The sequence below is a fragment of the Erithacus rubecula genome, assembly GCF_903797595.1.
Source record: "Erithacus rubecula genome assembly, chromosome: 5".
Classification (NCBI taxonomy): Eukaryota; Metazoa; Chordata; class Aves; order Passeriformes; family Muscicapidae; genus Erithacus; species Erithacus rubecula.
The window spans coordinates 20354070-20482944 of record NC_136687.1 but is presented as its reverse complement, the minus strand read 5'-3'; the positions used below and the strand labels follow the sequence as shown (position 1 = coordinate 20482944).

General features: G+C 38.7%; 2 protein-coding genes across 3 annotated transcripts; both read right to left on the bottom strand.

Annotated features, from left to right (window-relative positions):
• Positions 1–10602: 10602 nt before the first annotated feature.
• PGCKA1 (PDCD10 and GCKIII kinases associated 1) lies at positions 10603–48828 on the bottom strand. Of its 2 annotated transcripts, XM_079305544.1 has the most exons (6): positions 48553–48828; positions 30205–30254; positions 27838–27916; positions 25163–25217; positions 12948–12995; positions 10603–11887 (listed from the first exon to the last, which is right to left on the bottom strand). In XM_079305544.1, the coding sequence occupies exons 5-6, from the start codon at positions 12977–12979 to the stop codon at positions 10948–10950; spliced, it is 972 nt and encodes a 323-aa protein (XP_079161670.1). In that variant the 5' UTR covers positions 12980–12995; positions 25163–25217; positions 27838–27916; positions 30205–30254; positions 48553–48828; the 3' UTR covers positions 10603–10947. The 2 variants fall into 2 exon arrangements, with proteins under 2 accessions (XP_079161670.1, XP_079161669.1); XM_079305543.1 differs by lacking the exons at positions 27838–27916; positions 30205–30254; positions 48553–48828 and having other exon boundaries at positions 25163–26770.
• A 4915-nt stretch (positions 48829–53743) lies between these two features.
• NWD2 (NACHT and WD repeat domain containing 2) lies at positions 53744–103658 on the bottom strand. Its single transcript, XM_079306111.1, has 7 exons — positions 103456–103658; positions 83612–83700; positions 79257–79373; positions 63026–63229; positions 61303–61447; positions 60418–61007; positions 53744–58896 (listed from the first exon to the last, which is right to left on the bottom strand). Exons 1-7 carry the CDS (start codon positions 103604–103606, stop codon positions 54967–54969), a joined length of 5226 nt encoding a protein of 1741 aa, XP_079162237.1. The 5' UTR covers positions 103607–103658; the 3' UTR covers positions 53744–54966.
• Positions 103659–128875: the final 25217 nt, after the last annotated feature.

Genomic DNA, 128875 nt, shown 5'->3' with positions numbered 1-128875 from the left:
TGAGCTCTGTATTTGAATTTCAGAGGTTGATATACAGCTGTGGTTTCTATTCAGAATGTTAAAAAAAGAAAATAATTTTTTTAAAAGTCCTTCCAGGCCTTAATCTTTAGACAGAGCTGAGACACTGCTGCTGCTGAAGCTTCTGGAAATTCAACACACTGTGTGAGTCTCATTTTCAGGAATTTTTTATTTTGTTCCTTTTTTTCTCCTACATAAAAATTCTGTGTAGTATGTGTAGTACACAGTTTTTATTAGATAATATGTGCATATATTGAAATACAAGAGGGTTGCTGTACTAAAGTTTGAGAAATTCTGTTATAATTGGGCTGACAAGTCCTCAAAAGAAACACCAAAAATTTATTTCAAAATCTATGTTTTTTGACATAGATTAATTCTTGTGTTACTTTTCCCCAATGCAGACACTTCATTTTTAGTAAAAACATTATTTCAAAATTCAGGATCTTGCCTTATGCTGCTGTAGCAAAACAGTCTAGAGAGCTACTTCTGTGTTTAATAAAATCTGATTTTACTAGTAAAGAACACAGGAGCCCATGTGCAATGTATGTTTGAAACATGGTAAAGATTAAAACATTTCTTTTGATTCTGAATCTCTTTATAAAGTGCACCTGGTTTCTCATTGCTGTTTTCTTTCTGAGCTATATCCCTGTTTTTCTCATATACAGTAACTTTGACAGAACTGGTACCTCGTATGATCCCTGTCCTCCCATGTGTGTTGTGTGTCACTTGGTGAAAGTGTTATATCAGCCAGCTGGCCTTGTTCCAGGGGAATGCTAAAGCACAAGTGTTTTCCTGTGGACTTATGTCTGCAGATATTGCAGCTGTGCACTGTGTGTAGAAATGACCCCAGACTCCCATATTCCTGCAGAGGGTGTGTGTACAGCTTGGAGTGGGGAGCTCTTTTGAGGCTGCTGGAATTGCAGGTCTGCGTAGCAGAGCAAAACTGAAAGACACAAAAGAGGGAAATAGGCACTAAAAGCAGGTTAAGAAATTACAGGAGAAAAGGGAGCCAGATAAATTTTCTTTTTGTTTTTTTTTTTCCCCACCTACAAATGAATTGAGCTTCTACTTAACTGCATACTAATACAAAATCATGTGGGTTAGAAAGACCATTTTTTGAGATTAGCCCTGTCTGGAAGAGAGGAGGACATATGGTCTGTTTTTTCTTGGTAATGCTGCTGGGTTGGAATGTGAGACTGTCTCCTAAGGAATTAAATTTCCTGGCTGTTTAGTGGTTGTTGAGGACTCCCACCCTGACCTGTAGTTTGAAATGTGAATCAATTTGTATCTATTAATTTAGGGTTTCTGGGCACTTTTGGCTTGTTCTTTTCCCTGCTACGTGGCTAATGCTACTGCTAATGAGTAAACAAGAAAAGAATAGTTAAGTCTTGGCTATCTAATATTGATGAACAGCATGTAAGACTTGGACAAATGAAGATGGATTTAGATTAATTTTTTTTCTCAGTGTTTTATGAAACCCTGTATTTTGGGATTTTTTTTGAGTGAGGTTAGGCTCAAAGAACTGGCATCTGAAATTTCCACCTCTTGTTCATTTCTTTTTTTAATTTTAATTTCTTTTCCAGTGGTAGGGGGCCTGTGCTAAGGTGCTGCTGGTCTTTTTACTCAAGCCATGATTTGATGTTCTTGTTCTGGATGCTCCCTTTTGCCTCTCTGAGGGGGTTGGCTTATTCTGGAGCTACTGTTTTGCAGAGCAGGAAGGCTCCCCATTGGCCTTGGAGCTTCCTTCCTTAAGGTCATCTGCTGAGGCAAAACTAGTAAAAAGTTATGTAGGGCTGGAGCAGGATAAGGAAAAGGAAGCTGAACAGTTTGGGAAGGTAGGAGTCTGTTCCTCTAATTTAAAAAAAAAAAAAAGCCAGGCTTGTAATGCTGGAAGCAAGGTGTCAGAAGTCTTCAAATAAACATTAGTGGCAAGATCTGAAAGCTCTGTGCTGTTACAGTAAGCAGCCTCCAAATTTTCTGTGGCTCCCAGATTTTCTGGAGGAAAAGAATGGGTTGGTGGTATATTTTGCTACTAGGTTTAGATAAGTGAAGCCAAGTGCTCTGTGGCATGGACTTAGTGCAGAGCCTGTCATGTAGGTAGTGCTTGGCCATCTGTTTCTGTATGTCAGGCCTCGTGTGGGTCTGTGTCAGTCTTAGTACACCTGTTGTAGCTGAAACAGCTCTTAAATTAGATCTGGGCAGCCTCCAGCACTGTAGAGGTGCAATGGCATTGAGTGTAGCTGCAGCACAAAGGAGGATGCATTAGCACGTACATTTTTCTGCCAATGTAACCCTTCAATTTTATATCTGTAAACCCTCTGATGTCCCCTTCCCTTGTCTATTTTCAGTCAGTCATCCCAGTCTTGTCTGTTCTGGGCTGCAGAGTTGTTAGAAGTACAGCAGAGGCAGGTGGGAGGCACTTGTGCTGGTACATCATGATTGTGGTGATCGTGAAATGGTCCTGGGGAATAGAGAGCATTGGACTCAGTACACTTCTCATAGCTGTCAGCATGGAGCAGAACAGCCACAGCAAGACAGCTTACAAACCTAGCTGGGACCTGGTGCAGAGGGGCACGTCTGGAGAGGCACTACTGGGGAGGGCAGAGAAGAGGCAGCAGTGGGAGTGTGGAGGACTTGGGAAGATGGACTGAAAAAGAGTAGTGATAGGGCACAAGCAGTTTGAGATGAGCTATTGTCTCTGTTCCAAAAATTGATTTTTGTTTTGCGGGTGTCATTAGATTCCCAGCTAAATACTCAGGTGATAGTATGGTTTGTTTTTTGTATTGAATAAGATAATATTTTGAAATTACTATGTTAAAGTAGTATTTAACTACTGGTCTTCAATATTGATTTACAGTAAGAATAATTATCCAATAAAAGCAATCTTAGGAGAGCCTTAAAATAAAATACCCATAATATTTCTCAAACCTTATTTTCAAAGGACTCTACACGCATATATGCCCAGAGAGACAGGAATGCAATGTTTTCTGTCAGGTACAAGCAGATTTTGTATAGAGTAACTGAATTTCATGCTTACTGGCAGCAGAGGGAGCTGTGAAGCTTTTATTGATAATTCAAAAAGGTCGGAGTGGGTCAGTGTAAAAAAAAGAATTAAGCCAAAAAGTTTGAAAAACTCCCAATTTAATGGGATATCTGAGGTGCCTCATAGGGCTAGGGCAGAGCTGTGGTTATCAGGACCCAGCAACTCAGCCCCTCTCCTGCCCTGCAGTGGCCTGGAAGTAGCTGCTGCAGTTATTAAAAGGAACAATGTAAACTTCTCTCTGAGCCAAATTTTTAATCAAAGCAATGAGGAAGAGCAGGATCTGTGTGTCGTATGTCAAAACAATAGCAGCGTGCATCGCCTGCTAATTAACACTCATGCATGAATCTGGAAAAGCAATTCCCAGTCAGGGTGGAGTATGCCTATTATTTTGTAAGGCTTTTGATAATTTGCCTTGATTTTGATTAATGATGGATCTCTATTATGGTTGGTTTTTTGCAGATGCTAATTGGATGAGTTTTTTATGTAAGTCTACGTAAATAGCAGATTAATGAGTAAAAGGTAACCAAAATCAGACCGGCATTACTCTGGCAAAGTATGATGTATACTTGTTAGATTATCCTGAAACTGTGGCATTAAAAATCTGTAATATTTCATCTGTTCTGGAGACTGATTCTGGAGAAACCTGTACCACTTCTGGCCACAGCAAAATCTCTTTTTGTAGTGTATCTTGTATTGACGTCATGGTTCAACCCCAGCTGTCAGCCAAGCCCCAGGCACCTGCTTGCTCACTCCTGTACCAATGGGATTGGGGAAACAATTGCAAGGGTAAACACTGGAAAACTTGTGGGTCGAGATGAAGACAGATAAAGACAGTTTAGTAGGGAAAGCCATGTATTCAAGCAAAGCAAAATGGAATTATTCAGGTGTTCAGCCATCCCCAGGAGGGCAGGGCCCCATAATGTGTAACAGTGGCTTGGGAAGACAAACACCGTCACCCCAAACATCTCCCCAGTGGGCATGATATCCTGCAGTGTGGAATCTCCCTATTGTCAGCTCAGGCCACCTGTGCCAGCTTTGCTCCCTCCCAGTTTCTTTTGTGTTCATCCTAACTGGCAGAGCATGAGACAAGAAAAATGTCCTTGACTTTGGGTAAACACGACTTCCCAAAAAACCCGAAACATCAATGCATTGTCAATGCCATTCTTGTTCTGAACAAAACTCAGCACTGTAACAGCTGCCGAGAAGAAATTATCTCAGCTGAAACCAGGACAATTATATTAAATAAGGAACATTCCTGTGGATTTTTTTCCCCCCTGAGGATTTAATGAGAAAGCTAATCTGAGGAATGCCCCTAAATTATTTAATACATTATTTCTGGAAGAGGATCTCAAATAAGGACTAAAGAGATGAGATGGAAACAACCTCAGTCATTAATTCTTGGCCAGTTCCCTATGGTTTGTCGTCAAATACCTAAACAGCGTTCTGATCTCATTCATATATTCATTTTGCTCTGTAGTTATTTTGCCTTTGTCACTTAGCTTCCTTTCATTTTGCATTAGTCTAGGTAAATGACTTGGTTCTGGATCCAGATATTAAGAGCAGGGAAGGGATAGGATATGTGATCACAAATTATTGAAAATCTGGCGGAGGTTGAGGGGAATAGCTGAGGGTGTTGCCTTTCTCCTCTCTGCTTCTGCACCCTCATAATAGTCAAGCTAATCTCTAGCTCAGAGTAAACAGAAGGGATCTTAATGAGCAAATAAATGACTTAAACTGCTGCCTTCATGTGACGTGGTTTTATTGTGGCATTGGTTGAGAACTTGTCTTCAACCAGACAGAATATTGGGATGCTGAATTTCCTGAAAGACTTCTCAGGTTTTTTGTTTTTTTAATGAGTGAAAGGTTTCTCAGTTGTTAGTGTATAGTAATTGAGCCATGAATTAAAACAAAAACCTGTTAAATCCTGTTTATAATTTCAGTCAAGATTCAGAGGAGTGAATGATGTAACCTTGGTAGCTTTGATCACAATCACTGTGAGGTTACTGCTTGGGTTGTGTACTTCAACAATTGGATTAGAAACAAAATCAAGAGAGCTGATGTTTTTCCTGCCTCTTTGAGAGAATCCTGCTTTCCAAACTAAGTTGTACAATGGAATATTTCTTTTCTCTGACTAAAGGAGAAAGAGTGAAAGAGTCGGGAGTGAGGGAGTAGCTACATGTAATAAATTCTGTTGTGAAATTGGACTAAACAATTTTAAAATTGTTAAAATGGCATTTAACAAAACAATTTAAAAGTTATTGCTGCTTATGTTAAGGCATTAATTTGCTATCATCTATTTCAATTTTTATTACAGAGTCCAATATGTACATTTAGATTCTTCAAAACTTTTAACAGTTCATAGTTTGAAATGGAACAAGTCCCAAAGTAGGTGGGACAGAATTTTCAGAAGTGATCAGCAGTGTGGAGAGCTAGGGTACTGCAGGAGGGAATTTTCCCCAACAACTCACAGCTGTACTGATTACCAAAGAAGAAAAATCTGTGCCCTGCTAGTCAGTTTTTCAGGGTATAAAAGAGTAGGCCAGCTTCCCAACAATCAGAAAGCTACATAAGGGCCAGATCAGGTAGGAATATGTTGTATGAGGGATAGTCCAGGGTTAGGTGGATGGGAAAGGGATAGTTTGGGGTCAGCCAGCTATGCAGAATGAAAGAAGGTATCAAAGCTATGTGAAATTGCTCATAGGGAAAGTAAACAGTATAAACTGCTAATAAGAGAATAGAGTCCAAACTAACAGAGAGGTCTGTAATATAAGTAGAGAGTTGTACAGAATTAACAGAGAGGCTTATGTGGACACTGCTGAAAGTTTGTGGGGAACCTAATTGGGTTTTTTCCCAGATTGTTGACTTTTCTTACTTCCAGCCGGATCTTTCCCAGGCTGGAAATCTTTCACAGAGACAAAACAAGGAAAGCTAGAAAGAAAACACAGATAGACACCTGATGCTGACCACCAAGTGGTGTGAGTGTCTCATGGTATTTTGCAGAGAGTGTGTTGAGGAAGAGGTGTTGCTTTCTTTGACCAGTGAGTATTTCCCACTTTGTTTTTCACAATCTCCTGTGTATATACACCGTGGCTTTTCAATAATTCACTTCTTCTTGCTGCTTGGAAGGAATCACTCTGCTGTATGCTTTCACTGCTTCCTAGCCCCACAGCAACAATCTTATAAGAAAAAGAGTCAGTGCTATAGAAGAAACAGGTCTGTAGAAGAAGATGAATTGAGCTCAGAGTTGCATGAGAATAAGGACTGAAGATGAAAATATGTAGAGTTAAGACTGGTAAGAAATGTAAGTGAAAGGGCTGATGGTGCTGTCAGCCCTGTCTGATGATGGCACAGCAGTAGTACCATTTTAGGGGCAGGCAGTATTTCCTGCTTTCTGCATACTCAACACGTTCAGTTCAAGGATTCTCTCATCTGAAGTTTAGGATTGTGAAGTTTCAAGGTGAAACTGAAAACAAACCTCCCTGAAATGCCAAGTAATGGAGAAGGGAGTCCTAAGACTGATGTCTCTACCAGTGCATGCAAGCGAATGCATGAAATTTGTAAAGCTTGGCCAAGGGAATAAACTGGTGAGTTTCTGTTTTGATTTCATGATGGTAGGGGGGAAAAAAGTGTCTGCCAAGGGCACTTCATGTTAAAAAGACCAACCAAAAAATTTTAATCTGCTTCTAACAATTACTCTTACATATTTTTTGATATCTGTGTTCTAAAATGTGGGATTCAACGTTTGAAAGGAAGTTTTATTAACAGAATTGTTTAAAAATAAATTAGTTTTTAATGTGGAGTGACTTTCATAATTTAACTTCCTTGTGTTCTCAGCAGAAAGTAATTTTAATGCATTTAATTTTGAAGTGATGCTCTTGTGCAATTTAGTGGATTTCAATTTCCATCTATATGAATGAGAGAGATAGAAATTCCAGAGAAATTATCTATTAAGATTCATTGTTTCAATGTAATTAAAATGTATCATATACTCATTTGAATAAATACATGAAATACCATATACGTAGACTTTAATTAGTGTTGAGATATTGTATTCTCATTTAGCAAAATGAGATACATTGGTAAGAATTAATCTTTTGGAAAACTAAATCACATTTAGACAATTGAAACTCCAAATACAGCATAAGATCAAGATTATTTTTAAAATTTTATTTCCAAGTCAATTTTTCTTTTTTCACCATTCAAATGATGATTAAAATGATATTTTACTTCAACAATAAAAACTGGAATATCTTTTAGAAAATAAGATTTTCTTATTTCTGAATTTCAGTTTTTAATGGGAAGTCTCCATAGCAACACTTGCTCAAGCAATTACCTTTGTTTTTTAAAAGGGAAGGAAAAACCTCTGTCTTTGTGGAATGTATCTATTTCTAGGTTACTGCTTACTAGTTTGAACTTTGCTGAGCTGAAGACCTCTTCAGTGCCAGGTTTGGGGTTCTGCTCTTGCTGTGTTTTCTCTAGGAAATAATTATCTTCCTTGAGGGTGGGCTGGGCTGTTTTCCACTCCTCTTGTCATATGTGAAAGCTCTGCAGCAATGTGAGTTTTCTTAATAATCCAGGGTTGACCTGTTGCCAAATGTGAAGGTGCTAAACTTGGTCTTCCTCAATGTCTCTTTGCTTATATATGCAAGATTGCAAATTCCCTTTAAATTGTTACTGACTTTGAAGAATAACAAATAAAATATGAGCTTCCAAGATGCAAAAGCTTTCATAGAAATGCCAATTCTTATCATAGTTTGCCATCCTATTGCCAGTTCTTTATTTCTACATATATCTTCACACTTACCTATACAGGATTACATCAAATACAGAAACATTAATAATAATGGATATTGGCCAACCAGCTCCCATATTAATTTCTTTCGTATCAAAGGAAAGTGGAAAGGTTTAAATGTGTGAAAGATTTCATAAGTGATCCCTCTAAATATAGGAAGCATAGTTGCTTGTTATCTGAAGCAACAGTGTCTGGGTGTCTTAAAAAAATATGTAGTTTTTGAGAGAAGTATTAAAATATAGTCTACTCTTGCTTCTAGTAGCATTTTTTCTCTGTGGTTTTCTGTTTTCTCAAGTTACTGAATTTTACTGTCACAATTGCTTGAACAAAATGGGTTCTCCAAGCTGGCAATGTTTGTGTTTATTTGAATCAACATCTGACGGACTGAGTAAGATTTGGTTGTCACATCATTATTTAAAATCTAATTTTTATGGAGGAATTTGTGTGTGGCATTTAAAAATTAATTTCCTAAATAAGTGATTCTTTCACATTTAGTGTGAAAATTGTACTGTAATCTGAAAAATGGCTAAGAATTCCTGACACTTGGTGGTGTTATGGTATAGGAGCACATACATAAATATAAAATGCATACAAATGTGGGGGTTTTTTTTTTAATTTTTTTTTTTTAATTTAAGAACTGCACTGGGCTCTTTTTTGTTAGTAGATAAAAGAAGTCTGAATGTTGGTGTTACCTCATAGGTTTGTTTTATGAAAGCTTTCCATATGATGTGGGTTTGAGATATGCAGATTCCAAACTATTTTTTTCTTTTTTTTTCTTTGAGAGAATGCTGGCCAGTTATTTCCAATGAAGTGAATACACTTGATTTATGCTGGATTTTTCCTCTTATAGTTATGACAATGGGAACTTGGGTTGCAAGACATGCACTCTGTGGCTCAGCTGCTCTCTTGCAGAGGGTTTCATGGTGTCCCCTCTATGCAGGCAGTTGCCTATGGAAGAGTTGCTTGGTTTGAGTTGTCTGGGCTATGTCTGACCAGGGGCAACTCTAATATGGTTTTAATGCCTGGGGGGCAAAGTGAGAAACTTGCTGTGGTTTGCATTTGAAGTTTGAAATGGAGCTCAAGTTAGAAAAACCAAATTGAGGGGTAAAAAATCAGACAAGTTTTCTGTGTGTTGCTCTTCTTTAACATCTTTTTTACTTGAATTGTTTTTTGTGGCTCATGGCATGGTGCAGCAAGGGGCTGCTGGCTCTCTGGGGCTGGGATGTGGGGAGCAGTATCCCTGGGGATAGCAGGGCTGGATTCCACAGCCAGAGTCTGTCCCACTGCCCCAGCTGGGGCACAGGGCAGCCAACAGCTCCAGGACAGTCCCAGCCCAGGCATCTCCATGGGGCCCATGGCTGGGCTGGCAGGTCTGCCCCCCCAAGGGGTGAATGGGGTCCTGGGGTGCTGGGCAGGGACAGTTAGGGCTGTCTGGTGACATCTCAGCATAACTCATTATTGGCAATGTGCTGACACTTTCACCAGCTTTCAGTATTGTAGTAACCTTTGAAAGACAAATGCTGATGTGAAACTTGTATGTGCTTATGAGAAGACTTAGAAGGACCTATTAAAGTAGGAACATGGTAGAGAAATCAAGACTACTACAGTAGTTTAAAACCAGATAATGCTTTTTTATTTTACAGATAAAATGTTGTGACTCTTGCCTGTAGCTGAATATAGTTCTTTAGAAGCTGAGACTTTAGGTTGTTGTAATTACTCTTAGGAGTATCATTAATGTTCTGAGAAATCAAAATCAGCATATACTGTAGGCAAATACATTGTTGGTACTTTTCATGTATCTAATGAGGGCTATATCCTATTGAACTTCTTTAATGCAACTTTTATATTCAGGAAATACATAAAGTTCAAAAGCCACCAGATAATTTTTTATATGGCTAAAATTTATTAGGCGTTTATAACAAAAACTTGGGAACCACAAAATTTCAGTATAAAGTGTCAAGCACTTTCTATTTCAACCATACTTTTACTGAATTGGCAGCACCAAATTGGTCTCTACCTCCTTTTTTTTTTTTCCCCACTAGAAATGCAGCCTCTCTGAGAATGCAGCTGTTTTCAGGTCTTATGCTTCATCCAGTTGGGAAGCTTGAGTCCTTTCCTGATGTAAATTTAGGGACTACAGAAGAGTTAAGGAGGAGTCCACGTTGACTCTTGGTGTTTTTGTATAAACAAAACACACCTTGCTGGGAATGTCTGAGACACAACCTGCTTGAAAACTGTATTGTTAAGACAGGTGACGTGCACCTGTCACATCAGTGGACCTTAGAGGTTTCAGGCTGTAGTTTTGCAACAATTGATTTTTAATCTATTCAAAATGGTAGGGACTGAGTTTTGATTTCTCTCTGGCCTCTCTGATAGTGTGTGTGCAATTCTTCCGTGAGCTACTTTAGCACATTAAAACAACAGAAAGTTACCCACTCTCTTGGATTTGGCTGGGCTTCTGCTGTTTTAAGGAACTGAAGCAGCAACACTTGGGGTATCAAACAGAGTCAAGGGAGAGGAGAAATGATGTTCTCATTCTAATGCCAGGTGCACATGCACAGATTTAGGCTTAATCCATAATGGGACCATAGCCATGGTAAAGTTCAGTCCAAGCTGCCTTCCCTATTTCATAGATCATAGAACTTTGGCTCATTTGTGTAGTTTTTTTTCTGTGAATGATGAAAATACATGGTTTCGAACTTCATGACTTCAATACTCCCATTTTAAATAATGGGTGCTTTGTGAACTGGAACATGCAGTGTGCACAGACCCTCATGAGGAAAAAAAGGAAACACTTGGGTGAATCCAGATGAGGTGGGTGTACAACTGAGTATTCTGTGTGGAAGAAATTATGCTTTACCCTCATGTTTGGGCCACAGAGAAGAGTATTACCATTAGTCAAGGAAGCACTTCTGTACCTCAGGCAGTAGAAATTAAAAGGCTGTGTAAAACAGCTCAGCTGAAGGGACTGAGGTTTAGTCCCAACTGCTTTTTTTATATATGCTGTTCATAGCAGCTCTCCATGTGTGCTGCATGTTCATATTGATCCAGAAATACCATCTGGATCTTACCCAGTGTATTAAAAAGAAACCATCTAGTACTCATCCTCATCTTCCAGGTCTTCTCCTGCTGTTGCAGCGTCCAGTGCAGCCAGAGCTGCTGCAATTTCTGCATCTTCCTCCTCAATTCCTCCATTGATATCTTTATGGTTGGTGTGTGTGAGTGCCTGTGCAACTTTGGTAACAGCCACTGCAGTGATACCACCAGTAAGGCTCTCACTCAAACTGGCAGAGTCAGTTTTAAAAGGTTCAATACTGCTCTCTTTCACAGGCAGAGGTGGGATTACATGAAGGTCCTGGTCCTGTATTGCTGAAGCACCAGTGTTTTGATCTGAATGTGCACAGTTGACTGAAAAGCTGTCTTTTTCAACATAGTTCCCAGTTTGATTGCCATTTTGGGGATAATCAATCTCTGGCAGTCTTATGGCATTGTTTTCTGTCTCCAGTATTGAGTTTCCTTTGAGAAAGAGTGTGTCTTCTGCAGTCTGGGAGTCTGGAATACTGTTAGGCACATTGTTGGCTGCCTTGCTCTGACTGCCTGTGTCTAGATCAAGTTCTTGTCCAGACCTATTTGATTTGGTGCAAAAGTTTCTATTGCTGGCTGAAGAGGCCTCTGACTGGCTGGAGGTTCCCTTTTCACTGGTTTCATTCACTGGGCTTGTGTAGGGGTTGAGCATGGAGTGCTGAGCACAGGAGCTGCCACCATTGACTGCAGCATCAAGCTTTGCAGCACAATTTACAAGGCCATCCTCATGAGAATAATTGCCTCTGTGATTCAAGAGAGTTTCTGTTGTACTGTTTACTGGATTTTTATTTTCTGTTTTGTTTACCTCATCCTGGAGTTCATTTTTGGGTTCTTCATTTCCACAATTTTCTTTGAATTTGGATTTATTGCTGCCTTGTTCCTTGTGTTTATAGCTGTTTACTTCATGAATGCATCCAGATGATTGTACTTCTTCTGGATCAATGATATAGCTGGAGTAAGGAAAATTTTTAAAGAAAATGTTACTTAAGATGTTAATCAGTATAATCAGTAAAAAAAGATTAAACTTGCTTTTTAACCTGAAGGCCTTGAGGAAGGAGTGTCACTGAACTTTACCTTGGGTCCTGAGAATGAGTTAAACTGAATGGAAATGCTGAATATGCTGTTGGCTGCTGTCTCCTGGGACTGATCATAACTCACTCCTGTAGTGAGATTCACCAGGAGCATGAGGAGCAGATTGGACAACGGTGCACTGGTCATGGCTTGTTTCCAGCCTTTTTAAAAGTTTTCTCTGGGGAGCTAATTAGCCAATGAGTAGTCATAACATGGATTGTTAGTTAACGTGTACTCATATAGCTGCTAAAATATCTTCCATTTTTTCCTGGTGTTCTTCTTTCAAGTCTTTAGTCCTTTTTTTTCCCCCTCCCACTCCTGATTCATCTTCTTCCTCTTGCTCTGTAGTTTCCTTGACTTATCACTCCCAGGGTCTCTCTTTTCCTTATCTTTCTTTTTTTCTCTCATAGCACCATTTTTCCCCAGTTTCTTATCTGTTCTGCAGAAGTGGCCAAAAGAAGTAATAACCCTCAAGTGGGGCTGAAGTGTGGTCTTTATAAAACTAGCTAATTCTCCTTTCTAGGGAGACTTTTAATATGGGAATTCTTCCCTCAAATGACTACATTTAACAGCTATGATGGAAGCAATGAATTTGTTCATTTTCATTGCTTGGGTGAGAGGGAGGATCTGACATAGTGTGTGTTCCTTATTCTGCTGAATTGAGGGAAGCTCATGCTGCCTAATTCAGGAAAAAAATTTACTAAAGAAGGGTCTTTAACACAATTCCTCTTGTGGGATAGGAATTATAAAAGTGGATCTTAATTATGGTGATTTTAAAGGACTTTCATAGGAAATCTGTATGCCTATGCTTAAAGATGTAAATTGTGAGAACTCCAACTTTTTACAGTGGCTAATTAAAGCAATAGGTATGGGGGAGCATAGACACATGGTTTAATGCTTTTCTTTTATTCAGTCTAAGCAGCTCTTGTTCTATTGTACCTTTGTATCATTTTGCAGCACCTGCACCCCATCTGGATTTTCCTTAATCTGAAAAGAGAGAAAGGGAGGTCGAGAGAGACAGAGTGAGTGAAGCATTATGAAATTGATATATGAGCAATTGCATTGAAAATGATGCTTATGTTTAGAATGGATTTGTTAGCTAAAAAGAAAGATGTCTACACAAGAATGGATGGAGTACTGTTCAAGGTCTTTGTAGGTTGTTTTCTTGCATTGGTAATGGTCTTTAACTGCGGAAAAATCTGGGGAAGAGTTTGACAATTCTTAGATAGTGATGTTCTTTCAGAGTAGTTTCCTAAGCAATTTTATGGTTTGGACAATTGTAAGTCAGTGTATTTGGTGTGAGTAGTTTGTTTGTTGTTTGTTTAGGCTTTTGTTTTTCCACTTGACACCTGTTGGTAAAGCTCTCTACCATAAATTTGCCCAGTTGTTTTTTGAAACAATAAGCTCTTAGCATCTACCATATCCTTTGCTCAGTAATTTCACAGACTAGCCTTGCCTGTGTGAAGAATCACCTGCTTTTGTTTGACTTGAACCTGTTTTTCACTAGTAGTATTTGGTGTCTCATAGTTCTGGTATTAGAAGAAGTAGTGACCAACATGTCCAACTGTCACCATAGTAGAGGTCCTGTACTGTCCCTTCAGTGCTCATCTATTTAAATGTTACCCATACTGGCATTGTTTTGTGCCTATGAACTGTGCTTGTGTTCTCTGAGTCTTCTTGCATGTTAACATCCTGTCCAAATGAAGTGTGGGATTACAAATGCAGAGTTCTTAAGGTGCTTTAAACCTGAAAGAATCTGGTTTGTTATTTCCTAATATCTTGTTTCTAGTCACTTGACCCTGTGACACCTACTGACACTGAGGTGACATTTTTGGGGAGCTGTCTCTTAGTGAAACGAAGACAAATTCCTGGATTGGGCATTTTGTTATAAGTAGTATGTTGCACCTCCATTTTACTACAGTAAAATTCCAGAGTGTCACTAGAACTAGCAGACTGTGTTTTGCTACACCATTGCCTGACCCAGTGAGATGCTAAGAACTATTTATTGTATGGTTCTTATGCCAAAGTCTATTGTTATGAGAAGAAATGGTTTGCTAATTTGGACCCTTGAAAACATTCTTGTTCTGAACCTAAACTGGTTGTTTAATATGTTTTTTCCATTGTTATTCAGGCTCTTTCTTCTCATGAGATACTCTACAAACTCCCATACCTTTGCCAATGCCTAAGGACAGCAGCTCACTTCCCATAAAACAAATTGATGAAGCAAGGTCAGGGTATTTTCTGGCATAATCTATTGGCAAAACAGCCAAAGAAAGTAGTATTGTTTTATTCTTCTTAGGTATGGCCTGAACTGCACACTGGCAATTATGCTTGTAGAAATGTAAATCAAAACTCTAAAATCTGAGTACTTCTGGTGTTAGCACTGAACTAAATACCTGCTGTCAGATGTCTCATTGTTGGAGATTCTAACAGCCTGCAGTCATTCACCTGGTTATAAGCAGCCTAGGTTATAGCTGCTTTTACCTGTGCTTTTTGTCTTTGTGCACAAATGAACTGTACTGGAGCAGAAATTTCAATCAGAACTAGCTACCTTGATGTAGCTGGGTGCTTTTGGAATGGCATTTAAGCCAGCTGCTTTGCTTCCTTTCTCTTGGTGCTGCTTCTCTCCCTGAATTGCAGTCTCCCACATCTCTGCTGGCTTTGTATGTACTGTGTGTTCTCATCCCATGTACCTCAGCAACAGCATAGCAGGAATTCTGATACAGGGTTTTTAGTCTGAAGAGGATTGCTCACTGAAATGCCTTCCCAGCCTTTGGCTTGGCTTTAAAGTTTATAGATTTGGTGTTATCTGACATTTCCTACTCAGGGCATTTTATTTACAGGTTTTGTGACTTTTTTTTTTTTTTTTAATAGGAAAAAATATTGCTTATAGGTTTTAAGCATTGGGAAGTCGTAATTGCTGGCCTTTGTCAAGATGTTTGTGATTGTCATAGAAGGAATTTATAAATGGAAATTATTGTTGTAGTTTTTACAGAAACCACTTTCCTGTTTATTTGTGTGTGTTTTTTTTTTTTAATTGCAGCTGCTGTTGGAATTATCTCTGCAGCTACTGCATTCTGCTTTTCCACTGATTAGTTACAACTGGATCTGTCCAGTGGCATGAATAATCTATTACATATGGAAAACAGTGTATGTTGTATTATCTTATGAATTATTTCACATCCCTGAAATAGGCATATAGTTTTACAATGTCACTGTTTCAACAATGCCTTTTGGTTTTTTTTACCCCTGCCCTTTCCTTCCATTTATGATAATCTTTCAAGTCAAGCTGGAAAATAATTCTGGGGAACAAATTGCTTTAATAGCATGAAAAGTCATGCTTTAATCCTACTTATCTTTAGATACTGAGCTCTAAAGACTTATGCATTGTGTGATGTTCATAGTTGCATTAATGGATAAATAATACTAATAAGCTGCTGTCTGGAGCAGCTTGAGCCAAGCAAGTGCTTGAAACAAAGAGCATTAGAAACTTCAATCAATGGATGATGATACGTTAACTAATACTGAATTTAGAAACATTGCATCCCTATTAAATATTTGTTCTGTCAGATATGCCATGCTGCTAAATTGTTGAGATAATGTCAGATAAACATGACATGATGTGGAATGCTGTCTTGTAGAACACTTTGGGAGCTATTTTCCCCCTGAAAAAAGGCTGCCTGTCTAAAGTGGCAGTAAAATCTGTGGCTCTAACATTCAGATTCTCAGAATTCAGGTCAAACTGCCATTAATCCTAGATATTATTCTTTCTTGACCATGAAATTTCTGGAGGCTTGTAAATGTCTGTCACTAGTTATTATGCATTTACTTAATCCTGAACACTATTACATCACCTGGTATTAAAGCTCTGCAAAAATTATAAGTAGAGGTTTTTTAGAAGTTTTTTTTTTTTTGATATGGACTGGACCACTTGGAGCATTTGCAAGAATGAGATGGAGCTGTTGAAGTAAAAGCAATAAAGGAGGCCTGGAATTAATTTTTTTTACTCTCCTAAATTTTGAACTTGAATTTTTCAGCTTTTGGTAGCTGCTGAATCTCCTCAAGTGTGTCTCTGAGCTTGTACCAGTTTCTACAAAATAATCATATTTTTGCAGTGTGACAGTGTAGAATAGTCTTGTGGTTTGCATATTCAGTATCAGTGTTTGTTTCATTTAAAGTTGTGATTCTTTTCTTCAGAGAAAGAAGTGGAAGAGACCCAGTTTTCTGTGTTTAACCCAGCCACCCCAGCAGACCTTTAGCTGACTGTGTCAAATGATAGTCTAGATAAAATGTGCTTGCAATGTATTAATTAAGGGTTCACAGAGAGGCAAGGAAGACCTGATGTTATGAAAGACTGACTTTCTTCTTTTAAAGCAATATGATACAGAAGAGCAACTTCTTAAAAAAAGTTGGAAAAATCTCACAATGGAAGGAGGTAGTAATTAGTGTCTGAGGAGAACAGGACACAAATCCCATCAGTGAAACAAATGCTGAAAAAAGGGAAGTGGTTAAAAACATTTATGGTGGGGCTTACTAAGACAGTGAGGTGGGACTTTCAAATGTGAGACCTTGGTGAAGAAAACAGGAATAATGTCCAACTCCAAACCCACAGGCTTGTGTTTCATGCCATGGTGTGCTTTAAGAGAAGTCTGCTTTTTTTTATCAGATTTGAGAGACACAAGGTATCTGACTTTAAATTATGTAATAACATAACTCATATTGTCTATTTAAACTGTGGCTGTGTTATGAGTAAATAAAAGGCAAACGAGATAATGTCATGAAAAGGGTAGAAAAATATTTTTGAGTCATGAAAAGAGTTTGGCACCTCTCTCAATATTCTTGGAAGTTTACATGGAAACAGAAAAAGGTCAATCTTATTTTTGTTCATGGTATATTTTTTCTTCTGTCTTGTTTTTTATTTTAAAATTCCTTTTAGACACTTTCAGGAGCACAGGCAGAAAGCTCAGGGAGACAATATTTAAATAGTTTCTGTAGTAGATCTCAAACAGACCAACTCTGACTTAGAATCATTATTTTTAATCCAGTCTTTTTTTTTATTATTATTTTTTTAGTTTGGCATTTTCATCCCACATACCCTGATGCTTCTGTTGTTTGGATTTTTACTCTGCTCCATCCTTTTCCCCCCTAGATTACCTTATCCAGTATGGAGGTTTTTCCTACATGGCTATTATCTGGGCTGATGAGCCTGAATGATGTATCTCCCTGGGGCCTGAGGCACCTCCTCCTGATGACTTTTTCCAGTGGAGACATCTTTCAGAGTTGATCCTGCCAGTATCTTCTCCATCAGTTTGCTGTGTTTTTGCCCTCTTCAGTGAAACCTGTTCATTCTGAAGATATTGCCCTGAGCTACCAGTCTCTTTGCAATGGACAGAAATCCTTGTTTATTAAAATAAAGTCTGTCTGCCTCACTAGTAACACAAACACAATTTATTTGTCGTTACATTTTTCCTGACATAGATGCCCAATTCTAACCAGCTAGGAGACATATGCATAGAGGCAAGTGTGGGAAGAGAAAGTGTTTGCATAGAAATATGTGCAGAAGAAATATTGTGAATGTGGGCTGGGAATAACCTTGGAGAGCTCTAGTGCTTGACAAGCTTCTCCTAACAGGAGGTGCAGTTTGCCTTCTGTGCTAAGCAGGCATTCACACCTCTCAGGAGATTTCAGAGACTGTCCTCAGCATGTGCTAGGTCTGACAAAGGCTCAGATGTGCCTGGGCTGGAGGAAGGAAGGGCAATGTCCATGCTCATTGTAGGGCAGGTGGATGACTCTAACTTTAAACTCTCTTTGAACCAGAACCATTCTATGGAACTGTGTTACTGAGGTGTGGAGGCAGAGGAATAAATGATCTGGATGACAGATAATATAAAAGAGGCACATGAAAACTGTAGGAGGAGTGGTAGAGTTCAGAGGTGCTATATTTAGACATTTAGAAAACTAGTAAACATACGGTAGAAAAAAATACCAGCCCGTGCTAGAGGGGAGAGAGAAAAACAGGGAAAACCATGTAAAGGAGAAAAGCTGAGGAATATAGCCACACACTGTGCAGGCTAATCACTACTATTGGATGAATATAATCTGTAAGAACTGTCTTACTTAAAATACAGAGAACACTCCAAATCCTGTGGGCTTTTTCCTGACTTTAGTCACTGTTTTGAGACCAGAGGGCCTCAGAACAGGTGCAGGCTTTGGGAGCAGGAGACCCCAAAATATCCTGGGCCCAGAATTATCTGAACAAGTTGATCTACTTGAAGATGTCCCTGCTCATTGCAGAGAGCAGGGGCTAGATCATCCTTTCTGACCCAAACAATTCTATTATTCTGTCATTGTCTTTAGAGAGCACATTCTGTGCTCCAGTTTTCACTGAGACCAGTACTTAGAGCTGGACCAAAATCTAATTTAATTTTTCCTGACCGAATCTTAATCTGGAAATTTATTTTAAATGTGCTTCAGGGAATAACTCAATTGACATATATAATTTAAAATAAATAAACTAAACTGAGGAACTGTAGCAGATCCCACCTCATAGGCTATTTTTGTCTGTCTGCTTTTTGCTAGCTGGATTGACTTCAGTCTTTTTGTTCACACTTTGTTAAAATGCAGCACTGAGGTGTTGTTCCTGCCCTCCTGCAGCCCAGCCCTAGTGAGATACCTGGCTGTGCCACCCTGCTGACAGAGCATGACCTGTGGATTGACCTTGAGTCACCCTGCAGCCTTTCCTATCTATGCTGCTCTGCAAGGAAAGAAGACTGTGCAAGTGCTTTTTCTGGTGCAACTTGCTCTCCTGTTTTGAGGGAGGCAGCTCTATATTTGGGAATAAGGAGTGTCAGTGTCTGACAGAAAAGGCCTTATGCTATCCAGCCAGCACAAGGTTATTGCCAAGGTTTTTGTTGGTTGTTCTGTTTTTCTTTATTTTACTGAGCTGAGGAGCTGCACAGGTCTGTCAGCCACTTTTATTCTCCACTGCGAATATTATTTTCTTACTGAACAGCTTGCATTCATTTTCTAGTACAGCTAACAGTGAAGACAGGAGGAGTTGACACATTGAGGCTCCTCAAAAATTTGCATAAAACTTCTTGAGCCACAGCCTAACTACAGTGGTGACTTACAGCTGTCTGTTCTGGATGTTTGGCTCCCATTACCACCCTCTGGTTGTTCCTTTTCAAATTGAACCCCTTGTTTTTCACAGATAAATATGATCAATGCTTGAATGCAAATAATTCATATACTGCTATCAATTCTTAAGGCTGTTAATGTACTTTTTAAGATTTTTTTTTTCCTTTCTCCCTAGCCAGGCTAAATCAAGCCTGTGGATTGTACATTGTAGATGGTGGCTTGATACTTTGCATTTTCATGACTAGAGTGTCAAAGTCCTGGGTTATATTACACACAGACAAAGTGTTAAGACAATGGCTAATTATTTCATTGAGGGAAGAATTTGATGTGTTCTGTGACATTCAAGACATGAAAGTTGATATTGGTTTTGTGCATGGGATTTAGTGATATAATTTAGGCTTCTTCTCAGTAAAGCCATGAAAGTAATTTAGGCTTGTAGTGTTTTCAAGGGGGAAAAGTGGCTTTAATCAGTCCAGTTACCAAAATCTGTGTCTCATTGATCAGAAGCATGTGCTGCTTGTTATATGGAAAATTGATGAAGTCTCAGTTACAGCCTCATAAATTTGGATGCTTTGTATTCTGACAGAGTAGTTATTTCATTACCAAGGAAGCAGGTCTGATATCACAAAATGTTTTTGCTTCCTCAAGGCAATACATAGTAGAATAACTGAATCCTTAAATGACAAATGTATGTGAGCAGTCATAGCAAGGGGCAAAGCAAACCAAGTGACACTTAAGCAGAATTGTTTCTAATTAGCAAAATCCCACACTTTTCCAGAGATTAAAAAGCAAAGTGATTTAAAGGTTCTGAGGGTTGGAAGACCTCTCCTCTGAAGACATTCTATAAAAGCTGGAGTTGTTCAGTCTGGAAAAGAGAAGGCTTTGAGGAGATCTTATTGTGGCCTTCCAGTACTTAAAGGGGGCTTATGAAAATGCAAAGAAACTTTTAACATGGGTAGATAGTGATGGGACAAGGCAGAATGGTTTTATACTGAAAAAGAAGAGATTTAGAGAGATGTTGGGCAGAAATTCTTTGCTCAGAGGGTGGTGAGGCACTGGAACAGGTTGCCCAGAGAAGCCATTCCACAAAATGTTCAAGGCCAGGTTGGATGGAGTCCTGAGGAACCTGATTTGGTGGGTGGCATCCCTGCCCATGGCAGGGGAGTTTGAACTACATAGTCCTTAAGGTCCCTTCCAAACCAAGCCTTTATATTATTCTATAAGTGTCAAATACCCATATAACAAATACTGTGCTTGACAGATGGGCCATCAATACAGCACAGCTAATCAGCAAAGTATGGCCTACTCAGCAAATAACTAGTGGGAGTATGCTACTATGATTTTAACTTTTATTTGTGTTGTGTCATCTGAAAAGGTATGCATGTATGAAGTGTTTATCCAGGAAATTTGCAATAGTAATAGTTGCCAAAATAGTTGACAGTTATTATGACCTTTGTGCCAAGATCACAACAGTAGCAGTTAACCCTAACTGCCATGTACATGGGATAGTACTATAATATAGTAAATTGTGTACTGTGTCTTTGGTGTGGTCATAACAGCATTCAGGCTGGAGTCTCCTAGCTGAGAGATGTGTCTACTGTGCAGGGGTCAATTATTGCTCCCTAATTGTGGGTGATGCTGTGACATTTCTCAGTTTAGGGGAAGAACATCCTGCCAGTGTGATGTCTGATTATGATCTGATGAGAAGCTGCTTTGGCAGTGGGGATGGTCAGAGTAATGGAAATATCTGTCTATATTTGTTTTCTCAAAATGCAGAGAAAAGGTCAGATTTAGTCTGCTCTGCTTACACTAGAAAAATGTGTGCTAATTATCTTACATAATGTGTAGTTGTACTGCCAAGAAATGATACCAGTATAGCTGGCAATGGCAGTACCTGCTAATTATTATGTGCCAGTGTGAATGCTTCTGCTGGAATGGGGAGCACCTGGGTTGATGCAAATGCAACATTAGAAACTGCTCCACTTCTTTACAGCTGCTCTGTTCCCATACCTCCAGGCATCTAGCTGTGTTTTTATCAGATCCTGATGGGTTTTCTGCTCCCACATTGCCTTTTCACATTCTTGCTTTTTCATGCAGCTGTTTTGCACCAAACTAAGAGGCAGGGAAGTTTGGGTGTTACCAGTATGCTTGAGCACACCTGCACTTGTTGTTTGTGGGTGTGTTGGCAGAAGGGAAAGGTAATGAAAAGTAGATGCTATCAGTTTTACAAAAGGTGTTCTATTTTGATTTATAGCTGTTGGTCACTGCCTAAGCTGATAATAATATGCATAGCTATGTTAAGTCCTGCTAGGCTCCTCCTCAAAATGTCCTTTTCAAACCAGTAAGGTCAGCCAGGTCTTCTACTTAGCCCTGGTGGCTTCCTGACTGTATTAGTCAGCGTATGAAGTGCCATGTTTTGTTCTCATCTACCTTGACAGTTTCAGGGTTTGTTTTTGTTGTTGTTGTTTTTAAGTTAGTTTGTTCTTTGTTTTGCTTTTAAGAAGTCATTCTTGTACTATTTCATTCACTGACTAGTAGCTCTGGTAGCTGTTGACTGTTTTATAAATAGTTCAGAGAATAAGGCCAGCTCACACAAATGTTGGACCTTTTTGTGAGTTGGATCTTGTTGCTGCAGCAGAGTGCCCTCGAGGGCACAAGAGCTATATCTTGGAGGTGATCTGAACATAAGATTTTTTCCCTATTATGCTCTTTGCAATAGATTTTGAATATTTATAAGATACTTAAAAGGAAATACATTCTCTCTGACTAGTTCCTCATCATTCACAGCACTAGGTCACAGGACATTTCCCTACCCTCATTATTTACTATACAAAATGATTGTTTTATTTTTAAAGAGTAAAAGGAAGAGTGGGGAAAAGGGTAAAACTCTCAAAATCATTAGCCAGTTTACATACAGGAAAACCAAATAAAGCTGGTAGAATAAACCTATTCATTTCCTCTTCAGCTAAGCTTGTTTTCTACAGTTGGTTTTACCAAACTTACATGGTCTAGTGTTTAAATTACTGAAGTTTGTTTCCTGTCTTTTAAAGTTATCAATCCAATAAATTATAATAGCTTGTTTAATAGTAGGGCCTAACACCCTGAGTTCTGTTTAGTCCCATATTGTATAGAGGCGAACAGAAATGTGCTCCTTCCCAAGGGATTCATGCCTGTGACAAAGCAAAAACTGGGCAAGCAGATGGTCATGTACATGTTAAAGAAACAATCAGCTGAGAAACTATATTTTAGTCAGTAACTGTGTTAGGCTAAGCCTGAGTGGGGATTTGTGTTTGGCAACACAAGCAGAGCCTCAAATTAGTTGTAGCCAATTTTTATGTAACAGAATGTCTGAAATGCCATTTCTCTTGAGAGGCTAAAGTGTGTGATCTTGTGCATCTCTGCACTTTCGAGGATGGATTCTTGGATCCTGCCCTTCACCTGAAGATCCTTGGCTGTATCCAATGTCTTTTTAAAGCAATTAGCAGAGAAACAGCTCTAGAATCTGGTCTTGAGGTGGTGCTGCCATGGGTCTTCATTTCACAAAGTTCCCTTGCTTATACTTTGCTCCTTTCCCAATGGCAGGCTTGAGCAGCCTGCTTCAGAGCTTGCCATCAATGATGTGATTTTGATTTGTGAGATATGTCTTAGAGACTGAGGATCAGACTGAGCTGGGGATTCTAATTTATGATGGAGTTTTCCAACTCTCTGAGTACTGTGTAAAGCAATCACTGCCTCCTTTGTGGTTTTGCCTGGGAGTTGATGTGGGTGCTGTCTTCTGGCCACTTTCTCTTAGATTTCCATTTACAGAATCAGATGATTTAAGCCTGCTTAAATATAGAAGTACTTTCTAGATATGTATTTTTTTCAACTGTGCATATATATATATAAAGGCTAATTTTTTTAGCCTCCTGTAATAATTCCATTTTTATTGTATCAGTTTTATGGATGCTCTTATCAATGAAAAATCCTACTTGGGACATTAGAAAAATCTAAAATGTCAGATGGTGAGCATGAAAGATGCAGCATTAGGATTGCTGTAGGATTCAGTCTGTGAGAAAAAACTTGACAAGCCAGAATGCTTCTTAAGTATATTCTGAGGTCATTTGTTCTGTTCAGCCTGGAGGAGACTGAGGGGAGATCTTATTGCAGTCTACAACTTCCTCATGAGGGAAAGAAGAGGAGCAGACACTGGTCTTTCCTCTGTGGTGACTCTGGCAGGACCCGAGGGAATGGCCTGAAACTGTGTCAGGGGAGGTTTAGGTTGGGTATTAGAAAAAGGTTTTTCACCCAGAGGGGGTTTAGGCACTGGAACCCAGGGAAATGGTCACAGCACCAAGCTTGACAGAGCTCCAGAAGCATTTGGAACAATGCTCTCAGGCACAGGGTGTGTCTCTTGGGGATGCTGCTGGGCAGGACCAGGAGTTGGACCTGGTGATCCTTATGGAGCCCTTCCTACTCAGCTTATTCTGTGATTCTTTTGCCAAGTCTTTTGTCAGACAGTGCTACTCCCTTGCAGCATAGCAGCACTCTGTACACTATGGAATCAAGATCTTTGTTGGCCCATCTTCTGGAAGCTGTTGCCTCTTTTATTTGCCTGTGAGTTCTGTGCAAAAATAATTTATTTGACTTCTGAAGAAATTTGGGGCCAAAGATAACAGAACCTTTAAAATATGCTGTTGAAAGACTTTGAATCTTTTGGTGACCTTGGTGAATAGAGGAAGATGGAAAAGGAGAGAGAGGTGGAGATCTCATGTTTTAGATATTGTTAAATTCTTGTAAGTTAAAATAAGAAAATAAAACTTGGGAAATCAGCACTGAAGTGTAAGCAGCTTAACTCCTGTAATTCTGTCATTCTACCTTATTGAAAACTCTTGGGTGCAAATCAGTTCTATGGAAAGGCTTAGTGCTTGTTTTTTTGATTGTTTGTTTTTTCCCTGTTGAGTCTTCGGAAGTGATTATGAAGAGACACTTATGGAGTTTAGCAGGCCTTTATCCTTTAAGTATGCCATACATTTTTCTTCAGGGAGCAATATTCTGAAAATAGACTTGAATGCCCATGGAGATTGCTTCAAATACAGGATTGGAGTGTTTTGTGTATATGCATTTGGGCAGGATTTAGGCCAGGCAGGATATGTGATCTCATTTCTGGTATTCAACTGTAGCTTAGTGTGCTCAAAAATCATCTTGTCCTGAATGTTTCAGATGCTTCTGATTTGTTTATATCATACGAAATATTGCTAGTGGCAAGTATTGTGGTGGTATTGTTGCAGTGCTCAGAACATCAGCCTCTCTTAATACCAAGAAAATTGGATAAAGCCATAAGCAGTTAGAATGAGTCAATGATTCTCGTTTGTAAAAAAACCCACCCAGCAAAAACTTTGCCCTTGCCCCCCACAGAAAAGAAACCAGCACCAAAAAAACCCCAAATAAAACAAAGTCCCTCCCACCCTCCCCAAATCCAACACATTGACCAAGGAAATTGCTTAAAATTGTCAGGGTGTTGTGCTTTTGTGTTTGACCATTTAATGGCATAACCTGCAGCTTTTATAGGGAAACTGCTAGATGTCAGTGTACTCTACCTCTCAAACCAAATTAATCTTTATGTTTTCCAATTAGTTCTCTCTTCCCAAATCCCCTTTTTTTCTCTGTTTGCCTTCCACTCTTCTTGTTCTTCCCATACCATTAACTTGCATTTTCACATTTTGTTGTGTCATTTTCACCTGTGTTAACTGTCTTTGATCCAGTTTTGTATTCCTGTATTTCTTCTGTACAATGTCTTTTTCTGGATTTCAGAGTGGAAATTGGCAAGCTTTTATGTGCTACATTGGGAAACTTATGGGTTGGAAAGAAACACAGTTCTGTTCTGTCACTAGTGCTTATCATAGCTCAGTGTTGTCATTAGAAAATATTGTGGAGTACTGTGCAGAGAGATGATTTGTGTTCTGGAATGCTGAAGGCACAAGAGTGAATGTCCAGTAAGTTTTAAACCTACACAAGGAGAAAAAAAATAATCCTACCTTTCCAATTGCACTCCATCGATGGCTTGAAAGGTTTGTTTTAAATGTCTTGATCCTGCAAGAGTAAAACACTTTGCAAGTGGTTTCCTCACATGCACACATAAGTAAGAAGGAACCTCTGAGGCATTAACTGTCTACTGCAAACAATGTGGAAATAGAACAACCTCCTCTTGGTACCATTGTGAATTTTAAATTTAGACAGTGATCAAATAAATCACTTGAGTAGTATGCTCATCCCCTTGAGCTGAACTGGAATGCTAACCTGCTTAAATTGAGCATAAGCTTTGCTACAGTGGATTAGGACTCATGTGAAGTGTTTAAACAACAACAGTAAAATTAGAAAACTTTCAAATATGCAGTATTATGGGACTTTTTTCCTATGCCTTTTCTTTTTTCATTTTGGGATCTGGGATATTTATAGTATAATTTAAAACTTCATGTGTGCTTGTCAGAACTTGACCCTTCAGATTTTCACAAACTTTGAAACTTAAGAAATGCCTCTGGCATTGCAATAATATTCTAGATAGTGGTAAAGATGTTGTTCTTTCAGATGTGCTCCAGCTAAATGGAAAGCTAAACAAAATGTTTTTTGTTAAGAATTTCTAAAGAGACAAACAAATTAATGAGATAATTGTAGAATTAAGCATAATAACACTGCAGTGCAGATGCTTTTTCTCCTTTAAAAATACAAATATTTTCAGTGTTTCTTGTAGTGAGTTAAATGTGAGCCATGCAGATTTGTGTGTGCATGCAAACCTATAATGACCATTAATCACCAAGTTGAGCTAATTTCTATGAAATGGGCAGCATATTTTGCTGTGAGTTTTAGAAATTGGGCCATGTGCTTTCTTTCATTCTCAGCATCTCTCTGCATGAAAATGTAAGTGTAGCTTACATTACAAACCACAAATCCACACAGAGTTATGCTCACACCATTCCTGAAACCTGTAAGGCTTTTCTTGTAAGAGTGAAATTTTTATTTTCCTTAAGATCCCTTTCAGCAGAATACTCCTAGGATCTAAGCCAGGGTAGTTAATTCCTGAATCCAGCATCCATAGGCAGTTAGGCTGGGGAGGGAAAATACAAGGCAGCAAGGACAGTACAAGCAACATGGTCAACACTGCTGCTGCTCTTTTTGTTATACTCTTATTACATACATATTCTTTGCAGTTATGATTTTCAGAATTTAAGGGTAAACTCTGGCAAGTTCTTATTAAATTTCATTATCTAGCTTCCAAATTTGAAAGTATCCCTGGCTGTATAGGTAGTTTCATGGCTGCTATTTCAGGGCTGCCTACAAATTCAAGAGGACAACACTGCATAATGTCTGACCCCATGGGTGATATTTAGAAGAGTTTCTATTAAAAGCCTGAAATATGATAGAAAATTAAATGCAGATCTAAGTGGCCTGGATTTCTGATGTTACCCATTGCTAAGGAGAACCTGGGATTCATTCAGCCTTAACTCACTGTTGTTCTGTTGCCCTTAGGGCAGGTCACTTGAGTTGTCCTGTATGTCACCATTTCATGTCCTTCTCAGAAATTAATGTTTGTGCTGCACTTTGAAGATTTATAGCCCTATTCAATCTTACTATACTGTTGCAAAGGGTTGAATGTTTCTGTACATCTGTTAAAGGTGCCATCAGTACTTTATGTAAAGTGAATAATAAAGCTTATAAAGAATGAGTCATGGTGTGTTCCTGTTTTTATGCAATCTTTTACTGTGATCATTTCATGTCCTTATTGTATTCTATTTTCTTTTTAAATAAAGCTATGATTATTAATTAGTTAGAAGATTTTTACTTTTTTGTTCAGCTCTCTAATAAGCTTAGTTGTGGTATAATTCTGTCCTTATTTGTTTTGTGTAAGCCATGGCCTAAACATTTATGCACACAGTGAAAGTAAAATGAAAAATAAAATCCATGGTCCAGTAATGAAAGGATGCAGATTTCATTTAACAAATTCAGAAGAGGTAGCTCATTTAACTAAACTTCCAAGTGCATTCTTAACTGCTTTAAATTCCTTTTGTCTGTTCAACATATTCTAAAGTAGAAGGTTAGCTATAGGGTTTTCTTTTTATTTATTGCTGGGTTTTATTTATTTTGAATCCTCTAAGAAATTCCCATATTCTGTAGAAATATAAAATGAAAATGCCAAAAAGGAGAGCTGCTGAGTCACAGCTGTTGGTAAGTTATCAGCATACTCTTTATAACATGTCCAGTGATAACTGGTTTGTCAACTTCTGTCTGATGTGTGTAATTGGCTTTTGACCCAAAAGTAGGCAATCTATTCTATATTTGCTCCTAAACTTGAGTTAAAACTTGAGTATTTTTTTAAATTTGTATGAGGAAGTTTTTCCTTTTCTGCTTACTGGTGATAGTTTGGAGAATGGATATTAGTCCTATAAATTGTATTCAGACATCTTAATTAATACCCTTTTTGCCATCATCTTTGCTAAGCAACATCCTTTGAGATATTCTGGGAAACTTAATACTTTTCTGGTGTATAAGCAGTGCTCATAAATCAAGGTATGTTCCCATATCCTTCTTGCTTATGTTTTTTAATAGTTTTGATATTACTCTGAGACAGAAACATGAAGCCTTTCCATACCTAGTCACTCCAGCTTATTGCACAACACAATTACCAGTGAGACTCAGTCTCTGGAATATGGCTTACCATAGATTGTTAAATTGAATAGTGTCTACATGGTTGTCATGGATCCAAGCAGCAAATAGCTTTCACATTCCAAAATAACCTAGAATTTAAACAAAATCATTAGGCTCTGAGAGGTTCATATTATCATTTTCTTTTTCTTTTAGTTCTTGAAAAAATGCTATCTCAAATTCATAACACCAAACTAAAAATGAAATTATCCGCTTTGGCCTAGCCCATAGGTATGCTTCAGATCCTGGGTGTGTTTCCTGCTGAACAAAATCAACCTTTTTTGGCTCAGTTATTTGAGCAGTTATTTCCCTAGTTACCTTCTTGTGCTGCTCTTGAATCTCTTTCTGAGCTTTTGGTTTTAGAAGTTTTGTCCTCCACTGAAAGGTGCATGGGGTGCTGCATTCTCTGAGCAGGCTGGGCAGTTGTCACTGTCACATCTATGGTCCTGCTCCATTAGGAGCTCCCACCCTGAAACTTTCAAGCACCACACAGAACTCTCTTCGTACAATCCGTGGAGGTGAGCGCTTTCCATAAAAGTCTCCCTCACCCTAAGCATCAAAGAGAACTAACATATTTTACTCAAACTATTCAGGGCTTGATTATTTCTTTCTGGAAATCTTAACTTGATCCTGCAGGCTGAGCTGAAGATCAGCTGGTTGTAGACATTAGATGTTTTCCTTTGGTGCTAAAAAGTGTTAGAATTCTATGCTGTCTCCTAGTTTCACCAAATGCTTAGCTATCAATAGTGGTTTTAATTGCCCATTTATTTCAAATGCCCTAAGGTTTGCATTCCCCTTATAGTTTCATTTCCTTCTCTAGGAAACTTGGCCCTTGTGCTTTTGTGGTACTATTCAAATGTTTTTTTCTGCTGCAAAGTCCATTGTCCAATGGCTTTTTGGGAAGGGTTTTTGATGAGTTCAATTCTTCATTGCAATTTAATTTTCAATGGAACAAAACTCTGATTTCCATGCATTCTTTGTGATTGTGCCCATATATTCCACTATGATTGTTTACATATTGCTGTATTAATGTGCTCTCATTGCATTTTTATGATAAAACTCTGTTTAACCTTGCAAGGAGTGGATTCAAAGCTTTTAAGATTCTGTTCTAAGTTCAAGAAAATAAGTAGTTTTGTGAATTCAAAGTTGAATTTGTAAATCCTGAATTGTTTCTATGAATGCTTGGAGTTAAGTTCCAAACTGCACACTTCTCTCTTAGACTCTATAGGGATGAGAAGGAGGAAATGTAGGTAACTGTAGTTGTCTTGGTTCTTAGTTCACTGAAGGAATTGAGGAAGAATAACGAATAGTCGGTTTTCTTTAGAAAAAGTATATGGGAATTATAATCATGTTGAGGTTATTTAATCTGTCAAACTTTCTTGAATTTAATTTTTTAAATATATATCAGTATGTCAGCTCTTGAATTCTGTCATCACTTTGCTCCTTGTAAGTATCAAACTTGTCACCAGCACCATGAAGAATGTAAGCAGGTAAGATGCTATGTACTAGTTAATGTTTAATGAAGATTGTTTAACAATTCTCTGAAATCTGACCAATCTCCCCGATTTGGGAAGCACCTCATCAGTAACTGGAAAGGCATGAGTTGTTTCCTTAGTGGTAAAAACAAGCTGACAAAAGGAGAGATCTTGGTTCACAGCTGAAAACAGGCTGTTTGAAAGAGCTCTGTGGTCTTGCCAGTTGTATAAGAGTTTTCATGGAGAATTACTATTAGCTAAGGCACCTTGGGGTCGTGCTGTCAGTTTAGTTCATTCTGCAACCCATTATCCCATAACCACATTAATGCCTAGACAGAGGTTCTTAGTCATCTGTTAGTGAGGCCCCTTTGGGCAGAGACAGTTTTATGTTTGTTTGCTCCACGGCTTTTACAGACCATGCTGGATACTTTTTATTTCTTCCTGGTAACTAGTGATCATGAGCTGTTTTAGATGACAGTATCCTTGTTCCTGGCAGGTTTTCGGTTGTCTGGGCTATGAATCACAACAAAATAAATTTGCCTTATGTTTTACAAAGTGTTGTGCAGAATCATAAAATAATTGATTGAAAGACAGATCCAGAGTTCTGGCCCAGTCTTTCCCTCTGTCAATATGGGCCAATATAGATCTACAGCATGGTATGAGACATGTAACACCCAGGTTTGGCTCATTATTGCATGGGAAACTTTGATCTTTTTGGCCGTGTCTGCAGAGGCAGCATATGGCTCTGCTGGGCAGGTAATACAATGTCAATATAATCTGTCTATGTTTATACAGTTTTTTATTAGTAAAAATCTTGCAGGAACCAATGCTGAACGTTCAATACCCAAAATTTTTCATTTCTGTAACAATTTCCTGTTCCTAGCTTGTATGTTCTGATTACTTACCTCCAGTATTCAGCCCCAAATGATAGCAATCTGCCTCCTGTTTAAAGAATCTAGAAGAAGAAATAAACACACTAGTGCATTACTATATCTTTATATTTGCATATATTATTATGTGCAATATAGAGACATTGATATTCCCTCTAGACCGAAGTGTTTGTGGCAATTTCCTTAGGTCTGTTATTAGAGAAATTTTTCTTTTTACTGTATATTGCACTGTACTGCAGGTGCCACTTCCTCATTTTGAAGCTTTTGTTGTTAGGACAAGTAAAATAATTACTGGATAAGAAATGTTTAATGATTGAGATCTCTTACAGCTTTATCCTATGAGTTGCCTGAGCAGGCACAGGGGTGTTGAGGTACACAACTTCAGTAGGCACTATTCAGCCAGCACTGAGAAACCATGGCAGGCAGTTCTCTACATGGAACAGGTTTTTTTCTTCCTTTGTAGAAGCTGAGAATGTGCAGCCTTTTGTATGTTTAGAATCATCCTATCCAGATGCTTCAAAATTAATTAACGAGAGGGAGTGAGCAAAACCGGTTCCTGCAGCTGTCACTGCCCATAAATCATCTCTGTTTTTACTCTTGAAGCAGGACAAGAGCATGAATTTAATTAATGGGTTTGACTTGCTCTGGAAAAACACAGTAGAGAAATCGCCCTGCCCACACCTTTCACAGATGCTGTAAACATACAAATGTTATTGTGTTTTACTCCTGAATGCTTTCCAGCATTGTTGTGCTAGATACAGCTGAATGCCTCAGGCAGGTGGCAAAGCAATGACTGCAACAAATCCTTGTTCACTGGACACCCAGATCAGAGAGCAGCAGTTTAGCTCCTGTTTTCTTGGTTCCAGCTGACTTCTGCTTAACAAAGGCATTAGTAATGACTGCTGCAGACAACTCCAGGTCTGTTTTCCATGATTGGGAATTTAATTATAATACGAAAAAAATACCAATTAGATTTATTCTGTCACTCTGGCTAAAAAAAAAAAAAAAAACTAAAACAAAACAAAAACAAACCTCTTTTTTGAAAGAACTGTTTCTGCAATGCATCACCAGGAATGTCTCTGTGTTGTTTGATTTTTATTGCATTTTTAGTTCTACCTCATGAAGTGCAGAGACATGGAAACTTTCAGGCTGGATCAGACCCCAGTTCAGTGCTCTAGTCAGCAGCAGGTACCTCAAGAGGAATTGTGCAAGCACACTTGGTATTGTGGGAAGCTGGAATTACATCACATCTACATCACATCAATAATGGCTTTAAGTCTCCTGTGTCTAAAGTCTTACATTTTCCTAGAACATTTAACTTGTTAAAAATTAAATTTGATTTTGTCACATTCGCTGTTGTGATGTTGGATAGCGTTTAGGTTTTTCCTATGGAAACTCATTATACTCTTTCCTTTGGTAACATATTTATAGGTGGCAATTGCCCAGACTTGTTATGCTGAAGGAGGAATTTTGTTTGTTCCTGGGCTAGTTCCTTTTTTGACCTGAATGTTTTCCCTTATTCATGTTGTTATGTAACCAGATGGCTATGCTTTCCCTTTAGTCTGCAAAGTTAGGATTTCACTGTCTAGACAGTTAGAGGACTTGAAAAAATGTATACTAAGAAATCTGGCTTTGTTTTTATGTATATATAAGAGGGAGTTATTGAGAACATTATTTGAGCTCCTCTATATGGGGCTTTTGGTTAGTGTGGATGTCTGAGATGTGGAGATCATCTCCAAGTAAATTGGAAAATAGTAGTTCTTTATTCAAATACTGAAAAATAAGCTTGAAAATGCAAAAAAAAAAAAGGTTGAATGTTGCTTTATGTGCCCTATGCCCTGTGTTGCCTACAAATGAGAAAGCATTCTGAAAAATATAGGTGCAGAATGGAGTCACCCTCCTATGATTGCTTGAATCATGTTATGTTGTACTTAAATTATCAATTCTTGCTATTTTCTTGTTTTTGTTACTCCTTAGAGAGTCTTCTAGGAAGGGATGTATCTGGGGTTTCAAAGAGAGCTGGGCCTCTAAAATTCAGAATAACATTGCCAGACCTGTGGTGAATGCATTTATGAATATTTACCTGGAAGTTAAGATTTGGAGTGTTTTAACATTTTGATCTAGCAAAATCCTCAGATCTCTCTTTCTTTATGGTGCTCATATCCTGACAATATCCATAATCCTTGTTTTTTAATAATTCATGCCAAAAATATCCATGACAAATTTAAGTTAAAAAATGCTTCATATTTTCTACATTTAAATACTGATACACAACTATAGCTGCACTGGTCAGATACTGACACTAGAAACACAAAGATGCCAGGCACTGAGCAACTAGTCTTTCCGTTTGTTATAAGAGAACATTTCATCTAACTGTAGAGTAAATATTTTATCTATATTTTCTATATACAACATTGTCAATGAAGACTATTTTTAAAAATTATTATTACAGCTGTATTTGACAGCATTTTATAACTTAAAAAAATTTCATCATCCTAATTTCATCACACTACTGTGTGCAAAGGCCATTTTGCACATCCTGAGGTCTTATGTCGGGATGAATGGAAAAGTAAATCATCATCTCATCTGCATTACTGGATAAGACTGTTTTCAGTATAGGGAATATAGAAGAGGCTGCATTTCTTCTACTCCTTTTTACCTAGGTTTGCAACATGTTTTAATATGAACTATAATTTACTGCTCTTTAGCCATCATTGCTGCATGTTCTGCTGTGTCTTCTCCTTCAGGGAGAAGAAACTTGTTTGGTCCTTAGGCTTGTCCTTAGTGAAGTTGCACTCCAAATATATCCATATGATTAGCTAATCTTGCCAGCCTTTATTTAGGTTGCAGGTATCTTTCTTAGGGCCTGTTTTTGTAAACAGCATTCACAGACACCCAGGCATCTCCCAGTCTTTGACTTTTTCAGTGGTGACAAAGCAAATCACTTTTTTAGCTACCAAAATTAGTAAGGTTTCTGAAGAGTGTAATTCACTGTCAAAAGCATTTTTGTTGGCAAATAGCTATGGGAGCCACCTTTAGAAATAGGGTCTCCCTCTCATGTTTTTGAGGATGTGGAAATGGATGACATTAAATCATGGGCTATAATTTAGTTTCCAGACTGATTCTGTAAATAGAAGAATCCCTTGAGGAAACATAATATGTCTATAATCCTGTCAGTCAGAAGATTAGAGAGTCAGTGAAAAACTAACACAAATGGATTAATAGTAAAGATGGTGCTAATATAAGTAAGAAATTTAGCTGAAGTCTTTGCCTTAAGGCTATGGAAATTGGGTGACTTTGAAAAAGGGTATTTCTTTTCCAGAAGATGTAGTAGAAAAATGTTCTGAGCCATAATTAGTTGAAATGATGCCTCTATTGCAGCATTTGTAGTAATTGTAATTACATAAATTTGTGGTCAAAAGAATCCCAATGTGCTTAGCATTTGGTTATATATTTGGATAACATATGTAGCCTTTAGGGCTCAGATTTCAGAGTGGGACTTGTTCATTATAATTTGTAATTGTGTGAATATTATATTGACATAATTAAAGAATGAGCCAATGTGAAACAGAGATGCTTCAGATGACATTTTGAATCCTCAGTGCTAGGAAACAGACTTATGAGCAAGTTCTCCTCGTAATTTTTCTTATATGCATATGTGTGTATATATATATACACATATATATGTATATGTATGTATATAGTCCTACTTCCTGTAGTCAGAGTGTGGAAAGCCTTGCACTGCTAAACTTAGTTTTTAATAATGTACATTCCTCTAGAAAGGTAAGTGAATTGCAGTGGCTGCTGCTTCTTCCTCCTACTTTTGGTAGAGTGCATCTTCCATTTGATAATGAGTTTTTCTTGAGAGGGATGAACCAGGTTTTGTCTTGCTTCAGAATTATGATATTGACACTGTTCCACTGATGAAGAGTGGAACAAATGGATAGGCCCTTATTCTACAGTTGACATATATTTGGGTAGCTCATCTTACACCAGTAATTGGTGTAATCAACCCTTGCTAAAAATGACACATATACTGGGTTTACTATTTGGTATGAAATACTTGCACCCACAGTGTGAACACTCCTGTCACATCTGTAGGGTGAGGTTTGCAGTCCAGGACAGTTTGGCTGACAACTTTCTAGTGTCTGCATCAAAGCAGCAGGAGCTCTGAGAGAGCCAGGACTGGTGTCAGTCGAGTGAAGTGTTAATATGAGGCTTACTCAATGCTTACTGCTTTTACTGAAGTTCCCCAACTTGTGTGTGGAGGAACCCAAAGGCCAGAAAACCCCATTGCCAAAGTAGTCAATAGCTCTACCCTTTTCCTCAGCAATCCTGCTGAAGCTAGCTTCTCCTCGTCCATTGGAAATTTCTAGCTTTAATGTTGGTGTTATTTTCATCCTCCAGACAAATTAAAGCTCAGGAGGAGGCATCAGCAGTGAATCCTCTAAGCAAAGCAGGAGTAGCAAAGTTGAAGATTTTGAAAGTCATTTCAGCAAAGCAGGCAGTAATGAAGAAGATTTTCAAAATAAAAACAGTTCCCTAATGTGGTCTGTAATGTGTTTTCAGGGTGGGTAGCAAAGGTGTTTTTTTGACAAGCTACTGCTATTCAATTAGACTGACCTGATTTTTATTTCTTCTCTTTCTGCTACAGATTTCCACACTGATATAATTACCTTTTTTAAAATCATGTTATGGTTTGGAAGGGATTTGGGTACAGCACTGTTAATTGACAGAGTTTAAACACAGGAAACGTTCCCTAAATCTTGCCTATTCTGTATGCTCATTTCAGCTAAAAAAACTTTTAAAGGACTTTTTAAATTTGGGCAGATGAAAGTTTTTAGAAGGAAAGTAAGCGTTGTTGCAGCCCAGGGCAAATGCTACTGGGGTATGACTTATGCTATACATATATATATATAGATATAGTTTTTCAATTTGGAGTAGAGGTTATAGGCCCACTTTTCTGTATTTATATAATTCTCTTTGTGCTGACTGTTCACAGTGACACACTAAGTGGCACAAACTCTCACTAAACACCTATAAACTCAGTTCTGTGCATCACATCCCACAATTAGCAGAATTGATTATGCATTTAAAGCAGCTTTATCTAGAAATAGAAATTCTTACTGGGCTTTCTTCAGCAGCTTCTGTTTTCTTTCTTTAACCTAATTAAATGCTGACTTAAAATGTATTGATGACATCAACATTTGAATAAGATTATGGAGTGATGGTTCTAGGTTCCAAGTCTTTGAAATAAGTAGAAGTTCTTTTCAAAGCATGAAATTACATTTTCTTGCAAGTCATTTCTTAATTTAAAATCGCTAATCCTATGAGACTGGCAATCCAAACAACTGTTTATGCCTGAAGCCTAATCTGGCCATAGAAATGGCGCTGGTGTGAAGCAGAAATAAACAAATAATCCAGATTTAAATCAGTGCATCATTCTTTTGTACAGAATTGCTTCAGTTTAACTATGCTAGTGCACCACCACCCTTTTTTTTAGAGCTGTACACATTGGTCTTTCCACAAGGTGCTTTGGCAGTGGTTTTGCAGATGAAGCAATGCTTCTGTGGCATTTAATGCAGGCTGGGTTGTCACGTTCCTAGTGCCAAGAGACCCCTACCTGTGCTGGTGTGAGATGCCTTCCTTGGCAGGTGTTGGTATTTACCTGCAGTATGCATATGCAGGATTGAAACCAAAGGGGTGGTTTGAAATGGTGAGAGACTTCCTCACTGTTTGCAGTCTTTGTTCATTTCATATGTAAATAAGGTCTGAAATTCAGTTATTAATTCCTCTGTTGTAGTTTTAACTTGCTAGCTGATTTGTATGTAGTCCAGGGATTTTAAGTAGACAATGCAATGCAAAAGTTATTATTACTCAATATTTCTTTTGATTTTACATTCAAAAATGCTGTGTATCACATCTTGAATGAGTTTTATCGAAATATTGAAGCAAGAGGACAGAGAAATCTAGCAAAGACTTCCTTTTTTTGCAGTGCAGTCAGAGATGACTGATACCAGTCTTTCAGTCGTGTGATTTCCTTCTTTCAATAGATATTTCCTCAGCTTTGATGAAACTTATTTTTAATGTTAAAATCCTGGAGTTCAATTATGCATCCCAAAGCAAATAATGATGCAGTGCTTTTCTTTTACAAATCATATTTAACTGAGGTTCTAAGTGATTTATGGGAACTAAGAATAAATAATACCTCCAGTAAGAACTTTTTTTCCTCTCTCAACTGTTTAAACTTTTTCTCAGGTTCTACTGACTGAGATGCTTATGTGGACCAGGGGCTGGAGACTGTAAGGGTCTGTGCTGTCCTATGCAGCATTCTATGTCTTTTGTTGTGCCTATTCACTGTATACAATTCCTAGATTTTGACATCTAGAGGCATTCCTATTTATTATATAGTTTTTTAAATGGCATGCATTAATAAGAATGAGTAGTGAAAGGTAAGTCTGATTTACAGAAGCCACAAAGATCTAGCTTTGTTCTGATTGAGAAAATGTAATTTTCTTGTGGTTTCTTTTAAAAATTCTTTGTGAAAAGACTATTTTCCCTTTATAGCATGATCCTTGTGATTGTCTTTACCTGTTTGAGAGAGCTTTGAGGTTCTTGGGCTCCTGGAAAAAATATCAGGGCTTAGTTTTTGTGCTCTTTCCCAATTTGATATCCAAAGAACTGTCTGCTGTCCCAGTTTGGATCACAGGGCTGGAAAGATGAGATTGTGAAGAGACAGGAAAGTGGCTGAGTTACTAATGAAGATCCAGATAACTGCTGGGTTCTATCAAATCCTGCCTTATTCATGTCAAAAAGACATCAAAATTCATTTAATTTAGGATGGACAGGCAAATCTGCATAAAAATGTAGTCAGTGCTCTCCTAACCCTTCTGCTATGTGATGAAGCTTCAGTCTTCACATCTCATTGTGATGAGGTGAGGAAGGGCTCTGAAGGAATAAGGTATTTTTGTCCTTTACAGGAAATAAGACCTTTTCACACTGTGCTATCTGGCATATTACCTCCTGAAATCCTTTAATTGTATCAAGCTGTATGTTTTTATTTTCTCTGTAGCAAAAAGTTCTTGCAAAAGTGACTTATGAATGACTTGCTGTGGAGTTTCCTGTCACAATTGAATTTCTGTGATGCTGAACTGCTGCTAAGTGTCAGCCCCCTTCTCACCCATTCCTTGTGCTGTATATATTCAACAGAAAAAAAGTGAATTTGAAACTTCACAATGAACAAAAGTGCTGAAAAAACCACCAGCCTGCCGTGGCTAGAGTTTAACGCAAGTTCACAGGGTGAGAGCCTGTGGTCAGAGGCCTTGACACCTGCAGAAACCATTGCATTGTCTCAAGAGAGCTGGAGCTGAGGGTGTCTCTGAGGTGTCCCTGACTCTGAGTGGCCCCTGGCAATGGGGAGGGGTGGTTTTCCCCAGAGGTGAGACGGAGAGACAGCTCTCTGCTGATTTCCTCCTTTCTGCCTGCAGCAAAGGTTGTGTTGGTTAGTCAGCTCCTTATTCAGTTGGTGTTTAATAGCCAAAAACCGACATGGGTGTTTGCAAAACAAACCTGTGGCTTAATCTGCCATATCTGTACTTGTGACATGGTGTTAAAACACCAATACTGCCGAGGCCTGAATTGGGAGAGAGAAACCCTTCACTACTGTTACCTCTGGAAAGGAACACTCTGCATGTGATGCTATACAAAAGGAGCAGACCTTGGCTAGTTCAAGCTATACTGAGAGATCTGTTGCCTGATTTGGGTTGTTTTGTTTTTTTTTTTTTTTTTTTTTTTTTTTTTTTTCACTTATTACCCTTTCAGATAGTAGAAAGTTTTTTAACTTGTGGAAGAAGTGTGGAAACTTGAGAAATGATTTCTCCATAGACAAAGCCTAAGAAGGAAATAGGTGGAAAACATTAATATGAGGGCAATTAGGTGTGTATTTTGGGTGGAGCAGTGATTGGGGAGGACAGCTTTGTGATTAACAGGCCTGACTAACTCCCAGCAGTCTGGTTGTGCTTCCTGCTGGCACTGCCTGCCTGTGCTCCCTGATCTAGATGTGGGTGCAGGAATGGTCCATGGGACACAGCTCTGGTCCAGCTCCAGCTGCAGTCAAGTGCCATTCCATGGCAGAACAATTCACAATTCCCTGCCTAGCTGTATGGAATATTAGGTTTTTTTTGTTTTGTTTTGTTTTTGTTTTTTTTTAATGCATGAGACCTTACCTAGAAAAATCTTTTTAGTTGTCTTAAGTCCTGGGCTTGACAGCAGCATGCTACTGGTAGTTCCCTTCTATCTGAGCAAGGCAGCTTGTGAGCTCCATTATCCAAAGCAACTGAAAGTTCAAAAACCTGGTGATTTCTTGACTTTGGAGAGCCCCTGCTGTTCTGGGTAAGCTCTGAGCCACCTCATGCCCAGTGCAGACACTGGAACCCACTGCTGCTGAAGGCACATGAGGCAGTGGGCACCACAGGTTGTGCAATAACCTCCTGATGGCACCCATCATTTGGGATGATGAACCCAAAGGGATAAAGAGCCAGAACATTTATTTCTCAGGAATAATGTGTTCTTTAATAAGGAGGCACAACCCAATACCATCTTGCTTATTATTCTCCCTAAAACAAGGATGTGCCAGAAGCCTGAATCCAGTCTGGAACAGTCTAGGTCATTATATTTAAATAAATATTTAACAGTCTAGGTGATTATGTTTAATAAATATTTAAATATGGTATGTGTTATCAGGTGTCTCTGGACCAGTTAAAGCAGTGAGGCCTTTATCCCTTATGGGTTTGGAGATGCTGCTGTAACCCAAACAAGGAAATGCTGCAAACCCCTGATGGTAGCTGAGAGAGAAGGCACCTGTAGCCTCCTTGCATGGGGAAATCCTGCAGGAAGCACAATGGGAGCTGAGTAATTGTACATTTTGAGTAACAAACACCTCCGAGTCTTCCAGGTGTCTCACCTGAATGCTTCAAAAGACCATTCATGGAAAGCCTTGTGGTAATTAATTGTAATCTTGCTCCCATAAGGAGATCTTTAGGCCTCCAGGAAAGCAAAAGAAGTGCCTCAAGAAAGTAGGGTAGAGCCAAGGCTCTGTTTCAGGCAAGCCATTCAAAAAGGTTTATTGACATGAAGGCTAAATCATATTTGTGTTGTGTTTGGTGGACTAGAAATACATTTTTTCCTCAGTGGGAGAAAAGTGAATTGGCTCAGTAAGGAGAAGATTTTCTCAAATCAGGAGTTTCTAGCTGTTGTTTTCCACAAAGGTGTGTTATTTTTCCCATGGGAGGAAAGTACCAAAAGATCTCTGTGTGGGAAGGTGGCATGAGAGGAGGGTGAAGCTAGTTCTGCAAACATGCTTGTTTCAAATACCACCCTAGAGAGGCTGCAGAATTTGGAGACTGGGCTCCATGTGGTTGGTGGGAGGGGGTTTCTGTGCTATTGATTAATTTCAAATTGCGTGGGATTTTCCTGGCATAAATGCATAGGGTCTTTGCCAATATAAACTTAATTATCCTTCTGTCAAAGGGGCTGCAAAAGCTGTGTGAAGAGGAGTTTTGGGGATGAAGGACTCCAGTATCTGCAGGCCTTGATAGAGTTAACCTTTCCTTTTTGTCTGAGAGAAGGAGCATGACTTTTTCCTGGGCAGTAGTGTATTTATTCATGTAGTTTCTTTTGAAGAAACTTATTTTCCAGAGTCTTACTCAAGAGACTCTGTATGGAGCACAAAAGGCTTTTTTAAATGTATCTTTGAATATTATACTCCTTACTGGGAATGCCATGGAGATGAGGAAAACCAAAACAACCTAAATAAAAAACAAATCCTGCAGGGTAGCAATAGACTTGTACAGGAGGCTCTTGATGGACTCAGTCCTTAGGTTAGAGAATTTGTGCCAGTATCTAGGTAAGCTGTTCCACTGTGTTAGCACTGCACAGTGAGTTCTGTGGACAGAGCAATATTGCAGGCTGTAGGAATGTGAGATAAACTAGAATTGTACAGGCCAGAAAAAAGTTCTGTTGTACTGAACAAAGAAATCTCAGTCTACGATTAACTTTATTTCATGTCAAGAGCAGAACATACAAATCTAGGCTCTTCCATGGCATGATAATGAACAATTCAAGCCCAGTAGCACAGAGCAAACCATGGCTGGATTATTTGTTCTAAATGTACTTTAGAGAAATTCAGTCAGGTTTAGTTTATGCTGACAAATACTCATGTAATGCAGCTGTTACAGCAGTGCAGATCACAGATTTGCAATAAGCTATGCACCTGGGGCTCATCTTAAATACTGGCTTTATGAAGCAAGTTTTTGTGCATTTTCCTTTTTTGCATCAAGCTGGAATTATATAGAGAATGGAAAATAATTTCAGAAAATAATTTCAGTGGTTTACAAACACCATAATTGTTTGACAAAGGCAATTTTAACATATGTGGCAGCTTAACAGGCTAAAGAATCAACAGATTAGGGAAGATATATGAAACGTTAACTTCTTGAAGGGCAAAGAGAACACAGAGGGAAAAGAAAAAATGTTGGTTTCACTATTTCAAAGAAAATTTATAGTGGAATAGAGGATTGAGAAAAAAAAAGTATTTTCTATGGCTGTAAGACTTGAAGTGATAACTGGATTTTCAAATTGGCATGCAAACAGAAGGAAAAGATACCTAAACCTGTCTATAAATAGCTCAGTTTGCAGAGTTACACCCTTGGTTTGTTACTGCTAGCCCAAAGTGAGTCCTACACAAAGGAGTAGGTATGACCCACAAAGCACATGCTATAAATTCATTGTTCAGACAAAACCTATATTTTTCTGGCAAGACAGAAACAGAAGATGACAAATTAACAGCTTGGCCACCTGTCCAAATTTGTAGTTCCCAGAAGGTTTGAGAATCAGACAGCTATGCACAGGGCACAATGTTTGGGCTAAGACATACACAGAAAAATGGATTTTGAGAACTGAAAGTAAAACCTGGAGAGCAATATACTTGGTGCAGAAGAATCAGGTTTGAAAGAAAAATTTGATTTTTCCTATTTTAAAAAACAGACCTCACTAAGTGTCCTATATGGAAACCATGATAAAAATAATTTAATCAGTTTTTTTATTATTTCTTATCCTTGTTGCTTTTTAATTGGATCATAACATGAAATCCAGATAAGTAATATGGCTTGCATGGTGACACCTGGCAAAGATGCTTTCCTCATTGGAAGAATTTTATATATTGTGGAAGAAAATTTAGTTTATTCTGTGAGCAAAATACTAATATTGTTTATTATGTCATATTATTATGGTGGTTCAGAATTCACATAAATGCCTGGCATGTTAGGGGCACCAGTCAGGTATTTCAGTGGATGGTGAGGCTGGGATGTGCCTGGCTGTTTCTGATGCACTCAATCTTGCAGCCTGTAGTCTGGAACTGGTTAGACCTAGACAACTGTGGGGATGTTTGAGAAGGATCAAATATGTGCACTAAAATTAGGAATCCTTCTAAAACAGTATAAGCCATATAAGTCAGCTTCCTTATCAGATTTTATCTGTTTCTTCTCTCCTATCAGACATAGCCTGAAAGATACTAAAACACCTGATGCACTTATTTTTCCTTCACCCATTTTAGGGGGGGGGGGTGGTGATGGAGTGGGGTGTCTTTTCCCCTGGTTTCTCTGCTCAAGATGCTTCTCCTACACAATGCTGCTTTTACATAACAAGTGTGGGAAACATAACAGCATGCTTTTTTTCAACCTTGTTGTTTCTGAACTTTCCACATAAAGCTCGGTCAGCAGAGAGTAGAAAAACATAGTTACAGAAGATTGTGAAAGTGGATAACAAACCTTTTAAAACAGAAAGAAACTCAAAACAGTTATAAGTCACACTCAAAAATTTTCAAGCAATGACTCTAATACAATACTTTAATAAAGGCCCTTTTATGTGATACGACTTTTTCCTCTTACATGAATTATTTTTGATTCAACAGGCTTTTCTTTGGTTTTAAATACAGCACTTAGATTAAAGTGTAAAGCATAGAGAATTTAATCTAGAGCTCTTTAGAGTACAGGTGAACTTTTCCATTCAATTATTTTAAACCAATTTCCTTCTCAGACATTGAGTGATGATGGGTGGCTAAGGGGGAATGATCACACACAACAATTTCATGAACAAGAGCAAAGAGCTCTTACGTTATAATTTCAATCACTATTTCTCTGAATGAGGCAGATCCAAAGTATTGACCACTGCATCAAGATGTCCAAGTGTTGCTAAAATGTGATAGTGGTGAGATAGCAGTGAAATACAGCTGCATTTCTGTGGTATTATTGAATTGCTGATCATGATTTCATTTGCAACCTTTTTTAGTCTCTCAGTAAAACAATACTTGAAAACTATAGAAAAACGTTCGTTGCCTTAAAAGATTTAGTTTGTCTGGCATCAAGACAGCTGAGGATTTTTTTTCCCCTTCCTTTAATTCTGTGCAAAGGAATGGGCTATATTCATCAACATTTTCAATGAAGATTGCACAATCAAGTCTAATCTGCTGGAGTGTGTTTTGCCTGTGGATTTGTTCATGATGCTGTAATGTTGTTTGCTAACACCAGGCTGACATTTCCAGCAGAACTCCTTGTTCCAGGGACTATAAATGGTGTGTCTCAGGTCACACTGTCATAAAGCAAATATCTGCTGCTTGTGCTGGAACTTTATTTGGTGTCAATCTGACATATTGCCCTGTGATGAGAAAGTCACTGTGTTGGATTTTTAAAGGGTGCTAATCTCTAAAGGCAGATTTGGCTCTTGGAGCATTTGGGAGACTGGGATTCAAATTCTGCCTCCTGCCCAGAGATGGGGGCTGATTTGCCTCCTTGCTTCTCAAGCCTGGCTTTTCCCACATGGAAAGTCTGGGTAGCTATGTGCTCTGTGAGAAAGTTTCACTCTCCACGAGAAAAGTCTAAGCACACAGATTTCTGTGGTGCCACTGTAAAGCTTTATTGGGGAAGGATGGCACAGAAATGAAGGCAAGCTGAGGCTGTAGTTGGATGGATACTGGGTGCTGGTAATTAGCTGTGAAAACAGCAAGCTGACCTTTCCCTGGCATCTAGCTTTTGCCCTTGGCTTTCTTCTGTTTTCTTAATCTGTCTTTGAGGTTTTTTGATTATCTGTACCCTAGTAAATCCTTATGTTTTTATTCTGTATGAACAAAAAGTGAATGGAAATGTTTTTATAGAAGGTAATTAATGGAATAATTGGACTGAGCATTAGTTTTTAATGTATATTGGTAAATATGAACTAATCTTTTAGCAATCTGTGTGCATTCATTCAAAGCAATGGAAAATACTCCCAAGTGATTTTAATTTAAAAAGTGATGTTAAAGACAGAAATTTGACATGATACATGGTGGTAGCTCCTCGGGCCCCTGATAGCCTTCCATTCTTAGCTGATGGCTGTAGTTGTTTGATTTACATTAAAAATGAAATCTTATGGTATTCTTGGTGTTTATCCCTTTATCTACATTTGCCCCTGAAATGGTGCCTGGCAGCTGTATCTGTGTTATCTTTTCTCTGCAGACATTGCCTATTCACTACTAATGTTCCATGAAGAGATGCACGTACTCTAACAACAAAATTCAGGGCTGATACCAAGCCATGCAACATCTGCTAAATTCACATGGGGAAAGGGAATATAAAAACAAATACACAAAGGGCACAGCCACTGAGATGGTAAATATTGTTTTTTCCATGCCACACCCAAACCAGAAATAGAGACAGAGGAGGCCTTAACAAAGCTTGATTCAGGTTCCTGACAGCTGAGACTAACTGCTTGCTTTCCTCTGAGCTGTAAGTGAACAGACTGCCAACTTACCTCAAAAGCAAGAACTAGCCTGAGACTTAGGCTTCTTTTGCTGTTAGTAGATCAGAAGTAAGTGATAAGAATAGCTCCATAGAAATGTGTGGTGTTAAAGTCATGCTAATGCAATTGCTTTCAAGCTTCTTGCCATAAGAGAGGAAGAGTAGATAACTTTTTTGGAAGTAATAAGCTGCCTGCACGTAATAGGACAGCATGGATTCACAGGCTGGGCACGTGGAGCAGCTGGTAAGGGAGCCTGGGCTGACTGCAGGCTGCAGTCCCAGGACTGGGAGCTGCCCTGGCAGAGTGAGCCTGGTCCTGGTGAGGGGGTTTCTGCCCCAGCTCAGCTGTGGGAAGGAGCACACAGCCCAGAATAGAGAGGAGGAAATTGCTGGGTGGCTGTGCCAGGGCATAGCTGCTGCTTCTGCATCCTAGGCTATTGCACAAAGCTCAGGTGTTTAATAAGGTAGATAAAACTAGGCACTCCCAAATCTACTGCTGATAAAACAGGGTTTCAAAGCAGCTGTGGGTTGAAGGGGGAAGTGACTGTAAGAAATACAGTCCAGTCAACACATACAGTCGTTGCTATAAATTTAGTGGGGAGGGTAGGCAGTCGAAGGGAACAGACCTGCAGTCTGGTGGGATTTCAGGACTGTGGACATGTGGCTCATTTGGATCACTCCCTGCCTCTCCTGCCTGAAAGCTGCTGTCAGATACTTTGCATCAGAGTGTATCATAAGAGTACATCAATGCCAACCTGCCTGAAAAAGTGCCTCAACATCCAGAGGCATCTGCTCTGAGCATGGCAGACTGGGCAGATGTGAAATATCTGTTTTTGTTATGGCCTGGAGAGCTTCTGTCCAGCACAGGCAAACCTGTGCTGATGGCAGGCTGCTTCTGCTGGCAGCTCTGTGCTGGGTAGCACCAGCACCACTTGCATCAGTTTATTTCTATTCTGTCCTCTGTTGGCAGTGTGAGAATTAGATATTGTTCCCACTGGAACCAGGGAGAAGAGTTCCTAGGGCGGACTTCCTACTGAAAGGGTTTTCAGTCACATAAAATCATATAACTAACTGCTCTTTAATAGAAAAACATAACTGTATTAAAAACCTGAAAGTGATGCAAAGTTGAGCCAGGTCAAGCTGGTAACAGTAAAAAGAATAAGCCCCAAGGAGAAGGCTTACTTTTCCTTGCTATCTTAAATGGAAAAGTACCTTGTGTGAATTAATAATAGAATATTCAACCAGAAATATTTTTCTAACTAGAAAGCATCTGTGCCTTTGCAGAAAACATCTGTGAGAAAAGTAAAAAAAAGGGAGTAAAATAAACTTGTATAAAAATGGCAGACAGAAAAAAATGTCACACAGAAAAACCCCAACTTGGGCCTTTTCCCCCTGTCTCCTGCTGTAATTGATTAAATGTTTTGTCTCCACACAAAGTATTCAGTTCTTAATACAATTTTAAAACTCCTCCATCTAAGTGAAAGTGATCCAGAGGAGAACTCACAGGAAAAATTGCTGCCTTTTTTCCCTCCCTTCTTTCCAACAATCCCTTTTGACCTTTCTGCTGTAACTCATTTATTTTGTCCATTTTGATATCAAACTTTCAGTAAGTAAATATACCTATTCTCCTTAGCAATACATCCTCCTTGCCAGCACTATTCTATAGGTCAGCAAAAATCAACCATTTTCATGCATCATTTGGGCATGGAGTTTTGATATTGGTTCCTCCAGCATGATGAGATGCTCCTGGTTTAAGGAGTGGTGGGATTTGGCCACCTGCTCTGGTTAGCCAAGCCCTGCCCACCATGGCTGCTGTGTGAAAGGTATGGGCATATTCTGCTGACAGGTGATCATATATAATCCTCTGAAGGAGAATTTATAAGTTCCAAACAAATATTTATTGCCTGACTACATTTCATCACATTTCAGTGGGTTGAGTGTTTCCCCCACCCCTGTCCTTTGTGAAAGATGTAGGCAATGCTGAGGCCATGTTTAACTGCAAACACAGCAAAGACCATCCCTTCCTGAAAGATGTTAAGAAAGGCTTTCCTTAGCTTTCCTTCAGTAAAGTCTGAGGGCAAATACTTTTAGTGAGTTTGTTTCCTTGAGGTCAGGTACAAACAACAGTGTGGTTAGAGAAGGGCCTCAACACTCCCAAATGTTTGCCTTGCACAGTGAAGCACTTCTAGCCAGGCTTTCCAAGGGAGGAAGTCGCCATTCCCTTCACTTGAAGATTTGCTCTATCTTCCCAACCAACCTAGAGCCATGCAAAAATCATCAGGTTGATTTTGAGTATTAGCCTTAAATGTGCTACAAGTTCCCTGAGATCTGCAAACTGGAAGATCTGGATTGCCTTTTGATCAATGCTTGTCTTATCTTTGGGGTAAAGACAAAACTGTTCTAAACTTCTGATAATGTTTTATTTTTATATTTGCGTGGCTTTCCCCAAAATTCTAGAGGAAAATTTTCCCTTAGGTTTCCAATTATCTCATTTTCCAAGAAACTTCTCTTCCTTTGGTTATGAGCAGGAAGTATTTGATTTGTGTGTCTTCCTGTGAAACATTTGGTTCTATGTGACAAAGTAAGAAAATATGTTGGTTTGTTTCATCAGAAAAAAATTAAAGGTAATAATTAGAGCAGTACAAATTTCTCCACTAACAGTAAAATTGTGAGCATAAAAATTACCTGAACTACTAGAATGCTTGACAGCAGGTGCCTTATTTGTATTCCTTTCTTTAGGAAATTAGTTAAGGAGGGCTCCCTCTCATTCAATGGCCACTCTGTCTTTTTGGTCACAGAGTAATGACAGTGTGCACTGTACCTTCCACCCTACAGAGACACTTTGTGTAATTAATATTCAACAAATTTAACTACTGAGCTACTAAGCTGGTTTACCATGACACAACTTGCACAAATGTTTCTTAGAAGAGAACAGTCCATGACATGTGCTTTTCATGTTTTGGGTGCTATGTTCCTCTCAGTGAAAGCCTGTGGTTGACTTAATTTGGGAGCTGTGCTGTTCCTCTCACTCCCCTGAGATATAAATGTACCTTACCAAATAAGCCCCTTATCTACAGCAGTTTCTAAATAGGTTTCTGTAAATAATACAGGTTCACAAGTCAGTCACAGTAAACTCAGAGCAGTTGTTTTAAAGTGTAGTGTTTTATTGCTACACTGCCATGGGTGCAGTTGGGAGCTGCTCTGTCAGGAGCTGGTACAGTGAGTTTGATGAAGAGATACTCCATGGCTCAGGCTGATCTAGGCTGTGCTTGGGTCTTAGCCCTCCTCAACACGAGACCTACTATGTTTCAAGATGGGCACCCTGAAAGTGAATGACAATTTCTTGAAGTGCCACTGGTGAACTTGTTTGGACTCAAATTTATTTTAAATACTGGTGATGACAACCCATTTTTCCCCTAAGAAAGTTAAGAGTTTATCTGAAGCAAGTTGGTTCAGGTATTATTCTCTACTTCTTTTACTATCTCCTAGCACTATGTAGAAACAAACAAACAAAAAGTGTTTTATAGAATGAACTGTGAAAAATTACATTACTGGCAATCAACACCCAACCATTGTAGGAGCACAGCAATAAACACCACTTGCTGCTTTTGAGCAGTGGGAATCTTCAGGATGTGGCAATCCTATGATGCATAAGAGATCTTTAGTAAATTTGGATTCTGTAACCCTCTACAATGCAGCCTTTAACTAAATTCCTATCAAGGTATTAAAAAGCTGAGTATTTAGAACACTGTCTGAAAACAACTACAGTTTAACAAAAATTGTGAGGAAAAAAAGATCTTTGTGATAAAAATGCTAATGCTGTAGCCTGGAAAATTCCTGCAGTGCAAGTAAAAAAACCTTAACTCCTGCATTATTGCTAGTAATTGTCAGTGGAACTATGTGAAAACTGGTGTGCTTTAATGCAATTTAAATCCTCAATTTAAAATCAGCTGGTTTTAACTGACATTCCTCTCACTCGGTATTTTGCAATTTTATTCTCCTTTTGTGGAACACTATAGTATTCCCTATCTGTCTTTCATTTGCTTTTGTAAGATTTTATTTTTAAATGTAGCGAATTCTAGGAGAATTTAGAAATCATGTAGGTTTTATTGAGGAAGCCAAATCCTTTAAAATACACTTGGATTAGTGTGACTGAAACAATGTGTAATTCATGATATAAGGAAGTTAGAAGAGTTCTAAATCCCTTCATTTCAGACATCAAAGACATATTAACTCCTCCTTCACCCCACTTACTCCAACTCAACCATTTCAATAACTAAGAGATTTTTTAAAACTTTGTTTTTTTAAATAGGTTTGGATTAAAATTTGTTTTCTTTGGATTTCCACTGAGCCAGCTGTATTTCTGAGTGCAAAAGCAATCCTGACTCTATAACAGGTGGAACAAGTGAGATCAGATATTTTGAGGATAATGTTTTTAGCCTGTTCTGAAAGGTAGAGAAGAGAGTACAAAATATGCCTTGTAAAGAGTTCTTTAGAAAACACAATGTTACAAATTTAAAAGAACTTTTCCTACCTGTAGCTTTTGTGTGGATCAGGAAGTGTAGCTTTTCCTGATTACAATCTTCCATGGCTTAGCTTGGCTTCTGCATTTGAATGTTAAATATGTAAGAATGCCTTGTTTAGCTTGGGAGTTTGCATGACCTCTTAATGAGACACTGTAGTTAGTGTCATTGGGTATTAAGGCGTCATGTGACTCTAGATGAAAATAAAATCCTTTAAAGTTTGCATTTAATACTTCCTAGAATCTGTAACCCTTTACCTGCAAGCTGGATAAAAACCTGATAGGACTCACCGTTTTCTGGCCAGGGTTAAAAAAAGGAGAGGCGGAAGAGCATGTGCCAGATAATTCCTTTCCTCCGGGACAGTCACAATGATCACAACAAAGCCCGAGCCTGTCCGTGTATTCATGCTGCCATTTGCATGCTCTTAAAATTAAATCTCCCCATATCACAAACAGTGCTGGAGGGATTTGGCAGAAGGTTCCTCTGTTGCATGTTTCCTGGCACTGGCATTTGTTCCCCACTGTTTTGTGGGATTCTCTAAAGAGAAACTCAGCTCTGAGGTGTATTTGCAGGTATTGCGTCACATTTACCTGTGAAAGCTGCCGACTTTCCTGGAGTCATTTTGATTTGAGTGTGCTGTTTCCAGAAGTGATATGAAAGAAATTCTGTTGCCACAACCAGTTAAGAGAGTTTTCCCTGTACAGGAGGAGAGCTTTAAGTTGGGCAAGAACCTGGCTCATGTGTGATCTTTAACACATATCGATGTACCTGGAAACTAAAACACGCCTCCTGCAAAGAACTGGCACAGAGATTGCATTACCTAAGTGCCTGTGGTGCAGCTGAGGGGTGCAAAGCAGGCTAGCAAAGCCTTCTCCATAGTACAACTAGATCTCTTAGGGCTTTTTTTTCTTTCTTTCTTGTGGTGTTAAACTTCATGGAAGCACTTGTATGAAGCTTGGCTGCTGCATTGAGTAGGCGTGCTGTTTTCACTCCAAATAATGCTGGATTTACAGTTGCCTCCCTGCCTTGAAGGAATTGCATCCTTGCCTTCCCTGTGGAAGGAGGGTGCTGGATTAACACCAGCGAGGGCTTGGTTTGCCCTGCTGTGCTTCCCCTGGTGTCCCTGCAGTGAGCTGAGCCGAGCCTGTCAAACCCGTGCCAGCAGCGGGCTGGGGCAGGCAGAGCCCGTGCCCGGGAGCAGGGACTCAGATTCGCAGGACCAGCAAATAAAAGCTGCTTTGGATATTGTGATTTTCAGCAGATGATTGTGTCATAACGTGAAGACCTAGCATCACTTGCAGGCTATGAGCTAGACTGCTGCAAGGCTCTGCAACAGGTCTTTGATACATTTGAAATACTTTTTTTCCTGCTGCTTGGCATCCTTTTCAGACCCCTTCCATGGCTGCTGTGTTTTTTGTTGTTCCACACTCATGCTTGAGATTTCTCGAACCAACACCCGGTATTTCTGTCCTAGTGGAGGAATTCTGTCCCATCCCCTGCAATCCCAGCCATGCTGTGCTTCTGAAAGCTTTCACTGTCTGTGAGGATGTGCAAACTGCTGGGATCTTTTTGGGTTGATTGCCTGACAGGCTTTCACAGATGTGTCTTGCAGAAAATGATCACTTGCCTCACCAATCCGTAGTGCTTGTTCAAAAACACGGGTGTCACACTTTTTCAAAGGAAAACTAGTTGAGATATTCAGAGTTCAGAAATCCTATTTTCCCTCTAATCTCATTCTTGTACCTTAGTCGACTGTTTTGGCTGAGGCTTTCTGGAGAATGTTCCTGCTGAGATAGAAGGCTGCCTCGAAAAATTGCAGCCTAAAAGGCTAACTTTATGAGTTCATATGCTATTGTCAATGTGATATTACAGTGGGAAGTGCTGGGCAATTTACTAGCAAGCAATGGGATGATGTAGACAAATGGCAGCAAGCTATCCAGTTGCTCTGGGGATGTTGTTTCCATCTGTGCTACAGCATATCTGAATTTTTGCTTCATCTCTCACCTTACAATTCTGTGTATTTCACTTTAAATATGTTAACTAGATCTATTTTAGTTTAGAAGCTTTCTCACATGCACTGAAATGCATGTGTAATCTGAGATGTAGTAGGAGAGTAGGCAGATGATTTTATTTATACAGTATTATGTGGTGAAAACTCTGACAGTGGGAACACGTGAACACGCCTTAAATCCATTTTTGTATATTCTCTGCTGAGGTTGCAGAGGAGACCAGTGAGCTGGTGCTGCAAAGGGAGAGTGCACCACGGCTGGGAACACATCAGGGGCTTGGCTGAGTCAGGATGGGAGCTTCACCCACCCTGGAAAACAGGGCAGCATAGGTCTGGGAGGACAGGGCAGCAGAGGCAGGGAAAGAGCTTGGCTGGGGCAGATTTTAACATTCACCTGGGGAAACGTGTGATTTTAGGAGCATGTTGTAATGGACTGGAAACATTCCCTCACACTGTTCTGCTTTTTGGCCTCTGTTTTCAAGTGAATTTAGCACTGTATAGCTTTTCCTTGATAGTGAAGGACCCCTTTTCACAGAAGAGTGATGGTTCAAACTGCCTCTTCAAGAGAAACACATGACAAAATGCCTCATCCTGCCTAGGGAAGGATTGTGGTGACTATTCCTTTGCATGCCTTTGCAGCCTTTGACCTTCCTTTTGAAATTGAGAATTGAGATTATGAATTAGACCCACACTGAGAGCATCAGTTCATGTCACAAAAGTCAGGAGACTACCTCCAAAATGCAAGGAATGGTGCTCTGTAACCAGGCTGGAAAGGCAAACCACATGAAAAAATGCAGCCCACTGGTCTCCCTGCAGCCATATGGTGATCTAGGAAGAGATACTGAGTAATGTCCACTACAAGCTACAAGAAGTAACTTATATTTGTAACATAAATACTTTATAATGATTCTCAGTAATGATATAATGATTCTATTCAGAGGCCGTAGTCCACACTTGGAAGACTACATGATCAATTTTATGCTTATATTAAAAAATGCTTTGAAAAGTATGAAGAAGAAATAAAAATAGAATAGAAATAAAAAAAAAAAAAAAAGCAAACCAGGAAAAATAAAAATAAATTTCAGAAGTCTGTCCTTCTGGAGTCTTAATATTTATATTAAAGCAGATATTTTTAAATCTTTAATCAACAAAATGAAACAATGCAGATTGTTGTTAACAGCTTTATGGAAGTGCCCCAGAGGGCCCATTTTATGATACAAATACATTAATAGTTTTTGATAAAGAACAAACTCTCAGGATTTTAAGCCAAAATAGTCCCTTCTGCATACCAACACCATTTAGCAATCAATATTTTCTTGAAATTCTCATTGCAAAATGGCTAAAACTTCTCTTTCCACAGGTAAAGGGCTTGAGTGTGCATCATGGAGAAATTGGCTGGGGAGCCACTGAAACCTGAAGGCCTTCTGAATGCAAACTTTTCCAGGCTACATGTTAACCCACATTTTGATGTTATCTGGTAGTAACGTGAAAAAAGTCGAATGGCCGCAGGCTGTTTGAAATGAAGTCACGGGCCATGCATTCCCCAGCTGTGGTGCAAAGGAAATGACTGATAAAAATATTTTTTCTAGCTGACCTCCGGCTTACCTTTGTCTGCCAAAGAATTTCCGGCTAATTCCCTGTTAAAGCTTTCCTGCAGCTACAGCCTATTCCTAGAATCTTCTGTGTCAGAAAATACAGAGCCCTCTGAGCTTGTACTTTATCTATAAGATAAATGAAAGCTATGCTCTAGAGATGCAAATAGTGCTTCTTAACAAAAAGTAAATTGCACTACTCCTATGTAGGGGTAGAACAGCACTTGCTATTTGGATGGCTCATTACTGGAGAAAATAGTTTGTCTCAGTAGCTCTGGATACACATATTTGGGACAGATTTGTGAAGGGCTGTGGGGCAGTCACTCTTGCAGTAGCAAGTATCAGCAGCCTGAAGCCATTCAGGACCCTGTGTCTGCTGTGTAGGCTCAGTGTGAGGAGTCTGATCCCTCAGACATTGGTTCAGAAAGCTGAGTGAGATAGGTTAGGCACAAGGTGTGATTCCTGGGGGTGTCCTGTGCAAGGCTAAGAGTTGGACTTCATGATCCCTGGGGGACCCTTCCAACTCAGCATATTCTGTGGTTCTGTGATTACATTATACTCCATTACTACCCAAAATCAGCCACTCTCTTGGCAGATAGATAATAATGATGATAGATAATGAAAGAACTAACTTTCCAGTATTACACAGCATAGGGACAGGAGTTCAGGTGTCATGCACTGTGTTTGCAAGAAGGTGGAAGTTGCCTACCTTTGGGACAGGGTCCTGGGAACTGTGGTGCCTCTTCCCACAGCTTCACAGGTCTGAATGGGAGTGGGGTTTCAGGTCCTTTTTTTTGTGATTTTTACTGGGTTGGTCACAAAAGCCTTTGTGTTTGTTGATTTGCATACTGTCAGTGTGCAATCAACTCAAACATAATCTAAGCATACCATGGGTTTTTTTGTTTTTGGTTTTTTTTTGGTTTTTTTTGTATTTTTTTTTTGTTTTTTTTTTGTTTTTTTTTTTTTTTTGCAAATCTCATTGTATTTAGAGTGCTTGATTTAGTTAGCTGCAATGGGAAAAATACTGGAATTTTTCCTTATCAAAAGAAGCTGTGAAAGCCACATGTTCCTCTGCCAGAATGGAATTTCCATGAAATTAAGGGACACACACAAGTCTGCTTCCATAGTTTATTAGTACAAACAATGCATACACAAGACTGTATATTTGTTTGAAGACTGCAATAGATTTCTAATTTAACAACTCTGTAACAAAATTTAACTAAATTTGACATTTATGAAAATATAAATCTCTGATTGGGTAGGTTTTCCCAACAATACAAAGTTTACATAAAAACATTCAATATGATCTATTAGTTGCAAACCAGTTAGGAAAAATCATTCAAGTCACTTAATATACTATATTGGCTTGTACATTGAACATTCACACACTACATTAAGTTCTAGCTTGGCATTCATTTCTTGGAAATTTGTGACATGGAATTCTGATTTTAAAAGTAAGATTATTTTGTTTAAATAATTTGAAAATATTTCCATGGGTGTGCCCTCTTTAAGATATATAAGTAGGGAAAAATTTTCTTACGCTTTCAGATGTTGTCCAGTATATATTTTTATTTAGGAAAATGCAAATTTTTACAGCATTTGTCATAATTTCACAATTTCTGCCTTGAAACTGGTAAAACTGTACAAAAGGCTCAGAACAGTTTCTAAAGCAGAAAGTGAAGTTTGTATGTGAAAGTAAGAAAAAACCCATTACAAACTGGACTAGGAAAGGACCTCTGGACAGCCTTTACATTTAGTGGAATATTTCAGCAGATACACAAACAGTCCCAGAGTGTTTGGTCATTTGATCTGTATTTATCATGGGAAAGAACAGAAACAATACTAAGGCAAATATTGTAAGGACTAATACATGGCATGTCTGAAAACTACCAGGATTACTTTGGAGACATAGGAGATACTTTAGACTTTCTTACAACAAAATGGACAGCAACCTTTTAACATAAGGAAATGAATGTCTTTAAGTGTTCGTCAGTAATGCTCCTTCTCTTTGAAAAATTTTCATTACAACCTGTACTAATACACACTATGAAGAGGAAACATTTCCCCAAACCAAAAATAAAACCCCAATCCCTATACTTCCTTTAGAACTCAGGACTTTTATAATTTTTATCACAATACAGAAGCCTGAAATCCCTGCATGCAATTTAAAAAAAAAGCTTTCATTCTGTTCATTAAGGTGAACAAATACTTGTTGCCTCACATGCTGACATGTTAGCAGCTGACTGGCACCTACTCCTTTCAGCCCAAAGATTAATCCCATTTAAAAAAGAAAAATAAAAGTAGGTATTTTTAAAATGATGATGGAATGTATCAAGTGTTCCAGGTTGGCAGGTGACATCTTGTCATTGCACCATCAAGGAGAAAAAACATTTTTGCAAGTGGGTATAAAGTTGACTGTTAGCTATCGATCTATCTAGGTGACGTGGAATATAAAATAGTGGTCTGACTTCTCACCAATCACTTAGAGCTTTAGTTCTAGTTAAAACAGTCTGTCAACCACAGATATGATCACCTAACTTCTGTAATAGCATAACAAATTTGATAGTATTGCTAGAAATTTTTAATCAAGGCCCTGGTGAAATTCTGGACTAAACCTTGTATTCCGAAATTAAAAAAAAACAACCCTGCAGCCCACTTGCTTTGTGTTTACTTTTATGTTTACAGAAATGTAAGACAGGAAAAAACAGCTGGTCTGCCCTCTGCTGTTTCTATCTGTCTTCCAAGTAACACACTGATTTTTACATTAATTCAGAAGACATACCTTAGCAAGTGTACTACTCAGATAAGCTCATCCAGATGTTTACTCAGTTGTCAGATGCAAAACCTCTGCAATCTATGGCTGAGCACACTTTCTCATAGCAGTAGCTGTGTCTTTTGGTAGGTGTTGCTTCACTCACCTCAGCCTCTGTAACTGTAATGGGGCTATCCCTTGCAAACACTTCTGTTGATTCCCTCCAAATGCAGTCTGCAGTCACTTTGAAACTATAATTGTGACACTTTGGCCTAATCACTTGTGTTGCGTTGTTGAAAATCTGACGGCTGTTTGAAGTAGCAATTTTGATTTTCAGCGCAGCATCAACTCGATCCACTACAGTGTAAGTACCTATACTTCCATCATCAAATCCAATAATAATGTTTAAATGTCTCTGTGAGAGTGCAAGAAAAGTGGGAGTTTTATAAAGAGAACAGGCACCGATGTTTTTGCCATCTGCTAACCTCATTACAATTAAACTAGAGACTGCACCATTGTCATCATCTTCTTCCCCACGGCAGCAGATGTACACCAGGTAGCGGCCGTCACGAGACAGCCTCTGCCGCCAGATGACACCTGGAGCGTGAACCACGCGGAGCTTCCCGCTGTACAGATCAAGCACGTTGATGTTCTCATCACCGCGCGTTAGAATTCCTAGCTTCCCGTTTGGAGATATTTCAAAGTCTTCCAGTTTTTTTAAGAAATTGGTAGGCAACTGTACACGTCTGCAGATGACCTCCTCTGTGAGGCTCCAGATGTTCACAGTTTCGGTAGATGTAATAAATACTATGATATCTGGGCAGTCTGGTATCAACTTAATATCCACAATGCTTGCACCATCATCGCAGCAAAACTTCTTTGTTATACTGCCTGTCCAGAGACTCACTGCCAGCACTTTATTCTTTGCCATTCCAACTACAAATGTATTTGCAGTTGTTATAAATGCATTCTGTAAGGCAACTAAAATATTGCAAACCCTATGTCCTGTAGCCAGTCGCCAAACTCTAGATGCATTCTGCTCGCAGAGAGAGACTACAAACTGATCATTATGAGTAATCATCAGCTCTGAGATCTTTTGCCCATTAATGCGAAATATATTTTCACCACTAACCGTGTGCCATACATACTGGCTGCATTTATCATCTGATGTAATCATTATCTCTCCAGAAGAGGTCAGAACACAGTTTTCAACAATACCTTCATGCTTGAACACAGCTTCAATAAATCCAGTGCTGAAGTTCCACTTATGGACAGAGTCTGATCCATCCAATGTGTATATTAATTCACCTCTGGCTGGCAACACCAGTCTTTGGATGGGTTTGCCAGATTTGTCAATGTTGGACATAGCAGTTATGATGTCTATGTCCCAGATAGAAAGGACACCACTGGTGGATAAGGATAGCAGCATGTTATGATGATTTGATTTAATTAGCCTGACTATAGTTCCTGAGATTTCCTGTAGGCTTGCCATACACTGTCCAGTATCTCTTCTCCAAACAAAAATGGCTGAGGTATTTTCCATTGAAGCAATTATACAGTTGCCATTTTTGGACAGCACAGCAGATATAAAGCGCTCATTGTGTTTAGCTCTAAACTTTTCAGCCACCTTCCATACACGAGTGTCAAGAAGTTCAATGCTGAGAGCCTTACAAATTAGAATTGCACTTTGGTCTTCAGAAAGCTCTATGCTGACAACTTCACTGTCTTCTCTTCTGCAGTCAAAGTCATCTGTAAGCTGGGGTTTTGCGATTTCCTCTGTATTCCAAACAGAGAGGCTACCCTCACTGTCCACCATCACCATTTCTTGGGCTGTGTCCAAAATGAGAAGGAATTTCACAAATCCACTTGAAAATTCGGAGGTGACAGTGGTCAGCTTCTCTCCGCTGCCCAAGTGGAAAATGGTCGCGGTGTTGAGATACTGCCCGCAGAATGCGTAAACTCCGTCTGGAGAGCACTGCACACAGGTCACCTCATACCAGCAGTGGAAGTGATAGAGAGGCCAGCCATAAAGCAGATCTATCACAGTAACATCTTTACTGGCCTCCAGCCAAGCAAGCGCATGGTTGACTGATAATGTAAATCCATTTATAAAACTGGAGTCCCCTGCAATTCCACAGTGCTTTGACCCCTTAATTTCCACCTCAGATAGAAGACAGGAATTTATGTTATCATATATCAAAAGAGTGTTGTTTGTTGTAGCTACTACAAGATACTTTTCATCACTGCTAAGCTTCATCCCTAAGATAACAGACGGAGCTGTTGTGATTTGCCTTAGTAGCTGGCGGGTTTCTACATCCCAAGTGCTAATGGAGCCATTTTCTAAAGCAGCAATAATTGTGCTGGGATTAAACGTAGGCAAAATCTCGGTGACGTGCATGCAGCTGGAGGACAGCGGCAGGCGCTCAGGGCTGTAAGTCACATCCATGGAGGAATGCAGAGGGACGATAGAACAGTACTTGGGTCCATCCTTGTCACATTCTAGGAGGAGATGTCTGAGTTTGGGCAATGAACTTACTACTGGGAGAAGTCTCTGCTGCAATTCAGCGGAGAGTGAACCTGGGTATTTTACTACTTTGAACTTTATGCTTCGGAGGGTACTGGCCAGAAATTTCAGCTCCTTCTCCTGAGAGTATGTGTAAGCCAGTTCTATGTCAGAAAGTGCTTTATCAAACTGCCCTATTCTAATCATGGTGTACAGCCAGCTGAAGTTCATGATGACTCCGTACAGAAGATCATCAGTTCTTCCACATCTTGTTAAGTGATGAATAAGCTCAGTCATTTTTCTGTGATTGATAAAAAAGATATCAGGTTCCAATGGGTTACACTGAAAGACCCATGGCTGATCTGGTGCCTGCCTGTCAAAAGCAGCCTGATCCATGCAGTGCTTGTCATCCTCGTTCAGGCCTCTACTGTCACGGCCAGGACAACCACTCGGATATTGGTCATTGCTGTAAAAAGGTTTCCTTCGTCCCCCTGACCAAACACCAAGGAAATACTCTGCCATGACCGTGTGCATTTCACGCAAGTCTTCTTCATTGTGCAGGTACAATTTCTGGGCAATCAGATGCAAGTGCCTATTTGCCCAAAGAAGCAGTGTTACATTTTTCACCTGTCGCTCTATTAAATACCCCTGTAAGCCCTCCTTAAGTCTTGCAATATATATATAAGGAATTCTCAGTGGGTTACTCTCTCTGACTCTCTCATTCAGCTCATACATAACACTGTTGTCAAGGGCTAAAATATCCTCCAGTTCCATTTCACTCAGGCCAGATCTGGACATAGTGATGTAGCCAAGTGCTCTTGACAATAGTCTTGACCCACACTTGTTTTCCAGTGACCAAAACAACTGCTCTATGCTTTCATGAACAGTAACAGAGAGAGAGGACTCATCCACATCCTTATGAGATCTCCAGTGCCTGACCTCTCTGAAGGTTAAGTTCACAAACATAGGCAGTGTGCACTTGGAGAATGCCTCATTGACATAGATCTGTTGCCCTGATGTTACTTTCCTTTTAACTCGCAGCAGCTGATGTTTCAGTACTTGACTACACATCTTTCTGTCCCTTGCAGTCAATTCAATATAGTTGCTTTCGTCATGAATAAGGCACCTCAATTTTTGCAGGATCCCATGCTTGTTTGGCAGTGTTGACAAAATTATCCGTACTGAACGTGGAAGGTGAATGGGAAGCCACCAGAGCTTCCTACCATCATCACTATCTGTTAGCTGTTCTAAAGCATCAAATATAATCACCAGAGGCCTGTGAAACGAAGACTCATTCAAGAGATTTATGAACAAGTCCCGAAGGTCATGAATCTTTTTCGGGTAATTTTGTACGAGGCAGCGATAGTTGACTGCTAGCTGTTCACAAATGCTTTGAAGTATATTCTTCAGATCTGTACTTGTTTCAGTGGATCCCAAAAATCTTATAACTACCACGGGGTCAGAGTCTGGTCCCATCTCTTCTTGCAACCAGGAATAGGCCTAGAATATAGAGCATAATTTAGTTTATATCTCAATGAAGCACAGTAACAGAGTTTATAAATAGTGATTGTCTATATATGAAAAAACATTTAAAAATATTAATGGTTGAATAGAAATACTTTCACTGTCAGAGTTCAAGGTGGGTGAATGAAATTAAAATCATACATCATCTTTGTTTAGCAAAAAATGGCTTATATAAAAGGGGACATGACTAGAAAGTATTCCATAAATTCCAGGGTACTCTGCAAAATCTGAGTCTCACCTCTGAAAGTAAGTAGATAGAGTCTCCTACAAATAAACGTCCTTAGACACTACAGGATGTTATCCATGGTTAGGCACACCAGCCTACCACCTAAACTTGTTCAGCATTTATCCTGACTGAGTATAAAGACATGCCTCTAGAGGACACGGATCAGAGTACAGGCTGCCCTTAACTAGCTAGCTACTTTAATCCCTGGCCCATAGAACTACACTTTACCTTGGTGTACCTGTGACTTTTACTCTAAAACACTGCCACAAAAAGGAAAAAGTATCTAACTCTTGAAGTTTTTTTTGGTTAGAGCACTCCAAGACAGTGAGGAATGTAACTTCTTTAAATCTTCCCAGTCTATGAAGGCTAACACACTCAGTTCTACATCTCTTAATCTCACTTTATGTTATTATAGTATTTCAAAAGAAAAGCAGAGTCTTTAGGCTAACTTATGCACTCAGATATGAAATGAGATCTTGAGTTGCAAATCTCAATTTCATATATACAGCTAATGTGACTCAACAGGAAGTAGATACAGGAATCTTAAACAGTATTGCTCCCTTCTTCCTTTCCTTCTGGCTGATACGGCTGTTTCCCAGCTCACCATGCTAAATTCCCTGACCACCCTGCCAGAAACTCAGAGTTGTGCCTGTACCTGCAGAATTAGGTCTGGTGATGTCAGCTTGGTCTTTTTCTGCATCTTGTCCTGCCTTGCACAAATGTTTCATTCATTTGCCTGTAGTACTCAGCTCAATGACTTAAACAGTATACCAGATAAGTAGGTATGGGTATTTTTGCAGCTTATTACATATAGATTTGTAGCCAGTGTATTAGAATAATTCTGGAATAATTTCTAATGAGAGCATGAGATGGCATGACTTGGAAAGACACACTGCATTTGTGTTTAAGACTAAAACCATAAGATGTTTAGATGGTTGTGGATTCATAGGGCCTCAGAGAAACAAGAAGCAAAGAGATCATTCTATAAGATATATTGTTAATTCAAAAGATATTGATTCCTATCAGACTTCTAAGATAAACTTCTTGATAAACTATATTTGTTTTGGCTAAGCACATGACACAGATATGTTATTTTTGGAAGGTAATATTTTTCTGCATATGTGTACAATAATATGCCTAATATACATGTTATTATTTTAATTTTATTTATCAAAGGCTGATAGATCTGTTGAGAAAAGAAAGGATGAAACTCAGCCTTTACACACAGTAATGCCCTCAACATGACCTCAGTATTTAAGGTACTCATTTACCTTCTTTGCTGCTTCAGCTAACAAAAGAGTCTTCCCTGTGCATGGTCCTCCGTATATGATAAGAGGGTTAATGTGTCCTATTTTTCTAGGTAGAACATATTTGTGAACGATGTTTAATGCCTCACACCTATATTCATAAAAGGTGGAGTACGTTTTACACAGCGACGAGTGTTGAAGAACTTCATCATACAGCATGTCTGTCTCCGTATCAAAATTCTGCTGCACTGTAGCTTGGATTATATCAATCATGTCTTCATAGAACTGTTTACCAAGTCCTTCAATGTAATGGCTCTCCACTTCCTGGGAGTAACCCAGTTTCATGTCGCAGTGGGTGACGGATGTGTACACTCTCAGATTGGACGATGCGACAATGGTAGGAATGAATTCATCCCTGAGCTTGATCAATTTCTCATGGGCTTCAGGATCTCGTAGGAACTTCCCAGCTTTATGCACCACGTCCATGTATTTTCCCATCTCTGGAATTTTAACGAAACGCTCAATGTTGGCAATTTTCCGGATGTAGCAAACACACTTCTTTAGGAAAGCTGGTGTTTGTTTACCCAAGGCAAAATCAAGTTCATCTTCAATAGCTGGGGATGAAAAGACAACACAAGAGTCTCTGTCAACTTTTCTTTATAAACAGTTCAAGAACATGCCCTACACCCAACAGGCAGACATTTGTTCTCTATACAAAGCCAGAAAAAAACAAACACAGAGAATTTGCTGGGTGCTTTTGGGTTTTAGTCTCAAGCAAGCACAACAAACCTTTTTTTCCCTCTTTAATTATACAAGAAATGCCAACAGAAACATATTTTCACATTTGTGGAAAGGTTGGCAAAAAAGACAATAAATGAGTATATAGAAATTGCTAGTAGTGAACTTTACCAGAGGAAAGGTATCTCTTTGCTTGGCTGTGTTTCATTTTTCCTTTCTCATGCAGCAATTTCACGGCAGTCTTAAAAATCTTCTTAATCTCTTCTGATATATCTTGCCATTTGTTCTCATTCACAGAATTTGAAGAAGATTCCATCTTTTAAAAATATCCATAGTTAAAAAGTAGGTGTAATACATACGTATAACACATCAAAAAGAAGTCTAATATTCAAGGCCAAAAATAACTTGGTAATAGAAAAACACATACACTAACAAAAAATAAATAAAAGTTACACATTTTATAGTGCAGATGATCATATTGTATTCCATTTTAGAATTTTGAGAGTTAGCTCCTTGGAGTATTTTCTAAATCCTTAGTGTAGGCAGCTAATGCATAATTTTAAAAGAATAAGGCCAATAATACCTTTATAGAAAGAGTATTTTGATAACCAAGCCTGAAATAATGATAATAAAGCAGCAGCAATAGTACTAAAATTATCACTCCTTTAATGAGACGTAATAATGATAATAATTTAAACTTGTATCTCAAAACTGAAAATGAGGTTCCTAGTATACCTGTAATTATGTGCCTTATATTAGCTACCATATTTTAAAAATACAGGATTATATGTGACATTATGTTCATTCATTCATTGCTATAGTAACACTAATCTTAACTGTCATCAGAGAGGAACTCTAATATAAATTTACTAATCCTTTCAGATAGTATCTTGCAAATGCCATGCTGGTGCTTTCTCTAAAGCAGCTAGATTTTATTTACTGCTGGTGAAATATTTCAGGGGTCTCCAGTTTTCTTGGAGTGTGGAATCTCCAGGATAAATACCCTAGCAACACTTTCTTGACAGTGCTGCTAGTTTCTTTCATGTAAGTTTATGAGATGTAACTCTGTGTTACATCTTTAAGGCATGTTACAGCTCCGTTACAGCTTTAAGTTATGGCCTCCTTTTAAAGTTATTTTAAATCATGAACATTAAGTCATTTAAGTTATGAGCAGCTTTTTCTTAGTCCTGTGTTAGTAGCTTCAGGAAAAGTACAATGATTTAATAACAAATAACCCAAATAAATGAAGAGAAAACTCTTTTAAGGACTTCATTTTTTGTACACTGAAGTATCTCCTTAGGTATATACTGGATGTGTAGGAGAGTAGAACTGAGCTGTGAGGAATAGATATAATTTTTATTGTCATCAATTAAAGACAAATGCCTGCTTTAAAAATTATAATTAACAGTGTTCAAAAATCTTATGTTAGAATACAGTTAATAAGTTAAAACTATGATATCTGACTTGGGACAATACTAATCAATTGTTTGACTGTTAGAATTTTCTTCTATGGGATAGAAGGGAAAACATGTATTTCCTCTGCAAGTCCTGTTCATTGAAATCTAGTAAATGCACAGTACAAAGCAGAAGAGCCTGAGTTCTCCATGATACAACACCAGTGAAGGGAAATCTGTACAGCTGTCCCAGCAGCCCTAACAGGTCACAGATGACCCAAGCTCACTTGCTCTAGCAATCAGAGTGCATCAGGGCAGGAGCTGTGCTCCTTGGTGTTTGCAGGTGCTCCTTCACCGTGTACAGGAAAGGAGCAGCACAGCAGCAGCTGTGGGCAGGGCTGTAGAACCTAATTCAAAGACAACAGCAAGTGCCTGGCCTTGGGATTGCCTGCCACTGTAATGGATAGAGAAACTCTTGTGAGCAGGTGAGTATGACTTACCGTATTCTGGTAGTTCTTCAGCATTTCTGATTTTGGTCTGAGGTAATATGCTGGGGGCACTGCGTTCTCATCCCTGCAGTACCACTCCTCTAAAATCCTTGTCTCTAGCTTGGCCTCTACAGCAGCATCCAGGATCATTTCAAATTCTGCTGACTCAACTTCCCCTGGTATTCGGATGTTCCCATACTTCTCTCCCAATAGGCCCTATGTATTTACAGAGAAGGAGGGATTAATTTTTTCTTTTTCATTATAAAAAAAGAATCCTCAGGATCTGAATTTCCTAAAAGTAAATCTGGTAGTAGTGTAATGACCTTGAAATTACTGGAAGGGAAACAGATACTGTGTGACAGGAATTACTGTTAAGGTTACTGTACTGAGCTGTATTTTACTATGACAACTTAGATAACTTCAACTAGATGTATTGTCTCTCATAGTACTAACTAGTAATAAAAATACAAAGGCATTCAAAAGAAATAATTTTAAAATCCCCTACATATCATGGTATTGACTCATGTATTATTGAGTTCCATTAGTCACAGGTTGAGATTATCCTCACATACAAAAGCACATTGAAATTGTGGCTTATAACAGCAAGGATCAGTGTTGCAGAACCACAAACTGCTTTTCTGTCTTCTATTCTTCTTCTCTTTGCCCCAGTAGCTGAATAAACAGTGGGGCAAGGAAGGCGCAAATATTAAGTAGAAATTGATCAAACTCAATAAATTTCTGCTCACACGGGAGCCATTTTCCTTTAAAAAATGAGGATTAAACTGGTAGTGGTGCTCTAAACATGCTCTTTTGAAAGAAATTTATTTCTGTAGTTTATTGCCTGTAAACATTTTGTAAAAATATGATTTTTAATGTTCTACAACTTCACAGACGATTGTGTTATAGGAAATTACTGTTATCTTTTGACAAATTTTTTTCAAATTTGTGATCATCAGATCAATTCTGCATTAAATACTTGGTCCACAGAAGTCAGTGAGAATTCTTACTTAATTTAAAATTTGATTTTAAAAAATTCTTTCTTAATTTTCAATGTATTCAGCAAAGGTCTTGCACTAATGAGAAGGAGTGCTTAATGTGGAGAGCAACCAACAGTATCAGAATCCTGATTTGAATCAGAAAGATCTCTTAGTAAAGGAATGCTAATGCAAATATAGTGATGCCCTAAAAATGTAAATGAGCATGTTTGTAAATAGTATCTAAATATTCATTATTTTTAAACCACTCATCATAATGAGAAACTGTTTTGAACTCTTCCAGTGGAAGAACACCCTGAAAGATCAATAACTGATGATGATGATGAAGCCTGTCTCACTGATTGCAGCATCACAAAGCAGCAGAACACTGCTGAACCCAGCTATGCTGGCACATGGTACTCTAGTGGCTCACCATGCCAGATGCTGCAGCCCCAGAGCAGACATCAGAGCAGTGCACAAACACTTCCTGATCCTTCCAGGGAAAACCAGTTAGCTCATTGACATGGTGTAAAATAACCTGGCTGATTTTTGCCTGGAGCAGACTAAGGAGAGCTCATGAACTACCATGCTGGCTCTGCTGGCACACTCCACAGAGAAGCACTGACAAAGAGCTGGTGGATAGCAACAACTCAGTGTCTGTCCACTGCTCAGGAGAAGCTAAGGAATGTAGGAATTGTGACAGTTCATATAGCCCAGGATCCAGTTTCTGACAAGTCACAGCATCCAAGTCCTCCAAGAAGCTTCTCCAATAGGAGAGGCTTTAGGGAAAACTGGAATTTGCCTGGATGCCCATTCAGATCCCACCATAGCTCCATTCAGGCTACACATCAAGAAGTCAGGAGAACAGAATGAATGTGTTCAGCAACCAGAATGATACAATAATTAATTTAATGAAATAAAATTATCCACTATTTCTAGAATCTATTTTTGATTTGTGATCATTCCAGCTAGTAGCTCCCCTCAGAGAGGGTTATGCTGCTTCACATAATGAGATAGCTGGGGAAAATTCTGAAGCTTTTACTGTTCTGATCTATTCATAGAGCCTGTGGTAATTTTGGAGTTCTGAAGCAGCAGAGGTTAAACAAAATACAGTATTATTTTCCTTCTTCATTCAAATGAGGTTAATAACTTATATCATGCTGAATTGGAAAGCCTCTTCACATTCAGGTTCACATAGAAATCTCATAAATTGCTCTCTGAGGAGCTTTTACCTTGTATAGAAATTATTACTTAGAATTCATTAGCTACACTTTTTCTAAATGTAAGTCCAGTAGATTCAACAGACAGTTGCCCAAGCAAAGATCAATAGCTGGACCCTTCATTAACAATACCAAAAAGTCAACATTATTATACCTGATTTTAATGCACTGCATTTAATCAACTAAATTTGTTTTGGAACTATTCTGTGTACTTTTCTGCTTCTCTGGTACAGTTTATGCAGCTCCCTCTCCACTGTACTATAGTTAAATAATGACTGGTTTTACTTAAAAATAAAAATACAAGACTTTTTAATACCTCTCATCTGTCATTGCAAAAGCCATTATGTAAATAATATTGTATTAGGGATTATCCTCCTGACTACTTGAGCAAAACACAATAAAAAAGAACTTTGACATGATCCAGCAAACCCTAAATACAGTGCTCAGCAGGTGTACCATTTAGAGCAGGGCCATCCAGGCAGTGCACCTCAGCTGTGTTCCTGTTAGAGCCCTAACAGAAGTTATCTGAGGTTCTGGTATTAATATCTGACTCGTGTAGTCATTTGAAGAATATTTTGGTGGAAAATGTTACAAGGTAGAAAACTATTTATGGAGTCACTCCTGTGCTTCTTGGTAACTTCAGACTAGCCTCAACCTACAGCTCAGTTTTACTGGCCTTTAATGGAGGCATTGAAACAAAATTGTTCTTTTTACTGTAGAGTACAAAAGTGACTAACACTGGTTTTCTGAAGGACTGTGGTATCACACCCCAGGCTGGGAGCAGCAGGCATGCTGAGTAAGTGCAGCTGTTTTCTACTGAGGAACTAATGCTCAAATTGCTGGGTTACACCACATAAACACTCCAGGTTCCTGGGGAACAGTTCTTCACCCAAATACACCTTCCTCTAGATGCACTGCATGTTTTCCATTAGCAGTGACACTGGTAAATCTAAAAAAAACCCTATATGTATTTGCTGGACTTTTAATCCACTATTTGCTCTAAGGCTGCATGATAGTCTTAGGATGGGTGCATTTGCAGGTAAAGGCTGTGAAAACTACATTGTCCCGTGGTAGAGGTGAGGCTTGGAAGCACCTCCCTCCCTTCACTCTTTTGGTGTCATTCTGGCTAAATTCACATCTATCTGTAATTTATCAGTGTACCATAAAACAACTCAACCCTTAGAGGCCTCAGTGAGAAGCTCTGAACTGCACTTTTCCCTCAGGAGCTTCACTGTCTGAACTGCATCTGTGTCAGAGGCTTGCAGCAGCCTCTGGAAATATCTGCCCTATCTCCATTTCCCTATACATTCAAATAAATGCAGATTTCTTCTTATAAAAATAAATAATTATGAAGCAACAGGGTTGAGAGCAAATATAATTTCTCACAATTTTCATGTTGTTTCATACTTAGTCTGTAAATAAGGATTACCGTTACTTCAGATCCTTTTGAAATATAGAATAGTACTCTACAGCAAGAATCTAAAGCTTCAATTTGTGATAACAACATTGCAGCATTTTGCTGATTATTATAGGGAATTATTTTTAAAGGGAACAGTAATGTTTATGCTGTGTTCAATATCAAGACACAATTTTATATGCAGACTCGTGAACCAAAATCTCCCACCTGATGAGTCATTTTCCTTTAATAGCAAAACAACAAATTAAGGACTTATTAGATTGAAGGGGATTGAACATAAAACAACCAGGCTGACAAATATATAAAACCCTCAGCAACCATTTGTGTCTAACAAAACTTTACAGAATTAACACAGAGCAGCCTCAGCAGGAGCCTTGTTAGCTTCCACAGAATCACAGAATGGGTTGGGTTTGGAGGGACCTCAAAGATCATCTACTTCCAACAGCCTAGGGCAGGGACACCTTCCAACAAAATTACTCAGAGCCCAATCCACTGTGGTTTACATCAGGATGCTTTGTTGAGCCTGAGGTTGGAAACAATATTAAATGAAGTTTAAAAAATACTGTCTGTAAGATGTTTTCATAGTATTATTCTTGGTGTGGAATGATATTAAAATTATGGGCACAATCACAATAATGACCAAAAGGACACAAAGAAGAATTAGATTTGATCTTGAGATATGAGGGATTCACATGGCATGTCATAAGGTAAGTTCAGATAACATCACTAAAACATTAATGAATTCTGATGCCATACATTATATTAAACCAGAAGAAGCTGAAATTTTAGGCATACTTAATTCCAGCTAAGACATTTGATGGCAATTTTATTAATAAACAGCTGTCAAATAACAGCATATTATATTGCTTACTGATTGGTTGAATTAATCTTTTTTTAATAAATTATATATTGACATCAGCAAATGAAACCATTTGAGAAGTCAGATTTGTAATATTTTATGGAGTGGTTTCAGGTTCTTGTCAGGTTAATAGCAACATTTTTTTTTTGCCATTTTGCCAACAGAGATGTGATCCAATTATCTTTTGCTGGGCTAGCCTATCTCTTGGTGTTTGTGAAGACATGTGACACTGAAGTGCGTACATATGTCCTCTCTGACTCTTCTCAGAGCAGTCCTGGATTGCGAGCATTTTAAACAATAAGCATTCAAGAAATCATCTTTGAAGAAATTAAATCTAACCACAGTTAATTTTTTAACTTAATATACTTCAGTGTGTACAGGACTAAGCACTCCTTAAACAATTTGGTTTTGCAAGATCCATGAGGAATTGGAAAGTATTACTGTTCCCACGTGATACAAGAATTAAGTAGAGGGAATTAAGCCTGGGCTGGGCCCAGAGCTGGGACAGGTGTGTAATGGTTAGTCATAACCATGGAGTGGAAACTGGTTTTGCCTAATTCTCCTAACAGAAAACTGAAAATCCTTCTTACAGAAACTGCTCACTGCTGAAGGAGGACAGCCTTGACCCCTTGTGATGAGGTCCTGAGTGACTCACATTTCAGCCTGCTAAATTAATATAAGCCTAAACTAAGATCACTTATTCAAAGCAGAACAGCTCCATTAGGAGAATGAGTATCTCACATTATTGAAGAGGTGCTCAACACTTCAACACATTGTGGGCTGAAAATTGGAGGGATTTAAGTGCTTTTAAAACACCATGGGGTTCTAAGTTCATCTTTGTCAGGGGCTGGGAAAGCTTGGTATGACTGTTGTGCCAGAGATGTCCTCCTACCATTCCCAGGACAGTGTGGATTGCAGTCCGGATCATGCCATGCTCCAGCAAAACCTCCCCTGACCTGGGAGAAGGACAGGTCTGTGGTCACCAGGTGTAAACCCTGATCCTCAGGCTTCAGGGCATTAATCGTGGAGAAGCAATCACACATCAAAGACCCTGCTACTGCAGCTCCTTTCTGTGCATGCAATCTCATAGCACTGTGTAACCAACTGGGTATTAACTGCAACAGCAATATGAATGTTATCTTTCCATGGTTTGCATGACTAACAAGGGCTACAAAGTCCTCTGGATCCCTCTCTCCTCTGCAGTCTCCTATTATTCATTGTCTTCTGTTTATCCCAACTCCCTGCTTCCTCACCCTTTCCTTCTAGGCTTCCTCCCTTTGGTATTAAAATCCTTCTTATTAAACAAAACCTTTTTTTTCCTCTTTAAAGCCATACATTTTTGTCAAATAGTCTTTTATTCAACTTCCCATCCTAAGAAATGTAGTACAATTATAGCTTTTTCTGGTTTCTTGCAAGTATCTGATAACTCTGTTCTAACAGTATCCTGTAGAAAGCTTATGTGATATAAAATGTGCAGGTGCAGGCCGAGATATTTTTTTGGGGAAAAAAAAAGAAAATTAAAATAACAGGATTAGCTGCCTCTCAGGTCTTGAAACTAATAATTTACTACCAAAAACAAACAGAAAAGAATGTCCTATTTAATTTTTTTTTTTTATAATAACTTAAGGGAACAATAGCCACCTCCTTTCAAATTCAAAGCAAAAATGCTAATGGCTCAACAATAGTGAATCATCAGAACTAAAGCCAGAAAAGTGTGTTTATCTCAATATTTCTCAATGGAATATACACATTAATTGCTTGTTAGGGCAAACTCCAAGCCATTGTACTAGTAACTGAGACCAATGTGAAGAAAGCTGTAATACTAAGCTTAAATTAAGCCAAGTTTTAGGAAGCTGGATTTCCAGAGTAGCTGGTGCCCAGGAGCTGTCCTGAAAAAACTGCCTCTACTCCTTTTTATTGTGCTTCCAGCTGCAATGAGGTACAGTGGAAGGACCTCATAATAGAAACACACAGAAAACGTCCTCCAAATAAATAAATACATTTGATGGCTGTTCTTGTCCATCAAAACAAAAAAGTTATGTTGCATTAGTATTAAGCCTCCCAAAAAATACTACCATTAGAAATTAAATATATGAAAAAAAAGCATAAAAATGTCATAATCTATGATTTCTGGCATGTACACATCAAAGTGTCTTTTAGAACAACATTTCTCTTCTCTGCCAAGAGTTGTAAGGCAGTGCAGCTTATCAGACAACATTAGAGCTGCTGCAGATCTCTTAAATATTCCTTCCACCTTTACTACATCTACTACTAAGTATGGAAACCTGTAAGTTCCTGATTCTTTTGCCACTGACTCAGACTGCCTATCCATAGAATGAGGCTAATGATAGCTTGCAAAAGAAGCATTTTATTTTGAATATTTCTATCTTGATATGCAAAGGATGTGCATTTTTGTATCAGCAGCAATGGAACTATTATTTTACACTGTTTGTCCTTATTAGTTTTTAAGGGAAAAATTATACCATAGAGCAGCATCAAACATTTTCTTTTTTTTTTTTTCTATAGGTTGAAGCTGTGAATAAATAGAATTAATTTTAGGACTTCATCTGACTGTAGAGAACACAAGAAATACAATTTTTAATTGAAGTTGCTGAAGCGAATAGGAAACTGAAGGCATAATAAAGACATTTCTGTACTGAGAATTGTTTTTCCACCTGCCCGGATATATATTTGTGTTCCTTGGCTTGAGAAATATTGCAGTGTGTTGCTTCACAGAACCATGCCCTAATTTCTCTCTTCCCCTTTTCCCTGGAGGCACTGAAGAAGTACCCTGGGAGGACTAGATGAGTTTCAGAAACTTGAGACAGGTCTTGCTTTCAGTTCCATGAAAAACAAAAAGGACAGTTTAACCACTTTGTAAGAAAACTGACTGCAATTGGGACTGGAAGGATGAGGTACAAGTGCTGAAATGTTTTGCTGCGAGTACAGATCTTGACATAGAAGGTGCAGAAAAGAAGAAAATTATGGTGGAGTTTCTTGGTGCTTGACCTGTCTTTCAGGAAAGAGAGCAGCCAAATCTGGTTGTAAATGAGCTAATTCCCTCAACTATGAACTTCACCCACAGTGTAGTATTTTTATATTTCAAAGCTCTTCCCTAATGGTAGGAAGATATGAAACAAGGATGAGTAATTTCTCAGGACATAGTGTGTAGGAGCTATACCAGTCTATCATACAGAGTGAACGTGCTTCCTCAGAAGAAATGCATGATCTACTTCCCCAATACAGTTTGCTTCATCAGAACTCTTATTTCTCCTGGCTAAGAGAGTATCAATGGTCTTCCTCCACAACCTCCCTGTTTCTACAGGATCATGCAGCACTAACTTAGTTAATTTTGTGGCCTTTTCCTTCATTGCTTATCACTGCTGTGTCTTTGATCAGCCTGAGCATAGACAGGTGAGAAAATCAGTCAGAAAGGATATAATTAGGGAAGAGGTCAGTGAATAAAGATGGCATAGAGGAAGGACTTTGCCTACCTCTGGCTAAAGATCTGAAGTGCTCACTCACCCTGATTCTCCTCCAAACAAATGTGTTATTCTCACTTCACTCTATTTTTGAAATTGCATGGGAGATTTCTTGACAGGCGTGTACATTTTTCCTCTTATATAAAACTCAGGACCTTGCAGGTAATTCCTACTGCAGTCCAGATTTCTGTCAACTCTCTGACAGGTCCTGTAACACTTGACAAGAGTGAAAGTGGGTAGAAAAACAAATCAAAGGGGTTAGGTTTAATAAAAGACTGTAGCACATAGCCCAGACTGAAGTCAATAATCCTGTCTGTGGAAATCACTACTCTTCTTACAGAGAAAGGTGAATGCACCTTTCTTGGAAACAGCAAGATCAATGTCTTTTAGAGAAAGGCATGGTGGTGTAACTTACCCTACTTTGTAAAGTAATCACAACACCCATCCAAGCCTGAAAGAATTGTGATTTGAAACCCTGTCTTGCATCTCACAGGTGAAGTGTGGCTAATGGGGAAAAGCTTCTCTTACCTGTGCTCCTGAGTATCCAGGGTCACAGGTGTGATGGAGTCAGAAATGAAGAAGATGCTCTGAGCCTATCAGTGTAGTCAGCTGGGAGGACAGGGCACTGGCTTTTGGACACCTGGAGTTAAACCTGGCACTCCTCTGCATTCTTACTGTCCTCTTTGGTATACTTCATATGCAAGAAGGGGCTATATCTTTATTTTCTGCGAAATATTCTCTTTCTTGTATTTTTCAGAAAAGCAGCTTAGTTTCTACATTCCCATTTTGGGATGGTATTTATGTGTTAAACAGTGAGGCAAAGAGCTTAGATTGAGCTGAATTTGAGCAAGGCAAGAAGGGCTGAATAAGACACTTAAGGGATTGACAGAGGCATTTAGTCTGTAGTAACCTGCAAAGTTGCAGCAGCTGAGAATGGAGTTTCTAGAACTGCAAAACCTATCCAAATCTCACTGTACATCCATACAGACTTATGTGTTTATGTTTTTTGTAACACAATTAAGCTGTGTCTTTTTAGAAACACACACAGCCCCTGTGAAGGTATTAGAAAGTGTTAATTAATGAACATTATTAGGGGCAGAGATAGCTGATGGTGTAATGGAATTTTCTACACCCCTCGTGACTTTGGGAATACTGGAGCTAGTAACATGACATGACATTTCACTGCAAATTTATTTTTTATTGTCCCCCTTCTTATTAGAGCTAAACAGATTGGAAATCATTGAATCTACAAATTAAAACCTAATTGTGTAATTAAATGCCCACAAAAAAAAAAATCACAACTTTCATAGAGTAATTTAGTCACTGAGAGCCTGATATGACCCATGATTGTGTAGTGTAGAATAAAGCACCTAAAACAATGTTAAATAAACATGTTTTACATATAACATAAATGAAGGCCCTCAGAAAAATTCTCAGCATAGGTGACATTAGTTCTAGCAAATTACAATGCACCCATAATTTAGACTTTAGCATAGTATGCAAAACAAGTACCAGAACATAACATCAATTCAGCTTTGCAAGTACATGTGGAATGGCCTGCGTTATTTATTTTGACTAGTTCCTTGATTTTGGTAACTTTTATTTATGATTTTTATTCTTATGTGCAAATTGTAACAAATCATTCTTTTTCTCAAGCCAGCTGGCATTGGCTTTTGTTATTTGGGACAATTGGTGGCTGGTACTCTCTGGACAGGTACTTTATCAGTCTAGTCCTTCAAAGATGAAAATAAGTTATTAGAAAATTCCTTGCACAAGAAAAATATAATTTTCCTTCCCCAGCAATACTACCAGTATGATGGCTCAGTGAACTTCACACAGATGTAGAAGTGCCCATCTCTGTTTAATGTTCTTATGTGATTTGCATGCATTCCCTGCTTTTCATATGATTGGAGGGAGAGAGTCCTTTTTACTGGTTATTAAAAATTCAGAGGAGGACAGAAAGGACAGCATAGCTGCAGGGTTAGAACTATTTCCTATGAAAAGAAAGCAATGATCTAAACAGTTAAGGAGGGAGTGCAAAAATGAAAAAGGTATCTTTAAAGAAACTGAACTGGAGGAAAAAACTGAGGCAAGCACCAAACCCTTTAGGCAATTGACAAAGGTTACGGATTATCAAACCCAGCATAATATCAGTGTGTCAAAAATCTTTACAGCCAATTCACATCACCAAATATCACAATGAAATTGCTATTCCTGAGAATCTAAATTGTATTAAATATAAATCCATCTTTTCATAAAACCATCTTTACAACTGCCGTATTTCAAAACCTATTCTTCCTCAAAACTATCCAATATTAGTTTTATATTTATAACAGAGATGAAAAAATCAACTTTTTGAATTTTCTTAGCTTTCAGTTGCCATACTTCTTCAAGGATGGCATAAAATGATATAGTGCCTTTCTATTGGGATATCTTCATGACTTTTCTAACACTAATTTTTACATAAGTTATTTGACTTACAATTAATGGTAACCACACAAACACTGAATGTTAAGTACTGCCTGCAGGTAATGGGTCAGATCATTAGCCAAAAGTTAAAAAATTCTGTAGCAGATGTCCATAAGAAATGAAAAAAAGATAGCAAAATATATATATGCCCTTCACCTGAATGAAAACACAGTCTTGCCTGTGCCATGCAATTGTATGACTGAGAGGCAGAGTGTATGGTCTGCCAAAGCATGTGGCCAGCTGATGAACTGCTTCTCCAGCCATGACTAGCCCCAGTAAACTGAAACATTTTAAAACAGTTTCAAGCATCAAAGTAATTTCTATACTATGCAAATAAGCTAACAAAGAAAATGTAATTTACTCACGATAATTGTCATCTCCCTAGCTTTCTAAGTTTTCTATGCTTCATTTTTCTGATGTAGAATGAAATAAAAAGGTACTCCATCAGGTTCTCCAGTTACAGAAGAAAGAAGCTTATTACATTGCATATTAACAGGACACAAAAAAAGCACCTTGCACTGAATGCAAATATTTTATGAGAGAAGATGCAATAATGTAAGGATGTGCAACAATATCACTATGAAGAGCACTCTTTTTCTTATTTTACTCCTTAAATTAGCATCTTTCATTAAAGAAAGAGGGAAATAAGAAAAAAAAGATGAAAAAAGAAAAAAACAGACCCAGCTACTGCTAGCTGGATTTAAACAGACTGAAAATGAACTAGTTATTTTTTGGGTAGGTACTTCTTTCTGGGTCTGTTATTGGAGGACCAAAGAATCTCAGAACTGGATGTCTGTATTTGAGAAAAGGGAAGGTATTTATGCTAGGTGCAAGCAACACTATTAATATCTCCCTTTGAACTTACCAGCTGCCTACTAAATATTGTAAAGTATGCTGTTTCTTTACACAGAAGTAGCATTGCAAGGTTTAGAACTCCCTCCATCCCTTTCATTTCTGCAGAATTGAATTTCTGCAGAATTCTGCAGATGCTGGATTTTTGATCTACAGATTCATTTTTAGGGGAGATCATTACATTTAACTGATTATAGTATTACCTCAGAAGATGGTTTGGTAAAGCCCTTGAGGGTCATGAGAAAATAAATTGCATAAATCTCATGCAGCCTATTTCTTCCTCTACACATTACACAGAATGATGGAAATATGACTTCATGTTAATCTTATTCTCGCTAATATGGTCATTCATATTAAATATAATACTTAACCTTTCTGGAACACAGCACCAGAAATTGTATTTCTGTCAAGAAAAAGAAGTACAGTGACTTAGCAGAAAATATGTGCAGTCTTCTGACTGAAAATGCAAGTTATTTTTAGACTACATAGAAACCCATGCAGTTGCTGTGTTACATGGGAAAGCTGTCTGATGAATCTTGTTTCCAATGGGCTAAGTATAAAAAATGGGGAAGTATGGAAGATTTAGAGAATCAGAGATGATTCACAGGAAAATATATTAAATCCCTAGAGCAGATGAAGGAATTCACTTACAATAGCTTAATCATGTAATACTGCCTCATGCTTGATTTCACTTTCTGTGTGTGTATCTGTTGTTCACAGCTATATGGAAGGGGAGAGATATCATTTGCCTCTTAGTCTGGAGATTGTGAAAGAAGACCAAAGCTTGCTGGGAGGATATTTGTATATTTTGTCTTTAAAATTGATAATTCTGTCTGTTTTGAAGGATTGCACACTATACAAAGCTCTATTTTGATATTTACAAAAGAATCTTTCCTGTTGGCCAAGTCCATCTAAAACAGGATTAATACCTGCAGACTTTGCTCCAGATCAATCTAAGTTCTGTGGAGCCATTCCTGATGTGACCCCAAACCCAGTTATATTAGAGGGAGTTCTTATTTGAATGGCTTTTAAATTAGATGCAGAGTGAGAAGAAAAGTAATAATTTGATATTTCTTTCTCGAAATTTACTCAACTGGAAGAGGTGGACTGGACTGTTCTGCAGTGTCTGGCTCCAGGTATTTCTCTTCATTCACTTAAAAACTATAAATAGAGCTGTGTCCTTGGGGATAATTAAATACTGCAATGCCCAAGCACAGATAACTTCTGTTGAATTCCCCAAGAGCACTGGGTACACAGCATTCCCCCTGAACTGGATGTTTTAGTACAGAAACACTTGACTGACTTTTGCGTCCCTAACTTAAAGTATGTGATCATTTTCCCAGGAAAGCAAAAGCAAAATATAACTCAGGTATTCCAGACCTGTGTGTGTTTAGTTTTTCCATTAGGAATAAACCTTAAAGTAACACCGGAACTAAAACTGGAGTTGAGGAGATCCAGCAGAGCAAGAATAATATAATTTGGAATTTTCTCTGAGCTGGAATGCACTCAAAATTAATTATCAACCATTTGTACTAAGCAGAGAGAGTGCAGCAATATACTTCATGGAACAAATAAAGCATGCAGTATTCTGAGGAACATAAAGATACAAACAGTAGAGACATTCCACTCCATAATTTACCTTATTTCCTCTTCAATTTCAGTGTGATTTAAGGACATGCCAAATATTGTAAATTGCTAATATTCTTTCAAAATCCTACTGGAATTCCAGATTTATAATGCTAGGTTCTTTAGGTCTGTGAAAGTTGAAAGAGTTTTGTGCTTCCCCAGGGACTGTTAAGGAAGGGGAGCATGTGTTACTCCTGAATTCAGGCCTGTCATTGCTTCCTCCTGCCCTTGCCCTGCACTGAAAGTGCAGAAAAGAGTTTTTATACATCCCCAATAGGTCTGTGGGAAGAGGAGCTTCAGAAATACCCAGAGGGTACCTCAGCAGACCAGTGAAAACACAAGGGCTGATGCAAGAGCTCAGGTTATATTTGCTTAGACGTGGCAACTCTTGAGGACGTGGTGAGACCCAATTCAAAATTTTTGGTGATTCTCATATTTCTAAGTGATAATCTGCTCTCCATCAGCAAACAAGGAAGACAACTGGCTATAGGTACCATTCACAGGTTCAAAGTAAGAACAAGCTGCCAGTGATTTGAGAGGGCTCATGTAAATTCCAGTTTTTTTCAGAGTAGGTAGAGAATGTTTTTACTATTTTTGGCCCAGTTGTTTTAGATGATAGGTGGAGATAACCTTTAAGGTTTGTACAATCCCAAGCATTAATTGAGCAAAACTTTACGTAACAGACTGACATTTAATTTCCATTTGTCTTTTTCCTTTTACAATCTTTCAGGACATAGTCATGTAAGGACAGCAGTTCAGGCAGAGACTGTGTGGTGCTATGCAGATGGAAAAGCACCTGTGTGTTATAATATGCAGGATGTATATAAATGTAAAGGTTCCAGTGATGCACTGAATGCATTTTTTTCTTTGGTATTGTTGTGGAATGTAGAATTTAAGCTGTTCACAATTCAATAAATACACTGCATTTCAATCTTCCTATGTGGATTCCAAAGACAAGATTTCTGCATAAAATTTGTATGAAAACAATTTTCCCCTCATAAATGAGTCTTCATAAATTATTCTGTAGATCAAAACCAGCATGGTATGTATTTAGCTACAGTAAAAGCTATGAGTATTTAATTGATTTAAATGATAATATAATAGACAATGATTTTATACAGCAGAAAAAACCCCAAACAAAAACCCCAACCTAATAAAAAAACCCCAGCCTAACCAAAATCCAAACAACTTCCCTCTCCCTTAACTGAATCAAGTATTAATAGATACGTCAGGCAGCAGTTAGGGGAAGAACTGTATGTTCCCAAAGTCAGTGTTCACAGGAAATTAGTTTTGCATTTTTTTTCAGAACTGTCTCCTCATTGCGCTTATGAATATATGTGACTTTTGATTTTGTTGCTTCATATTTGTAGAAAAGCTTGGGACTTCCAACTTATTCACTGCACTAAGGACTGAATTTAATTTTCTCTCCATCCTATATTACAATGCAGTAAAAATTGCCATAAGGAAACACTTTCTATAATCAATATATACAAAGTAGCTAATTTTGAATAGTTCCATTTAATCCCAGATCTGTATCTCAATTCCAGAAGTGGTAACTGGTAACTAAAAAAAAAAAAAAAAAAAAAACCAAAAAAACAAAACCCAAACAAACAAAAAACAAAACAAAACAAAAACCCCAAAAACCTACCAGCTAAAAAGAAGTGGCACATTTTACAGAACTTTCTCAAGAAATGGCAAGTTGCCCAAAGCCTGCAGTGCCAAAGTCAATTTTTCATTATGTTACTATGAATTAAAAATAATTATGCTTGTTGGAGTAGAATCATCTTCAATTTTTGTTGTAAATGAAATAAACTCCATCCCACTATGGTACAGCAGAGCAAAAAACAAATGTGCATAAACAGATTTCTGAGGTTTTGCCAGTCTATCCACTGGGAGAGCTACTACTTTGGCCCATACTCTGAAAACCTGAAATAAATACTGAAGTCATTGGCTTACTGCAACCTCCTTGCTAACTGTTTCATTCTGTTTAAAATTCTGTTTAAAAATTTCTTTAGTAACAATATCAGGCAGGCAGTTCTTAAAAGCTTCAAGATTCTGAGCTGCTAAAATATGCAGCAATAGTATGTGACAAGGTTTCCTTCACTATCAGAAATTTTACAAATCCATGTCTAAGGACACTGGGTGTTGCTACATGAAAAACTCCATGCCTTTCTGTTCCAGCTCATCAAAGGGAAGATAGAAAGTAGAAAAATAAACCCAGAAAACTAAATATAGTCACACAAGATGAAAGCTACCCAAAACTCTCTGGAGATCTGGGCCAGTGTGTGCTTGTGAAAAACAGTGTCATGACAGCATCAAATCCAGCCCCTCTCTGTACTCCACATGCTGGGTTCTTATGGAAAAGTCTTTGCTCTGCAGGGCTCTGAAGGTAAAAAAGAGAGGCAAACAGGTGAAGGAGTAAGAGCTAGAGAGATGGTTTTAAAGGTGTGATAGAAGTACAGAATGACACATGCTACAGGTTGCTCCTTGTCTATCTTTGGCATGGACAGATATGATCTCCAGCCTTCACAGCAGGCAGTGTTTTGAATCCCCTCCATCCCACTGGATTCTGTGGTTTCAGTTCACAAAATCTTTAACATTCTTCCCTTAAAAAAATAATCAAGGGCTTGCAGTTTTTTCTGTTTTATTATAACAAGGTTAAGAATTAGAGATGACTTAGCTATGTTTAGGTACAAAGGAGAAAAAATTAGTACCTTTTGTAAAGTATTTTCTTGACAAATATATTATGGAAAAGAAAATTTGGCATAGTGAAGGCATGGTCTTAAGACTGTTTTGCACTGAAGTGTAGCAAGTGACCATGGAGACAACAATCAGTTGCATATCAGAATGCCACAGACTCAGAGCCTCCTCAGGGTGTCACTGACCTCCAGCCTTTTCACTCTCTAATACCAGGCATCCTAAATTGTCCTGGGTTTATGACATGAAACAGCAAATGCTGATCAGAGCAGATAGTTCTTTGCTGCTGCTGTTTTTTGAAGTCTTTCTAGGCCAGCTGAAAATGCATGTGTGTGAGGTACCAAGAATTAATTAACTGTGGCCTCCTTAAACAAATTGTCAATAGTTCTGTTGTGAGAGCTGATCAGTCATACCCACCTTGCTATAAGGACTGATCATTAAGGATCCTTCTTCCCTCTCCACTAATACTGAGTAATCACTGTTAATCTAAAGAGCTGCATAGGGAAATATTTGCACAGCAAATGCACAGCAATGAACATAAAGTACTTTAGAAAGAAGAAAATCACGCATTTGTTACTGAATCATGCATGTTAGGATAGATAACGTTACATTTTTCTTGTAAAGCAAAACATTATTTTTATACCCACAACAAAGCATGGACCTGCAGAACTTTTCAAGCAATCTTCCAGCAGCTTCATGCGAGTCTTCTGCAGCTCAGGGCTGTCCCATTCATCTGCATCAACTCCCCAGTACAAATCTATGACCTGGAAAACAGTGTGCAACACAGTCACTTATCATATTACCCTTCTACCAATCAATTAAAAATTAGCTGTACCAACATTCTGGGCACTAAGCTTTGCTCTTCAGTGAGATAAAAAGCAATGAGGTCTACACCAGTCCTTACACAGACTGGCAGAGTTTCCTCATACAAATGAGAATTCCAGCCTCTTACTTTCCCTCCCAGAGAATCCCTCCTGGGACACTCTCTCATTTCATAGTCATACAGAGATTACCATGACAAGATCTTGATTTGATGTAGTCTTTTATTTGCTACTAGATTGCATATAATGGATAGGTAAGAATAATGACAAAAGAATTGAAAATACCTTGGCTCCATGAAAATTAATGGGAATCTCACTGTGGATCACAGTCAAGACCATGACTTGACAGCCAGTGTCACTTGTATCCACAGGATATAAACCCATCCTGTGCACATGGCTCAAAAGGTAGAATAAGAAGGTTTTACATTATCATATTTCCTTTGCTAGCTGATTTTTGTACCTTGGTAGCAGAGATTGCAGAGATATGCAGAGGCAGAGAGCTTGCTGTCCAGCCTTTCATGTTTAGCTACAGACTCAGTTTTGTGACCCTAATTAGTTGCAAACAAACTCCTGGAAGAAGCATATTATACATATTTCAACAAATTAAGGGATGACCTGTGATTTCATTATATATTTTAACTAAAAGGCTGAATTCTTATACTGGGAAATCAAATTTAAAAATATAGTGATCATATGTATGAATTACTTTTGGATCAAAACTCATGGTACAGGCTATTTTCTTTCATTTACTACTGATTTTTAACATCTTGTATGTAACTTTAACAAAAAAAGAAGTACAAATAGATAGTTTAATAAACCAAACAAAATTGTATTAATACATTAATATATTAAAAATTACAGTTTATTTTAATATTGTTTGTTCTGTGGAAGCACTTCACAAGAAACAGAATAACAAAATTAGCTGTTGTCCAAACAAATTATAAAATTAGCCTTAAGATTCAGTATAGGAACTAATAATGAGTTGATGGAAAACTAAATTTCAGCAATTTACAGCTGGTTAATCTTCTTGGGAAATTTCTCCTACCAATACCAAAGCTTAAGACCAAATCCTAGAGCTATTTATGCCTATGTATAATTGCACTACCAGTAGTCTCATTGATTATTTCTGCCTTAAAAGTTTGTGACTCATTCAAAGTCTGCTGGAGTAGGCACATTGTTACTAAACATGAGAGCCAGTGTCCTGTGTGACTCATGATGAGTGAAAAAACCCAGGTATTCAAAGAGTATAAATAAAGATATTGAGTGTATTTTCTTGGCAGTCTAAGTGTAGCTTTCACTGCCAATAAAATACACTCAATACCTTTATTTTTTACAGAAACTCTGTTGCAAAATTCTGTTGGAATGTGCATTTTTCTGCTCTCCAAAACTGCATTTCACATACCCTTCCTATTTCCCTCACTTTCACAGATTTCTTTTCTGTCCTTTCTCTTTTAGTCTCATTAGAAAAAAAGTGTTCCCTTTTTCCTCTCTACTTTCTGTTATTTATTAATACAACTTTATTATCAAACTTCACATTGTATTCATCTGTCTGATTACCTGCATGATGTATGACGAAGCTTAAATATTCTCATTATAAAATTATTTAGATGCAGATCTTAGCATACAGTAAAAAATGTTCTAATTACTTGTTGAATAGACTTATTGTGCTGCTGAGGTTCTTCTGAAATATGAAAGCAATTTCTATTTTAATTAACTGTTCAGAAACTACATTAATTCTGTAAATGTGAAGAAGAAACTCCCTGCAGTACCAGATAATGTGGGGGCTCAGTGGCTTTGTTATTTTGTGGGGTAACAGTTTTGGTGCACAGTATCTTAACATGATACAATTTTGTCCTGCAAGAGGAAATATTTCACCAAACCTCTGAAGACACCAAGAATTTCAAAGCAAGGTCTCATCAGTTGCTCATTATGTTAACTCAAATAAACAAGATTTACAAAATTAAAGAAATGGAACAAGGAGATAGTTATATCTGATTTTGAAGTAATGTTTTTACTTATGCTTGGGAAAGCTCTGAAAGAGCTCCTTACCCACAGCAGACTGACACTGGTCTAGTTCAATTCCACACCAGTCACCCAAGAAGTGACTTTTCATTCATAATTCAGTGTGTCCTTTTGCTTACTTCGGCTGTTGTCCTATCAATCCTACAGATTTTGCTTAGGAGATAAAATTATTTTATTTTTATTATTTCCCAGAGCTTAAAAAAGAACTAAAAATTTCATTTATGCAAAATTCCACTCTCCTTCTAGCATATATGTCCTGTTGAGAATTATTTGAAACAGTTCATTGCTTTGAAGAAGAAATGTGTACGCTGCCAATTAACTATGTTTGGTTATCCTCCCAAAATTCTCTATTACAACTACTTTCTATAACTTCTCCATCCTCTCCTGTAAAAGTACTGTATTTCAGGTCAAAACCACCATGCACTCTGGAAGACTTTATCTCAGCTTATTTGCTTTCTTAGCCAATAAATGTGTCATTTTCTGAAATATTTTCTGATACAATGAAAAAAAAGGCCATCAAGCTAACAAATTCATAGTGTGACTGAATACAGCCAGTTCTGCTTCCACTCATATGGTGATTATACTCATAACAGCTCCCACCAGACTGATGACACCTCACAGATCTCATGCTTTGCAACAACTGAAACAATTCAGGTGACTCAGTGAAACTCAGAGTGATGCTTGCAGTCAAATGCTTTTCATTTGGGTCACGATTTATTAGGTAGAGGGTGTCCTGAATAGTGCATTTGCAGTAGTGAGGTAATTCTTGTTTGAAGATTACATATAAGGATGAAAAGTTATGTGCTCTGCTCTGTGAAGAGAAATATAAATTTACCCCTGTATCTGAAAATTACATAATACTTTAGCACTGCACTAAAAACTGTAGTCTTGATTTTGCATGCTAACCTAAGAAATTCAGTGTATCAGGATTGGAGTAAGAAAAAAAAAAAAAAGTTTTGCTAAAGTCTACCTCAGAGTCTCTTTCAAAAGGCTTTACTACTTTTCCTTGGCTATTTTTGTGCATTTTCCTACTTTGCTGCCACAGACATGTGATAGCTTTCTAGCAGTTTTCTGAACTGTGTCAACAGAGCTGTCTTTCAGATCTCATATCACATAAAGATGCTCCTGGTGTTGAAACTATATAATAAAATAATTTGGTTCCATGAATATCAGCTAGAGTAAACTTAATTATTTCTCCCCTAGAGACTGCATTTCTATCTGTTTGAGAAAAAAAATGTGTCCTCTCACAAAGAATTCAGTAGACTATGGTCTACTTGGAAGAGACATTTCCCTCACCAAGATGTCTCGTAAAAGGTAACAGAAACAGAAATATTTTCTATGAATATCACATGGTAGTAATACAAAAAAAAAATATTATTTAAATATCTTTTGCTATTCTTTTCATGTACCACTGCAGCTGGGACTTCCCAATCAGCTGATGAGCTAGGACCTTCAGATGAAATTCTTTTATAGCCATAATCAAAAATCACTGGAATTTATTACCATGCAGATTCAGCAACTCCACTGTGACTCAGGGAATTAAAACCAAATATCGTAATTTAAGAACTTGTTATTTTGATTAAGAACCAGCTGCATGTGCATCAAGAATAATACATTGGGAGGAACAGGATGTTGCATAAAAGGCATTAGCTGTTTCCAACTAAGCTACACTCTGGAGAGATGAATTTTTGGGGTCAATAAGGATGCAAGGAAAACTTGTGGATGCAGATTCAGAATTTTTTGAAAACTGAAGAACATTTTTACATCACAAGCTGTATTTGTATCTCATAGCAGAGAAACAGTTCAGGCCTGCTGACATATATGGGACTATGAATTAGGATATGCCTGATTCAAAGTATTAGTGGTGCCAAACAGATGTTTTAAATCAAACAGAACTCTTCATTACCAATTAGCTCTTGCCAAAGGTGTGTATGGGTCTGTGTCTCTCATAGCAGAAAGGAAAACACTAACTTTCAGAAAAAACGGGGATCCCTTTCAGAAGAAAAGGGAAGTTGTCCCTTCCAACCCCAACAATTTTGTGTGTGAAATGAAATTTTTATAATTTTCTATTTTTCCAATGATATTTTAAAATGTTATCTGTTCTAAATAGAGTTAATTTCAAGATAAAGTAATGCAAGATTCAACACAACAAAACCTACCTGAAATTCCAGGCCATAGTTTTCTCTGCAGAATTCTCTCAGCTTAGGATACACATGTTCTCTTAGGGCTCTCCTTTCTGCTATTGTATCTGTGTTGTGGAAAAAGATGATATTAACAATATTAATATAAACTCTTCTTTTAGTCAGAGATACAGATTTTTTCACTCAAAAAATGAAAACTTAACACACACAGAGCAGTACTGTAAATCAAGTTTTGGGGTCTAATCCCCAAACTGTATGCTGCACAAGCACATGGAAGTGTTGCAATGACACCAAAATTATTAAGTTCAGTACATCCAACTTAATCTAAACACATTTATATAAAACATACCACTTGCACATATGGTCAAATATGAAGTAAATTTGGTTAGTAGTGAAATTTTGTATAGATAATAAATTTTATTCTCTTTCACAAGACTACAATATGTGATGGATTTTGCTGGATTTTTGAGTTGAGACCACACAGAGATAGCACTGTTGCTAAGTTATTTCCAAAAATAGAACATAACTGTTGTAAACCACTAGCTCTGAGTGCCATGTGATGAAAAATGAAGTGTTAACTTATGAATGATGGAGAACATCTGCTGCAGGTAACACATTATCTGTGCAACTGCACTGAAACAAAACAATAGATTACAGTTGATTTTATGTTTCCCATATTTTTGCAAATAAGAGACACATATGCAAATCTAACAAAGCTTTAGAGCCACAATCAGAGCCACAGCTGACACATCTGAGTCAGGTGTCTGTTCATATAATCATGGTCACAGATTTGCAATGCTTTTATCTAAAAAAATCTAGGCGAGTGTGGAATAGAATTTAATTTATTACACCAAACTAATAATATCCTTCTCACTATTTCAATGTATCTTGGAAATATTACCCAAATGTGTGGCATAATTACCACTTATTTTCATGAACAGAAAGCAATCCAGAAACATCCAGAGAATTATTTATCCTTAAATCTTCATCAGGGTAAAAAGTCTATACTGAAAGTCTCAAAAGTGCAGTCAGGTTTAATGAAATTTAGCTGAATTACCACAGTTCTTTCTTTACAAATTTTTGATGTGGAGTCAGAGATGCTTTCAGAAAGCATCCCCTCAAGTGGAATAATGTAATAGAATGTATTTATGGTTTAATGTTTTACAATATGCTATATTTGTGTGTTCTGACAGTGGCCCAAGAAGCATGAAAGTCCTTGCTACATCACCAGCTTTCCATGTGACTGTCCATGCAAGGTGAGATCCTAAGTCTGAGTGTAGAGCTCAATCTGAACACTGCCAGTAACACTGAGACCTTGCTCTGGGCTACATCTGGATGAGTGCAGCCACAGCTTCTCTTGGGCAGTCATTTCTCTCCTCTCCCTGACACTAAAGAGGCTGCACCAGGAGCACTGTGCCCAGCTCTGGGCATTCCAAACCAGAGGATGGGGAGGAAGCTGGGGAGGAAGCTGGAGAGGCTGCTAAGATAAAGGCCAAAAGCACAGGGCTACACAGAGGGGTCTGGGCATCTTTTGCCCAGCAAAAAGTGTAAGAGGGAGCCAATGCAGCCCACAATTAATGCATTTACAAAGAGGATGTAGCCAAGCTCTTCATGCCAGGGAGTACAACAAGACAACCATATCATATTACATCTTGGAAGTTAAGGCTGGACACCAGGAGAAGCTCCTCTGTCCTTGAAGCTCTTCAAGACTCAACTAGACAAGTTCATGGTTCTGTTGACAGCACTTGAGGAGAGAGGTTGGCCCAAGTGACCTGAGTATCCCTTGCAACCTGCAGCAATCCTCAGGAGAACTTGCAGTTTTGGCTTAGTTATCCAGGCTGATTGTACACTGCCTGGGAGGACTTGTTCTTGTCTGGGCTAGTGGGAGCAGAGATGTAGAGTAAAACAGATGGTGCCAAGCTCCCAATGTCCATGCCATATGTTTTTTTCAGAGCATTTTGCTTTACACTGAGCTCAACCCTCACAAACACTTGGAATGCATTTGATGACAACCTGGAGTTACCTTCCTGTTTTTTATCAAAAAGGAATCCAATTCATGCATACCAAGACCCCCCTATGATGTGAGTCAAAGTGTACTAGATAGTGATGATCAAGAGATTCACTCCACTTGCAGATATGGCTGAATACAGACATATCCTACAAATATTTAGGAATGGAGTGAAAAAACCAACACTCTCAGCTCAGAGCTGCCTGTGTTAGTACATAAAAGGGATGGATGAGTTGCTTCCTCCTTAGGATCCACAGTCATTAATTTTCTCTCATGTTTTAGTGTCTAAGTCATCCTTTCCTTGCAGAATGTAGTACACAGCTAACAAGGCTAATTAGTCAGAGGGTTGCATGGTGCCAACACAGCAATATTATTTTGGCTCCAAAGAAATGGTGTTGCTGTACGTTGTGAAAAAAACTAAATGTGTAGTTTGCTTTATTTGAAGTATTCATTTTTTCATCTTTACAGTAACTAAGACCTTTAGATCAATCAGTGATAGAAGATCATTTTTTTTTGCCTTAACACAGGTTAATTTTGGCATGCAAGTTTATGAAACCACAGAGCATCATATCTTCAAGATCTAGTAGAATAAACTCTGTTGAAAACCAATTTAATACTCGGTTACTGAGAGAAACCAAAATGATTCTTACCTTTTTAAATGAAAATCAATCATGATTATAGCTTGGTTATCTGGGAAGCAGCAATCCACAGTTTTGTTTGCAATTACTTAAGTGTGATAGCAGACAGAATGGTCTTAATAGGGATATAAAATAGACTAAGTTGCAGAAACAACAACAACAAAAAGGAAGTATAAGGAAAAAAAGCAGAATTTAAGAATAAACATAATTAAATGATAAATGGGAAATATTTTGCCTGAGGTTTACAATAGATAAAACCATGTTCTACTTTTCGTTTATGCCCATAGGATTTATACCACAGAACCCCACTGGCTCCAGTTTTAGAACATGGTGCTGTGCCCTGCAGCTTAACATGTAGAGTCTTGTTCAGAAAATGAGACAACACACTGCAGGAGTAGTGCTACTTTGTAATATCTTAAAAATGAAATAGATAAAACATTCCTTCAACTAGAACTGTGGAAGGGATAAGCCCTTGGCATATCAATTGTGTGTTTTTATTCCTACCTCCATATCTAATGGAGTGTGCTTATCTAATTGGAATTTAAGCCTGGTGCTTATATTAATTAATTCTAAGAATTCCTGAATTTGAAACAAGCACTGAAACTTTAAGGAAACAGAAGTGTATATAGCTAAGATGAAGCCTGGTAATTAGTATGGATGGCAGATAAGCTGGTTTAATTAAATATAATCTAACTTGATATAAAGTGACAGCAAATCTGTGAAGCTGGCAATTCCTAACATCACACAGGCAAATTCCACCTTCCAGGCTGCTGCTGCAGATGAACATATTAACTAAATTACATTCTTCTAGCAGCAAACATGAGACAGTAGATGTGAGATGAGCTTTCTACGCCTCTTAATGTTAATTCTCATACTCAGAAATACAAATAGTTCACAAAAAACGGTGGGAATGAAACTACATCTGAAAAAGCATAAGAGAAAACTTAAAAACCTCACACAACCCTAAACTTGTCTCCAGCATTTAAACAAACCCAAAAGACAGTGGCTTGCTGAGTGCACATCTTCCATTCAAGAGCCATCTCTGGCTGCCTCCTAAGCCATTCCATAACCACACTGTCCTGACCACCCTACACACTGAGGATGCCAGTGCACCCTCCTTCTCCTCGTGCTCCCCAGGGCAATCCTGAGGACTGGACTGAATTGGTCACATATCCATCTACATCCTTTCTCCTGTCCAATAAACACAACTGTTTGTGTGCAGTGTGATTTCTGAAGGCTTGTAGCTCAGTGAAATCACTGCCAGTTTTTATTAGAGATGCTGAGGTGCTGCTTCTCAGCGTGAACTATTCCCATGCCAAAGTCTGACCTTCAAACACAAGCTGTTCTCCTATTAAAGTAATTTCTTTTATTTTAATAGAGCAAGTACATTTTTCACTCTAGTGTTAGTAAACAGATGATATGTATTTACAAAGAGTTGCCAAACATTAATCTCTGGGATAAAATAAGTCATGGAACACAGCCCTGTTGAAGAAAATTTCAAAATGTATATGCAACTGAACAGAAAGAGTTAATATGGGCCTGATGGAAATTGCCCATTTCCAAGCACCAGTTATTCTGTCCTGAGACCAAATAGTTTATATTTTTGCTGGTGCTGTACTGGTCTGAGCTCAGACACATTGATGTGAGTGGCTGTTTTAATGTATGTGGGCTGCAGTCACACATTGACTACTCAGTGAAGGCTGGATGCAGCTGAACAAGGATTGCTCAGCTCCATTCTCCTACCATGTGTTGCAAGGGAGGTGCCAATGTGGGGACAGAGAATCCCACTCCACCACGCTCCAATGAGCAGCATACTCAAGCTGACAATCTATTCATGGAAAAGTAACCTCTGAGTAACCATGCCCATGCATGATGCAAGCTAAGGCCCTTGAGCAGAGGAAAATCCTAGGCAGGGAGGGTGTTTGCCTTGCCACTCTTTGACTGACAGGGGAACATTGCAATACCCAGCTTGAAAGAGCCAGCAAGAAAATTGTTGACTGACATAACAAGTTGAGGCAGGCAGCTGAACCTGGAAGAATCAAGGCAGGAAAAAAAAAAAAAAAGGACAAAAGAAAAAAAAAAAAAAAAAACAAACCCAAAAAACAAACCAAACTGCTCTTGCAGCTGTTCAAGGCACCCAGAAATAAATGTCATATGGGGTCACAGAGCTGTCTACAGGTGTCATCTCCAGGCAGTCATCCAAGAAAGAGCAGCTCCTTGTGCACATGGAAGAAACAATTTCTGTATCACCTCCTCCATTCTTGGTGTTCTCGAGCTTTGCAGTGGGTCAGGACAGACACTGGCTGGGGTTTTTCACCTCATTCTTTCAGCCCTCTTCTCTGCTGCCATAGTCTCCTGCCCAATTCATATTTATTAATACATAATGCTAGACCCTCTTGTGCAACTATGGAAGCCCTGGATGAGCAGCAAACTTCTGATCTAGTCCTGAGGGCATGTCCACTAAGATACCCAGCTATCTCCTTTCTCTAAGTTTCTAAATGCTTAGATTTGATAGAAGGGTAGAACAGATTCTTGCCACAGGACTATTTTTTAGTAATGGACAGCAATATTAAAAACAGTGGGTATTTTATAACCGTTGTCTATTAACTGCAGTGAGAATTTCTGCACTTTAATTACTTAGCAGCAGTGCCAAGTAAGAAGTGTCTGCCAAGTCTCTTAATGCGAGCATGTTCTTGACTCATATGACTGTTCAACTGAATAATTCCTTTTAAACCACCCTTTTCATTGATAATGCACAACAGCGTCGTGCATCACCCATGCTACTAAAAAAATCGAATATTAGGAGGTTACATGTCCCTAAATATTATGGAAAATTTGTCTCTGAAAATAATACCATAATAAGAAGTAATTTTCATTTCTAGAGCACATTTCATCTCAGAACATTTTGCAAGCAGTAAGTGGGTTTGAATCATGTAGCAGGTAAGAGGGGAGAAAAAATACTTGAGCTCCCTACTACCCTTCCCCTCCTAGAAAATGAACTCCATAGACACTGCTGTCATTTATTTCTCTTGGAGTTTCTATGAGAGAGCATTAGAATTGGGATCCAAAGCTTCCCAAGGTTAGGTAGCCCAGGAATGGGAACAGGTTGGTCTGGGTCAATTCTCCCAAAATAACGAGGTCTCTACTGGCTGTCTGGAAGGCAAATAAGAAACTGGACAGACTGAAGATATCATTCACTAATCCAACTAAACTCCACAAATCAGTAACCATCCAAATAAATTCTGATTAGCAAAACACTCCAACATTACAGTGATGTAACACAGCTGCGTGTCCTCACTCCACCTGATGGACAGAGCTCTCTCAGGAGATGTGCACAAAGTCCATGTGACTCAACCTTATCATATCTTAGAAAAAAATAAATACAAGACTGGACTAAGCATTTCAGCCCAAAGGAATTTCTGCTTGTCATGAAAGTCAGAAGAAATAATGAAAAATAACATCAAGATGATAAGTAATTCTGAAATGTGTCTCTCAAGCGGGAAGAAATGACAGGATGTGATTACAAATTTGTGATCTACACCAGAACACTTAAACAAACACACTTTCAAAACAAAAGACCTAACTAGGCAGGATTCAAAATGTAGGGTGTAATTATAAGCCTAAAACTTCTAGTTGCAGCAATTAACTCTTATTTTTATCTCCAAATCAAACAATACCTGATTTAAAATGAGGCATGGTTTTCTCTGAAATGTTCCATGTTTTCAGATCAGTAAGATGACAGATGCAAAAAACCACATAAACAGTAGATGAACATGGGCAACATACACTTTCAAAATTATGTATTTTAAATTTAAAAAAAAATTATAATGGCCAGATTTTGCAGTGTCATTTTATAAAATACCATGCATCTTGACTTCTAATATGCTTAACCAGTGCCACCTATTGGTTTAACACCCAAACAATAGAAAAAAAAAAGTTGGCTAGTAAAATCAAAGGGGTCCTGACCCATGTTACCCATGTTAAAATGAATAATTTAGGGGAAATATCAGTATTAAACTGATATAAGAGAAGGGGAAATGTGGTTTTTATACCCAAATATCAAGATTCGAATTCTCCTTATTCACAATTGCCTTCCCAATTTGAAACAAACGTTGGTTTCTGACATTTCTATTTTGTGTGCAGCATGCTCACATGAAACAAATTTGGAATTGGATCCAAAAGCTGGTGAAGTTAATAGAAAGATCTGCTAATCTCAGTAGATTTTAAATGAAGTTCTACATTTGGCATGTATTGAAAGCCTGTATCTTTTCATACCTTACTGACTTCCAGAGTCTGCATGAACTCTCTCAATCCATAAATAAATTGACCAGTAAACAGTACATACCCTTGTGTCACTCTAATGGTGATATGGATGGGGACTCCAAAGCAGAATTTTATCTCATAATGTGTCCTAATTAACTAACTTTACATTGTCTCTTGTAAACACAGCACCCTCATACATAGATGTTCTTAAATAAAACAAGAAGAGTTAGGTTGACCTGAAATCCTTTCCCAAGCCTGCATGTTGTCCCTAGACTGCAGCTTGGGTGCATAGGTGTCCCTGTGTCCCCCGAGTGTGGTTTGTGGCAAACACAGAAATGCAAACACGTCTGCACAAAAGTGCCACAAACAGCAGGAACTGCAGGGGAAGAGCTCTCTGCACTCTGCACAAGTGGAAGAATTAAAAAAAGTCTAATTCTTTCACTTAATAAAACAAGTTGAAAAGCTCCTGAAAACATGACAATTTGCAAGCCATTATTGTGGTACAATTAAATGACTAAACAGGAGAACTGAAGACACAACATACTTAGACACACCAAAATTAAATCTGAACATTATCTCTGCAGAACATCAAAGGTTATGAAAAATAAGCACTGGAAAACAACAAGGCCTGTTAAGACAAGAATTTGCTACTATGATCAAAATTAATGTGAAAGAAAAACTTGTGAAATGTGAAGGAGGAATTCTGAATGAGTTGTGGAAAAATGAATATCAGAGGACAGAAATAAGGGCCAATGCAGTAATAAAGTTATGGGAAAAAATCCCACTGGTTCATTGAGAGGTGTTCACTCACACTTCAAAAACTTATGGAATTTCCCAGAAAGCAGAAAAAATGCTTAGAACACTGGAAAATGTCTTTACAATTAAATTATGTGTATACTGCAATAGCTTAGCTACTTCTTTTCTCACAGCACTAGACCAAAGAAAAAACCATCAGGCTGTGTTACTAAGGCACTTAAGGCAATGAGGCTGTGGCAGTCAATAAAGCAAAGGGATGTCACAGACATTCTTCCTCCAAACTGCAGGTTCAAGTGCTGGAAGAGAATGAAGTAGTATTTGTGGGCTTTGAGAAAGCATAAAGCAGAGCAGAGCCCTAAAAAAACCACAAGAAAGCCAGTCTCATAAAGGCACACACTTATTTCACAGTACAGTCTGGTACAGGACCATTAAATACACCTCATTCTGAAGAAATTTCATTATACACTCCTATGTGACTTTGCATCTGGCAATACTGCAAAACCATGGAAGAGCTCTGCAAGCACTGTTGGCTCCTGAGTCAAGCTCCTCTTCCCTTATCTAAATTTTGTACTTTAGGTGCACAAGTCATGGAGAACCAATCCAGCTTGTATTCTTCCTTAAGTTTGGTGTAATACAGCCACAGTTTGGATCACTGCAAAACTGGTGAGGTTGGTTGGGACAACTGGAAAAGCACGACTGATAAATGCAGCCTACTGTGTGGGCTTCAAGTGAAAGATATGAAGACTTTTATGCCAGAAGATGAAAAAGTCTCACTTTTGGGTGTGCAGAAGCACCCACATAAGAAAAAGAGTTGCTTGCTATCAGTGCAGTAAGTTTGCATCAATATATAGTAGGAGTTTTCTTTGCAACAGATTTTTTTCCTTGATGCTGAATGGAGAAGATTAATAACATCACTGAACAGTCACAATAGCTCATGGTTGTTGTAGAAACTGTTATCAAAGATGAATAAATGAAATGACAAGCCCAGCAAAGGAGAGCAGCTGCAAGAGGGCATTAAGCCCAGGATAATGGGACCACATGAGGGAGGGATGTCAGAAACTCAACCACGGCTTGCCTGAAGAAGAGGATCTCAAATTATTTTAAAGGACTACTTCACTTACTGACAGAAAATTTCAACCCAGGTATTAACACCCACTTACAGGCCCTGTGGTGCAACAGTTTTTAATCTGGGAATTCCAAGTAGGGTCTGCATTGAAACCCATTGAACATGGCCAAATAATTCACAAAACTGGCTCGTTTTGATGGATTATGTAATCTCTGAGAGGCAAACAGTGATTGACATGTAAAGGAAGAGTGATTTATCAGGCCTTGTTCTCCTTATCCTTCCAATTCTAATGATTCATCTAAGTATTATTTTTAGTGAAGATTATATAATCCAGTTGAAAAGGCCATTTTTAATAAATTCTAAAATGTACCTGTTTTTCTCAATCAATTATTCCTGTGATGCCTTGATTTTCCTAGCTATTGCTTTCTTGCTCTAGGCTTTACTAATTTCTTCTGCTTCCTAGCCACATTTTGTTGATTAAATGTAAAGGTAACAGTAAATTTGAAGTTTAACAATCTTGAGGAGTTAGTAATTGAAAAAGGACAATACATATTCTAGTCACCTGGAGAAGCAGATGTAGTTGAAACAAGTAAGGATAATTTCTCACAAATACCTTCTACAATTATGATATAGAAAATAATATTTAAAGAAAACTTCCAAATGGCATACCAGTTTAAATAATCAATGACTGAACTACAGAATGTTTCCCAGATTAGTACTTTCAAATTACTTTAGTCATCCTCCCCAACTCTTTGCTCTCATTTTCCTGACAATAATACCCAATGAGTTACAATTATCTTTAAAGGAAGATAAAGACCTTCTGTGATTCTATGGCCTCAATGGCAGTGTAGAATCTGGCTGAGATGGTGGACTTGACTTTGTTTCCCTTTCTTGTACTGCCAAACACTATCAGTCTTTCTCAGTGCCTGCAAAGGTATTTGTCCCGTGGCCACATAATAGACAAAAATTAATCTTTTATCTGCCACACTACACATGGTTAAAGGCAACTGAATCTATAATTGGAGATTTTGTCTGAAATTATTTTGAATTTTACATAATAACTGTGAGGAGATGACTGTGGCATTAACATTGGAACAATATACCAGCAATGGAATTGCTTAAATAATTATATAATTATTTAAGAATTTATATAAGAATTATATAATATTATACATAGTTGATTATAGAAAGTATAAAATAGAACATTTTTAATTAAAACAGGTAGAGTGTAAAGAGATTATTTGCATTTTAATCTCTGTTTTCTAAAAAAGAGGGGAGGAATAAATGATGACTAAACAAGGAGGGTTTCAGGAAAGATTTTACTTTTGGTAATGTTATTGACTAATGAGCTTATTTTATGTCTGTGTGTTGCATGCAAGCATGACCATAGTGCTCTTGAAGACACACCACTGCAGCATGCTGTACAGTCTGCTTTCCTGTGTATTTTCCTAACTGGCTTGGAGACAGCTCATGAAGAGTGAGATAACCTGTCAGGAATGGCACAGGTATGTTTGCTCCTGCTTCAGACAGGAGGACAGATCTGAAAGCCTCCAGAGGGCCCTGGCAGCCCCTGTAATCTGTGATTTGCACAATAAAAAATAACTAATGAAATATCTGTCTAAGGTCCCTTGGGCCTCTGTTGCAGCCACACACACCTGCTTTAGAAGGCAACTCATGGAACTCAATGGCACTAACTTTGCTCACCAAAGACGGCTTAGTTCTTTAAAATCCCAAGTGGAAATTACTTGCATTTCAAAGTAAATAATGATCCAAATTTTGCTAGTATTTTGATGTACCAAATTAGGGATCACACAGAAATTAGGGATCAAACAGAAATGCTTCAATAACTTGTTGCAAGAGCACTGCATAATTCTTCATCACTTTTAAATGTAATACAATATATATATAAACAAGACCATTATAAAATAATAATATTATGATTCTATGATTTTCCCAGTATTTTCTAAAATCACTCATAAAAAGATCAACACCTACTGCTCACTAATATCTGAGCTATCAGAAATATTATAGAGTGAAAAATAGTAATTTTCTTCAGAACTTACTACTTTGTCTTGCCAGAACAGTACAGGCTGTGAATCTACCCACCAGGACTATTATTAAGGAAGAACATATTTTTCTTTTGATCTCCTTTTCTAGAATTTGTGGGGCCTTTATTACACAGCAGTAGGTATGGAAACATAAAAAAATATTAACTCCAGAATTTCAAGAAAATCACTTATATAGTGGCCATACAAGATTTATGTTTAATTATGACAGTAAAGCAAGATCCTCTAGAAGTGTCATGTTGGCATAGTTAAGTGCAAAAATTCTTGATAATAAGGTAAACCTTAGATTAGAGTCCTGCACAAGACTCCTTTGGATCAGACTTCACACCTTATTCTCCTTAGAATGCTGAATGCTGTAATCTCCTTATTTATTTCCTATTATGGCTCCATTTTAATAACTCTGTAGGAATAAGGACATTCTGATAACTAGGTCTTCACAGTTAACCTCTCTTTCTATATACAGATAGATAAAACTGGATCATTACAATGATGGTTTTGGATGAAGTTATTTTTTTTTGGGAGATCTGCTTCTAGGTACCCTTTCTCCACAGATACTCTCATGTTTTTGTTTTTGTTTTTTGGGTTTTTTTTTTTTTGAGATCTCTTCTTTGGGTGAATACACATGGTCTTGTTCATAAAACAAAATCATTAAAAATTCCCAGTAAAGTTAGCAGGACTAGGCATTTTACTGGGCAATAATCCATCTCAAGATTTGGAAAGGCTGTTACCTTTTCCAAAGTATCAAGAGTATTGACTAATCAGTAAAGCAACTGGACAAATTCATGGAAGCAAAGGGCCTCACAGGCTATTAAGCACAAAGACATAATCTTCACCACTTTGTCCCTGTTGTGATTTATTATCCTTTTATCATACATCTGAAATTGCCAGGGTCAGAGAGGAGTATTGGTCTCCTTTGGGCTAACTCACTAAGCCTGATCTTACTGCATTTGCTTCTCAATTATCTTGTATGTAACAGATGATTTGCATAACTCTGCAAGTATGGATAACTCCTCTTACCTAAAAGTATTTAACCCACATGGTTACTCATTGGTTCTCAATCACTTAAAAGTAATCTTAATCTAATATTTTAAATTTAACTTAATTTTAAACTCTGAAACTAAAGCTGTCTAGATAGGGCTCTTAGTCATTAATTCTCCTTTCATCTTAATGTTTTGTAAAACATTACTAGTTAGAGACTAAATAAGAGTTTCACAAATAACATTGCTGGGTATCATACATATGCTATAATTATCTCAACTATCTCCTGTTTCAGTATGGAGATTCATAAAGCCCAGATGAGACTGTGAAGGTATTCCATTGCTAGTAGGGTGAAATGGGCTCTATTAATAAATACTTTCAAGGGTTTAATCATAACACAGAGGAGTGTTACTTTACTGAAGACTGCAGCACTGCCACCCCAGGAAATGGTAGCAGCAGGCTGAACAAGAGTGTTTGACAGGCTCTGAGAGTTTAAAATTTGGCATGTTTAGCTATTTCATCAGTGCCCATGATTGATATACGCAACTCATGACTCTGGAGTAAGTTCAGTGTGGAAGCCCTGCCATTTGCTAGTCTTTCCAGCTTCTGGCAGGAAGTGTATTTGGAGTACTCTGATAAATCTAGTCTCTAAAGGTGACTTTTTTCCTCTAGATTCATATTCTGCACAAGAATGGCTGTAGCTGCTCAGGCCTAAGGTCTGTCCAGCACATTGTCCATCCCCAACAGAGGGTAGTAAAAGGTGGTGTAGAGGGAGTTTAACACCAGGTTAAAGACAGAAGGAGCCATTTAATTATGGTGGTGATGAGGTGGCTTACAAAAGTCGCATTTGGTACATGTCACTCTTACGCAGCACAGCAGCAAGTACATGGGTACACTGCACTCTTTTGGGCTCTCTTACTATTTACTCAGCTACACTGCTTGTTTCCAGCTACCTGTGATGTAGCCCTACTCCACTTTTGACCACAGATTTTGTAAGTAAAAACTTACCTCTGATACAAACCCTATATTAACAAGAGTAGTGTCAGGTCTTATTTTAGAGGAGCACTGACATGAGCATGATTAAACTGTGTTCTCTAATTCTATTATTATCCTTCTTAAATTAAAATTCCTGTAAAGGGATAAAGCAGTTTTCTTGAAAAGTACTGCCTATATTAAAATCTGGCAGATTTCTTTGTAATCCATGCACATGACTATTTATGATACTATATTTATATCTACCACCTTCAATATATTAAAACCTTAAAGTACTGTAGGTAGATACCACTAATGTATTTTTACTGCAGCCTGAAAGGATTTCACATCACAAAATACTATTTTAGCTGCTAGATCCAAAGAAATTTCATTTGTTTTAGATGAAAAAAACACCATTTGTGCACTGCCCTCATATCTTGAATTAGAAGTTTAGTAACTCCTTGAATTTTCTTTATGTGACATATGTTTTAAAATTCTCCATACAAAACTTCAAGTCTAATTAGGATTTCCTCTTGCGTGCTCACAAATCTGTGGACACATGCCCACACAGTCATGTATGCAAGTTTCTTAAGAGGAATTATTTTGCTGCATAAGCTTAGAAACAGGATGCCAAGCTATGCAGTTATGTACCTTTTGTACTACACTGCTCTTATGTGATTACACAAATCCCACCACAGAATACATGTGGCCTCCTTGAAACACAGCCTTGGAAATCCTCTTCAGCTGGCTGCCCAGCTGAGAGGTCATGCCACTGCCCTTGAGCAGGCAGAAAACAAGGCACTGGGATGCTGCCTGCCTGGTGCTGTCCCTCATTTAAAGGTCTCATACTTTGGCAAGGGAGCAATTCACAATAAGGGCTCAATTCAACACCACTGCTGCTCATCTAATACATGATTGGAGAAATTAATACCCCATGAAATTTGCACACTTATGTCATTGTCCCTCACTGTACTTAAAAACTGTGTCAAGGGTCCAGAAGCTCTCCTTCATCAGTCAGAGAAAGCCACTGCCCCCAACAACGAGGCACAGTCTAGCATCTGAAGAAATAAAGCAGTATTTGCCAAATTAGGAAGAAAAAGAAGAAATTGCAGGCTCTGCTTTAATATTATTTCTCCAACACTATGAAAAAGCAATCACACTCCTCTGTAAATCTTTTACTTTTACAATAGCATTCAACAAAATCTAGCACTCCTAGAAACACAACCTTGAGTGGTACCCTTCAAACACACCCAGTTCTCACATGAGAAATGAGCACTACCAACAAGTTTGAATATAGTCTATGATAGTGTGACTTGAGTGTCACACATCCATTTATACCATCCTACACAGCTTAGAGTATTTCATATAATTTATGTATATGTGTGCATACGTGTGTACAGACAACTACTACAGAAAATTATAATTTTAACATTTTTAATATTAAAAATAATGGACATGTGGTAAAAAAGTTTAAGTAGATGGTGTAAATACCTAGTCCATTTGAAGCTGTTAACTTCAGGTGTTGCCACCAGGAAGATGACTGAGTTTCAGGTAATTTTTCTTATTTCTAAATATCAAGAAGAAGCCACAAACCCCCCAAAATTACGTATCTTGCTCTTTAATTAAAATACCCCTACCCAATACTCTTGATTATAATATTGCTGCCAAATGCACATCCTACCTTTTGAGTACATGAATGAAAATTTTGTGGAAAATGAAAGAAAAGTCATCAGTCATCATTTGTCTATTTGGTACATTTAAAGTAAATCCTTAGCCCAGTCCACAGGCTACACAAGCAGATAGCCCACATAAAGAACAGGAGGACATGAAAAGCAGATCATTTTATACAGATTGTCAGATTTTTTACAGGTTTTTGAGTTTATCTGCATGACAGAATAACAGGAACAAAGCCTGGAGGATCTACTTAGCAAAAAAACCATCTTGTTGGTTCTGCCTTGCAAAAAAGTTAAAGCCTACACAAGACTTGGCCATATACTCTCAAGGAAAGTCAGATCTTGCTTTTTGCTCAACCACACCAGCAGTGGAGTTGTTTCATAGCACAAGAGAAAAGAGAAAATTATACATAGAAGCAGAAGTACTGAAAATGGCAGGTTTCTTTCCAACTTAACAAACTGTCGGCGTCTCGAACCTCTGGATCTCCTGAAATAAGATGTATTTTTAATCAAGGTTCACACCAAACCTGGGTACTTGAATGATTTTTCTCCCCCAGACTCTGAGATACATTATCTCTAAAACTACTGAACTCCTCTTTTTTTTTCTTCTAATTTTTTTTTTCCCAAGTGGTAGCTTTGTTTTTGACTCTTAAACACTACAAGTGATGTGCGTCACACAAAACCATAAATAGGTACAAAATTAGGTAACCAGAACTGACACTTAGCACAAAAAAAGTCCTGGAGTTATTTGTCTCCACATCTCCGCAACACCTCCTTTGCAATTTCATACACTTGAACATCTGTGGTTTTCTTTAGCTAAGGAAGAAATTCCACTCAGATTATATAAAATTGTCTTTATAAAAAGATCTTCACGTAACATATCCAAGTAGGGACACCATATGGTATTTTGGGACTGGTCAGAATGGACCATCATTAACAAAGTACTGGTCTGGCTTTTGACTATCTTTCCACTTTAACATTTCCTCAATTATATTTTCCTTAAGGAAAACAATATTTCAGGTATAAATATATAGCAGACCTCAAACATGCTAAGAATGCCAGATTATGCCTTTCTCTTATCACATATGGCAATAACTTTGTAATTAAAGCAATCATAATTCTTCATCTGTTTTATCTTCATCATGCTCTGAACGACAAATTCACATTAGTTTTTTTTTCCTTTCACATATACATCAACATATATAAGAACATATGTAACTCCTGCAAAGCAGCCTACAACAACAGGTCCAGATGAAAACATTGGTAAGATCTGTTTCTGCAGACATTATTTAATTCTTCTCTAGTCAGCAAAACTAACTGCTGGTGGCAATTTTGCTCTACGTATCATGAGAATATAAATAAATTTGGCATTGATCACTTACACTTCACTAGAATTGAGTGTTTTTCAAGTTAATACAATGTTCTGGATGATGCATGTCAATGGAAATAAACTAAGATGAAAAACTGAATAATAAATCAAGAAAACTCAAAGTTATTCAATAGTATAAGACAAGGAAGCCACACTCTGGCAATTCATGGGGAAGCTGGTGAAGTTCCAGCTGTACAGATTGTTTTATACTTGCTTGTACAACATAACCATTAAAGTGGTGGTAATATCAGTAGTACCTTCTAACAGAGTAAGATATTCATTTCATATTTCTGCATGTCTACATAGGACTTCATACTTAAAATTGTTAATCATGGCAAAACTAGTAGCTGGTTTAATGGTTTAAAAAAATGGGTACTGGAGACACAGAAACCATGAGGAATTAAACAGGGCTGTTAAAACAAAGCTTGTCCATGATCTCATCACAGTTGTTTGTTTGTACAACAGAGTATTATTAAAAATGGCAAAAAACTATGAACTGTCAAAATCCAGTAACAGCAATCCAGTGTTAGAACTCAGGAGATATGCAAGGGTGCTACTCAGAGGAGAGTGCAGTATGTAGCTGAAAGAGTGGCTGGGAAAGGGATCATCCTTACTGTGTGAAGCGCCAGGTGCAAGCCTGGTTACATTTTGAGATAAGGCTGGCTAACACCACCTGTGTCAGACACACTCATGCTCTATATAAAGGTATTATCATCCTGTCTGCAGTGGAACACCTGTGTGTAGGATTTGGATTTATACACATCCCTTGTCAGTGCATTCATTTGCTTCTACTGATTACTAGGGCATCTTCACAACCAAAACTCCAAGAGCTCAGAGTTAAAGAAATGGATATGTCTTAACTAATAGAAGCAATAATAAGACTTCAAGTGAAACTAGCAAAGGGCTGATTTCCAAACTTTCAGAAGAATCAAAAGGATTAAAAAAGTTCAGAGCATTGTCTGCTTGTTTCAATTCACTGGACTTCATATTCAAGACAAATTCCTTACTCCATTTAAGGCATACCAGTTTCAACAAGAGCTTGTAATATTTCCTTGCACCACCACATAGCTTCTTGAAACAGCCAACTTTGCAACTCAAATAGTTTTCTATGTGAAGTGGTGCCAAGAGTCATTGGACTGTTCTGAACCTATACAGGGCTGATATTAGAGCTCCATGTAATGGAATCATAAGGGAGTTTGTACCTGTTGTTTTTCACATGAATTGTATGTTAATGGCAGGCATCTACACAGGCACTACTGAGTAGCAGAGAAACTTATTAACTGACCTTCTATTGACAGTTCATAAATTTCTACAAGAAACTGCAAAGCTTATTACAATCATCAGGCAAATACGACTTACTTTTCTTATCACTTCGAAGTAATGAAAATATATAGAAGAAACCAAAACCAATAAAATCTTCAACCCCTCTCAGCCAAAATGCCTATTTAAATACATATTCAAAATTATGCTGATTCTTATATCTACTGAAATGTGAAAACAGATTTGTTTGTATTCAAATGATAGGGCAACATCCATGTTTTTAAAGATCCAGTTATTTTCAGTGACATGAAGATGGCTTATTTGATATCAACAACTTGAGCAAGACAATACTGCTAACGACTAGGGGAAAATACAGTTTCATTAATCTACAAAATTTCCTCTAGAAAACAGGACTTCAAAATGAAGCAGTCTTGCTCCTACACATGCTCACTGTCTCCACTTACTCTTTTTAGAGACATCTAGTTAAATAAATTTTTCAAATAACCACTTTCCTAGTTGCATAATAAAAATACAAAATAAAATGTATTTCAGTCATACCAAAGTATGTTTATAAAGAACAGACCAAACACTGATTACCAGAATTCTCCCCTACACACTTACTAAATATAAGTCAAGAAAACTTCTTTTAAGTTTGTACACTTTCAGTGGTAGATAAATTTTTCTTGTGACTGTAACAGGATTAATCCCTACACTTCTCTGACACCACAGTTCTGTGAGTCTAGGAGCCACTGCCCTTTTCAGGAATGCTCTGCACCAAGAAGAATGGGTATAAACTGTGGTGATATGCTGAAAATTAACAAGTAAGGCCTCAGTCATGCAAGTATAAATTGTAGTTGAATGTGTTAAAATTTACTAAGTATGAATACTGCAACCTTTTCATACAGAATTTTTGCACCATGAATAACTTTTTCAAGGGTTTTACCAACAACAGTTCTATTTCAAAGTACTTTACTAAATGCCTAAATCTCACTATAGGTCAATTTCTTGTTTATCCACATTTCATTTTTCAAAAGTAACATTCAGTCAGTAATACTTCAACAACAATAAATAGTAATGTTTTTTTCTTGTCATTGAGTCCTTAAATGTTCATAACCAAAACTTGTAACCACTCAGAAATTTTGCTCCCCTACTATCATTTTTGAAAGAAACAATGCCACAGATAAAATATTTTGCATGAGGAGTGTTAATCATTTTGACCATGTGAAACTACAAGATATATAATGTGAAGAATCCTAAAATGTTTGAGTTGTTTTCTTTCAGTATTGGGATTTTTTAAAGTTGATATTTTCAAATTGTAATTCCAGGGTAAAATCCTTGAAATTGATATATATGGCTTCAAATCTCAACTTTTAGAATTAGTTTAGTGGCTTTTCTACATTAGCAAATATCTAGCTAATATATCAAGCTACCTAAATGCCAATCACATCACATGCAGAGGCATCATCAGCCTCCCAGTTAAGGCAATGCTGGCAGAAATCCATTTCTAATGAGTAACGTATCTTCTAAAATCTACAGTATTTTTCTTTCAGAGCCAAATAGATTTTTTCCCAGTTATCACTATTTTTATGTTTCTTTGCTTAGATTGCAGCAATAAACTGCAAACACCTTCATGCCCTCCTTAAAGAATATAATCTTTTTAAACAAACAGTGATGTTGAATAGGAGAGTTGAGAGTTTCCTTGTGTTGAAAGCAAGTACGAGGTGCTGGAGGTGTGGGAATTCTTCAAAGCAGTACTATGCCAATTTTTTTTTTGCTTGTGAGCACTATTTCTCATACTCCTGTAAGTACTCGTGCCAAGACAATTTTCACTTCAAAGTTCAAACTATTTTGTCGTTTCGGGCATGATTTTCAGATCTCTGATGTTTGCATAAAAGGTGACAGTATTGTTGAATTAGAAATGTTGGGGGGAAGGTGGTGGGTGGTGGTGTGAAAGATAATTGTGAATACAGCGGGCTCATTTTTTACAGACAAGTAACGTCATAAGTGTGAATGCTTAATTTATTATTTCCGTGCTTCAAGTGGGAATATGCTTCAGCAACTCCTATCTTACAAGTGGGAATGACACCTCCTGAATGTATGCAAATTCCTCGAATCAAAGGGTAATTTTAAAAATAGGCCTTAAACAGCAGGATGCCTAATTAATTCAGATACTGGGTATACGACCCCGACTTTATTTAGCTAAAGCTGCAGGTTTCAAGGCAGGCTTCCTTGGAAGCTGAGTAGAGCTGGGATCAAAGCATCACCTTAGCTGTAATCTCAGCCAGCTTTCATTGTGCTGTAAAACCTATCGGAAACTTATTAACCAGACCCCACAGGAGAGCTCTACAAAACATGCCCCCCGTGAAAAACATCCCCTTCGCTAGAATGCAGCCCGTTTCCGTATCTCCAGACCCCCGTGTGCCCTCCAGATGCCCGACAGCGCAAAAATGAGAGGATGCCCCGCGCCCCGGTGTCTTTCAGGCGTCTCATTTACTAACATAAAACTTAAGGAGCGGAGTGCACCGGTGTCTGCGAGCCCGTACACCCACACCCGGCAAAGCCCGCCCCACAACCCGGTGGTCGCCTCGCCCCGCGCCGCGCACCGGCTCGGCGGGCGGACGGAGGGGCCGTGGCTGGGAGAGGGGCAGGAGCCGGTGCGGGGCACGGCGCGGCCCCGAGCGGGCTGCCGGGGGAGCGGCGGTGCCCGGGGAGCGGCGGCGGAGCGCAGGGAGCGGCGGAGCGCGGTGCCCGGGGAGCGGCGGGCGTGCGGGCGGCAGGGGGAGCTGCGGGGCGGGCGCGGCAGCCGCGGTTACCTTCGGGGTTGGCGCTGATGAAGACGCGGACGCTCCTGCCGCTCGGCACCAGGTGGGACGGCAGCGCAGAGAGGTTCCCGGAGAACGCCGCCCGCCGCAGCGCCGCGTCCCGCGGGCAGGGCAGCCTGCCGCCCGCCCCGGCCGGCCACATCCCGCAGGGCGAGCCGCCGGCTCACTGCAGCCCCCGGAGCGCCGCGCCGCCGCCAGCAGCTCTCGCCGCCGGCTGAAGGGCAGCGGCCATGCGGGCTCTCGGGCTGCCCGGGGCCGCCGGCTGTCCCCGCGGCGGCGGTGCGGCCGGAGCCGGGGGAGCGAGGGGACGATGCGCCGACCGCCCCCCGCGCCGCTCCCTTGCGGACCGGCGGCCGGGAGGGCGCGGGCAGAAAAGTTTGCGGCGGAGCGGTGCCGGGTGCGGCGGGACCCCGCGGCGGCAGCCGGAGCCCAGCGCCGCCCCGCCGGCCGCGGCCACCGCGGAGAGCGGCGGGAGGCAGAGCCCGGAGCGCGGCCGGCCGGCGAGTCGCTCCGGTTCGCCCTCCGCCAGCGAGCGTTTGCTGTGTCCAAAGCGGGGACGCCTCCGCTGAGGCTGACGGCGCCTTCGCTCCTCCGAGTGTGTCACAGCCCCGGGATCGGATTTTTATAGGAAAACCGCTGCCGGCTCATCCTTTGGGCTCGGAAGAGTTCAGAGCCCTTCTTGTGTCGTGTTCCGTAATCTGCACAGGAGTCCCACCTGCTCAGATACAAAAGAGAGATGCTCTTGCTGCTTTTTTTCTTTCCTTTGTTTTTAATCAGTTATTTATTTATCGGAATAAATGAAAAGCTGCGGTTTGAAGAATGAAAGAGACAGGAAGCAGCGAGGCGCGCCGCCGGCGGGATGCGGTCCCTTTGCAGCAGTCAGTGGCGGGGCATCCCGTTGGGCAGCGCCGATGAAATATTCAGGAGGGCGGCGGGGTCGGCGGGCGGGGGCGCGGGGCGGTGCGGAGCGGCCCCAGCCCCTGCGGGCCCTGGGCGAGCCGCGAGTTTAGAAACCTCCCCGGGAGGGGCGGGCAGGCAGGGACATGGCAGCACGGCGGAGAGGAGGGGCTGGGGGGCAGGGGAGGGGTGGGCACGGGGCTGCAGGCAGCCGGGTGGGTCTGTTGGCCGTGGGAATCCCTTCTGGGGAGAAGGATGGAGGCTTCGGTAGAGGGATTGTCAAACACTCGGCAGGTGTTTGTCCGTGTTTGAAAGGCTGGAGACAAAAGTCTTTAACGCGGGTGGTATTTATAGATTTGATGTGCTGTAACTGTTACAAAGCTGATTTGTGTATTTCCAGATATATAACACAATATGTACAATATACACGGAACAATCTTACTGTGTTTTTAGAGCCGGTATTTAAGACCTGTACTGGGTTGCGTTACCCCTGCGCTGCCGTGGTCCCAGCCGGACGAGTTGCCGCTGTGGCCGCAGTAGGAGAGTCTGAACTGGCTCTCCTGGAAGCAGTGCTGATAAAGCACGCAAAAGCAAACTGCTCAGTTCTGTTTCAGAAACGAAGGTGACAGCCAGATGGGTTCCTTAAGTACCGATGAGCAGATTTGTTAAAAAAAAAAAAATCCTGATTTCTTAAAAGAAATGTAGTTTATGAAGAATTGCATCCCATATGTATTTGCATGTGAGTATAAGGGAATAAATTTGGTGCTGTTTGCTTGCTATTGCATTGTTAGTTCTGCATCCCATAAAATTTGGACTGATTTCAAACAAATGAAATGGGTATATTTTGAGATATTAGCTCTTAAAGAAGGAACATTCGTCTAAGTTCTGTGAACATAGCTGTTCAGGGGAAAATGTGCTTTTCTGCAAAAAGGAAAAATATGCAGCCATGTATTTCAACCATTAATATTGAAATGTCAGCATTGGGCAGAAGGGTTGTGGGACTGTTGGGAACTGAATGTCCAGGAATTGGAAAAATCCCACTTTTAATTCAAATGTATTCCTGTAGGATTCAGCAGTGTCCAATAAGGAGCTAATCTCACTTGAAGGCTGTCATGGTAGACATGCATATTTATTTCCTCTCTGGATTCTCTGATGCTCTGTTTAAGACAAGCCTGAAGCTTTGGTATAATTCGGTTTAAAAATCTGACAGTCATGAGATGCAATTCCCTAGGAAATGAGGCTTCATATGTGTCTTTTCCTCCAAAACTGTTGGTCTTATCTACACTTCTCTTAGTCTTTGTGTAGCCAATATGCTTAGGCATGCCTTTTTCTGGCTGATGTCAGGAACAGGTAATTTCTCTAATACAGAGATGAAAAGCAGCTCCTTGAGGCTGCAGACAGTTAATGAGTGCAGGAAGGAAATGATTTATAGTGTGGGTTGAGCTACAGCTTAGGTACTTTGCTGAGATGAACTTTCAGCTGGGCTATCTCTTTGCTTCTCCTGCATAAACTACTAGGCAGTTCTTAAGTAGGAATTTGCTTGTGGAAGCAGCTCCAAATAAAGATGCAGAGACTATCACTTCATATTGCTGCTGCATTAGTGTTATCATTATTTTCTCAGACAGCTTTTTTGGAAGATGAGGCTCATTGATCCACCCCTTTACCATGCCAGCCATAAAGCAGTGTTTTTTTAAGACTCTTTCTGGCAGTCATCTTTACTAAGTTGAAAACTTGAGTTTGCATAATTTGAAATTTTGAAATTTTGTCTTTGACAGCGCTGACAACAGTATCAGCCTTTAACAGAATATATTGTTTCCTGAACGCAGGCTGAATGAAATGGGACCAGGCGTATCACTTCCAGCTGTTCCCCCTGTCTGTTTGTTGCCTGGCAGATACTGTGCTGGTGGCAGGCAGAGCTGTGTTGCATATGAAGCAGGTAGTCTGTGCAGCTTGCAGGCTGCCACTGTGCAGCTCAGAACCTGTGCTGATCTATATTACTATTTTGATCTGTACACTGGATTTCCTTTATGCATGACTCAGCTTCCCGTCACGGTAGCTGCCACCTCTGTGAAGGCTGAAATGGACAGATGCCTCAGAGTGGTAATCTCTTCTGCTGCCCAGCTTCAATCTGTTTGTGTTTGGGGCTCAATATACTTAGCTTTAGCAGCTGTGAATATAAAACGCTGGGAATGAAGTACAGTGAGGCTGAAATGGAGAGGATAAAGAAATGACTACAGAGAAACTCATTTATTGCTTTACCTGAGACTTTATCAATATAAAAGTACTCTGGGTAAATTCAGCTGGGAGATTAGTTGGTAGCTTTTCTCAAATTAAAAAGAATTATTTTGTTAATTCCAAAAATTAAAACAATATAAAAACCATTATGTAAATCAAAATAAAAATAATGTCTAGGGTTCTTCTGTGTTCATTATAAGCATACATCAAAAAGACCTTTTTTTATATTGAATAACATGTTTTTTAAATTGTTCATTTAGAAGTGATATGTTAGTGTCAGTGTCTGTATTTGAATCCCCATGCTAGTTATGTAGAGGCTGTCTGGGCAGAGGTTCTTGTCCTGTGCAAGATGGTAGAGCATTGCCTGAAGGCATGATCCCCATACTCTCACCCTCATTTTATTGTACTTGGAGCAGATCTGCAGTGTCTCTCATTAAAGTCAGTGCAGGAAGTACCCTTGTGTCAAACAGGAGTAAAACCAGATCTATAATTCTGCAAGTCACTTCATGTAAGCATGGCTTCATCCTTAAGAGCAAGAAATCTGCATAGCAGCAGGGAATCTTTGCACATATGCACTTGGTGTATGTTTTTTTTCCCTTTTAACATATTGTTTCTTGGTTATCCTTCTGTCCTTATTTGCTCGAAGTTGAGTTACATTTAAATGAAGCTACAGAATTAATTCTTTGTAAAACACATGAGTGAAGTCTAGTTATTCCTGATGGCCTGATCCTGCTGTAAGTCAAATAGAGTAGTGCTTTATTTCGTGAGTAGCCTCACAGGAAAAGGTAGGAAGAACAGTTCTGTTGTCCTGATTCACATCCATTGTAGTGTGTAAAAACTGCACAAAAAATGTTTGGCTTCAGCCCAACATGATAAGGGTTTGCAAATTAAAACCAGTTTTTGGAGTCAGATTGTCTAAATTGAACATTTAATAGATCAGTTCTACAATGTTGAATGGCTTGGAAACCTGAATGATATGTTACAGGTAGAGTGGTGATGCACACTGAACTATGAGAAGCACTTACTCTGTCTGCAAGCTGGATTTAAGTTCTGTTCAATGTGTTCTAATACTTCAATATATATTGTGGGGTGTGCAAAAGCACTTGGTAGTAGTTCAGTTTCAGTCTCACTGCTGTCAGTGGAGACAGTACTTCTGTTTCAAAGCATACCTGTAGCTGGCACTTTTGGAAAACTTACACCAAGTATGTGACAGGGTCACAATAGTTGAGAGCTTTTATTTATATCTTTCAAGTAAAGTGTTTTGCTGTGCATGGAAATACAGGCATTGTGGTGTATACCTAAAATACCCATCAGTTCTCAGATACTTAGAGCCTAGTTCTGCCATGGGCTGCTTGTGCAACCTCGCTATTGTCTTCATTCCAAATCAGTAACTATTTGCAGGAGTTGGGAAGGCAAAGTTTTAAGATCAGGTCAAAAATCAAGGTTTAAGGTCAGCAAATTAACCAGCATCTCACCTTTTGTGTAGAAATTAAAATACTCCTGTGTGGAGTTACATCATCTGGTGAAACAGTAACTCGAAGCGGAGTGTTCCTTTGCTGCTCCCTAGCAAGCTGGCCCAGTTTTACGAGCAGGCGAGGAAGGCAGTTGCCTAGAGCGACAGACAAAAGGAGGCAATAAAATCACATTCTAAGCAAGAACAAGACCCTGTGACTCTGTGCCTGTTTTTGGCGGCTTAATGAGGACTCAGTGCATTCCCCAGGCACCACTTGCCTCAAGGTGCTGATGTGCTGAGACTGAGCAAGCTCCTTACTACAGGAGCCGTGGCCATGGTTGTATGAGCATCCCATCCATTTGTGCTTGTCTCCGCTTCAGCTTGCTGCTGCTGAAACTGAGTGGAGAAACTTTACATGCTCCTCCTCTGCTCCTTTTTCTTGACAGTGCTTGCTGTATTACTTTTGCCAAAATGGTTGGATTGGCAGTAGAGCAGGGACAGATGTGCTGAGACTAAAGAGCTCACAAAATTCATGCTTCACTAAAAATCCCCTTGTTATTATTAGCCTTGCAAATTAGAAGTGACAGGCTGCTGAGACTTACTGAGTTTATATTTATGTCAAGAAACTGATTGCAAGAAATAAGACATGTCTTAGTAAATCTTACACGGGTACTGGATTGATACACGGACCTTTTGCAGCCATCTCAGGATTCAGTTAACACTACTTGATGTAGGCTTCCATTTTCCACCCAGTTTTGAGTGCTAAAAATGTTTCCTTCCTTTGCTTCACTGCTTGTGCTCTGACACGCCTAGACTTTTGGGATGGATATGTTCCATGCTGTGAATAGTTTGTTGTATCAGGCTTTGCTAATAGACTCGGTGGAGACTTCAGGATCACTGACCACATGGTTAACAAGCTGTAACAGAGCCTGTCAGGAATGACAGTCATTTTGCCCTGTGCTTTTCAGAGGAGCTGTTTGGAGCAGCAGAGATGTGTGAGCTGACTGCAGGGACTGAGAGGACACTGTATTGGTTTGCTTTAGGTTCATAGTTGGTTTGTTGTGCCATTCAAAGGCATGCACTGGAAGCATTGCTGGGTCAGGCTTCACCACACATCAAGGTCTGTAAGAGAAAGAAAGGAAATGTGTATGGATTACGAAAAAAAAAAAAAAGAAAAAAAAAAAAGACAATCTAGTCTCATCAGAAATAATAAGAATTTGGAACTTTATGCAACTTTAGTCAATCACTGTGTCATCGAAAGGAGATTTATGACAGGCAGATTATCCCACATTGGCCCACTGGAATGTTCTTACACTTTGTAACACCTACACTACTTCATCCAAAAGAGATTGCTAAACTGGGGTCTCATAAAACAAGGAGAAGTTTGAGTTTCTGTATTTTTAATCCAGGAATACATTTTTTCTTGTGGGTGAGCTTGTGATAAAATTCTGCTAACTTCTCCATGTTATTTGCACAATTTTAAAAAGATTTTTTTTTCATTTTCTCTTTTGCTATTTTGCTTTTGAATGTACAGTAATGGGATATGTGCTAGGTTTTCAAATCACTTCACTTTCACAAATGCTAAGGAGAGGAATCCATCCTAGAATATGATTTCCAAATATGGAAGGATAAGAACAATCCTGACTTTGAGGACTTGTCAAGCTATGTGATTATGCACCTTACAATGCACAGTATTTCAAGGAAAAGAGAGGTTAATATCTGATTAGGTTTATATCTTTGTAACCATAGCTGTACTTCATTTCCACCTCCAATTTCTAGTTATTTTATTCTAAATCCTGCCTGCTTGGAACCTCCCTTGACCCCTGGCTTGACAATGGACTGGAAATTGAAGAAGTCTGCACACTGTGTTTTTTGTTCATTTGTTAAGGTTTTTTTGGTGTGGATGTTTTTGGTTGGTTTTTTTTAATCTCCTTTGGAAATTTTGTTTTCTTTGAAACTGAGCAAGGCAAACATAGCCTTTTCTCTAATGTAAGTGGCTACTGCACATCTATAATTTTATCTCATCTCACACTTGATTAAAATGTTCTTCAGACCTACAATAACATGATTAATGTTTTGTGTGTGTGTTAGTTTCTACTGGAAGATTAAAAGAAGCCTTTTTAATCCATGCAGAGTTAAGAGTTCTCTTGCACACAGATGTAGATTTACATTACCCAAGTGTAGGTGAATACATGTACACAGTCAAAAGACACACAAGAATGTATAGATAACTAAATTCACATGGAGTATGCAGTAATAAGATTTCCATGTTAGTAATTCAAATTTGCCCATATGTCTTTAAATTTTATCCTGTTGCACATAAGCATTATAGCAACCTATAATTAACTGACCCAGTACTCTCTTTTACAATCCCTTTTCATAACTCAGTGCAGAAAAGAGGGGTATTCATTTAATGAAGTTTTCAGCTCTTTGCCAGGGTGTATTTGGAGGCAGACTTGCAGGTCACCATGAAGACTGTGTTAGAAGCAGGTTTTTAACTTGTGAAATGTCCCATATAATTTCTTAAGATAGTTAGTATAAAAGCATTTCCAGAAGCTGAGTAACGCCCAAGCCAGAGAAAGTTTTGTGTTTCTTTATTGAAGCAAACTTGCTCCACTGAAGCACAGGAAAACTAACACCTAAAGTATCAATTAATTTTGGATGCCCTCTCTGAGACAGCAAGGACTGAATTTTTTCAGAGTAACTGGTATTAGATACTGAGTACACGACATGATTTTTTATCAGCTTTGGCTGTAGCTGAGAGCGTTCAGTGTTTTTGTATATCAACCTTAGTACTTCCAAGTCAGGTCCCCAGAACATGAAGAACCTGGAGTTAATGACCACCCCTGAAAATTTAAATTACTTAATTAGCATAGTAGGAAATCTGGGGTAGAAGCCAGGATGAAATGTCGTTCCCTCCCCCTCTGCAATGTTCACTTTCTTAGCTGTGAAAGTGGTTCTTTCCTGTAATTCCTTGCCTCATTCCTAACCTCAGCTAAAAATAAATTTGCAATCTGCTTTATTTTATGCTTTTATTTTATTGCAACTACCTTTAAGGTAGTTGCAATAAAATAGGCAAAATATGCTCTCAAGTGCTTTTAACTTACTCATTAAGCCACACTTTCCCTCCTTAACCCACCCTCTGAGTCTTCTCACATACTTGATCTGCTTCCCTAGGGGCTTCATCTAACAGGTCTCTACTCTCCATTCCTTTATCTCATTCTGTTTGTCTTAACCAGTTCTTTCATACTTTTCCCAGATTCCTGTCCAATGTGTTTGTCTCTTTTCCAACACCTGTTTTTCCCCTCTTCTAGCTACAGGTCCTCTTTTTGTGCAGTGTGAGTGTCTGTCTGTTGTTCCTCCTCATCCCTTCCCTGCCTTGTCTTAATTTTTTTGCTTTTAGTTCATCTCTCCCTGTGCATTCTAGGGTTCATGACTTCCCTTAGCTGTTTTGAGCCTCTCTTCTCCCCAATTCCCTATTTTACTTCTTTCTTCCCTTTCACAAGGGCAGTGGGGTGGCCCCTGACAGACACTACTCCTAGGACAGTGAAAAGGAGCTTTAGTTTTCTAGAATACATACTGGTAGTGGTGACAAATATGGTAAAGTCCCATATGATGAGAACATTTGAGATGGACCTAAAGGCTTCTGGGTCTAGAAGTTGCTTAAGGCAGACAAAGGAGATAGGCATTGCACTCTCTCTGAGGAAATACAATCCAAATACTCCAGAGGGGGTTTGTAAGGAGGAAAAAGGAAGAGGAGGGACAGAAGGCTGAGATGTTTCTCTGAGAGTCTGTCCAAATTTCTGTGTCACTGCTTTTGCATAGATTGTTGTGTCAAGGAATCTTGGAATCATATCTGAAACAGAAATTAGGGAGAGGCTGAGCTTAGGGAGTGTGTACATGTGTGCAGCTGAGTTAAGAGAGGCCCATCTGCTGTGCAGGGTTTCATGAGTGTTTTCTTCTTCTAAGCAAACTATACCTGCTGCACTGTGGCAAGTCAATTTCAGATGCATAAGTCAAAATATTCATGTTGCAAGGTTGCTGGTGAATAAAATTTAACAATCTGATTTTACATGTGTGTCTTTGTGTATATATTTATTTATTTGAGCACATTACATGAAAAATAAAATCACTGCTCTCTGATGTGTTTGCTCTAATAGAAAATGATGCCATTTACACTCCATTGTTAATGTGATTTTATGGGATTTATTGACATAGCAAGTTTATTTTAGACATATGAAGACCTGGGGGAGTAGGATTATAATAACATTAATTTGTCTTCTTAGTGCTAAGAATGAAATAAAGGAAAAAAAGAAAAACTTGCTAAGCTTTGTTTAACCTGCAGGGGTTTTGGAAAAGCAGCTGTCACTTTTTAAAGTCTTATTTAGTATATGCTATCATTTTTCATCTGGATCCCAAATTGATACTGCAGCTGTGCTGGAGGAAAAGGAAACCTCCACCTTTCCAAGTCCAGAAAAATGCATTTAATATTGGAGGCAAGAAGTGAGACCAAAAGGGAGTCTCTTTGCATGAATCTGATTATTCTGGCTCAGAACTGGTGGCAGTGGATTTCTGTGTCTAGTCTACTGTTGCTAATGGTGATTTCTGTAAGTTGATGGAGCACAGAGTACCTTATTACCAAATGTCTTCACAGACATGTTTTGCAATCATTGCCATGTCACAGTTGTACAGTGCTGTGCTCTGAAGTGTTGTGAAGGCCCTTAGGCAGCCTCAATGTAAAAACATTTGCTGAAGAATCATGAAGACAGCTATCATCATCCAAGGGTGAATTTTAATTCAAAATAATCCTTATCCACAAAAAAGAGTTGTTCATTTGGTTCATTGCTTCCGTAAAATTATTTTAATTTTTGTTTTTTTACAGAAGCAAGAATAGTTTACCCTATTCTTGGCAGTTAATCATATTTGCCAAGCTATTTAAATAATTCAGTAACTCTCTTCCATGAGTTATGCATTACTTATTGTAGGGAATTACATCAGTCTGTCTTTTCATCAATGTAGGTGTGTATAGACCAGCAGATGCAAAAATAGAATTATAGAATCATCAGGGTTGGAAGAGACCTTTAAGGTCATCAAGTCCAACCATCCACCCAGAACTAACCCTGTAACCCCTAAACCACATCACCCAGTGCCAGATCCAGATGTGTCTGTAACACCTACAGGGATGTGACTCCACCACATCCATGGGCGACCTATTCCAGTGCCTGACTACCCTAACAGTGAAACGTTTTTAAAAATATCTAATCTTAATCTCCAATGTCTCACCCTAAAGTCATTTCCTCTAGTCCTCTCACTGTAGATCTGTTGGAGGAGATCAACCTCCCCCCCACTACAACCTCCTTTCAGCTGAGGGCTGAGGTGCAGCCTGAGCCTCCTCCAGGCTAAACAAACCCAGCTCCCAGCTGCTCCTCACAGGACATGCTTTGTCCTATGAGGAACAGCAAAAATGTTTCAGGGCTCCTAGCTCTACAGTCATTGAAAGCGAGATAATGTGCCAGCCCCTTTTCTGCATTTCATTCTTTTGAAAGAAAATCTGTGTGTTTGGAGGGATGGGAGCAGCACCAGGCAGAGACAAGAGCCTGGACACTCAATGGCTGCTTAACTGCAGGCACCAACCTCTGACTCAACCTTTGCCAAGTGCTCTGTGAGCAGGTAAGTGTGCTGAACATGCCTTTTGATATTTCCTATCAGTTGAGCTGCCTGATGGGTGCAATCACTCCTTTTTTAGTTTTCCTGTGTAAGAGAGTTGGCAGATGCTCTTCCAAGAGACATGGTTTTCTCTTGTTTATCTGGATGCCAACTGAAACCAGTTGGACGGCTTTAAATCTTTTATAAAAAACAACTATGCAAAAGCTTTGCTTTAAGGTGTCCAACTACCCACAAAAAAATCCAAAAATAATAAATTCCCTCTTCTTCAGAATTAAAGCTTGCTCTCCCAGTAGGAGTAAGTGAAATTGCTTTATTGGTTTTTTTGTAGCCACTTTCTATTGAGAGAAGTGAGGCCTGAAGATATGAAGGGACAGTCCAGACATGTTTGGGGACCCATCCCCAAATTCCAGAGTCTCAGTTGAGGTGGCTGTTTTTACTCTTTTTCTGTTAAGAAGGAAAAAAGTAATCCAAGTTATTGAAAGCATTTTATCACTCTCTCCAAATTTATTTGCTCATGAAAGCACATAAAAATATAAAAGATGGGGAGAAGTGTCTTCATTTGAGGATGTGAGTACTCACACCTGGTGATTTCAGGAGGAGACAGAGCACAGATAGGATTGGGATGAAGCACACACAGTTAAACAAATTATTAAATCTGAGTCAGGAGGATGATTCCCTCCAGGCCAGGCAGGGCACTGAATGCATTTACCCCACAAGTTCTCATGCCTACAGTAATTCTGTGTTTTTGTAGTGCCATATGAGCTACAAAGTATGCAGGCTTCAGTTTGTTACTGGGTGTTGAAAAACATGTTATGGTGTATTATAATATACTGCCATGTAAAATTGTTTTCATTTAGCTTTTCTCTGCTCCAAATATATGTTATGTATTCTCTTCAACTTGCTAATGCAATTTTCTACTGAATGAGGTATGGTCAAGGTGTCAGGATTTAACTCCAAGGTCTGTCAGCATTTGCAATGACTAAACAAGTTAATTAGGACTAACTCATCTGAGAAATTTAAGGATATAATTCCAGGTAATCATGATGCATCTTTGGCTGATACTGAATCCTTAATTGCTAATTTAGGTCATTCAGCCTTATGGTTTCTGAGAGCCTCCTTCCTTAGAAAAGAATTCTTTCCGAGGATATGTGAAATCTAGGGAGTCAAAGCTGCAGCTGATGACTGAATAGGTTTAGCAGTAAGTTTATATTAATCACTTCCTCATTAGTAAGCTGTGAGGAAGCTGAGGTACAAACTCTAGTATCTCCTTGCCTCATGGGAATGATGGAAGCATTAGAAATGAGAAAAACATAAGCATAAGACATAAGCAAAACATAAGACTGTCCAGGTTGCACAAATTTCAGTAGTTGTGATACTTAAAATGCAAGAACTTAATTTAAAAAATTGAAAATATCTAATTTTCCAAATCAGGATTTGGCCAGGACAATGGACTTGAGTCTACTAGTCTTGAGAGGACTATTGTTGGTACTGTCATAACACAATTGCATAAGATGTCATTTAACTCTTCACCTGGAAAATGGCATTTCAATCCCCATTCTCTGCTAAATTCAACTCGTGGCATTGAATCACTGGGAGCAGATAGGTGCTGCAAGTTACCATGGCACCTCCCTGGTGATTTCCACTTCCCTTGAGCAGCAGTGTCTTTTGAATTTTTCACAACACTGCATCCTGGAATGTTTGTATTGTGTTCCTTTTTCAATTTTTGTTTTAAGGTACAACACCAAAAGTGAGTTTTTAAGATTGAATGTTTTTCTTTGAAGACACATCCTTGAGGTGAGAAGCATCAGCAGCTCAGAGCAGGTGCTGGGGCTGTTTGCATTGCTGGGTCTGTCCACCCCTGCAGCACTTCTTGGCAAGTGATGTGGTTACAGTTTGGCAGTACTTTGGGACACCAGGAGCACAGTTTTCTTGACATAGGATTGACCTGTATTTAGGAATGAGTTAAAGTTTCATTCTTTGTATTGAAGGTGTCACAGAGTTTGCTTACAACCCCCCAAAGGAGATGGGCAGCTGAGCTGTTCAGAAGATAAAAACACAGTTCTGAATAATCTATTGAGCAAATGACTGTCTGTGCCTTCAGATTGCAGCAATATCATCATTGTTCAGAGAAAACAGCACTGAAAATGTCTGACAATAGGAAAGTCTCACAGAATTTAATCTCAAAAAATTATTACTCACAAATCTAATTATGTATCACAGTGAAAGGTATAAGAGCTGTACCCTTAAGGGCTTTGGGGATATTTTGAAACAATATAGAAACAGATGGCACCTTATAGCTGTTACATTTCAGAGTCCTGCTGTATTTTCAGGACTCACTAAGATGATCATTGACAACATTTTTCTGGCCATATAGATTCAGCTCTCTTCAGTCATCATATCTGCCTCTCCAGCTGGGGTTGACTTGTATCCCAGGCAGGATGTGCTGCTACTCAAGGGGGATTTTCATTATGTACACTCAAATGGCCATTTCTTCAATGGACACGTTATTTTCTCCGAAATTCTGTTTTCTTGGACCCTGTAGGAAAGCACTGGAGTGAGGGATACAATGAATTATTTATTGGAGTGAGTGGGTCAGTTATGTGGCAGTAGTGTATTTCAAAGCAGTGAGAATCAGTGTGCAGTGAATAGCAGCAGTTTGATGTGATTTTCAGTGGCTTTTCAGTCTCTAAGAACCAAAATTGAGAGCATGCATTGAAGTGGATGTTGGAGTGTTTCCCTGTTTTCTGACATGGCATGAAGTTCATGTGTTCTTAAGGCTTGGAGAATGCTCTTGTTCTGTCTGGCCTGGTACAGGCAAACATTCAGCTCTGCCTGTGGCTTCCAAAGCAGCACACAACTGAGGAAGAACTGCTAGGAAAAAAGGTGGGCTTTGGTGGTGCAGATGGTAGGATATTAGGAAAGGATATTGAGTTGGATATTAGGAAAATGTTTTTCACAGAAAGATTGATGAAGCACTGGAAGGGTCTGCCCAGGGAGGTGGTGGAGTCACCATCCCTGGATGTGTTTAAAAAAGACTGGATATGGCACTTGGTGCCATGGTCTAGTTGAGGTGTTAGGGCTGGGTTAGACTTGATGATCTTGAAGGTCTCTTCCAACCCAGTCATTCTGTGAATTCTATGAGCCATTGCTTCTTTGCACACTTTGCTACAGTGCACTTAGTCCTCTGGTGATCTTAACAGTGCTAAAGAATTATGGTTTTTAGTCTGTTGCTGGAGGGCAAAGAGCACACACTGTTGGGAGGGTTCCTGGGAAACAGTGAAGGGGGTCCATGGGAAGAGACAGCTTTCCACTGATTTAATGGCAAAGCTTTCAGTGCCACATAGAGAAAGGAGTCCTGTTCTCCTGGTATTTGCCTGGAGCTGGTGGCAGAGAATGACTTGTAAGCTTATCAGAGGCTACTGGACCTTGATATGACAGGAAAAAGGAAGCTCTGGAATATGTATTTACTTGGATCAGCCAATTTTCTCGGTTGTCCAGAGTGTTAATTAATCCTTGGGTCAAAAGAAAAAAAAAGATAACATATTTGATGACACTGTAAATCAAGGTAGCACACAGCTGTCATTTATTTTTCATGAGAAAAAAAGAAAGGTCTGTTTTTGTTCTTAAGCCATCTTTTCACTTTTCTTCTTTTGAAGCACAATGACAGCTAATGATTAATAGACACAGTCCACACTGCTGCCAGCAGGAAGCCAGCATAAGTGTGGAGGAAGTCTAAATAATTGAAGGGAAAAGGTGACAGAGGCAGCCATTAGTTCTTTGGGATAAGAAATTCTTCATTGCCTGGCTATCTGCCCAAATTAAAGGAAAAATCTACTGTTTGAACAAGCACTATGTGTAGACTCCATGATGCACTTCTCTTGGGGACAAAAGAAGCAATTGGATTCAGACTTTTTAAATTAATAGAAATTGGTGCAAAATCCCCTCATTTTTAATTGTCACAGCATATTATTGGGCTTGCAACACAAGCAGCTTGTCAGAAGTAACTGGGCAGCATTCCAAAAACAAGCACCCTAGAGCAGAATGAATATATCACACTGGACACTTGCCTTCACAGAGTGACTCTCCTCCTAGACATCCTGGTGGTCACAGGGGACCCTGAGTACTTGCAAAGAAGGCTGGTAATATTTAGGACTGTGCAAAAAAATGTGGGAAATGTTGAACAGAAAACTACCTTCACCAAACTGGGTGACAAAACCCAAAATTATTCAAAATATATTAAAAAAATTTAAAAAGTAATAATTAAAGAAAATTAAATGACCAAGCTTTTGTTTGTTTTTTGAATTGTGCATTCTGGAATTCTGTGTCATAGGCTTAAATAGAGAATATTATTTCATATTCTTACAGGGAGAATGAGGATCCATTCCAGCTTTTTTTGAACAAACTGTGGATTACTGTCTCATCTGACACTTTGCATAGTTTAGTTTCCTTTAATTTTTAGTCATAATTTAACGAGTGTCATATCACAGGCTGCCCTATCTTCCACAGAAAAAGCTTTCTAGAGGAGCTGTTAAATGTGTTCATTTAACTTGTGATGTGAAATGAGAGGGTGGAAGCAGCAGTTCCATCCAGCTGTAGATAACATCACATCTTGGACAAAGCTCTGCGGGCCTGGGAGGTGACTGCAGCAGCAGCAGTGGTGCCATGGAAGGGGGTGTGCTGCTGCCTTCCCTTTGCTGTGACAGCTGTGGGAGCCACTGTGCTAGCAGGCTTAAAGAGAACCATTCAGCAAAGAAAGTTTGAGGTCCTTGACTGTGTTTTCTTAAAGAGTTTGTGTCTGCTATGATTCTACCTCTTGGTGAGGTCTGGATACCTCTACTCAGCCTGGTGAGTGCTCATGAGGAGTGCTGTATCCAGTTCTGGTCTGCTCTGCACAAGGATCTCCTGGGGTGAGTCTGAGAGAATGAAGGGCTACACAGATGATTAATGAACAGGAGCATCTCTCTTGTGAGGAAAGGCTGAGGCAGCTGACTGTGATTAGCACTGAGAAGAGATGACTGACATGGGGCCTCACCAATGTGTATAATCAGAAGGATGGGTGCCAAGAGAATGGAGCCCAGCTCAGATGTTCCAAGCAACAGGACAAGAGGCAGTGGGCACAAACTGATGCACAGGAAATTCCACCTGAATATAAGGAAGAGCTTCTTAAAATTCAGGTGACTGAGCACTGGCACAGGTTGCTCAGATAGATTGTGGAGACATTCAAAGCCCATTTGCCCACAGTCCTGAGTGGTGTAATCTGGGACGACCCTGGTTGAACAGTGAGATTGCACAAGGTGACTTCAGTGACCCCTGCCAACCTTACCTGTGATTCTGTGATTCTGTGATCTGGAATTAGCTTTTAACACTTCCATCCAGGATCTCCTGATAGTTTTTTTTTTTTTTTTTTTAATTTTAATATCTATAAAAAAATACAAGGAGATCTGCCAAGCATAAGCTTGCAGTTAAAATTCTGGTGAAGAGGATATTTTCATTGCACAACTATTTTTCTGTGCAGGCACTTAGGTATTTACACATGTTCACTGAATGCTCATCAAATGGAAAGTGTGTGATTTTGTATAACATTAATGTCTGCTTGAGGTATTCCAGAAAAGTGCCAAAACAACAGAAAGAAGGCTAGTAGAGGTTAATGCCCTTTTGGAGAAGTTTTAAATTAAGGGGAATCACAAATGTATATTTGATTCTTTTCACAGAGCAGTCACACTCTCTGTGTGTGAGTAGTGGGATCAGAGGCTGAAGAGAAAAACAGGAGTTAAAGGATTTTATTTGAGACCATAAGATAGTACCAGTTCCTTGGATGTCAATGAGAAGGCCAGACACAAAAAGACAGAAAAAATAGAAGTAAAGTAACAAGCAAAGTCAAGCTAGAGAAGGTTATGGAGGAGGAATGAGGCTGTGGCAGGAGGAGATGGTTGAATGCACAGGAGTAGGAAGAGCTCCACAGTCCAGACTCAGAAATATTTAACTTATTTGCAGACAGCTCTTATGTTATGTCATGAATGAAAGTCAATGATACATTCTTTGCTTATTTAAATGTGAAAGACCTATAATAGTATTTCCTGGAGGTATTCTGCCTTCAGAAACTCAGGATGTAGCAGCCACCTTCCCACAGTGACAGTCAGTGTAGGAATCTGCAGAGAGGCCGTGTCCTGATCCCACCACTATTTCCCAGCTGGTAAGGTTGAGAAAATTTTCCTTTCCCTGCTTAAAAATGTTGCAGCAAAAGGCAGTTGCAGGGAGATACCAGAGCAGTTCCCAATGAAGGGTCTCAGAGAGGGATTCTAGAAGGATATGAAGCAAAAAAAGCACTTTGAAGGATGAAGGATGGAGGGTAGCCTGAGGACTTAATCTGGGAACACCCAGGTGTTAAAAAGGGGGCATGTCTTGTCTTGGTGGAGAGTGAATTGTTTTGTTGGGTTGAGTTTGCTTCACATGACTACTGTGATCTTCTAGAGGATGTGGGATATAACTATTTCTTTTGAGAAATATTTTTTATGCACATAGTTTGTGTATTTAAACTATTACAGCAGTTTTAATGCTATTCCTAACAGAAATTACAGAAGAGAGGCTTAATTTCAGTTCATCAAATAACACATAGTAGGTCTTCAGAGATTCTCAGTGAGACTGGGGAAAAGTGAAAATCATAAGTAATCTGTTTTGATTCCTACTTCCATTATTTCTTTCCTAATCCTGAGGTTTTTTTCCCTACCATTTTAATATATTTGAATTCAATACATTATTTCTAAATAGAAGAAAGATGAAAACTGCAAGAGCTACCAGTAAGACTGCTTTCATATTATACTTTATGAGAATAGCTTTCATAAAAAATCCACCATATTTACAAAAAACTCAAAAGCTGATTTATTAGGTTTCCTGGGCACTGCAGTTCTCAATGGATATTTTCCTGTGTTCCTGTGACTTCTGTAAGTCTCTCCTCATTTGCACAGGAGATATTGATACATCAGCCAGCTTGCTTAAGCTGATGAGCAAGTCTGTGTTAGAGGTAGGTACCACCAGATTTCAAATCCAAAACTACTATTTTAAATGCACTTTTCAAATACGTCACTGCTCAGAAGGATCATCATAATAATTGCAATTTGACTTCTTCACATGAATCTGATTAAAATAATATTTTCAGTGCATCAATATACTTAACTTATTCTATTATCTTGTGCATATTTCAGGTAGAAAAGATGCCTTCTACTTTCTTTTTTTTTTTCAATTGGCTTGCAAAGAGTTTAATCAGGTTTTATTCACTAAAGAGTATCTCCATCTAAAGAGTTCTCTTACTGACAGAAAGGTCAATGAAATCATAAGGGAACCATCAATGTTTCCATTCCACATTCATGCTGTAAAGTTTAAAGATGCTCCTATTCCATTTGCATTTCTTAGAAGCAAAGGAGTCTTTTTCTCTGTTTAGTGAGAAACATCTGTCTTTAAAGCTCTCTGCTCTAGAATCAGATAAATGAGCACAAGTGTTGGCTTTTCCAAGATCCTCTGCTCATGCACAGATGTGCAGACATTAATAAGTTGTTAGTAAGCAAGGTGACTGATCAAGGCTGGGTCCTTACCCTCTCCAAGTATATGATGGAAATTTTTTTTTTCAAAAAAGAACTGGACTGGATCCATCTTGTTTTCAAAAGCTACCAAGTAAATTGTTTTTAAATATTCATGTTTTTTTCAGAATTAAAAATGCTTGATACAATTTGGAGATATTCTTTGAACCTCTAACCCGTGTCAAATTCATATTGGCCAGGTGCTGTATTCACTGAGGAGTGGTCTAAAATGGTGCTGGCTGGAAGGTAGGGGTTTTGATTCTCAGCTCCACTGCAGAGCCAGAGTCTTGGGTTATTTATCAAAAGATCCACCCTGAAAATGTGCACATTAAAAGAGATGTGCTCCTGTCTTTGGGAAGGTCCTGAGGATGGGCACACCATGGAGGGATTTTGATTCTGCAATAGGCTCCATGACCTAGAACACTCAGGCCTCAAACACTTAAGCATTTGACAGAAGATTGTCAGGTCCAAGACATTTTTAATAAAACTTTGTGTTCCACACATTGACATTTTCAGACAAACATTTATCAGAACATTTCCACTGAATTTAATTCCTAAGTAACAGAATCCATAAAATTTCACCAAGTACTCCTCAACAATAGGATGTATTTAGGTCAAACTACAGCATGCATCTCCAGTGCTAAATTAATATCCTCTCTGCTATTGTTAGTCCAGGCACTCATAGCTAGTCAAAGCACAAGATAAGCTGGTATTGAAAATTACTGAGCAGTGGCTAAGACGAGCAGAGAAGTGTTGGTATATCATGTAATTATCTTGATACATGAGGAGGCTCTGTCATTACTTTATCAACTTATATATTTTATATATAAAAGTATATATATTTATATATATATAATGTATATGACTTTGGGCTCAGAGTTAAATGCAAACTTTAGGAGAAAAGTAATCTTGAAATGTCCATTATTCAGATATTCAGAATAGAGTTTATGAACAAGATGATTCTGTATTGATTTAATTAGAAATGGTGTGGGCAATAATTTCCTTGAAGAACCTAAAATCATATTTTAAAAATATTCTTATAGTATATAACTGTAGGTTTTTTTAGGATTTAAGTTTAAGCTCCATATTGTATTATCACCACCATATGGGTTATCTTTGACTCACCCACCTAGACACCACAAACTGTTGGTGACAGCGTCTGGAGCTCCTGCTCTGATTCCATGCTAGATTATTTTAAAATAGAGATAGCAACGTTTCAGACATACTGTCCATAGATGTGACTCTGCTGTGGGAGCACAGTCTGACATAACAGTACAGCTACTTTACTGCTTTGCTTGAGGGATGAGATTTTTAACACCTGTTCAGATAGGAATGATACATTTACTCCTCATATCTCTACACTGAAAAATCATTTTGCTCTGAAGATAAAAGCAGTTCCTTCTGTCAAATCATCAAACACCTCCATTTCCACCCAGGAACCTGCTGACCCCTTAGAAGCAACCCATTCCTTCCAAACTCAAATCATCTATTTCCAGATGGAACAGGTCCATGCATTGAAGCAAAATTATGAAGAAAGTTATTAGACTAAAAAAACTACATGCATGCCTTGGTTGCCACATTTTCAAATTGCCCCTAATATGTCAATCTCTTTAGAACAGGGTGGTTGTAACTCTCCTGTAGGAGGAAAAAAAAGTTTGAGCTTTTTACAAGAAGAATGTTGTCTTACTAAGGATGGAGAAGGTTTGTTTAGTATCCAGAGGGCAAGTGGCAAATATGAAGGAGGCCAAATGCCAGGTGAAAAACAACCTGGCTAGGTCACAACTTAGTTCCTATACTCCTTGTCATATTTTTCACTGTGTGCTTGGATGACTCCAAATCCAGTTTGTGGTGACACTGCAGCTCTGTAGGTACATAGGAATGTGGAGCTGGGATACTGGTAATGCACAGAGACCAGCCATGGGGAAGGACACATAACCCCCATGCTAAGGAAAATGTGTTTGTTGAACACATACTGCAGTATGTTCTGTGTGTAGCAGGCAATACCAAGCCATCCATACATAATATGAAAATGCCTGCTAGGGAGATATTCAGTCTTTAGAAGTAATTCATACTTAGAAGTCCAGAAAGCAGAATTTAAGAGGCTACAATAATGTTTCATTCTACTAGGAATGTATTTGCTATTGTAAAATCAAATTCTTCATGTTGACACTCAAATTTCTTTCATGATTTTTCTACTCTAAACAAATTTTTGGCTGAGGATTTTGTTTAGAAGTCAGAAAGCTCTGTAGAAGATAGGAAAAAAAAAGGCACTGGCAAACTAGATACTGTTAAGCTAAATCATACTGTGCAGATCTTCTGTAAAAAATTGGCTCCTGAACTTACTGTGGTCCTTAAATTAGGTCTGTAGTAGGAAGCAAAATTATCTGCACTCTGAGCAAATTAATTCATTTCCTGTTCTCTGAGATATGTCTATTGTGGGAGTAATTCTTCAGTGTCACTTTAGCCACAATATTTATATGTATCTGTACACCCCTTTGGAGACAGAGCTGGTAATCCTTCCTGTTAAAGGCTTAAATACTTCTTTGATACCAAAATATTTTTCTTTATTCCATAAATACTGGTGTCACTGAGGTGGGATATACTGCCTCATATAACAGTGAGCTACAAACTTGGAGCCAATGGGTGATGTCAAAGTGAGCCTTTTGCAGAGCAATTAATGTGATAAAACTTTTAGAAACACATTCTGTAGGCTTATAAAAAGATCTATCAGCATTGCAGATACCTGGCAAAACTTTTCAATTCCTATAGCTGGCTTTAACAGCTATAATGGGGTATTTTTAAAATGTTTCAGGAACTTTTAGCTGTGCTGATCTCAGCAGAACAGCAAATATGGTACTGTGTAGAACAAGCACTTTTCTGGGCATTTATCCACTCACCAATTATGTCTTGACCCCAAACCCCAACTGCACTGGCCTCTGTAGGGACTGTGCCCTTTAGATTTACCTGAAACAGAGTTATGCAGAATTACAGACAACTAGGAACTTACTGTCCACTTAACCATGGCTCCTCTGAAGAGGGAGAAAGGGACCTTCTTTTGAGAGGCTCTCATTAAGTTCAGTGGATATTGGTTCAAAGTTTAAAAGTACCTCATCTCTTCCCTTCATGCCCCCATCCTAGCACCCCAAACCCAGGCTAAATACTGCAGATGGAAAACAGGCCTCTGATTTTTCTTCCAATGGGTTTTGTATAGTGAGGAGAAGGTACTTGTGTCTCAGACTTTTTAAAATAAAACAGAGTGTTAACAAAAGTAGCATCATTCTGGTAATTGTATTTACATACTAATAAATGCATTGTGCACTTCATACTAAAATAGAAGTATCATTTTAAGTTGGTCTTCTTATTTAATTTTCCTCTTCTTACTGTTGGCCAGAGGAGTCAATGTGTTCATTCTTCATTAAGCAGAAATTCAACAGAAGTAAACTTAAATGGCATTTGAACACGCTGGATTTACCTTGCAGGATTTTACATGAAGAAAAATATGTGGATTATGTCAGTGTCAGATTGCTGTCCCATGTAAGACATGAGGACAAGTTGGATCAAGGTAATGTTTGCAGAATACAAGACAAATGTTACTTCAAATGCATGCTGATATTTATTGAGATCTTGCACAGTCATCATTGGATTTAATTCAATATAAAGGTCTGTGATAAAAACAACAGTAACAGCAGCAGCTCTTACACTGCTGCTCTTGTTGCTTTGGGGATTTTAGCAATAATACAGAGCAATCACCAAGGCAGAGAAAAAGCTTGGAGTACTCAAATTGTGACATTGCACCAGAAGAAAATAAAAAGAAATTGGCAACTTTTTACAAATTAATCTTACATTTCAGTTGGAGGGGAAAGAAGGGTGTTAACATGTTTCAGTATTTATTTGACATGCTATGTATTTAAGGGGACATTTTAATGCTGTTCATGGTATGATCTGTTTAGAATATGACACCACCCCAACTGATGTTCCTCTTTGTGTATTTCTGAATTGAAACTCATGAAGCTCACTTTTTTTAATTTTAAATTTTGTGATCTTGGCCTCTGTAGACGACTCTGTAAAATTCAGGTTTTTTTCTTCTTTTTTTTTTTTTTTTTTTTTTTTTTAAATGTCACACCACTGTACATTAAAACATACACCGGTATGATGTTAAGGATCTATTACTGGCTTTTGAATGAATGAATTTTAACTCAATGCCTATGGAATGTCATTTACCAGCAGATAAGCCAAAATTTGTGCTATTTAGTTCACCAAGAGGTGGCAGCCTTCACTCAAGTCCCTCCAGATTTTTCTCTGCTACAGGTTGACCAGATGTGTACCTGGCATTGACAAGCATGCACAATGGTTGGTGAATATCTGAGATGGATCCTCAGACTCTCTGAATGCTATTGCTATTCTGCATTATTGATTGATAATAACTGGGAAAAGACAAAATGTGTGTCAGCTACTGTTTGTTATCATTCTTTCTGTTTAGCTTGTATGGAAAATTGAACTGGAAGAGTTTTAGGTAGGATTTTTGTGGGTTAGTTTTCTAGAAGTCAGATTAAACAATCTGACATGATTGTTTAAACAATCATGTGGGCTGTCATCTTTCACAAGCAGAGAAAATCTTCTCTACATTGCATCCTGAGAGTCTTCAGGATATATGAATTGAATAGCTGGTTAAACGTGCCCATCTCTCCCTGCAGGCTTGGAGGAAATTGAAGTAACTAATTTAGAATGGGTCTGAAATTGAAGAATGAAAGTGAGATATCCTGAATTTTTGTGTCTTTAAATTCTATCTGAAGGCAAACATAAATTTTCATATTTCTTCTAAGGCCTTGTGGACATGTGTATGAATGAAGGAAGCCCAAACAAAATATTTCTGCTGATCTTCATTGCCTCCTATTTATATTAGGAAGAGATGGTAAAAAAAGCCCATCCCATTTTTTTCCTGGACATTTTGGACCTTTGAAAAGACAATGTTGTGATTATTTTGTGAAGGTTCCATAAAATTTATAGCTACATAAAGTTTCTAAAACATTATTAAGGCCAAAGAGTATCTAAGATAGGACTTCATATTGTGAGATTTTGATTCTTTATATTTTGCATTGTGAAATGTGCAAGAGCTTTGATTTTAGGTTTTCTGAGCTATGAGGATGAGTATTGATAGAAACCAGATTGAGATATGATGCTCTGTTTGTGGTTTAATCTCCCATATGCCTTTTGAAAGCAGATAACTAATCTCCATCATCATTTGCATTAATGAAATTTGAGAAAAACATGTTGGAGAGTGATTTCTCTCTTGGTCATAACAGTTCTTGACATTTGCAGAATTCCTTTGGTAGCTGAAATGGAAACATCACGAGATGAAGCCAGGGAAGAGCAGAAGAGTTGGCACAGATAATCCAGATGCAGTGACTGTAAGAATAACACAGCTATGTGGGTATGCTGCCAGCATCTCATTAGATCACTACACTCTTCCCCTGTTTCTGTGACCCCCACTGACACTGTGCAATCACACATTACTGGCTTTTGTGTCATTCTGGAGGTCCTTGAAAAGGTGATTTGGAACACAGGGGCCAGTTGCCAGTTTTTAAACTGCTCTCCCATTCCACAGTTTTAACACTAACAGTTTTGAGGAAAGTAGATTTATTTCATGTGTGATGGAGATGCTCCTTGCAGTTTTCTTATTTCTAGGAATATGATCTGAACTGTACATGTGTATTAAGACAACTCTAAAAGATATTTGTAATGGTCTCAGTATTATTTGTGCACCTCAGAGGCTCCTCATTCTGAGTGGAGACAACATCTGCATGTCTTAGGCTATTCAAATAAATGAATGTCTGGGCTGGAATAATCTGCGTAGGGATGAAAAGGAGAGGAAGGTTAAAAGCTAAATGAGATCATTCAGAAGATTTACAATCAGCTGTGAAAGCTGTTTCCCTGAACTAAAGCTAATCAAGACAATGAATTTTCATGTTTGTCTTGTACTGCAGAGGAAATTGAATCAGATGTCTCCTGGGGATTCAGTTATTATTTGGTATTCACACGCTGGCACCCACACTTCTTCAGCTGCTGGCAGTGGGAGAACTTTGATACACTCAGTAACAGGCAAGAAAGTGAAGAACCAACATTTCCCAACAACCCCTAATGTATGTTACCTGATGCAGAGAGATCCAGCACTTAGGTAATGAATGTGTTCATTCCCACCTGTTGAGTGGTCACATTTTGTCAGCTGTATGGGACAGATTTGGATTTTTGGATCTCTCCTGGGCTGTTTTTTCTTACTGCTAGGAGTAGGGGAAATGGCTGTTGCCTGACACAAGGAGCTGGTTTGCACTGCTGGGCTGTGGATGGGGACATGCTTAGGACTGGTGGCAAGAAGTGAAGGATTTGGACCTGCAGCAGCAGCTCCTGTGGCAAAGCACAACTGGGGCAGAGACAGGAGGAGACACTGCTCAAGCATCATGCTTTTTAAATTATTTTTTAAAAATAAGCCTGCTATTCTATTGCTGCTTCAGCTTTTTTTTCCCCTTTTTGAGAGGGGCCCAAAATAAAAAGTGACCCTTTTAGTGCCTTGGGAAAAGAGAGAAACTACAAAGTAATAATTCAGCTGAAACTGTAATATACATGCCCAGCTGAAGTTAAAGCTGGCTCAGGTCATCTGTTTTAGAAGATTAGTCTTGGTTGAGATTAACTCTCTCTTTTGCTAGCACATCATGTTTTGGTAGTTAAGGCTTATTCAGTGAATTCCTTTCTGGTATCTCAAGTTTCATAAACTGTAAGCCAGTCTCTGGCTTTTCAGAATCTGCAAAAGGCTTAAATCAGTAAAAGAAGGGTATTCAGAAATTCCTGGGACATCAAAATGTCACAGAATAACTGTCCTGTTTTTATTAGGCTCAGAAGATATAATGAAGACTTTTTTTTCTACAAAAAGAATGTCACTCAGTATTTGATTTAAGAAAACATTTTCCAGACTGCACAGAACTACAGTTTTCATAGAGAAAAGCTGAAAAAAATGCTCTGAGCTGCTACTTTATAAAAGGCAGTTACTCAATACAAAGATTTTTTAAAAAGCAATGTCATTAGATTTCTCTAAGTAAGGGAAACTGGTGAGGGTTTCATTAGGAAGAACTAAGTCATTGACATTCCAGCTCTCTCTGAGCTATGAAAACCAGCTAAAGCTGCTGCAGGCTCATGGCACATCATGGCAAACAGAGGCAGCCCTCCCTGGTACCCCATGGGGCAGGTGCTCCCCATCCAGCTCTAAGGGGAAGGGGCAGGCCAGGTGACACCTGCACCTAGAAATAAGGAGAGGAAAGATAGGCTGCTCTTGGTGTTTCCCTCTAGTTTGCCTTGTGTTCTTTGCCTCTCTTGTGGTAGGAAGGACAATGGGAGGATTGGTTTGCTGATACTAGTGTTTTGTTTTTTTTAATGAGAAATGCTGTAATCGGGCTGTAACTTTCTGTCTGCTTGTTTCCTGGACATTGAAGGAGGAAAGGGTAAGTAGGAAATCTGCTTTTTCAGGAGCTAAGGAAGAAAGAGAGACAGGCAAAAGTTCACAAACAAGCGCTCCGATTTTCCTTTTGAGAAAAGC

Bases quoted from the DNA above. Each gene is read 5' to 3' on its own strand.
- PGCKA1 (XM_079305544.1), bottom strand. From the start codon at position 12,979: ATGGGGTGCAGGTGCTGCAAAATGATACAAAG. The intron at 11,888-12,947 runs GTACAATAGAAC...TCCTTACTCCAG, and splicing joins TGCTGCAAAATGATACAAAG to CTATATCATTGATCCAGAAG.
- NWD2 (XM_079306111.1), bottom strand. From the start codon at position 103,606: ATGTGGCCGGCCGGGGCGGGCGGCAGGCTGCCCTGCCCGCGGGACGCG. The intron at 79,374-83,611 runs GTAGGTTTTGTT...ACTGTTTTCCAG, and splicing joins ACTATGGCCTGGAATTTCAG to GTCATAGATTTGTACTGGGG. The intron at 63,230-79,256 runs GTGGGTATAAAA...GTAAATACATAG, and splicing joins CTGCAGGTCCATGCTTTGTT to GGCCTATTGGGAGAGAAGTA.